At 39.9% G+C, this 124305-nt stretch overlaps 1 protein-coding gene, 1 long non-coding RNA gene and 1 pseudogene across 4 annotated transcripts; 2 read left to right on the top strand and 1 right to left on the bottom strand.

Annotated features, from left to right (window-relative positions):
* Positions 1–26879: 26879 nt before the first annotated feature.
* RBL1 (RB transcriptional corepressor like 1) lies at positions 26880–100802 on the top strand (the record flags this gene model as incomplete). Of its 2 annotated transcripts, XM_082858217.1 has the most annotated exons (22): positions 26880–27056; positions 30116–30249; positions 39062–39262; positions 39510–39574; positions 39674–39802; positions 39914–40074; positions 45469–45518; positions 46138–46324; positions 47154–47320; positions 52290–52402; positions 52589–52692; positions 57624–57761; positions 59585–59749; positions 62371–62503; positions 66513–66779; positions 68353–68564; positions 81002–81178; positions 85657–85728; positions 87602–87692; positions 96533–96681; positions 98877–99041; positions 100533–100802. In XM_082858217.1, the coding sequence occupies exons 1-22, from the start codon at positions 26901–26903 to the stop codon at positions 100701–100703; spliced, it is 3207 nt and encodes a 1068-aa protein (XP_082714343.1). In that variant the 5' UTR covers positions 26880–26900. The 2 variants fall into 2 exon arrangements, with proteins under 2 accessions (XP_082714343.1, XP_082714344.1); XM_082858218.1 differs by lacking the exons at positions 62371–62503; positions 66513–66779; positions 68353–68564; ... (4 more) ...; positions 98877–99041; positions 100533–100802 and having other exon boundaries at positions 59585–59758.
* Positions 81172–83695, bottom strand: LOC309973800. Its single transcript, XR_014326842.1, has 3 exons — positions 83516–83695; positions 82569–82703; positions 81172–81721 (listed from the first exon to the last, which is right to left on the bottom strand). It is a non-coding gene; the product is annotated as an uncharacterized lncRNA (long non-coding RNA).
* Positions 100803–108391: 7589 nt separating the features above from the next.
* LOC309973795 (glucosamine-6-phosphate deaminase 1-like) lies at positions 108392–109628 on the top strand (annotated as a pseudogene). Its single transcript has 2 exons — positions 108392–108905; positions 109283–109628. The product of its transcript is annotated as a glucosamine-6-phosphate deaminase 1-like (transcript).
* Positions 109629–124305: the final 14677 nt, after the last annotated feature.

Genomic DNA, 124305 nt, shown 5'->3' with positions numbered 1-124305 from the left:
TGGGGAGGGAATAGGGAGCAGACAGAGAAAGGTTTATTAGCAGCTAGAAGGATACTTAGCTAATATGGGCAAAGAGGGGATTCAGGAAAGGCATCCTGGAGCTGAGCTCTGATGGATAAGTAGGGGTTAGCTAGGCAAAGAGAAGTAAGGGAAGGTGGGGGACAGGAAGAAGAAACATGCATGCAGAAGGAATTCCTGTGCAAAGATCAGAGGTGAACGAGAACATGGCTTCTAGTGGACGAGAGGCATGTGGCAGAGAGTAGGAGGAATTTGCAGAAGAGGCTATTCAGGAAACCAAGAAGAGTACAGAAGTAGAGTGGTAGAAACCCTCAGACGATAGGTGTGTTAGGGAGAAACTAGGAAGACTGTTGGCACAATAGGAATAAGGAATTTGGTATTAGAAAATGGAGGAGGCAAGGATGTAAAGCTACATGAAGAGCCACCATAATCACTGTCACTCAGTGAGCAAAAGAATAATATCTGCCAGCACTTCGCTGGAGCCGGCTCTGTATCAGCCAAATGAAGAAAGTTTTGTTATCATCCCCATTTTGGAAATGTAGAAATAGGCCCAGAGAAAGTAAGGTCGCACAAGGTCAGAATGCTAGAAAGAGGCAGAACACGGATCCGAGCCGAGGCAGACTCTGGAGCCTGTGCCCAAAGTATATTCCAGGTTGGGAAGGAGGTACCTCAAACACTTACTCTGCAGACTGCTCCGGTGGGAAGAGATCAGCACCAAGGGCTGCTATAGTTTAAGCTTTAGTCACCACAGGGTCAAAGACTTGAATTTGAATAATAATATCTACAATTTAAGTGCTTACTATGGACCACAGATTGGGATAAGTCTTTTCCCACTTATCTCACTTAATCCTTCCAATAACCCTGTTTTATTGGTATGTATTATCTCACTTAATTATCTCACTTAATCCTTCCAATAACCCTGTTTTATTGGTGAGGAATCTAAGGTTTCAAGAGGCAAACTAATGTAATAAATGTCACATAACTAGTAAGTGGTAGAGCCAGGATTCAAACTAGTCTCAAACTGAGAGAAGTCCATGCTCTTAACCAGCCTGCTACTGCTCAGTCTTTTTTTTTTTTTTTTTTTTTTTTTTGCGGTATGCAGGCCTCTCACTGTTGTGGCCTCTCCCGTTGTGGAGCACAGGCTCCGGACACGCAGGCTCAGCAGCCATGGCTCACGGGCCCAGCCACTCCGCGACATGAGGGATCTTCCCGGACCAGGGCACGAACCCGTGTCCCCTGCATCGGCAGGCAGACTCTCAACCACTGCGCCACCAGGGAAGCCCTACTGCTCAGTCTTAAAGGTTTTTGTAGCTTAGGAGGCCCTCAGAGTACATTGAATTTGTAATTGAGAAAACTGAGACTCAAGAGGGGAAGGGACTTGTCCAAGGTTGCAGAGGAAATAGTAAAGGTGAGAACAGGACCTGTCTATCCTGATGTACAGTGGTTCTCCCCACTAAACCGTACGACTTCACACAGTACAGAGGCGTCATCCAATGTCTTTCTTCCGGTGTTACAGACTCGGACATCTCGGATATCCCTGGACTCCCTTGGGAATCCCTCACAGACACCTTCAGACACCTGATCCACCAGGGCCCCCTCGATGAGGTAATTGTTGAGAGGCTGATTCAATCCATCCTGGAGTTTTTTAATGGTGAACTAAAGGTATGCACAGCAATTCTCTGAGTCATCCAAATTATTCTTCTGTTCCAACACATATTTTAAACATTTATTATATAAATAATTTATAGTGTAGAAGTTATTTATAAAAAAATTTGTAAAATTTATTTATATTTATACTGTCAACTGAAAAAGAAATGCACAGCCTACAAGTTAAGAGTTACGTTTTTTCGGAGGCCTTACTGAGGACTAGAGCCTGGGATGACAGTGTCTCTGACAGCTCTGAGGGACTCTTCCAAAAAAGTAAGGGAGGAGCCAGGATAAGAAGGAGTTTTTGCTGGAAAAAACAAACAAACATGTAGTGAAACATCAAAAGATGACTGCTAATCTCAAAAACAGACATCTCAAGTTTATGATTTTAGTGCTTTTCTACATAGGGGAAGATGTGGGACAGCTGATGGCTTCAGCATCCTTGGTTTACTGAAATGGCAGGTGACATTCTTTGTCCACAGTACTTTTATATTTATTTTTATATTTATAATAAATATACTTACATATTCTTATAAATTATATTTATGTTTATACTTATGTTTGTAAAAATTATAAATTTCCTATAAAAACAAAGAAAACTGTAATAAAAGTTACAGGTTAATCTTCCCTAATCCCCCTCTCCTAAGATAACTCCTGTTAACATTTTGGTATATATATTTTCAGACTTTCTTCTGTGCATACGAATGCATGTAATTATAGAAAAACACACGTCAGAGATGGTGGGAGGAAAAAATTTTTCTAGGTCAGTAACTATAGATCTGTATTATCCTACTTAATACAGTATTCCTTGTTTAGGTAAAACACTCGTTCATTCTATGGGAGCACATAACAGAAGAATTTATCTTGACCTAGGGATAAGGGAATGCATTTCTGAGGAAGTAACCCTTGAGGAGCTCAAATCTAAGGAATGAATAGGAGAAACTAGGGGAAGTTAGAATTGGAGGGAGTGTTCCAGAAATAGGAAATGAAATGTTTAACAACCTTGTGGCAGAAAGGAGCAGAGCATGTCTGATGAGCTCAGAGAAGCCTGGTACATCTTAATCACAGTGTCAACGGTGTCTGTCATTTGTCAACAGATACTTAGGTTGTTTCCATATTTACTGTGAATAATGCTGCAGTGAACATGGGAGTGCAGATACCTCTTTATCCAGATTTCATTTCCCTTGAGTGTATATACACAGATGTTTTTGGTTTGTGAAAATTCAACAAGCTTTACATCTTCTCTATGTGTAATGCCAATAAAATTTTTTTAAAAAGACTTAAAGCCAGAATGTTGGTCTTCATTTTTGACTTGGACTATTCTTTATACTTCATGTCAGCAGGGCTTTATAAAGGATTTCTTTGTAATTAATAAAGGGGATGGATTGCTGCAGTGAATTTAAAAAAAAAGTCCATTCTGTGCCTTGACCTAAATCCACAGCCAGTCAGGGAAATAGATGAATAAGAAGGTAATTTTATCAGAGTATCACAAATACCATGTCAGCAATATGCACATGTGGTTTATGGATACACTTAGAAGGATACCTGACCCAGCTTCAGGAGAAAATGCATGATCCAAGTCTTGAAGCATATATAGATTTCAGTCAGTAAACAAAAAGTGTAGAGAATTCAGAAGGTGAAAAGGCCCAGAAGCAAGAAAGGGAAGCATGAAACTTAACTGGGCTAAAGCTCAGAATGCTACCAGGCAAGGCAAAAGATGAATTTGAAGAGGTTGGCTGCCATCACATTGAGAAGGGCCTTGACCTCCATGAGTGCTGTTGAAAAGAGTTTCAGTAGGGAGTTACCTGATCAAATTTGCATTTTATAAATATGAAACTGGTGATAGCTGGACAAATAGATTGGAAGGGGGCAGAACTGGAGCAGTGTAACCCAATGTTGGCTTGCTATACTAATCCAGGTGAGAGTCAGGCCATTAAAGTCAGCTTCTTGCTATATTTGCTGCTTACTGTCCAGAGAGCTTATCAGTTTATACCATCTACATGCAGGGGAGAAAAGACTGGAAGAAATTTTCTCAAGATATGTAGAATTATTGGTGTCTTTTATTTTCTTCTTTATACTTTATTTTTTCAAAGTTTCTACGACAGATACTGTGTTTATAATCAGAAAAAGAGAATAATACAAAAGATTTTATTGTTCAAATCAGGACTTGCATTTTAATAGGAAACAAAGACTCAAAATAATGACTTTAATGACATCAGGAGAGCTGGAAGTAATAGCATCAGAGGTCACCTTTAGGACCTTAATCAGACAGCAGTACACAGGGTGGGTAGGTGGGGAAGCAAAGACTAAAGATGGGGAGAGCCATCATGGAGTGCTTGGTAAAATCTAGCTGAGAGGGAAAATGAGGTCCCAAACCCAGGCACGACCAGTGGACAAGGAATTTTATCCTCTGTAACTTATTCGTTCCTTATAATAAAAAACTAATCTTGGATTGAATGAGATGTCAGTTGTTTAAAACATTCCAAGAAACTTTTCAAAAGCCTTTACAACTATAAAATGAGATTATAATGCATAATTGTGTTTTTATCATTTTTCTACAAACTCAGAGTGAACCTGAGAAGCTGACATTCCTAAGATCTTTGTCTTCTCTCAGCCGAACTTTACCTTATGATGAAACCACAGAGTCATCCATTCTCAGCCACATAGTAGACATTGTGCATATGCTAAATGTAAGTATTGTGACCTTATCACAAATTATCGGGACCATGCAAATTCAGTGACTTGGCTAACAAATTTTAGTGGCTTTACCTATATTATCAATTCCCTCAACCTCTTCTCATATCAGTATCTCTGCATAGAGGAGAAATACTCAGGGTACTCCACAAATATAGTCACCCTTGAAAACCAATTGAAAGAGGAGCAGAAAGGCGAGCAACAGCATTTAAATTTCTCAGTAAGGGGCTTCCCTGGTGGCGCAGTCGTTGAGAGTCCGCCTGCCGATGCAGGGGACGCGGGTTCATGCCCCAGTCCGGGAAGATCCCACATGCCGCGGAGCGGCTAGGCCCATGAGCCATGGCTGCTGAACCTGCGCGTCCAGAGCCTGTGCTCCGCAACGGGAGAGGCCACAACAGTGAGAGGCCCGCGTACCGCAAAAAAAAAAAAAAAATTTCTCAGTAAGGACAATGCTGCATAATCAAGCAGTACTTTTGAGGCAGACTCTAATCAAATGCCTAGGTTCAAGTGCGGTTCTGCCTCTTTCTAGCTGTGTGAATTTGGGAAATTACTTAACTCCTCAGTGCCTCAGTTTCCTCACCTATAAAATGAGAATAGCTGTATCTACTTCACAGAGCTGTTGAGAGCATTATATAAATAAATGTAAGCCACATAACACGGTACCTAACACATATTTTGCATTTGAGTAACATGATTGTATCTTTTTTATTATTGTATTTTGTCCTATTTGCACTTAACTCCAGCCACACTCTGCCACTAACTCATTCATTCATTGCCTTATTAAGCACTTGACAGTTCCAGGCAGTGTCCTGGGAATTGGGGCGACAAAGACATAATCCCTGTTCCTGCAGCCAATCAATTGTCACAGGGACTGTAACAAAAGTTTAAATAGGTATAGTAAGGGCACAGAGGAACAGGTATGTGAGTGGTTACTTCCATGTCAAAGCATCCAGAAGGCCTTTAGAAATGAGGTGATGCACTTCGGCAAGAACTTAACTTTTTTTTTTTAATCGTTTTTTTAAATTATTTATTTGTTTATTTATTAGCTGTGTCAGGTCTTAGTTGCAGCACGCGGGATCTTCATTGAGGCATGTGGGATCTTTCACTGAGGCACACGGGCTTCTCTAATTGTGGAGTGTGAGTTTTCTCTCTCTAGTTGTGGCGCACGGGCTCCAGAGTGCGTGGGCTCTGTAGTTAAGGCACACAGGCTCAGTAGTTGTGGCGCACTGGCTTAGTTGCCCCGCAGCATGTGGGATCTTAGTTCCCCGAACAGGGATTGGACCTGCGTCCCCTGCATTGGAAGGCAGATTCTTTACCACTGGACCACCGGGGAAGTCCTGCACTTAACTTTTTGATGCTTTGGTTTTCTTTTCTGTGTAATGTTCCCTTCAGTTTCTCTAGAGCTGTAAAATTCTGAATCTGAGATTTCTTATACACTTCAGAAAAATGAGCAGCTCACTTTCAACCCACAGATCTGTAAGGCTGATTACGCTGATGATTAGTTTTCAGAATTGAAGGTTAACCAGCTAACAGGTTTGTTAAGCAATAGACTGTATCAAAGACCTTCCGTACACAGAACACTGTGGTGCTTTGAAAAGGATACAAATTTCCTGGAAGTGTAATTCCTTGCCCTCCAAGAGTTTACAATTAGTTTGGAAGTGACTACACCAGATAAATAGGTTGAGAATGATTCCAAGAATACATCAAGGAGAACAGAACGATATAATGCAGATTAGAGAATGAGTGCAGATTTCTGCTTGGCTCTACTCCATGGAAAGAGGATTCTACGCAGTCATACAACTCAGCCAAAATGGCATGACTCCAAAGTCCCACTTCCACAAGAATTGGCAGCAGTGGGTTGCCACATGGTTCAACCAACCAGCTCAGAAGATCCACAAGGAAGTCTCAGACAACGAAAGCACACTGAATTTCCCCATGCTCTGCACCTGGACCTCTCCAGCGGGTAAAATACCCACCGTCAGGTATCAACCAAAGTTTGGTCTGGCAAGGGGTTCAGCCTAGAAGAATTAAAGATAGTTGGTGTCCATGAGAAAATTGCATGGATCATTGCATGATTGTTCAAGTCTGTAGCGTCCCTGCAAGACCGTGTGCAGGGGCTAACTGAGTGCTGCTCCCAAGAACCAAGAGGAGAGGCAGTTCTGCTGAGGAGACAGCCAGGGCCATCATAAAGAGAGAAGAATTTTAAGGCATTTGCCAGTCTTCTCATGACCCATCCCAGTGCATGGCTCTTCAATATCCACATTAAAAGAGCTGAGAACAGAATGTGGAAAGGAAGGGAGAAAAATCTGTTACAGCACTTCACCAAAGGAGATTTATAAATACGCGCATGAAGGAACTTCCCTGGCGGTCCAGTGGGAAAGACTCCACGCTCCCAACGCAGGGGGCCCGGGTTCAATCCCTGGTCGGGGAACTAGATCCCGCATGCATGCCGCAACTAAGAGTTCGCATGCCACAACTAAAGATCCCTCATGCCTCAACAAAGATCCCACGTGCTTCAACTAAGACCTGGAGCAGCCTAAATAAATATATAAATAAGCACATGAAAACATGCTCCATCATCATGATTAGGGAAAAGCAAATTAAAACCACAATGAGATTCAACTATACACCCACTAGAATGGCTAAAATAAAAAGAAAGGTAAATGTTGGTGAGGAGGATATGGCACAACTAAAACTCCCATACACTGCTGATAGGAATTCAAATGGCACAACCATTTTGGAAAATAGTTTGGCAGTTTCTTACAAAGTTAAATATATACTTACCATATGACCCAGCAATTCCATTCCTAGGTAAAATGAAGCATATGTCCATGCAAAGACCTGTACACCAGTGTTTCATAGCCATTCTATTTGGAATAACTAAACACTGGAAACAGCCCAAAGGTCCATGAACAGATGAGAGGATAAACAAATTTTGGTATATCCATATAATGGAATACTACTCAGCAATGAAAGGGAATGAACTATCAATACATTGTACAACTTGGATGAATCTCAAAATAATTATACTGAGTGAAAGAAGCCAGATAAAAGAGGATATACTTTGTGATTCCATTTATATAAAAGTCTAGAAAATTTAGGCTTATAGTGACATCGCATCAGTGGTTTCCTGAAGGTAGGAGTAGAGTGGTTCAGGCAGGAGGGAGAATTTACAAGGTAACACAAGAGAACTTTGGGGAGTGATCCATATCTTGATTGTGGTGATGATTTCATGTGTGCATACTTATGTCCAAAATCATCAAAGTATACACTTTAAATATGTACAGTTTATTGTATGTCTGTTACCTCAAAATCAGAAAAGATGCAAACAGTATTTTGAGAACTTTAACAGAAGAGAGAAGAACTACAATGACAACTGGGATATAAAGTAATGACAAGATTTGAGTGAAATTAATCCAGATAGATCTTCTGATCTAAGCCTCAAAGGATGTGATGAATAGGGTTGAGAGAAGGAATCAGTGAGTAGGGGCTTTGATTGGTAAATTAATACCTGGTTATGCAAGGCCAGGGTTGTACATCCTGAAATATGGCAGAATGGCCGGGGGTGTGGTTTTTAGGTGCTGTTGTTAGCTAACAGCAGACACAGGCACCGGTACTACTGTTACAGAATTTTAATGTAGCCAGACTTGTCCTTAGTGCCTCTTAATTCTCCTCTGCCAGCTTGGGGCTCCACCCTAATTCTGCATTGAGGTCCTCCACCAAACCCTACCACTATGCTGTTGTTTGGTAAATAGTTAAATGGTGCACTCAGCATTGAAGAGTCACTGTGTTACTCGAGCACTGAGGCAGGAAATGGATGAGAATGATGTTTCAGGAAGACTCTTCAGTGATACGAATAATAAATGCTGAAGGAGTTCAGAGGACAGACAGTTTACAGTGGACTGAACTGACATGAAAATAATCTGTCCAGTTGGCCTAAAGCAGAAGGAGTTTGAGCTCCCTGAAGCAGAAGGATGGAGAAGAAAGGGAGCTATAGGAATCAAAAGACACAATTTCTAGTTCTAGTTCTGTCAAGCACAACCTGTGTGATCTTAGACAAATCACTTTGCTTCTCTGAACCTCTAGCTCCACCCGGAAAATGGAGATAGTAATATCTGTATGGCTTTCATTAAGAACTTTGAGACAAATGTCTCATTTTGTTGATTGGTAAAGATTCTTCTTGAGGCAAGCAACAAAAATCAACTCTGGCTCACTTGAGTTAGAAACAAAAGGATGCTGGGATATCTCCCTTAGAGTCTAAGGAAGATGTTTAACAATCAAGCCTCTAAAGGAGTCTGTTCCAGGACACCTCCAGGAATTTCAAAGGCAGGGGCTGATCTGCCATCACTATGACCCTAACCTCTGGCAGCTCCCAGTCTGTGTCTGTCACTCTGTAATTCCAAATTCTGGGAGAGAGAGTCTGATTGGCCCAGACTGGGTCTCTTCTCCACTCCTGCATCAATCAAGCACGTCTGAGGGCAGCACTGTATAGTGATGACATGACTTCTGGGCATCCCTCCCTGTGTATTAGAGGCAGTTCCCAGAGAAAGGGTGATTGATTGCTATGATCTGGAGAGTCACCTCCCAGGAGGTCCCTGCTACACAAATACTTTACAATCAAAAAATAGCCTCTCAACTTCTGATTCCCCACAGTAGTTAGCATAATTGTGAATATCTAATAAGCCATTCATACCTAACTGATTAAAAAAAGAAAACAAAAGGCATACTGAGTGAAGTAAGTCAGAGAAAGACAAATATATGATATCGCTTACATGTGGAATCTAAAAAAAGGGTACAAATGAACTTATTTACAAAACAGAAGTAGAATCACAGATATAAAAAACAAACTTATGGTTACCAGGGGGTGGGGGGCAGGGATAAACTGGGAGATTGGGATTGACATATACACACTACTATATATAAAATAGGTAACTAATAAGGACCTACTGTATAGCACAGGGAACTCTACTCAATACTCTGTAATGACCTATATGGGAAAAGAATCTAAAAAAGAGGAGATATATGTACATGTATAACTGATTCATTTTGCTGTATACCTGAAACTAACACAACATTGTAAATCAACTACACTCCAATAAAAATTAAAAAGAAAACGAAAGATTATTCTGACAGAAGTGGTCAAGTAGATTGAAGTCAGAAAGAATTGCAGGCCTGGTGGTTTAGCTAAGATGTACCGCCTTCATCCACATGTGAGGAGTATGGCTACAGGAATGGAGAATCAGAATCTGTGCAGAGCAGGGAGGAACTATCACTGTGATTGATTGGATGTGGGGAATAAATAAAGGAGTCATAAATCATCTATCTTATGAGCCCTGGGAAAGGGCACCATCAACAGCAATTGAAGGCAGAGAATGTATGTCCTTTGGACTGGGACAATAATGAGCTCACCTTTTAACAGCAAAATGCCAGGTTGTAGCTGTGATCTTAGTGGCGATGCCCTTGAGATGACTAAATTTGGGTGAGTAGAGGCCTGTCAGGCTGAAGGCAGAGTCTTATGCTTTATCCCTTCCAGACTATAAAACCATAAAAATAAGTAAGCTCCATGAGGAAATAAGGAAGAAAAGCAAGCAGGCCACCTGCAAGGTCTGACCAGAATTGGAAAGTGAGGAGAGAAAGAGAAAACTCAGAAAGGGGCTCAGAAGAAAACCCAGTAATGTTTGCTGAGCACTGCCTCCTGGGCACCATCCTAAGTTCCAAATGAGGTCTTTTTGGTGGCAGGTAAGAGAAATCTACTAGAGGCAGCTGAAACACAAAAGGGGAGATTTGTTCTTAGGTTAACTGAGTATTCCCTAGAATCCTGTGATAGGAAGAGCAGCCTGCTCCAGGAAGGGAATGAAACCAGAAAAAAAATTTCTGCTCATTGAGAACTTTCCATCTCTTATCTTTGCTCCTTTGCATGCATTTCCAACTCCCTCCCTCTCCCTCCCTCCCTTCCCCTCCTTCTCCCCTTTCCTCTCTTTCTCCCCTTTCCCTCTCTCCTTTCCTCTCTCTCTCTCTCTCTCTCTCTCTCTGTTGCCAAAATTTGTTCTCTCAGTTCCCCTGTCCATAGGGCAGTGTTCCCAAATTTTAAGTTGTCTCCTTTTAATAGACCAGCCAAACTGAGATTGAGGCTCCTTGTCTCAGTTCCAGATTCCTGAGAGACAGAATCTAGTGGACCTTGGTGTGTACTCCTAGACAGATGAGTTGTGGTTAGTGGGACACAATGACTTAGCAGAAATGTGGCTGTGAGATGCCCATTCCTGATGGCCAAGGGCAGTTTCCAGAGAGGCTGGGTAGACAATCCAGTAAGGCGGCCACTACAACCATTTACATTTGCTCTTCACATCAACTCCTGAGATGTAGCTCATCTCCTCCATACAGATAAGGAAACTCAGGCACAGAGAAGTTAAATACTACACACAGGGTCACAAAGAGTGAGAGGCAGAGCCAGTGCTCAAACCCAAGTGTGTCCAGCTCCAAAGCCTCTGTTTTTCCTATCACTCTGCAGGTTTATTCAGCCGTGCAAAGCTACTTTTTCTCTGCCAGTTTGGAATTTGGAACGTTGTTCCTTTTCTGGGACAACTAACTTAGAATAATATTAGGCACTAGAGGAGAAATGGCTGGTGTAGTAGAAAGAGGAGTTAGGATTCCTAAACTGGAAATAATCACTAGTAATGAAAATAATGACTAACAGACACTATCACAGTTACTGTGGGCCACTGGGTATTATGAATTAGCTCATTTAATTCTCACAACCAACCCATGAAGGTAAGTAGTACTGTTATCTCGTTTTACAGGTAAGGAAACTGAGGTACAAGGAGGTTACATAACTTGTATCAGCTCAAACAGCTAGTAAGAGGCAGAGCCAGGCCCCAGGAACTAAACTAGCCTGGCCACGGTCCTGCTGCCAGTCCTGTGAAGCCCAGGAGCAGGGCCTGCCGAAGGACCTGCCATTGTTCTTGCAGGCCATCCATGTCTCCTGTCATCTGGCCTAATGGCTTGGCCCATTTCCGAGTCTCTAAAGTTCTTTCCCTCTCATTGCAGACGCTGGTGGAGAAGGAGCCCCTGCATTCTCTCTTCAGCCCTGTGCGCTAGGAGATCTTTGTCACTATCACTAACTTCAGGTGATGCCCGTATGCCCCCTACACATGCATCCTGGTTTCTCGTTCAGGGTCAATACCAGAGCCAACAGATGTGTTTCATATTTTTAACTTCTGAAAACTATTTAGATAAGGTAGGGGAAGCCAAATCCATGTTTTTATGTAAGAACTTGGATTTCATTTGTTCTACCATCTATATCTCAAAGACCCACTGGAACCTCTGTGGAGTTCAGTTTTGTCCAGAGTATATTCAGTGGAAAGTTATTCGCATATACGCATCCTAACAGTAGAGGCCCATGGCCTGAGAAATTTGGAAGGGCTGCCTGCTGTTTACCTCTCTTAGAGATTAGTACTGCACATTAACTGACTAAAGGTCCCAAGAAGTCCTATAGTTAAAAGGTTTTGAGACTTGGGTCAGCCCACCCAAACTAACAAGCATTCAGCAGAACACACTTTGGAAGATCATGGTTGACTATACCAGATTGTAGCAGCTTCCCTCTGTGCTTGAATTGTAGGAAAGCCTGAAAGATGTCACTCTGGTGACGTCTTGTGGATGGAGGGGGAAAGGGGACAAGGGTGGAGGCTCTGAGCCTGAAACTCTTCCTCTAACCTTTTGCAAGATTGGTTTATACAGAATGACAAACATGCCGTTTATCTCCTCCATCAGGATGATACACCATTCAGTCTCTCCTTCCCTTTTGGGTTACTTGGATTCCTGCTTATCAACTTCAAACCAAACTCCTCCAGCTTGCTATTCCCAATCTGTCTTTTCTTAGTTACCAAGATGTCTATTTGCTGTTTGGCTCTGAAGAGCGAGCTGACCTGTTCAGTCTTGTCATCAAAAGTGTAATTGCCCTCTGTAAAGACTCTTACCCAGCTGCAGGAAATCATGCCAGGTGGATCCTACAACTCTGAGGTAGCTCACACCTTGCTTTAGTAACTTGCCATCCACAAGGTCACTTTTGAAAGTGCATTTGATTTTTTGGAACTAGCCAAACAAACATTTAAGCCAAGTCTGGTGAATAAAATAAGTGGTTAAATTAGATAGCTTTTTTATTCCACTTTATTTTATTCTTCTTTCTTCTTCCCTTCATTCCTTCTTTCCCTGCTTTTGGCTTTAAAGTAAGGTAGGAAGGACTTATAATAAGGTGGTTCAGTGGCTAAGACTCCGTGCTCCCAACGCAGGGGGCCCAGGTTCGATCCCTGGTCAGGGAACTAGATCCCACATGCCACAACTAAGAGTTCGCATGCCGCAACTAAAGATCCTGCATGCCGCAACTAAAAGATCCCACATGCCGCAACTAAGACCCGGAGCAGCAAAAAAAATAAATATTTAAAATAAGGTGGGAGTGTTCATATGCTTAGCAGATATATAGGGTTATCATGTACTGATACCAAGCATCATGACAGGCAGCAGAAATACAGCAGTACGCTGTCTCATCAGGGAGCTTACCTCCTAGTGCAGAGATACAAACTACTAATAAATAAATATAATATTAGGTGGTAAGAAATACTATGAAAAAATAAAACAGGGAAAGAGGAGGATACATAGTACTGTGTTTGGGAGGCACAGGGGCTTTTTTTTTTTTTTTTTTTTTTTTTTTTTTGCGGTACTCAGGCCTCTCAGTGTTGTGGCCTCTCCCGTTGCGGAGCACAGGCTCCGGACGTGCAGGCTCAGCGGCCATGGCTCACGGACCCACGGCATGTGGGATCTTCCCGGACCGGGGCACGAACCCTTGTCCCCTGCATCGGCAGGCGGACTCTCAACCACTGCGCTACCAGGGAAGCCCAGGGGCTTTTTTTTTTTACATACGGTGGCCAGAGAAAGCCTTCCTGATGAGATGACAGCTGCAGAGAGAGGGCGTGAATATCTCTGGAAGAGAAGATTTTAGGCAGAGAGAGAGGAAAGAAGTGCAAAGGCCTGGATTTCCTTCTGCAGCTGGTAAACTGGAAGGTGAAGCAACTGCCCAAGGAGACTTTGTTCCCCTAGGTTTCAAGGTGTCAGAAAGACTCACAAGTCAAACTTTGAAAGTGTTTTGATGACCCATAAGTAATTTCTCAAATGTAGTGAGAGTCAGTTAACTGTGTTCCCAGTAAGGCTGAGGTATCCATTTGAAATGAAGATTTATTGTTTCATCTCAGGTCACACACTGCCTGCTAGTACTGTACTCAAAAGTCCTTCACCTCTGAGTAAAGTCGAAGATAACAAGGAGAGCCTTACAAGTGTACAGTGTTGGGGAACTTCACAGGGTGGGGGGCGGTCCTCACTAACCCTGTGCCTTTGCACTGTCTCTACAGGCAGACGTTTCAGGCGTTCTCTGAGATGGCTCCAGAGTTTGGTGATAAAAGACCCACATTTGAAAAATCTTGACATCATTTTTAAGGTAAACAGGATATCAGGAGAGAACAGGAAACTATTGCTACTAACTGGTGAAAGTGGAAGAAGAAAATATGGAAGGATGAAGTTTCAGGAGACAGCATAATAGTTGAGTATCAGCTGTCCATTTTGAGTCAGACTTGGGCTCAAATTCTGACTCCCTGCCATTCATCGGCTATACATTCACAAGGAATTTAATCTCTCAGTCTTTTCACCTTTAAATGGAGATAACAGTTACTATGAGTGTTGAATAAATGGCCTTCAATAAATGATTTAAGTGGTTGCTATAATTATTCCTTAAATTATTATTGCTTATTATTATAGAAGGGTTTCAATCAGTGACCAGGAGAACAGTCAGCCTCGTGAGTGAGTAAATAGGCAGCTGGCTACCATGCGAGATTCAAAGGTTGTTAATAACCACCTGCCCTCACCTGTACCCGTTCCAGTAGCTGCCATTCCACCAATAGGGATTTATTCATTGGAGTGCATTCACTGCAGTTCAGGCATCTTGCTCACTTTGCCCTTTTTAAGATGCAAATATTCCAGAAAGGGATAACCCTTTAAACTATTATTAATAATTTGTGCCTTTATACAGGTGGACATTTGTCTTTGCCACACCAACCTTAATGTTATTTCTCATTCCTCTTCTATTTATATATCAACACTCCAGCCAGATTGGGTTTCTCTCCTTTATCTGGTTGTGTCTTGTACTTTCCTGTCCTGGCAGCTTAATACAAGCCGTTTCTTCTACCTGAAATGCCACCCTCTTTATGAAGCTCCCACTCATGAATATTATTTCCTCCATGAATCCTTCCCTGTTTCAGGCAGATGCAATTTCCCATCCTCAGAGTTCCTTTATAGCACATCATTAATTTTATTTCTCTCCAAAGTAGATTTCAGAAGGCTAAAAACATACAGAAGAATAGAATAAATAATTGAAGAAAGGTGGATGAAGGGAAAATAAGTCTAGACAATAAGCCCCTGTAGAAGCCTGACCACCTGATGCCCTAGATCTTTGTGCCTTGTTTGTCATCCCACTACTTTCATTTGCAAACAAAACTGGTTTATCATTTAGGAAGATATTTTCAGACATAGTAGTGACATGTGGGACTTCTCCCTCCACACTTTCTTCCAAAAGAATATAGGTGTTATCCCAGATCATCCTGATAAACCATTCAGGCTCCCTTTATTTTTCGCAGCACATGGACCCCTGGTTACAGTCAGTCAAAGACCATGAGCGGGAACAGGCCACAGCCAGCATGGCTCAAGTTCTGAAGTGTTTATCCAGAAATCTCAGCCTGAAGGTAAGCAGCCCTTTAGTTGAGGATGAAGGATCCAGAGCCATCGTTTTATTGCCTATTTCCCCTCCTGTTTATGACTCCCCAAACTGGTGACTTCTTGGTGCTTACATAATAGCCCTTAGCATTATTCACATATCTGCTCCTCTCCCATAACTGAACAGCTTGAGGCCAGCTACTGTGTTTATTAATCTTGCATCCTCATGGGGATGCACAAGAGCTGGTACATAACAACAGAGTATACGTTTTCATGTGAATGCGTAAATAAATGTAACCTGAAAATATCTGAGCGCCTTCAGTGGCCTAGTCTCTGTGCATTGCTTTTTTTTTTTTATGTATCTATTTTATTTATTTATTTTTGGCTGTGTGGGGTCCTCGTTGCTGTACACAGGCTTTCTCTAGTTGCGGCGAGCAGAGGCTACTCTTCGTTCAGGTGTACAGGCTTCTCACTGCGGTGGCTTCTCTTGTTGCAGAGCATGGGCTCTAGGCGCGTGGGCTTCAGTAGTTGTGGCACATGGGCTCAGTAGTTGCAGCTCGCGGGCTTAGTTGCTCCCCGGCACGTGGGATCTTCCCGGACCAGGGCTTGAACCCGTGCCCCCTGCATTGGCAGGTGGATTCTTAACCACTGTGCCACCAGGGAAGCCCTCTGTGCACTGTTATATTTGAAGTAGTAAAGTCCAGCAGGCAAATATAAGTGTGTGAATCAATTTAAATATCTCCCAGCATCAGATCAGCTCAGTGCTTTGTGACCACCTGGAGGGGTGGGATAGGGAGGGTGGGAGGGAGACGCAAGAGGGAGGAGATATGCAGATATATGTATACATATAGCTGATTCACTTTGTTATAAAGCAGAAACTAACACACCATTGTAAAGCAATTATACTCCAATAAAGATGTTAAAATAAATAAATAAATATCTCCCAGCACCTCAAAGAAAATGGTTCTATTGTACCTCTCTTTAAATCCCCTCATTTCCCTCTTTCACTCTCTCACTTCTCACTTGTTCTGAATCTTCTCCCATAACTCCCAAAAAAGAATTCCCCAAAACTAGGATCCTCCCTCCTAATCTGTTCCTTTTTTCATCCGCAAATCTCTTTCTTCTTTCTCCAGTAGATCTTCTAGGCACTGGAGCCTCTTCTGTTCTCTATCCATCATTTCTCCAATCTGCATAATAAGGCCCAGGAACTGGAAGAGAAGTTGGGGGGTAGGAATACCAGGTCTTTATGCCAGAATTCCTTAGAGAATTTGCCCTTGATATAAATATTCTAACAGTCATGTTTAAAAGGACAGCATTCCACTAACTTTCTTATTTCTCCCATTGAAAGCATATCCAAACTTTCCACCTCCTATTGAAGCTCAGTCCCTCAAACTATGCTACTTCCCTTTTTCTCTGTTTAGTCAGTGATAGCAAGTGACTTGTGGCTATCACTGACTACCTTATTCTGTCCTCACTGACTACTCTATTGTTAACAACAATGCCTCCTTCTTCCTCAACCTCTAATTTTGGCTGCAGATTAAAGACAAGAGTTTCAAAAGACTCCTTCCTATACATAATCTCTCTCTAGGCCCTGCAGATCTTCCTTAACATTTTCTTCCCGGGGAGAATTGCTAATGTAAGGGTGCTTAACTTAGGTGCCATTGGGGTCTGTGAACATCTAGAAAGTTGTATGCAGAATTTTGTGTGGTGCAGTCCGAGGAAGGTCCATAGTTTTTCTTAAATCGACTTTATTGAGTTATAATTTATATATTAAAATTTATATACAATGAAATCCACCTAATGTAAGTGTATAGTTTTCTGCGGAGCACAGGCTCCGGACGCGCAGGCTCAGCGGCCATGGCTCACGGGCCCAGCCGCTCTGCGACATGTGGGATCTTCCCGGACCGGGGCACAAACCCGTGTCCCCTGCATCGGCAGGCGGACTCTCAACCACTGCGCCACCAGGGAAGCCCCAAGTGTATAGTTTTGACAAATGTATATTCTCTGGGTCACCTACTCTTTTTATATTCTCAAATAAACCTAAAACGATAAAGAATTGAAAAAGAGAACACTAAAGAGCTACTTAGTGGTCAGACTAAAAACATAATTCTCCAATAACCTTTTCTGTCTTAATAAGGTTTGAGATTTTTTAATATTATGAATATAGGCTTAGTATAGAAAGTTAAAAATTTTAAAACTAGAAGGAAGAGAAACTATCTTGTCATCTGGAGATAGCCCCTGTTAACATTTTTATTTATTCCTTCTGAGTACTTTTTTCTGCATGAGTATGTTGGGATGGGGTCTTCCACTCAGTTCCTTCCAATTTTTTCTCTACATGTAGCCATAAGAGTTACCTTCTTAAAACCCATGTCACTCTTTTGATCCAATGATTTCCATCTGTTCTTAGAATACAAGGTCTTGTGTGATCTAGCTCTTCCTGCCTCTCTACACCCCTGACTTATTCCAGCACAGAATCTGCCACTCAGTAGATGTTCAATTTAATATTTATTGAATAAATGTAGGTCACTTGTGTCCTTTGTCTGCTCAAAACCCTCCAATGGCTTCCCATCTCACACACAATAAAATCCAAAATCCTTACAATGATTTGTAAGTTGCTAAGCCATCTGGCCTCATCCTCATCTGCCTCCTATTTCTTTCTTTTTTTTTTTTTTTTTTGCGGTACGTGGGCCTCTCACTGTTGTGGCCTCTCCCATTGCGGAGCACAGGCTTGGGACGTGCAGGCTCAGCGGCCATGGCTCACGGGCCCAGCCACTCCACGGCATGTGGGATCTTCCCGGACCGGGGCACGAACCCGCGTCCCCTGCATCGGCAGGCGGACTCTCAACCACTGCGCCACCAGGGAAGCCCGACTCAAATTTCTTGATTCCAATTGTCTGTACCTTCTTCAGTAGCTCCCTAGGTAATAGCTTTAGCTGTTTCAAAGAAGAAAAGGAAAATACCAATTTCTCTAAACTGAATGAGGAAATCGAAATGAGGAAAAAAGCAACAGGGATAATCTCACCAAGACTGTTCCTGCTGTTGCTATCTTTGGGTGTTACATATATCCCTCTCATATGAATGACTTTTCCACCAAGACCTTCTGATTAAAAGGCTATTCTCTGGGGGGCGGTAGGGGGTAGGTTAAACCAGTGTTCATTTTTCCAACTTCTCTGGGAATACAGCAGAGCAGGATTAACATTATACATTCAGGAAACAAAAGTGATCCTAAGTTTTGGTTCTAGGTAGAATGAAGTGTCAGGACAGTCTCTTAGAGGAAAACTTCAAAGAAAATGCTATTCTGAAATATCTTCTTGTGACTAAATTGAGTGCCCTGGACATAGATTTTGATGGATAAATGCCTTAGAATTAACATTAGGTTAAATTGGGCTTTTTGGTTTTTAATTTCTTTATCTAAAGTCTAAGTGAGGTAGAAAAATCGTTAACTATCCTTTCGAGTAGGGCTGGCACTACTTTCTCTGTAGGGACTCAGCTTAAGGACCACCACGTTAGTTTTTCCTTTGAGGAACAAGAACCAGAAGAACGATGAGGGCTGGTCTTGCCCCTCCCCGACAACTATTAACTGCTTTTTTTTGACAGTTAGAAGGTTAGCTGGTGAGTAGTTTTTCCTAAGAGGGGCATGTGCAGACTAAGTAGTTGCTTAGGGCAGAACAAAGATGGGGAAAAAAAAAATTTTTTTTTTTTATAAAGAATTTCAAAATGAAATATTCATGCTGGGAAAAATAATCAGAACTTTGTTGTACTTTCTTACCCTTATTTTGGGGTTTGGAATTGTTTATATTTTGAATTACATTTGGAAGGCTGTATACTATCAGCTTTTTAGTCTTGGAGCCTCTAAAGGTCTTCATCAGGCTCTCGACACATGCTCTGGGGAACTAGGAAATACTAAACCACAACTGGGAGGCTAATCATAGAGGCACAGTGGGATCAAAATAGAAACAACCTTCATGATGCATCTGGATCAGAAATGAAGGGCAGAGTAAATCTATCTAACCACCCATACTTCATTTTCTAATCAAAAAAGCTCAGTTGAGTGTTAACACGGCAGGCCATTGGATAATAATGAAAAATAAAACCCAACATGTACCCTGAGAAAAAGCAGGCAGAGCATATCGACAAAAGAAAAAAAAAAAAAGCATATGCAGGTGAGGCTGGACCTGACAGATGTGCTTCAATGCTCAGCTGCCTACATTGGTTCAACGGGTAATAGGGGAGCCCTGAAGAGTCCTGAGAAAGAGACATGTTACAAATGCTGCTTGAGAAAGACTAGACTAGTAAGTAAACATAAGATGGATTGTAAGAGAAAATATAACATGTTGAAAGACAGCTAGAAATCTGGTGGAGGAGGAATCCACAAGACTTAGTAATTAGGTATAGAGGATGAAGGAGCAGGGGAGTCAGTGATAACAAAGAGGACAGCATGGGGTGGGTTTTCTTTTTGGTGATTTTGGCAGTACTGTTTACTAAAAACCAATGATACAATAGCGGAGGGAGGAACACTCCCAAACTCACTCTACGAGGCCACCATCACCCTGATACCAAAACCAAAGATGGCACAAAAAAAGAAAACTATAGGCCAATATCATTGATGAACATAGATGCAAAAATCCTCAATCAAATACTAGCAAACAGAATCCAACAGCACATTAAAAGGATTATACACCATGATCAAGTGGGGTTTACCCCAGGAATGCAAGGATTCTTCAATATATGCAAATCAATCAATGTGATACACCACATTAACAAATTGAAGGATGAAAACCATATGATCATCTCAATAGATGCAGAAAAAGCTTTTGACAAAATTCAACACCCATTTATGATAAAAACTCTCCAGAAAGTGGGCACAGAGGGAAGCTACCTCAACATAATAAAGGCCATATGTGACGAACCCACAACCAACATCATTCTCAATGGTGAAAAACTGAAACCGTTTCCCCTCAGATCAGGAACAGGACAAAGGTGCCCACTCTCACCACTATTATTCAACATAGTTTTGTAAGTTTTAGTCATGGCAATCAGAGAAGAAAAAGAAATAAAAGGAATACAAATCGGAAAAGGAGTAAAACTGTCACTGCAGATGACATGATACTATACATAGAGAATCCTAAAGATGCTACCAGAAAACTACTAGACCCAATCAATGAATTTGGTAAAGTAGCAGTATACAAAATTAATGCACAGAAATCTCTTGCATTCCTATACACTAACAACGAAAAATCTGAAAGAGAAATTAGGGAAACACTCCCATTTACCAATGCAACAAAAAGAATAAAATACCTAGGAATAAACCTACCTAAGGAGAAAAAAGACCTGTATGCAGAAAACTATAAGACACTGATGAAAGAAATCAAAGACGATAGAAACAGATGGAGAGATACACCATGTTCTTGGATTGGAAGAATCAATATTGTGAAAATGAGTATACTACCCAAAGCAATCTACAGATTCAGTGCAATCCCTATCAAACTACCAATGGCATTTTTCACAGAACTAGAACAAAAAGTTTTACAATTCATATGGAAACACAAAAGACCCCGAATAGCCAAAGCAATCTGGAGAAAGATAAATGGAGCTGGAGGAATCAGGCTCCCTGACTTCAGACTATGCTACAAAGCCATAGTAATCAAGCCCAGGGTATTGGGCTTCCCTGGTGGAGCAGTGGTTGAGAGTCCGCCTGCCGATGCAGGGGACACGGGTTTGTGCCCTGGTCCGGGAAGATCCCACATGCCGCGGAGCGGCTGGGCCTGTGAGCCATGGCCGCTGAGCCTGCGCGTCCGGAGCCTGTGCTCCGCAACAGGAGACGCCACAACAGTGAGAGGCCCGCGTACCGCAAAAAAAAAAGAAAAAAAGATGGTATGGTACTGGCACAAAAAGAGACATACAGATGAATGGAACAGGGTAGAAAGTCCAGAGATAAACCCATGCACGTATGGTCACCTTACCTTTGACAAAGGAGGCAAGAATATACAATGGAGAAAAGACAGCCTCTTCAATAAGTGGTGCTGAGAAAACTGGACAGCTACATGTAAACGAATGGTATTAGAACACTTCCTAACACCATACACAAAAATAAACTCAAAATGGATTAAAGACCTAAAGGTAAGGCCAGGCACTATAAAACTCTTAGAGGGAAACATAGGCAGAACACTCTATGACATACATCACAGCAAGATCCTTTTTGACCCACCTCCTAGAGAAATAGAAATAAAAACAAAAATAAACAAATGGGACCTAATGAAACTTAAAAGCTTTTGCACAGCAAAGGAAACCATAAACAAGACAAAAAGACAACCCTCAGAATGGGAGAAAATATTTGCAAACGAAGCAACTGACAAAGGATTAATCTCCAAAATATACAAGCAGCTCAAGCAGCTCAATATCAAAAAAACAAACAACCGAATCCAAAAATGGGCAGAAGACCTAAACAGACATTTCTCCAAAGAAGATATACAGATCGCCAACAAACACATGAAAGGATGCTCAACATCACTAATCATTAGAGAAATGCAAATCAGAACCACAATGAGGTATCACCTCACACCAGTCAGAATGGCCATCATCAAAAAATCTACAAACAACAAATGCTGGAGAGGGTGTGGAGAAAAGGGAACCCTCTTGCACTGTTGGTGGGAATGTGAATTGGTACAGCCACTATGGAGAACAGTATGGAGGCTTCTTAAAAAACTAACAATAGAACTACCGTATGACCCAGCAATCCCACTACTGGGCATATACCCTGAGAAAACCATAATTCAAAAAGAGACATGTATCACAATGTTCACTGCAGCACTATTTACAGTAGCCAGGACTTGGAAGCAACCTAAGTGTCCATCGACAGATGAATGCATAAAGAAGATGTGGCACATATATACAATGGAATATTACTCAGCCATAAAAAGAAACGAAATTGCGTTATTTGTAGTGAGGTGGATGGACCTAGAGTCTGTCATACAGAGTGAAGTAAGTCAGAAAGAGAAAAACAAATACACACACACACACAAACACACACATATATGGAATCTAAAAAAAAAAATGGTTCTGATGAACCTAGGGGCAGCACAGGGATAAAGACGCAGACATAGAGAATGGACTTGAGGACATGGGAAGGTGGAAGGGTAAGCTGGGACGAAGTGAGGGAGTGGCAGTGACTTATATACACTACCAAATGTAAAATAGATAGCTAGTGAGAAGAGGCTGCATAGCACAGGGAGATCAGCTCAGTGCTTTGTGTCCACCCAGAGGGGTGGGATAGGGAGGTGGGAGGGAGGCCCCAGAGGGAGGGGATTTGCAGATATATGTATACATATAGCTGATTTATTTTGTTACACAGCAGAAGCTAACAAAACATTGTAAAGCAATTATGCTACAATGAAGATGTAAAAAAACAAAACAAAACAATGATATAGTTTAGTTACAATCCAAAAGAGGAAAAAAAAAAACAGAGTACTGCTTAAATTTGCTTTATTTCATAAGGGAAATAAGGGAACTCAAGAGTATTTTCCTTTTATCGTGGCCTCATTTCCAAGGCCTGCACTTCCTAATAATTCAATTCAGGACAGTCTGAGAATTACAACATGGCAAACGGAAAAGTCATAGACATGAGTGGTTAATTGGATGTAAAGGGTTACGGATCAGATGAATCAAAACATAGGAGGGGAAAATGGAAGGCTTTACATAGATAAGATATGACTTACTGAAAATCCGAAGTTAGAGCCCAGATTCACTCCTGAGGAGAAAACAACAGAGAGTGTTTCTCAGTTTTTGTTTGTTTGGTGGATGACCTTTGAGAGGTGTTTCTTTTGTTCTTGGATCATTTTCAAGCCAGCAATGCCCCTCAGTTCAAGTCTGGATGACCTGAAAGTCACAACAAAGGAAGAATCAGTATCTTGCACATGGCAGGCATTCAGTAAATATTTTTGGAATGAAGAAATGAAGGGCTTTCAGGACTTAGTATGCATGAAGTGGGACAAGAATCAGGAGAATCAAATCCAGCTGCAAAGAAGAAATGGGCTATAGTACGTATACTGCAACTCACTGAAAGCCCAACTACTTACTAAAGGGATGAAAAACGGGGCAATGAGTCTCAGGTTCTATTTGATTTATAATTCCTGAGAGCTGTTTCCTTTTATCTTGGTTTCTTTTCAAGGCCAGAATGACCCTCTGAAGTTCAGATCTGGATAAAAAGGAGATTGATTAGTTATGGCAAAGGCAAAAAACTTGAGGCTTCTCAGCTCTTGTGATCTTGTCCAGGACTAGCTACGAAACCCAGGATCTCATGGGGTAGACTTACTTTTACTGCATTTTTCCTCAAAAAATTCCAACCATGATGTCTGCATTTGACAGAGCCAGTGATATTTCTCAAGTTGTTCCAAACCTTTCCCACTCTCAACACCCGACTGTATGTTGTTATTTTGCTCTCACCAGAGCACCTAGCCGTTGTGCTTAATCTAGATGTGAGGTGACCCCCTTCCAGACAAGAGCTGTGAAGAGGAAGGGCAGGCTCTGGATCCCCGGCTTGGCCACTTTCTCTGGAGCCTGACTATATTGATGATCTTTTTTTATTTTCAATCTCTGCCTGCTGCCTGTCTCTGATTACTCGCATGCTTGCGTTTCCCAGTCCTAGAAAATACCCTTCCATTTGGCTCTCCTCCACCAGACTACTTAAAGAGAAGTTTTTACTTCCTACTTCAACTTTCTGACCTTCCTCCCATTAGCCCCTCAATCACAGTAATCTGGCTTCCACTCCCACTGTGCTAAAGGCAGCTGTCTCTGGCAAAGGTCACTGAAAACATATGAAAGATAATACATGAGGTATCTTCTTTGAATTCCTCATCCTATCTGAGTTCTCTGTCGTGTTGGTAGTACTCTATGGAGTAATTCTTTCCTGGCCTCTGAATTACTTCTCCTTGTTTTTATACCTCTCTGGACAGTTTTTTTTTTTTTTCATTCACTCCTAAAGTTTTGCCCATCCCTGAAATGTTGGTGTTCCTAGAGGTTCTACCCCTGAGTCTCTTCTCATGCCAACACATTCCCTGAGTGATATGAACCTGCTCCCTTAGCTTCAGGTACTGCCTGAGAATTCCCAAATCTTCATGTCTAGGCTGTCTCCACTCCTGGAGCTCTCTCTTAAAGAAGCACAGTAGGTTAATTAGAAAACAAATGAGCCAGTACAGGAAGACCTTCATCCATTTCACCTCCACTAATCCTGACATTTCTTTGCTGACAGGAAAGGAAGTTAGGAGGAGGGATGATAAGCCCTGTTACAGAACCCTTGGCACTGGAGATAGACCTCCCCTTAACGGCCCATAACCTCTAAGTAAAATCTCATGGGAGGTAAGTCTCTGTACGGACACTATGTGCCAACATCCCTTTCAGAAAATAATAATGAGATGGCCCTGAAGTCAGCTAGAAGAAAGCAGAGTTGGAAGTTCCACGTGGGCGGTTCAGTTTGCGTCTGAATTTTTAGGGGGAGTTTGAGTTTTTACTCATTTGAGACCCGGCTTGCCACTGGTTCCCAAGTCCCACCCCTCCCCACGTGTGGAGAATGTAGAAGACTGGGAAATTGCCCAGGAGAGAGGGGCTACATTCCAGGATCCAACAGCCTCCTTTTAAACTGCCTGCAAGCATCCCATACACAACAGTTCCAGAACTGATCTTATCCCTCTGGTTGTACTCCCATTCTAGTTGACAGTATCACCTTTCACCCTCTTGGCCCAGATGGAAACCTGGTATTGGAGATGCCTCCCCTTCAGTAGTGCCCCCTTCAGTTCTAGGACAAAGTTGTCTCTCCAGACTGGCTCCTTTCTACGCTGGACCAACCTCCCACCATCTTCATACCTCTACTCTCTACCCCATGCACTCCACGTGTGACACTGCAGCCAGAGGAACCTGTCCAAAACACATACTGATCATTCACCTCCTTTCATTAAAATCCCTGATAATGTGCACGTTTTTACCTTTATAAGATCCTTTGCAACCTAACTTGACCTGTCTTCCATTTTCATCTCTGGTGACTCCTTCCCTCATCCAAGCAACAAAGGTTTTCTTTGTAATTTTTCAAACACACCATGCTAAGTACTGAGTGCCAACTACGAGTTGGTCACTCATCTATATACTTTGGACTACAGTGAACATGAAAGGAAGGCCCCTGCTCTCATGCAACTCACATTTTAGTAGGAAGAGCCAGCGAATAAACAAATAGGATAATTTCAGATAGTGGTAAGATGCTATGAAGACAATGAAATGGGGTGGATGGGGGGAGATGCGGGTCAGTTATTTTATTTTATTTATTATTATTATTTTTTTGCGGTACACGGGCCTCTCACTGCCGCAGCCTCTCCCATTGCGGAGCACAGGCTCCGGACGCGCAGGCTCAGCGGCCATAGCTCACGGGCCCAGCAGTTCCGCGGCATGTGGGATCTTCCCGGACCGGGGCACGAACCCACGTCCCCTGCATTGGCAGGCGGACTCTCAACCACTGCGCCACCAGGGTCAGCTATTTTAAATACAGTGCTCAGGGGTGGCCTGACAAGATGACTTTTAGCTGAACTTGAAGGATGAGGAGGAGCCTGACAAGCAAAGGTCTGGCATAGAGTATGCGGGGCCGTTTGAGCAGCACGGGAAAACGGTTCTTGGGAAGAACTAGTTTGGCAGCTTGGCATTTCCAAGGTTCCAAAACAAAGCAGTGAGGTTGGATCTTATTATATACCTGAGGAGGGGGACAATGCCCTGGTGAGGCCAGATCACATGGGGCCTTATAGGCCAGGTCAAGAAGTCTGGACATTATTTTAAGGGCAAAAGGAATCTACTGAAGGGTCTTGTGTGAAGTACTGACGTGCTCTGATTTACCTTTTCAAATGATCACTCTGGCTCTTGGAGAAGGTGTTTTTGGTGAAGCGGAAGGGTAAGCCTCGAGACCAGCTCCACGCCTTCAGGCTTATGCTCAGGCCATTCCTAAGTCTGGAATAACAGTCTTTACTGGGTTCCAGGGTCCCAGTTCCCAGGAAGCTGAGAAAGTGGCTCCTTACTGCATTTCTTTCAGCCCAGGTCAAGCCTCGTCTAGCGATCAAGAAGAGATGGACAAGTGTCCCCCAATAAACCTTGCCTCACCAACCCTTCAGTCATTCAAAAGACCACTCACTAGGCGCTGGAGACACTGAGGAGAGGGCGACGAGGCCCTCCCCCGCCCTCGCTGTCGAGAGACCACTTTTTTCAGGTCCCTCCTCCATCTTCTAACTCAAGGGGCAATTCTCGATCAGACTATGGCGTCCCGGGGCAGTGACAAACCCAGGCCCGTGGGTTGGCCGGGCAGAAGAGAAGAGGTTTCCCCCTAAGATGAACGGGGCCGCCTCGCAACTGGCAGCCCAGCGGGGCCCAAACCAAAGAGCCACCAAGAAAGGGAGGCGCAGCCGGCTCCAAGGCAGGATATGGACTACAACTCCCAGCAGATCCTGCGCGCGGACCGCCGATCCCTCCGCTCCAAATTTGCCCTGCCGGCTGTGTGCACCGCTGTCCGCCAAGGGCCAAGTCCGGGTTTTCTAGGCCCCGGAGTCCGTCTTCTTATCACGTTTCCGGAGAGGGAGGCTAGGAGCCCTGGAGGAGAAACGGACCTTTTTGAGGAGAAACGCGGATGCAGACCATCGAAGAGACGTCGTTCTGCGGCTCCCGATTTTCGCGCGCTTTTGGCGCGGGTGGTTGTGGGTAGCGCGCCCAGGAGGGAGAAAGGAGCTGGGGGGTCTGTGACCGCGCCGCCCGCCGGGCCTGAGGGTATGGACGAGGACGATCCCCACTCTGAGGGGGCGGCGGTGGTCGCCGCGGCCGGGGAGGCGCTGCAGGCCCTGTGCCAGGAGCTGAACCTGGATGAGGGGAGCGCGGCCGAAGCCCTGGACGACTTCACCGCCATCCGGGGCAACTACAGCCTAGAGGTGAGCGGCGGCAGGTGGGGCGGCGAGACCGAGCTCGCCAGGCCCCACCCCCGCCCCGCCCCTACCCCACCCTATGGGGCGGTGGGAGTTTCCCCACCGGGAAGGGTCTCTGCCCAGCCCCGCGCCGAGGAGTGCGAAGCTGGAAGGGCGAGTGTAGATCAATCTCTCCATTTATTTTGAGGCGGGAAACCGAAGTCCGGAAAAGGAGTGGCTTGTCCAAGGTCACATGCCACTCAGGGGTCCCCTAGTCTTCAGACCAGTGCCACAAACGTCATGGGACTGCCCTTAAATCTGCTTAAACAGTTACTCTAATGGCAGAAGCTTACGTGAATTGTGTGCCCAGACGACACTGCCCAGCGCTTTAAATATGTCATCTTACTTGGTTCTCGCCGCCACACCTCTTCGAACATGTTGTGATCCCCGTTACACAGATGGGAAAGCTGAGCCCCGAAGAGGTTAAGCGCAAGGTCGCACCGTTAGAGGTGGAGCCGGAGTTGGGAGTCTGAGCCATAATCTCTTCACCCTTCCGCCTCGAGGTGTGGGTTGCTCTTTCGGCAGTATTGCCACTGTACAGCAGTTTGATCAGAGCCAGTGTGCACACAATGCTTATCTCTCGGCCACAGTTTCCTCCTCTCTCAGATGGGGATAATTAGATTATCCAGATGCTAATCACAGTGTCTGTCTCTAACCAAAATAAATGTAGGCTATCATTAGATTTTCCCCAACCGTTCTTGCATTAAGTCCTCACAACAGCCCTGTGAACGTGGCAGGGCAGCGAGTATTAAACCTGCTTTCCAGGCAATATTATCAAGGCCCAGAGGATTGTCTTGCCCAGGGTCGTTCTGCTAATTGTCATAGGAACCCAGACAAGCATAAGCCCAGTATAGAGGTAGAATTGTGATGGAATGTATTTGCAATTACTCCAGTAGCCTTATGGTCAAAGGTTTTCGTGATCCAAGAGAGCTGGTCTCACCCAGAGTGCTCTGCTGACTCATCACCTGGTGAAATAATCGGTGGGCTCTAAGGCATAGAGTTGGAAATTTGGAGTTGAATGTGTGTGTGTGTGTGTGTGTGTGTGTGTGAGTGAGTGTGAGAGAGAGAGAGAGAGAGGAGAAGAGAGACTCTTGTATGTCTCCAGGGTAGGACTGGATAGACTGGATGAAGGACAGTGATGTGCATCTCTGGGTGACACGACTGGAAAGCTGAGGAAAGAATAAGAAGCTAAGGGAGATTATAAATTATGGTCTCTAGATTGGAAACAAACTTTTAAAGTCTGAGAAAGCATTTCTGACATCGAGTCCTCATTTGGTCTGTCACTGAAAAAGCACTGCTGAGTGCAGACGGAGGTCAAGGTATTAACCTGGGCACATCTTTCAGATTCTTGAATATGCCAAGCTTGTTCCTACTTGTGTGCTTTCTCCATGCCGATCCCTCTGCCTGGAAACTTTTCCCTCACTCCCGACTGCAGCGAAAGTTGAAGAGCTGAATCTCCAGTTAGGCCGAGTTCATCAGGATATCTTAAATGTTTGACCAAAATCACAGCTGTGTGAATTGAGATTTTGTGAGTGTTTATTCTATCTAGAGTGTTTTATTTTCCTTTTCTTTTATGCTTTGTTTTTGGTGGAGGGCATTTTCATATATCTGCTGCTTCCTAAGAACCCCTCTGCCCAGCCCCTATCCCCTCTAGTCTACCTGACTAGCTCCTGCTTACCCACCCCACTTCCCCCCCGTACATTCTGGTGATTTTTCACCACTTAGCACTTTTGTCTCCCTCTGTGAACCCTTCCCAGACCCCCAGTCAAAATCAGTAACTACACTATATTCTCCCAAAACACTTTCTCTTAAATTCTTTTTAAAACATATATCTCACCAATTATAGATAATAGTATAATATCTGTTCCTCTTAGCTCTACACTTGGAGTACCCTGATGTTAGAAACTGTTTTTGTATTTCTAAGGCCTAGCGTAAAGGAACTAAATTAAATACTATAGGTGCTTTTTTTTTTAAGGAAAAAAATCAAAGCAGTAATTTTGGTTCTTAAATTTTCTCTGTCTTAATAGTGTTTTCATCTAGTAGCCTGTATCCAAAAGCTGTAGAGTACTTGGATGCTATACCCAAACAATTCGTTAATCAAGGCTTCTAAAAGTATTCAACCTTAAGCTTACCTGCCTCCTTTAATGCCTTGAGCAAATGAGACTTTTCACTATAGTACTTTAGGGTAGGAACACTAGGTCTTAGCTTTATTGGTGGCTACCCATCTCTACCCACCCCTTTTGGATTATTACAAGAAATCTTTATCAATCATTTTATTCTTTTAGAGTCTGATCTTAAAGAGGATCTGCACAACAGTATTGTGTTGTGCTATGAGATTTGAGTCTAGTTCTTAATTTTATGTAAAACTCATCAGTGAAGTCATAAAGTGAATCTAGCTTGGATATCTCAAGCCTAAAGCAGAGAATTAAGTGTTGAATTCCCAAATGACACCTTTTTTGTAGCATTGTAAATTGAAGTGTCTGCTAAGATAGAGAGCCATACGTACTATTTTAAAGATTAGGGTAAATAATTCCCCAAATTTTTACCTCACAAAACTGACAGTCTCCTTTGTGTTGTGATGGGTGTTAATTTTTATATGTGTAATTCTCTTGCCATCTTCTACTCTGTTCTTTCCTTTCTCTGCCAGACTGGTTAAAAAAGAAACCTAAAACTAAAATGGTAGGAACTTCAGCATCATCAAGGCCATGACTGGTGTTATAATATTGAGAAAGCTAATGCTGAGAAATTGGAAACTCTTCAATAATATTAGATTTGGGGTATAGGTGAGAGATCTATCTTTAGATTAATACGGATTTAGCATGTTACACAGGACTAAGAGTAAGGAGTTTTATACCCATTACTGCAACCAACTAAGTTTTGTGACCTTGGGCAAATATCTTCATTTCTCTGGCCTGTTAATACAGGATGAATATTAGATCAGGTAATTCTAAGATCTCTTTTGATTCTAGAATTCAAGCGTTTTAACATAGTGTATCCATTTTGCTGTTTTATCTTTTGCCTGCCAGGGAGAAGTTATCCACTGGTTGGCATGTTCATTATATGTCGCTTGCCGCAAAAGCATTATTCCCACAGTTGGAAAGGGTATCATGGAAGGAAATTGTGTTTCACTTACCAGAATACTACGTTCAGCTAAATTAAGGTAAAGCACTTTGATTTTTCAAACATTATTTTGTAAGTCCTAAATTTAATTTTAGGATTTAATTTCTCTTTATTTTAAATCATTTAGCTTCATCCCATTCGAAGTTTGTTATCCATATAGGTATCTTTTCCCAATTCTCACATTCTTTCTCTGCCTTTCTTCCTTAAATTCTAACTTACTTAAACCAGGGGCCTCTAAATCTTTTTAGATTTAGAGGTTCTAAATCTTTTTTCTCTGTAACTTTTTCATTAATGTTTTAAATTTGAGAATAATTTCAAGCTTTCAGAAAAGTTGCAGAAATAAGAAAACGACAAAGAACATCCATGTACCCTTGACCTAGACTCACCTTTTATTGATATTTTACTCCATTTGCTTTATCATTTGATCTTTTTCTGTTAAATAGTATTTTTTTCCTCAGCTATTTCAATTTAAGTGGTGTCCATTGTAGCCCTTTACCCCTAAATACTTAAGTGTGTATTTCCTTAAATAACTACAGTACAGTTATCAACGTCAACAAAGTTAACATTGATACAGTAATTTTGTATAATCTAGCATCTCTATTGTAGTTTTATTGGTTGATCCAGTAACATTCTTGATAGCATTTTCTTCCTTCAAGATCCAATCTTAAAAAAAAAATAATCCAATCTAGGATCAGGTATTGCATTCACTTGCCATGTCTTTTTAGTCTCCTTTAAACAAGAACATTTCCACAGCCTTTGTCTTTTATGACATTGACTTTTTTTTTTTTTTTTGCTGTACGCGGCCCTCTCCCTGCTGTGGCCTCTCCCGTTGCGGAGCACAGGCTCCGGACGCGCAGGCTCAGCCGCTCCGCGTCATGTGGGATCCTCCCGGACCAGGGCACGAGCCCCGTGTCCCCTGCATCAGCAGGCAGACTCCCAACCACTGCGCCACCAGGGAAGCCCCGACATTGACATTTTTGAAGAGTATAGTTCACAATCACCCTGCCCCCCTTTTTAATAGATTGTTCCTCGTTTTGTTTCATGTTTCCTTATGATTAGGTGCAGGTTTTACATTCCTAGGTGGAAAACTACATAAATGATTTTGTGTCCTCAGTATATCACATCTAGAGGCACATGATATCCTTCTGCCTCTCATTGGTGATGTTAATTTTGATCATCTGCTAACGATGTTCTCTTGTTGCTCTACTGTATGGTTGATATTTTTTCCCTTGCAAATACTAAGCAATTGGTGGGTCTTAGCTATAGCTTTTACTTGCTCTGGTATCAACTGTATAGAACTATTTGCCTGAATACCAAACAACAGAAATGGAGTGATTCAGATTTGGATAGTTGCTAATGTTCATAATGACTATTTGAGGTCATTGTCTATTTGCTATCCTGGGTTTCCAGGACAGAGGAGAAAGTGTAAAGCCCTATCCAGCAAGGGTTAAGTTTCAGTTCATGCTAAATTAAAAAAAAAAAAAAATCTTCAGAACAATTTTGGTTTCTATAAATGGAAAAAGAATTAAGTCAAGACAATTTTTAAAACTTTAGTAAATATAATTTTTGTCATTCATGATAAAAACAAAATGAAAATATAAGATAAAAGGAGTTAAGGTAATTTTTTTTAATTGAGCAAAACCTTGTCCATTGTCATATGATCTTTTTCTATTGATGGTTCTCATCACTGACCATACTAAATTTTTAAATCTTTGTAATAATAAGTTGTTGCGGAAACTGAACAGTACAAGCTCATGATAAAAATTTCAAATAATGAAAACAGTTCTGGAGGTATATAGTGGTAATGGTTAATGCCACTGACCTGTACACTTAAAAATGGTTAAAATGGTAAATTTTACATTGTATATACTTTTACCACAATAAAAGAAAAAAGGTTTAAAATTTTTCAAATAATACAGAAGAAGAATAGAAGATGTCTATAGAAGAATAGAAAGATGTCTCTTTTTCCATCCCCCAGAATTTACCACTATTAGCAATTTACTGTTATTAAATTTTTAAGCAGGAAAAAATCTGTTTTTTAGTTTTTTGCATTTTATTTTTAAGCATAAATGAGATCATTGCTAAATGTATTTTTCTGTTGCTTTTCTTACTTTATATTCTGGAAATCCTTCTATATCACTATGTATAGCTCTACCTCATTAATTTTTTTTTAGTGACTGTGGGATATTTTAAGTTATAAGGATGTTTTATATACTTAGCCAGCCCCCTTATTGATGAGCATTTAGATTATATCCAGTCCCTTGTGATTACAGACAAGTGAACATTATTGTAAGTGTGTATTTCAGATAAATTCCTAAAAGTGTAGTGATGAGTCAAAAGATACTTTTTTTTTTTTTTTTTTTTTTTGCGGTACATGGGCCTCTCACTGCTATGGTCTCTCCCGTTGTGGAGCACAGACTCCGGACGCGCAGGCCCAGCGGCCATGGCTCACGGGCCCAGCTGCTCCGCCGCATGTGGGATCTTCCCGGACCGGGGCACGAACCCGTGTCCCCTGCATTGGCAGGCGGACTCTCAACCACTGCACCACCAGGGAAGCCCAAAAGATACTTTTTAAAATGTGGATTGGTTTTAAAAAATTTTTTTAAGTGTCACATTCCTAATTGCTAAAAGAGCTGTTGACCAACATCAGTATGTTCATTCAGGCAAATAAAAAAGAATTTCAAGTGATGATTATTATTTACATTGATTTATAATAATTTGGGCTATTTTCAAAATTTCAACTTTAAATGTAATTTTAAATGACTATGTAGATCTTTATAGATATGGGAAAATATCCATCAAATATTGTTAATAAATTATACTGCAAAATACTGATTAAGTATAGATTTATACATAAACATGTAAAACTAGCAAATTTTTATTGAATATTTACCTGTGTGACAGACAATATGTGCTAATAGTTTGCATATCTTTATTAATTTAATCCTCACAGTAATTGTATTAAATAAATCTCATTTTAAAGATGAGGAAACCAAGTCACCAAGAGATTAAATTACTTCCCAGAGGTTATATACCTAAGAAAGTGGCGAGCCTCCCAAGTCATGCTGTATTACATATGTATCTATATACAAATATACATTAGTATGTCTCCTTTTGAACTGTATCTATATTCAGCTTCAGTCTACAAAACAAAAAAAATTTAACCAAAGCAACTTCCAACTTAAAAAGAAAGTTTCATGTAAAAATTTATTCTGCTATTAAGGGTATTAAAAAATTGTATCTATTTTATAATTTGAATTTTCAATTCATTTTAATAAAACAGTTAGTTGTCTATATCTTATTGTTTTAAGTATTGAGAACTAATTTTTTACAAGTTTTTCAGTAACTTAAATCAAGACAACTTTCATTCATTCATTATTTTCATAGTATAATAGAACCTGAATGAAAAATGATTTTTCATAATTTTAATTGGAACATTGATGATACTAATTTTTACAGAGTAATTTTCTTTTTTATCTTTTGAGTGCCATTAAAATTAGGTAGTGTGCCACTATTGGAATGTATGTTCCATATTACCATCCCTACTCTATACTTTGCTTTTGGCAGCAGGGTTGGGGGGAATTGTATCTGTATGTGATAAGATATGCATTACATAAAATTTACCATTTTAACCAATTTTAATTGTACAGTTCATTGTCATTAAATACATTAACATTGTTGTTAAACCCTCACCACCATCCATCTCCAGAGCTTTTTCATCTTCCCAAACTTAAACTCCATACCACTTAAACAATAACTTCCCTCTTCCTCCTCCTAGCACTCAACAACCACCATTCTACTTTCTGTCTCTCCGAATTTGACTGTTCTAGGTACCTCACATAAGTGGAATCGTACAGTATTTGTCTTTTTGTAACTGGCTTATTTCACTTAGCCTAATGTCTTCAAATAACAGCATAATATCTCCAAGGAAGGACACAACAAATGAATACTTAGCATAATGTCTTCAAAGAAATGGCTGATTCAGAAGCTGGGGCAGACCTATTTTTCTAACGAACCTGGAACAACTTATGCCAGAAAGTAAGGAAGTGCTCAAAAAATGTTGGGGACATGTCCAGGGGGCATAGGAGCTAGTTTGAAAAGGCTCCCATTTGTAATCATACCTGGGATAACTTGAGCATCAGAATGAATAGGGACAGTAATGGATTATAGCTCACTGAATAAAATCTATACTGATGATAAATAGGGGAGAAGGGAAATATCTTCCTTATATTAGAATGCCAACTAAATATTTGCATAATTGTAGAGTATCTCCCTATAAGTCACTTATCAATTACAAAGGGAAAAATAGTAACTTTGAAGTGGAAAACCTGGCAGATACCACCTAAATCAAGTGCAGAGTTATTATCAATGATGGAACAAATGGTTATGACCCACTGAGAAGGATATAACATCACTTATGTAGTACTCTGTCAAAAATACATAGCCTAAATCTAATAATGAGGGAAGCATGTAGGGACATACTACAAAATAACTGACCTGTCCTCTTCCAAAATGTTGGTGTCACAAGAGACAGTCTAAAGAACTATGTAGACCAAAGGAAACTAAAAGGAAATAACACATAAATGCAGTTCATGCTACTAGATTACAACCTAGACTGGGAAATTTAAGATTGCTATCAAGAACATTCTTGAGACAATTGGTGAATTATAAATTTAAATATGAACTAATAGTATTTTATCAATATAAAATTTTCTGATTTTGATAATTGCACTTAATCATGTAAGACCTCTTTCTCAGGAAATAGAAACTATATTTTTGAGTAAATACATTTTCTCTTTATGAAAATAGAAGAGTATTTATGAGTAAAGGGGCATGATATCTACACCTTACTCTCAAATGCTTCAGAAAAAAATTATATGTATGTTATATTGGGATTCACCAGAGGAACAAAACCAATAGAATGTGTTAATGTGTGTGTGTGTGTGTGTGTGTATATACACACATACACACATATATGGAGAGAGAGCGAGCGAGCGCACATGCAAAATAGCATGTACACACACATGCACAGGTTGGGAAGAGGAGAGGGAGAGGGATTTTAAGGAATTGGCTCACATGGTTGTGGAGACTTGGAGAGTCTAAAATATGGGGTAGCCCAGCAGGCTGGCAACCCAGGAAAGAGTTGCAGTTTGAATCCAAAGGCAGTCTGCTGGCAGAATTCCTTCTTACTTGGGAGGAGGTCAGTCTTTTCCTGTTAAGACCTTCAGACTGATTAGATGAGGCCCCCCTACATTATGGAGAGTAATCTGCTTTACTCAGAATCCACCAATCCAAATGTTTATTTCATTCCAAAAAATACCTTAATGGAAACATTGGCATAATGTTTGACTGAATATCTGGGCGCCCATACACATCTCCTTATGCCATACTTAATCTGCAAATAAAAGCCATAACAAGATCATACATTAGCCTAACATGAGATAAGTATACTTTGTACAACCCAAAATGCCCTAACCCTTTCCCCAAAAGAGGATGCAAAATCCTTGGGTGATGTTTACTCTTCTTGATATCCTATAACTTAAATGCTCGGAAGTAAAGTTAACAATACTGTGGTATAAAGTCAGTACGTGCTATGTTACGTAACAAGTGGGTGAGAGAGGAAGGAATACAAAGATTTAATACACGCACACAAACATATTTGTAGCAAAATAAGAAATACTCGTTACAATTAGAGTCCTCGTTTCACTGGTCCTGTGGTTGTAGTTGGTATTAATAACCTTCTTCCACTGCCCAGTCCATATTTCCTTTGCCTTCAGCAAGCACCTCAGCTGGTTGTGGTTTTTTTTACCTGGTGAGGTGACCCGAAACCTTCGTTCCTGAAGAGTCTGGGCCATTAGTAGTCCTGCCTGTTGGGTTGTTGTAGTTTTCCATTGACTTTAATCACAGGGGATGGTAATAGTAAGAGCTACCCTAAGGGATTCCTGTATTCTATTCTTCTTTACCTCCATTCTGGAGTAGCAATCCAATTTCTCCTTGGTCATCAGGATCAGTGACTCCAGCCAGCATAGTAACTCCCTTCTTTGCCTGTTGCTTTAGAGGCATGAGGAGCCCAAAGTGGTTGGATGCAGTCTTAACTTCTAGTTCAATGGATATTGTTGTATCTCTTGGTGGAAGCATTACTCTCTTTGGAACTAAGACCTCTAGGCCAACAGAGTATAATGTGACAGAGACAGGAAGCAAAAATTTTGCTGGTGGGTCAGTAGGGGTAATAGTGAGTGGTGCCACTCTCCCCCCACCTCTTGATTCCTGGACCTGTGAATCCTGGCTATGGAAGAAACAGCACTATACTGTTTGCTGATTCAGAGCATATACAGCCTCCTAAAGAACCTTGCTCTGCTGCTGGCTGATTGGGCACTCAGCAGTGACTGTAGGCAGGTTGGCTTTGGTCCAGATAGGCAGTGGAAATCCATGAGCCCGTATATAACTTTTCTAAAAAATTTTAATCTCATCCAAAAAACATCTTCACAGAAACATCCAGAATAATGTTTGACCAACTATCTAGGCACCGTGGCTCAGTCCAATTGACACCTAAAATTAACCATCACATGTGGATACATATACAGATGATGATTCGACTTAAGATTTGTGACTTGATGGTGTGATACTGTCTCATGATGCTGGGCAGCAGCAGTGAGCCATAGCTCCCTGCCAGCCATGCAGTCAGGATGGTAAACAACCAATACACTTACAACCATTCTGTTTTTTACTTTTAATAGAGTATTCATTAAACTACATGAGATAGTCAACACTTTTTTTTATCAAATAGGCTTTGTGTTAGATGATTTTACCCAACTGTAGGCTAATGGAAGTGTTCTGAGCATGTTTAAGGTGGACTAGGCTAAGCTATGATGTTCGGTAGGTTAGGTATATGAAATGCATTTTCAGCTTATAATATTTTCAGCTTACAGTGGGTTTATCGGGATGTAACCCCATGATAAATCAAGGAACACTTGTATACACATATATACACAGAGAGAGAGAGAGATGGATGACAAAGCAAATACACAAAATGTTAATTATCGGTGAATAAAGGAGTTCTTGTATACTATTCTTGCAACTTTTTTGTAAGTTTGATGCTATTTCAAAATAAAAAGATTAAGGGATAAAAGGGAATGTTTAAATACATTTATGGTACATTCATATAGTGGAATAAAACGCAGCTCTTAAAATTATGGAAGGAGTATTACATGAACTGATATAAAAAGATCTCCAGGGCTTCTCTGGCACAGTGGTTGAGAGTCCGCCTGCTGATGCAGGGGACATGGGTTCTTGCCCCGGTCCAGGAAGATCCCACATGCCGCGGAGCGGCTGGGCCCGTGAGCCATGGCCACTGAGCCTGTGCATCCAGAGCCTGTGCTCTGCAATGGGGGAGGCCACAACAGTGAGAGGCCCGTGTACCGCAAAAAAAAAAAAAAAAAAAAAGATTTCCAAAATAAATTACAGGGAAAAATGAAGTGCAGAATATTGTAGGTAGTATGGTATCGTATGAGTGGGAAAAACGTTTAAGTAGGTATATGTTTATAAATGCCTTAAAAAGCTCTGCAAGGACAAATAACTAGTAACAATGTAATTAGTCACTAAGGCAAAGTTGATTGCTTTAGTGGAAAAAAACTGGGAGGGCGGTGGTAGCAGACATCATATATCCTTTAGTACCTTTTAAATTTTGTAATTATGCATATTACCCGTTAAAAAAAGAAAACCAAAAAGGAGAATTCTCACACACAGGGTATCATGATATACATTTTTTTTTTTTTTTTTTGGCTGTGTTGGATCTTCATTGCTGTGCGCAGGCTTTCTCTAGTTGCAGCGAGCGTGAGCTACTCTTCGTTGTGGTGCGCGGGCTTCTCATTGTGGTGGCTTCTCTTGATGCTGTGCACGGGCTCTAGGCATGCGGGCTTCAGTAGTTGTGGCTCACAGGCTCCACAGCGCAGGCTCCGTAGTTGTGGTGCACGGGCTTAGTTGCTCTGCGGCATGTGGGATCTTCCCGGACCAGGGATCGAACCCGTGTCCCCTGAATTGGCAGGCAGATTCTTATCCACTGTGCCACCAGGGAAGCCCTGATAAAGATCTTTTAAAAAAAAACTCAGATTTTTAGATTTCAATCAGCATGTCTGGAGTTTGAACACCTATGGACAACTAGCTAATGATTTCTTCCACCACCTTTTTTAAGAAAAAAATTACAAGTATCATTCTGTATATAGCCCTAGACACTTAAATGAGCTTTAACACTACAAAATTTCAGTCTAAGACCATACTAACATGAGGACATAAAAAAAATGCACTCATAATTAAATAAGCCAGAAAGGTAGAGCCATTATCCATTAAGTGATTTTCTGGTTATGTACTACCTTCTTAGTTTATATTTGGAGGTAGAACCACACGTTGGAACACAAACATTTGAATTTTATTCCTGCCCTGTAACAGTCTGGTGCTTTGTGATCAAATTCCAGAATCCAGTATTGGGAGATTCTGTCTTTCCTCAAACTAGTTTTGTGAACTCATCAGTCTGTTGCCTAACATTTACTTTGTAATTTATATGCAGAGTATTGTCTAGGTGCTGCAGGGAATAAAAGAAGTAGATAGGTACTCCCTGCATAGTAGAAGATATTTTATGTATTGACTACTAATTCAAAATCTACATTCCCACAGTGATTCTGGGAACCAAAGTAATTTCATAGCACTTGGAGTGAGGTTTTTGTTTTCTCTCTCTCTCTTTTTTTTTTAAAATAAAATCAGGCATTTTATAAAGATTTTTAGGCATAAGTAGAGTGTCTTCTTTTCCTTCCATTATATGGACTCATTTTAAATTTGCTTTTTTTCTGTTTTTTTAGTTTAATACAGTTTTTTAGTAAAATGAAGAAGTGGATGGACATGTCAAACTTGCCACAAGAATTTCGTGAACGTATAGAAAGGCTAGAAAGAAATTTTGAGGTATCTACTGTAATTTTCAAAAAATTTGAGCCAATTTTTTTAGATATATTTCAAAATCCATATGAAGAGCCACCAAAGTTACCACGAAGCAGGAAGCAGAGGTGAGACACTTAATCCTCATATAATTGACATAAAAATTATGATACAAACTTATTAAGGGAATTTGCATTTTTAAAAGTCTACTTTTTGATTCCATTTAATAAAACATAGTTGTCTGTCCTTTGTGAATGAGATTTTATATGTAATTTGACTTTACTATTTGTTATATTTGCTGTTTCAATTTAAGTGACAAATGTGGAATGATATTTAGTAAGTCAGATAAAAAGTACATTTTTTCCCCCTTTTTAGGAGGATTCCTTGCAGTGTTAAGGAGCTCTTTAATTTCTGTTGGACACTCTTTGTTTATACTAAGGGTAAGGTGACACTTTCAGGTGTTTTACATTTCTACTGTGGGAACTTGGTGCTATTTGACCTGAAAGGTTTCTGGGTTTTATGTCTCTTTTCTTCTAAAGGTAATTTTCGTATGATTGGAGATGATTTAGTAAACTCTTATCATTTACTTCTGTGCTGCTTGGATCTGATTTTTGCCAATGCCATTATGTGCCCAAATAGACGAGACTTGCTAAATCCGTCATTTAAAGGTAAGACCTTATGTATTTTTGAAAACTGATTATCAATTTTTAGAAAAAGAGTTTCAAAAATTGACCATATTCTCTCTTCCCTCCATTGCTCTTTATACCCTGTCAAACTAGGGTTACCATCTGATTTCCATACTGCTGACTTTAGGGCTTCTGAAGAACCTCCCTGCATCATTCCTGTACTGTGTGAACTACATGACGGACTTCTGGTAGAAGCCAAAGGAATAAAGGAGCACTACTTTAAGCCATATATTTCAAAGCTCTTTGACAGGAAGGTACTATACTTACAATTAAATGACTCAGATTTTGGGGGGTCAGCAGCAGCAGCCTCAAGGGGAAAAGCAATATTTTAAGCAAGTTCTTAACATTATAGGACTCAGGGTCAAGATTCCCAGGTTTCAGTCTCTGATGTGATGTGGAGTTGTCCTGTGATTTTCTGTGATGTGCAAAACTGAGCTGTTGAAGAATGTGACCATCTGTATGTACTGTCAAGTAAAGGCACTGTCAGAGGCAACTATAGGAGGTTCTGATAGAGAATTATAAAGAACAGAACATCAGAGTAAGCCTGATAAAGAATTATGAAAAGCAGGAGGTCAGAGTAAGCTAGTTTATTGCCACAATTTGAATAACTCGCTGACTGTTTATTAAAAGTAGGATGATGTATCAATATAACAACTGTAACTTTAATTCAATATGAGTAGAACAGAAAATCCCTTACAGTTGTGGGCTACCTACATGCATTCTGGATTTTTTTCTCAATAATTTACCTCGCTCTTTCTATATGTTTGAGTTGGCTTTTTCCTTTTTTTTTTTTTTTGCGGTACGCGGGTCTCTCACTGCTGTGGCCTCTCCCGCTGCAGAGCACAGGCTCCAGACACACAGGCTCAGCGGCCATGGCTCACAGGCCCAGCCGCTCCGCGGCACGAGGGATCCTCCCGGACCGGGGCACAAACCCGCGTCCCCTGCATCGGCAGGCAGACTCTCAACCACTGCGCCACCAGGAAAGCCCTGGCTTTTTCCTTTGGGTCTCAATTTATTTCCCCAACGCTGAGCCATTTAATCCAGCTACGACTTGAGTTTTCTCTTTGGTTGGAAAAAAAAAATAGGAATATGGATTAGATCATTATTATAGTTCCCCTCTTTGCAAATACTATTATGAGATTTTCCTCTGAGCATAAAGTCTTCCCTAACTGGTTTCTTCCCTTACACATACTTTTTAAAAAATATTTATTTAAAATATATTTTTAAAAAATTTATTTATTTAATTTTATTTTTTGATAGATTTGGGTCTTTTTTTTAATTTTATTTTTTATGCAGCAGGTTCTTATTATCCATTTTACACATATTAGTGTATATATGTCAATCCCGATCTCCCAGTTCATCACACCACCACACCCCCTGCCCCCCACCGCTTTCCCCCCTTGGTGTCCATACGTTTGTTCTCTACAACTGTGTCTCAATTTCTGCCCTGCAAACCTGTTCATCTGTACCATTTTTCTAGGTTCCACATGTATGTGTTAATATACAGTATTTGTTTTTTCTCTTTCTGACTTACTTCACTTTGTATGACACTCTCTAGATTGATCCACGTCTCTACAAATAACCCAATTTCGTTCCTTTTTTATGGCTGAGTAATATTCCATTGTGTATATATGTACCACATCTTCTTTATCCATTCATCTGTCGAGGGGCATTTAGGTTGCTTCCATGACCTGGCTATTGTAAACAGTGCTGCAATGAACATTGGGGTGCATGTGTCTTTTTGAATTATGTTTTTCTCTGGGTATATGCCCAGTAGTGGGATTGCTGGGTCATATGGTAATTCTATTTTCAGTTTTTTAAGGAACCGCCATACTGTTCTCCATAGTGGCTGTATCAATTTACATTCTCACCAAGAGTGCAAGAGGGTTCCCTTTTCTCCACACCCTCTCCAGCATTTGTTGTTTGTAGATTTTTTTTTTTTTTTTTTTTGCTGTACGCGGGCCTCTCACTATTATGGCCTCTCCCATTGCGGAGCACAGGCTCCGGACGTGCAGGCTCAGTGGCCATGGCTCACTGGCCCAGCTGCTCCGCAGCATGTGGGATCTTCCCGGACCGGGGCACGAACCTGTGTCCCCTGCATCGGCAGGCGGACTCTCAACGACTGCACCACCAGGGAAGCCCCTCCTCTGCAATTTTTTAGAAGAGTTTGAGAAGGATGGGTGCTAGCTCTTCTCTAAATGTTTGATAGAATTATGATTTTCTTAATTGTTTTGGGTTTGTTTTTGTAGGTCCTTTTCTTCTCTTGTGTTTCCCACTTAGGGAAGTTCCTTTAGCATTTGTTGTAGAGCTGGTTTGGTGGTGCTGAATTCTCTTAGCTTTTGCTTGTCTGTAAAGCTTTTGATTTCTCCATCAAATCTGAATGAGATCCTTGCCGGGTAGAGTAATCTTGGTTGTAGGTCCTTCCCTTTCATCACTTTAAGTATGTCATGCCACTCACTTCTGGCTTGTAGAGTTTCTGGTGAGAAATCAGCCGTTAAACTTGCGGGAGTTCCCTTGTATGTTATTTGTTGTTTTTCCCTTGCTGCTTTCAATAATTTTTCTTTGTTTCTAATTTTTGCCAATTTGATTCCTATGTGTCTCGGCATGTTTCTCCTTGGGTTTGTCCTGTAAGGGACTCTGCGCTTCCTGGACTTGGGTGGCTATTTCCTTTCCCATGTTAGGGAAGTTTTCGACTATAGTCTCTTCAAATATTTTCTCGGGTCCTTTCTCTCTCTCTCCTCCTTCTAGGACCCCTATAATGCAAATGTTGTTGCATTTAATGTTGTCCCAGAGGTCTCTAAGGCTGTCTTCATTTCTTTTCATTCTTTTTTCTTTATTCTGTTCCGCAGCAGTGAATTCCACCATTCTGTCTTCCAGCTCACTTATCCGTTCTTCTGCCTCAGTTATGCTGCTATTGATTCCTTCTAGTGTATTTTTCATTTCAGTTATTGTATTGTTCATCTCTGTTTGTTCTTTAATTCTTCTAGATCTTTGTTAAACATTTCTTGCATCTTCTCGATCTTTACCTCCATTCTTTTTCCGAGGTCCTGGATCATCTTCACTATTATTATTCTGAATTCTTTTTCTGGAAGGTTGCCTATCTCCACTTCATTTAGTTGTTTTTCTGGGGTTTTATCTTGTTCCTTCATCTGGTACATAGCCCTCTGCCTTTTCATCTTGTCTATCCTTCTGTGAATGTGGTTTTTGTTCCACAGGCTGCAGGATGGTAGTTCTTCTTGCTTCTGCTGTCTGCCCTCTGGTGGATGAGGCTATCTACAAGGCTTGTGCAAGTTTCCTGATGGGAGGGACTGGTGGTGGGCAGAGCTCAGTAAAACTTTAATCCGCTTGTCTGCTGATGGGTGGGGCTGGGTTCCCTCCCTGTTGGCTGTTTGGCCTGAGGTGACCCAACACTGGAGCCTTCCTGGCCTCTTTGGTGTGGCTAATGGCAGACTCTGGGAGGGCTCATGCCAAGGAGTACTTCCCAGAACTTCTGCCAGTGTCCTTGTCCTCATAGTGAGACACAGCCACCCCCCACCTCTCCAGGAGACCCTCTAACACTAGCAGGTAGGTCTGGTTCAGTCTCCTGTGGGGTCACTGCTCCTTCCCCTGGGTCCCGATGTGCACACTACTTTGTGTGTGCCCTCCAAGAGTGGAGTCTCTGTTTCCCCCAGTCCTATCAAAGTCCTGCAGTCAAATCCCGCTAGCCTTCAAAGTCTGATTCTCTAGGAATTCCTCCTCCTATTGCCGGACCCCTAGGTTGGGAAGCCTGACGTGGGGCTCTGAACCTTCACTCCAGTGGGTGGACTTCTGTGGTATAAGTGTTCTCCAGTTTGTGAGTCACCCACCCAACAGTTATGGGATTTGATTTTATTGTGATTGTGCCCCTCCTACCATCTCACTGTGGCTTCTCCTTTGTCTTTGGATGTGGGGTATCTTTTTTGGTGAGTTCCAGTGTCTTCCTGTTGATGATTGTTCAACAGTTAGTTGTGATTCCGCTGCTCTCACAGGAGGGAGTAGGAGTACGTCCTTCTACTCTGCCATCTTGAACCAGTCTCCAGCATTGGGTTTCAGTTGCGGCATGAGGGATCCTCCACTGCGGCACGTGGGCTTCTCTCCAGTTGTGGTGCACGGGCTCCAGAGTGCATGGGCTCTGTAGTTGTGGCCTGTGTGCTCAGTAGTTGTGGCGCACAGGCTTAGTTGCTCCACGGCATGTGGGATCTTAGTTCCCCGACTAGGGATTGAATCCCCTGCATTGGAAGGGGGATTCTTAACCACTGGACTGCCAGGGAAGTCCCTCTTGGACATCATTTTGTATTTAGTCTTATCTTTCAGCAAAAAAACAAGTATTTATTTATGTGTATATATACACAGTATATATTTTTGTGTGTATATCTATGTAAAATATCTTTTTGTAAAACTTTAATCTCCAGCAAAATAAACTTTTAAAGGAACTCAAGGATTATGTCTATTGTGTAAGGCACTAGTGGCCCCTGGCTATGATGACCATTCATCTTGGTTTGCCTGAATTATCTGGGTTTTGGCTGTTGTCTTGGCATAATTATTATAGTGTCTTCTTTCACTCCAAAAGTATCCTGGTTTGGACAGTGGTTCTCCTGACCATGGGCCAGACGCTTTATTTGGCCTGTTTAGGGTGTTTTAATTTTTTATTTCATTTTTCTTTTGTTCAATTTTTAACTTACACATAAAGGTCTTTTATATGAAAATTTTTTAAAAATCAGAAGCTATGGCAATACCAGTTTGCAATTTCTACATGGTAACTGTTGTCAAGCTAAATGATGGCCACGTCTTTTGGCCACCTCTTTTAGGATGGGAAGCATGCTTTCTGCCATCTTCATTTATGTACGTTGATCCCTGACCCCTGAAATCATTTGAGTTTGCAACCCTTGTTATGTAGTAATCTAAGTATAGTGTGGATACACAGAAAATATTGATAACAGTGTAGTTTTCCTCTGTCACCAGTAACAGTACCTATATTCCTTTCAAATCTTTTGCTTGCCTGACATATATTATCATTCAGTAACTGTTAGTTTCCATTTTCCATAGACCAATGTTTAAAATTGGACAGCTTTCATGAGAATTACTTGAGGAATTTGTTAAAACTTCTGCCTTGGGCTTCCCTGGTGGCGCAGTGGTTGCGAGTCCGCCTGCCGATGCAGGGGACACGGGTTCGCGCCCCGGTCCGGGAGGATCCCACATGCCGCAGAGCGGCTGGGCCCGTGAGCCATGGCCGCTGAGCCTGTGCATCCGGAGCCTGTGCTCCACAACGGGAGAGGCCCTCTACCGCAAAAACAAAAAACAAACAAACTGCTGCCTTAGTTCAGACCTTGAGGTCTGTCAGTCTGCATTTTTAACAAGTTCCCCTACATGATTATTATGTCACTAAAATTTGGAAACCACTGCTATAGACTACAAAGTATTTTCAAAACTTGACTTTAAATGTTTTTTAATATTTTATTTGCATACTAAATAGGATTTACAGGTCTGAAAGAAATATTTAGTAATTCTATTTTGTGTGTGTGTGTGTTATTTATAACTACCAATGTGAAAATTTAGATAAATGTAGTATTTTTGTGTGTATGTTAATATGCTTACTTACATGAAGTCACAAAGTGGGTTTTTTTCCCCAGATTTTAAAGGGAGAATGCCTTCTGGACCTTTCTAGTTTTACTGATAATAGGTAAGTGTCTAGCACTGATGGTATCTGGCATATCATAAGTTATCAATATGATTTGTTGCAGTTTGTTAAGTAAAATGTTGTATGAAGGTAACTGCTCCAAATTCAAGTTCCTTCTGCTTCCGTGGCTGAGTGGGTGTTATCACTAAGCCTTGCTGTCTTTAAGTACATTTATTTTAAGATCCCATTTGCTCTTAAAACAGCTGCTCTCCTAAGAAACTCATAAACAGACCCAATGACTTCTGTATTTGAGTTTACATTCTTTGTAAACTAATATTGGCAAATTAATCAAATATTGGCAAGTTCAGAATGTGCTTATATTTCAAGGCCACACACAATTGTTTCCTCAATGATCAGGTCTTAATTAGGTTCAACTAGTTTCCAGATTAAGTGTATATTCTTTTCACTCACCTTTCAAAGTAATTTATTGCCATGTATGTGAATGTGAAGAATGTCTGTGATCGGATAGAAACCTCTGATATTGTTAGATGGGCAAAGTTAATAAAAACTAGAAAGTCATGAGCTTTTCTAGTCTGTGGAGTCAAAATCTATCTTCAAGTCAAGATAAATCCATTGTGTAACTTAGTTTTGTTCTAGCAGCTTAAAATAATTCTCTTTTCAGCAAAGCAGTGAACAAGGAGTATGAAGAATATGTTTTAACTGTTGGTGACTTTGATGAGAGGATCTTTTTGGGAGCAGATGCAGAAGAGGAAATTGGAACTCCTCGAAAGTTCACTGGTGATGCCCCATTAGGGAAACTGACAGCACAGGCTAATGTGGAGTGTAACCTTCAACAACACTTTGAAAAAGTAATTAACCTAGCCTGGCCTCAGTCTTGAATGATCTTTTTCTCTGTGTGTGTGATTCTACTAACAGCAGCAGCATCTTTCAAGTTAAATCTTGAGTTTCTTCTATTAACTCATATTTCCCATGAAAGCCTTAAAGGTAGCTTTCAAAACTGTGGCATTTAGTATTTTTACCTCATTTCTTGCAATTTTTCATATTTGGATATTTTCCCAGAATGCCTGGCTTTTCAGTAGAGTATGTGTCTTTGGGTATGAAGAAGGATTTATGCTTTCCTCCTATTTTTTCTTTGCATCACTTTAGCCACTCTTCTCTTGATTTAAAATTTAGTTTGCTTTCCTACCCATGACGAACTATGTGCTCTTCCCAAACTTCAGCCATATAACTCTGATTTGATTGTTAATAGCCAAGGCTTAATTCTGTATTTATGTCTTAGGTAGGTTGGAGGATGAGGTCTAATGGAAAATTCACTGGTCCAGAAGATGGAAACCTAAGTTTTAGTCCCAGCTCTGCCATTACCTTTGTCAGCTTAAACAAGTTTTATAACTTCTCTGTGCCTATTGCCTCATATGTAAAATGAAAATGTGCCTGTTATATTTCAAATGAATGTTATGAAGATAAAATGAGATTATAGATAGAAAGCACTTTGGGAAAGTGTTATTCAAAGGTAGGATGTTATTAGCATAATATTGCTAAAATTTTGGTGGGTAACCAGAAGAGGGGGAGAAAGTAACCTATTAAACGTGAATAGAGAAGATGGCATATGTACTGAATTAAACACATAATGGGGAAGAAGGTAGCTTTTTAATCTCACATAATTTTCTTTTCTGACAGAAAACATCATTTGCACCTTCTACACCACTGACAGGACGACGATATTTAAGAGAAAAAGAAGCAGTCATTACTCCTGTTGCTTCAGCCACCCAAAGTGTGAGCCGGTTACAGAGTATTGTGGCCGGACTGAAAAATGCACCAAGTGAACAACTTATAAACATTTTTGAGTGAGTACAATACTAGTATTTTTCCAAATGTCTCTTTTAAATTAGATTCTGTATTCCATTCTGTTTTCAGTATTTCCGAATTCTGGAGATACTGGATATACATCTGGCGAGTTTTACTGTACCATTTCAATCACAAAGTATGTTGACCTAAAATCAGATAGAAGTACCTATTAAAAATTATATATAAATTTTATTTCATATTATTATAGACTTTCAAGGTTAAATGTATCTTAAAGGTTATTTATCTCCAACATTCCATTCTGGTAACACCCCTAATTTATGCATTACTGTTTTTCTTTTTACATTGTTTTTAAATGGGTTCAATATAAATGTCCATCAAATGGGAGACTGGTTACATATTGATGGTACAGCTGTAAAATGGAATTTTATGCAATTGTCTAAGAAAAAGAAGCATATTTCATAGTAAAGATGATAAAGTGAGGCCAGATTAGAGAACCTTATTTCCTAATACCTAATAACAGAATAGTAAAAATCAGCAGACTATCTATCAGCAGAAACCAAATGAGGAGAGGGATATGATTTCATGCTATAATTTTCCAAAGTGGTGGTCAGGAAAGGAAATGGTTGCTTCTGGTATGCCTATCCCCAAGAAGCGTTACTGGGGGGAAAGGGTGTGTTGATGGGATCTTTTTATTTATTTATTTATTTATTTTACTTATTTATTATTTTTGGCTGCGTTGGGTCTTTGTTGCTGCGCGTGGGCTTTCTCTAATTGTGGCAAGCGGGAGCTACTCTTCATTGCGGTGCACGGACTTCTCATTGCGGTGGCTTCTTTTGTTGCAGAGTGTGGCTCTAGGTGCGCGGGCTTCAGTAGTTGTGGCACGCGGGCTCAGTAGTTGTGATGCACGGGCTTAGTCGCTCCGCGGCATGTGGGATCTTCCCGGACCAGGCCTCGAACCCACATCCCCTGCATTGGCAGGCAGATTCTTAACCACTGTGCCACCAGGGAAGTCCTATTGATAGGATCTTGAAAATACTCATTAATAACCCAGATGTGGAGAGAAACAAATGGCATGAGTAGGCATATGAGTAAAAAGTCATAGAAACCTCCCCAAGTGAAAGTCCCTGTATACCACCAAGATAGCAGAAATATGAAAAATTCTCAGGACCTACCATTTTCCAAGATTCCTAGCTTATTTGGGGAGAGATCTTCATAGAACTAGAAGATATCTCTGACCAAGGTATAGTGAACCCTGGAATGGGGACATTTAACTAAATCTCAGAAGAGAAAGCAAAGCCCTGATCCTCTAACAAAAGCTGAACATAGCACATCTGTGCCCTCCCACTAGTCCCCAAACCTCAGTCTATAGAAAAGTGGACAGAAGAAGCCCCAGCCTCAACCATAGCTCAGAAGGTAAGCAGATTGCATGTAAAGTAGGAAGATTCATAAAGATCTACCCTCATAGCATTTGAATAAATAGATCTGAACTGAACTATCCATTTAGCATGAACAAGTTAAAAAGAAATGGCAAAGCATCTTGCAGACATTTTAAAGCACAAGAGAAGGAAGGAAGGAAGAAAACATAGAATGCAAAAGACAAAGAACCTAGAAACAAATAAATGGAAAGACATTCCATGTTTATGAATTGGAAGATTTAATATTGTTAAAATGTCCATATTACCCAAAGCAATCTACAGATTCAGTACAGTCCCTATCAAAATCCCAATGGCATTTTTACAGAAATAGAAAAAAAAAATCTAAAATTCATAAGGAATTTTGAAGGACTTTTTTTTTTTTTTTTTGCGGTACACGGGCCTCTCACTGTTGTGGCCTCTCCTGTTGCGGAGCACAGGCTCCGGACACACAGGCTTATCGGCCATGGCTCACAGGCCCAGCCACTCCGCGACATGTGGGATTTCCCAGACCGGGGCACGAACCCGTGTCCCCTGCATCGGCAGGTGGACTATCTACCACTGCGCCACCAGGGAAGCCCTTGAAGGACTTTTATTAGCCAAAATAATCTTGAGAAAGAAGTAAAAAGCTGGAGGCCTCACATTTCTGATTTCAAAACACATTCCAAAGCTACAGTAAGCAAAACAGTATGGTATTGGCATAAAGACAGACATGTAGACTAGACATGGAATAGACTAGAGTCCCAAAATAAACCTTCACATATATCATTAAATGATCTTTGACAAGGGTGCCAAGACTACACTATGGGGAAAGTCAGATTCACTTAGTATCATATCTTCAAGGTTCATCCATGCTGTAGCATATGGCAGGATTTCCTTCTTTTTAAGCCTGAATAATATTCCATTGTATATATATACATACCACACTTCCTTTATCCATTCATTCGTCAGTGGACATATAGGTTGCTTCCACATCTTGGCTGCTGTGAGTAATGCTGCAGTGAACTTGAGTATGCAAATATCTCTTTGAGATATCCACATGCAAAAGAATGAAGATGGACTTTTATCTTACACCATGTACAAAAGTTAACTCAAAATTTGTTAAAAACCTAAACATGAGACCTGAAACTGTACAACTAGAAGAAAACATAGGTGAAAAGCTTTATGACACTGAAATGGGCAGTGATTTCTTGGATGTGACATCAAAAGTATAGATAACAAAAGCAAAAATAGAAAAATGGGACTATATCCCACTTAAATACTTCTGTACAGCATTGAAAATAATCAGTAGGATGAAAAAGCAACCTACTAGAATAGAAGAATGCAATTGCAAACCATATATCAGATAAGGGGTTAATAGCCAGAGTATATAAAGAACTCCTACAACTCAAACAACAAAAAACAAAACAACAAACACCTGATTTGAAAAAGGGGCAAAAGACTTAAATAGACATTTCTCCAAAGAAGACATAAAAATAACCAACAAGCATGTGAAAAAATTCTCAACATTACTAATCATCAGGTAAATGCAAATTAAAACCACAATGAGATATCACCCGTTAGAATGGCCACTATCAAAAAAACAGAAAATAATAAATGTGTTGGTGAGTATCAGAATTGGCACTCCATTGGTGGGATTATAAATGGTGTAGCTGATATGGGAAACAGTATGGAGATTTCTCAAAAATAGAATTTTTATGACCTAGCAATCCCACTTCTGGGTATATATCCCAAAGAGTTGAAAACAGGATCTCAAAGAGATAGCTGCACACCCAAGTTTATTGCAGCATTACCCATAAGAGCCAAGATATAGAACCAACCTAAATGTCCACTGTTGAATGAATGAATAAAGAAAATGTGGTATGTACAACAGAATATTACTCAGCCTTAAAAAGAAAGAAATCTTGTCATATGCTACAATATGGATGAATCTTGAAGACATTATACAGAGTGAAATAAGCCAATCACAAAAAGACAAATACTGCATGATTCCACTTATATGAGGTATCTAAAGTAATAAGACTGATAGAAACAGAAAGTAGCATGGTGGTTGCCAGGGGCTGGGGGAGGGGGGAAACAGGGAGTTGTTGTTCGATGGGTATAGAGTTTCATTTATGCAAGATGAGAAAGTTCTAGAGATCACTATACAATAACATGCACATAGTTGACAGTAATGTACACTTAAAAATTAAGAGGGTAAATTTGTTATGTGTTTTTACCACATAATAAAATTTTAAAAAGACAACCTATTTGGAAGAAAATATAACTCAAGAGGCACAGCTTTGCATTAGAAGAACTTGATAAGAATATAAAATGTTTTTGCCATATATGCTACATGGCACATGATGCTGCACATGATGCTGGTCTTTTTGAACATGGGACCGGGAATTCTGAACCCTGCACTAGTTATTTGGCTTTGGGCAAATCACATTGTTTCTCACAGTCTTGGATTTGTTTGTCATTTCTGAATTAAGACCTGTATTCTGTGTTTTATTGATAGAAAGGTAACAGAGTTAATAATATAAAAGTAACAGGATTAATTGCTTCTTGCCAAATGTCTTTTTTTTTTTTTTAATTTAATTTTTGGCTGCGTTCGGTCTTCATTGCTGCAAGCAGGGGCTACTCTTCGTCATGGTATGCTGGCTTCTCATTGCGGTGGCTTCTCTTGTTGCAGAGTATGGGCTCTAGGCGCGCAGTCTTCAGTAGTTGCAGCACTTGGGCTCAGTAGTTGCGGCATGTGCACCCTAGAGCGCTAGTGCTTCAGTAGTTGCGGTGCGTGGGCTCGGTAGTTGCAGTGCACAGTGTCTCGGGCGCTCGGGCTTCAGTACTTGTGGCTTGCGGGCTCTAGAGCACAGGCTCAGTAGTTGTGGTACACAGGCTTAGTTGCTCTGCAGCATGTGGGATCTTCCCAGACCAGGGATCGAACCCGTGTCCCTTGCATTGGCAGGCAGATTCTTAAACACTGTGCCACCAGGGAAGTCCATCTTCCTTTTTAATGCTACATTTTTTTTATTTGTTATTCTTTTGGCTTTGATAAGAACTAAATGCAGTTTATTGTTCCAGCACAATATATACATAAATGCTGCCTATCATTTTCTTAAATCAGATGAAGAAATCTTTCTTAAATCAGGTTTATTGAAGTATAATTTATATACAAGAGTCATCCTTTTTACTGTACAGTTGTATGAGATTTGACAAGTGTATACAGTTGTATAACCATCACCACCATGATCAAGACATAGAACAGTCCCCCCAAATTTATGCCCCTTTGTAGTCAATCCCTATGCCATCCCCAGCCTCTGGAAACCACTGATATGTTTTCTGTCCTTAGAATTTTGCCTTTTTAGAATTTCATATAAATAGAAGCATAATAGAGAGAACATTGACTCCCGTAATGTTGAAATTCCAAAACAATATGCCAAATGATTATATTTAAAGGCTGTAGACTGGTTTGAAATATGCTGTGTTCACATATCTAGGTTTACACCTGAGAATAGGACTTTGGTCACTAAAAACTAGACTAATTCTTGAATGAAGAAATGTTGGTACTCTGGAATTTTTTTTCTGTTAATTAGGTTCCTTTTGTATTTTTTAGGTCTTGTATGCGTAATCCTATGGAAAACATTATGAAAACAGTGAAACTAATAGGAGAGACTTTCTGCCAACACTATACCCAATCAACAGATGAACAGCCAGGATCTCACATAGGTAAGAAGACAAAACTGAAATTGATAAAGCATTGAAAGTAGATAGATTGTTCCAAGAAAAATAGAAACTCAAGTTTTTTCTTTCCCTGCAATTTTTAATATATCTGAAGCTTATATAAGTTTTGTTCTTTAGTTCTTAACAGCTACATTTATTTAGCACGTGTTTTCCCTTTGTTTCCCCCCGTAGATTTTGCTGTAAACAGACTAAAGCTTGCAGAAATTTTGTATTATAAAATATTAGAGACTGTAATGGTTCAGGAGACACGAAGACTTCATGGAATGGACATGTCAGTAAGTAAATTCACTCTCCCAGCGACTGGCGAGGTCTACAGAACGTAAGCTTGGAAGCAATGTGTTGAGAGCCTCTGTAGTTCATTGTGGGGCTCAGCAGTTAATGGCAAAATTACCCATGATGACATCTTAATTGGCCTTAGTTGTCTTTGGCACACCCAGTGCTAGCCACCTCTAGGCAGAAATGTGAAATATGTAAAATTTTTCTTTGATGCACCATCATTATCCTTTCCCTTTGGTCAGTTTTTTTGTCCTTCGTTCCTAGCTAGCTAATAATGAAATCCCCCAACTATTAAACCAACTGATAATTAAAATATCTAGCCATACCACTCAGGGAGTTTTGAGGAATAAAATGTTGATGGCTTTTTTTTTTTTTTTTGCTTCATTTTCTTTGGACATTTGATCAAGTCTGATCACTCTCTCCAATAGCTATGTAAAGGAATTTTTCTAAGAAGTCAAACTTATCATATGATCTTTGTTTCCTCCTCCTCTCTCTTGTCACTCTTGAAGCCTTCTGACCTTCAATTCCAGTAAGAACAAGTTGATGTTTGGAGGTGCTGCTTAACTAGTGTAATAAAATTTCTCTGTGTTTGCACCCTGGAAGTTTTCCTCTATGTTGGTTCCCCATTTTTCCTGGATTCCACGTCTTTCTTTTTCATGATTTACTAATACTTGATAGAGCATATGCTCCCATAGCTTCTGGAGAAAGAAGTAAATTTTCAACTTTTTATTTTGAAATAATTATAGATTCACAGAAAGTTGCAAAAGTAGTACAGAGGGATCCCATGTATCCATTTGCCCCCAGTGGTTACATTTTACATAGTATATCAAAACCAGGAAATTGACATTAGAACAATGTATGTGTCTTGCTCTTTACCCTTATATCACATGTGTAGATTAGGTAACCACCACCAAAATCAAGATACAGAACTGTTCTTTCGCCACAAAGATCTCCCTCATACTACCCCTTTTTAAGTGACACTCAGTCTCTTTAGCCACTAATTTATTTTCCATATCTAAACTTTTATAATACACTCTTATGAGTTCTTTTTGTTTATATTTTTTGAGGTTTATTTTATGACCCAGGATGTGGTTTTTCTTGGTAAATGTTTTGTGCACTTGAAAAGATTGTGTGCTGTTGTTTGGGTGGAGTGTTCTGTAAATGTCAGTTCTATCTTGTTGGTTAATGGTGTTGAATTCTTCTGTATCCTTGCTAATTTTTGGTTTAGTTCTATCAGTTATTGAGAGGAGAGAAAGGTATTGATGTCTCCAAATAAAATTGTGGATTTGTCTCTTTCTCCTTTCAGTTCTATCAGATTTTTTTTTAATTCATATAGTTTGAAGCTCTGCTGTTTGATGCATAGACATTGAGGATTACTATGTCTTCTTGGTGAATTAATCATTTTATCATGACAGAACATCCCTCTCTGAGTCTGGTAATTGTCTTTGTTCTGAAGTCATCTGGCTGATGTTTATACAGGCATACCTAGTTTTATTGTACTTCACTTTTTTGTGCTTCACAAATAGTGACTTTTTAATAAATTAAAGGTTTGCAGCAACCCTGCATCAAGTCTATTGGTGCCATATTTCTAACAGCATTTTCTCACTTCATTTCTCTGTGTCACATTTTGCTAATTGTAGCAATATTGCAAACTTTTTCACTACTATTGTATTTGTTATAGTGATCTGTGATTAGTGATCTTTACTATTGCAAAAAGATTACGACCCACTGAAGCCTCAGGTGATGGTCAACATTTTTTAGTAATAAAGTAATTTTTAATTAAGTTATTTTTTTAGACATAATGCTATTGCACACTTCATAGATTATAATATAGTGTAAGCATAACTTTCACGTGCATTGGGAAACCAAAAACATTTGTGTGACTTACTTTATTGCGATATTTGCTTTATTGCATATTCACTTTATTGCAGTGGTCTGGAACCTGGTATGCCTGTATATCTTTTTCCATTCTTTTTTTCTAAAACTAATTAATTTATTTATTTTTGGCTGTGTTGGGTCTTCATTTCTGTGCAAGGGCTTTCTCTAGTTGTGGCAAGCGGGGGCCACTCTTCATCGTGGTGCGCGGGCCTCTCACTATCGCGGCCTCTCTTGTTGCGGAGCACAGGCTCCAGACGTGCAGGCTCAGTAGTTGTGGCGCACGGGCCTAGTTGCTCCGCGGCATGTGGGATCTTCCCAGACCAGGGCTTGAACCCGTGTCCCCCGCATTAGCAGGCAGATTCTCAACCACCGCACCACCAGGGAAGCCCTCTTTTTCCATTCTTTTACTTTCAATCTACCTGTAACATCCTTTGAAATTAGTTTCTTGTAGGCAGCATATAGTTGTCATGTTTTTTGTAATCTACTGTGTCAGGCTTTTTGTTTTAATAGGTAAATTTAATTTACCTATTAAATTTAATTATTAATTTGTTAGGGCATAAGTCTGCCATTTTATATTTTGTTTTCTGTTTTCTTTTTCCTACCTTCCTGTGGGTCAATTTGAACATTTTTAGACTGTGTATCTTTGTATAGGTTGTTTCTTTACTGGTTGCTGTAGGTATTACATTATACATACATAATTTCACAATCCAGTGGTATAGACATTTTATCAGCTCAAGTAAAGCATGGAAACCTTACCTTGCCATAAGTGTCTTTTTTAAAACTGCATGAATATCTTTATTTTATTGTATTTTTTTATTTTTTGGCCACACCACGCGACATGTGGGATCTTAGTTCCCTGACCAGGGATCAAACCCACACCTCCTGCATTGGAAGCGTGGAGTCTTAACCACTGGACCGCCAGGGAAGTCCAGAATGTCTTTATTTTAGATTCACACTTGATTAATAGTTGTCTTTGTATAATTTTATGATTTTAAAGGCATTGCTCCATTATCTTCTAGATTCCAGTATTGCTAGTTAGAAATCCAGTGGCATTCTAATTCTTTGTATTGGTATGTGACCTGTTTTTACTTTCTGGAATCTTAGTTATCATTCTTTTATCACTAATGTTCTGAAATTTATAATAGAGTGCCTTAATCGTGGATCTTTTCATTCATGTGTTGGGCATTCCTACAGAGTTCCTCTTTTAGTCCAGAAATTTACGTCCTGCAGTTCTAGGTCATTTTATTGCATTATTTCTTAGATAATGTATTGCCCACAATTTTATCTTTCTGGAGCTTTTATGATTCAGATAAAGGACCTTCTGGATTAATCCTCTTATTTTCGATTTCTTTGTCTTTTTGTTCTACTTCTAAGGATATTTACTCAATTTTTCACCATCCAATTCTGAAGAATTTTTTATTTTAGCTGTATTTTCATTTCTAAGACTTATTCTTTGAGGTTAATTTAGATTTCTTTGAGGTTTTCTTCTGATGCCTGCATTGTCTCTGTTTCCTCTGAGTTTCTTTTCCATTTGTTTTGATCTTTGTTTTTCAGTTGGAGGCTTTCCTCAAATGTTGGATTATTCCTCAAATGTTGGATTACACCTTTGTCTTTCAGTTGGAGGCTTTCCTCAAATGTCTACTTTCTGAATGAGTCACTAAAAATGAGACATTAATAAACCCTGATGTTGACAAAACAGTTTGACTCAAAGCTCTGTGTGCAAGAGTGAGAATAAAAGTCCAGTAGCCTCAAGTGATCGTGTAGTATAGGGACCCTCAACTGTTGGTGTCTTTAAGACTTCTCTGGAATATTTCAGTTTCTTTAGAAAAGTATCTGCCTGGCTGTTCGTGTTATAGAACAGAGCAAGGAAGGGAAACTTGGTCTCACAATTCAGTCTGCAGACTTTCACCTAAAACCACGGTCTCTTCTATACCTGGTGTTCTCAAGCTCTGATTCTCTCTAGTTCAGTTTCTGTAGAGAATAATTCTCTAGATCCTTGTTGGGATAGACTAGAGACCTATCATCTGACTCCTTAGAGTGGATGTTGGGTGGGGACCTGAGGACTTCTGACTACCATAAACTTAAAAATCACCCATCCATGTCAGCCCCTGCCTAACCTGTACTTTTCATTCTGCCTGTGCCTTCAGTTGCTGTGTTTTTCCCGAGTAGAGTGCAGCAGATTCATTTGTTTTAAGTGTCTCTCTTCAGGCCCTTATGTTTGACCATCCTACTTTCTGCTTTCTACTTTTTGTCATCCTTTCATCCAGTTTCAGTTTTCATATATGGTTTGCGGTTACAATTAACTCCTTGTTCTATCCAAGATATTTTCTATTGCTTATTCTCTTTGTTGATTTGGAATGGTATTTGAAAGAAGGATGGCAACAAACACCATTTATAGAACTGAAAACTTATGTTAAATTTTAAACTCAGTGGTGAAATAGGACTTTATCTTTTGTTTGTTTGTTTGTTTGGCCACGCCACGTGGCATCGGGAGCTTAGTTCCCTGACCAGGGATCGAATCCATGCCCCCTGCAGTGGAAGCATGGAGTCTTAACCACTGGACTGCCAGGGAAGTCCCAAGACTTTATCTTAGTAAAATATTTCTTTCTCTGAACTTTTAAAAATCTTAGCTGTGATATACTACACCTTTGATTTTAGTGTTTTGATTAATAAACACTGCCCTCATGTTGACAAAACAGTTGACATAAAACTGTCATTTAAATAAAGGAGCCCAATTCTTATGCTTTTCTCTTGGCAGGAATATTAATTATTTTATTATTTACTCCAGTTTCAAAGTAGATTGTTGTTTATGCCTCATTTGAATTTAACATCTGTCACTGAGCAAGACTGTATCTCATAAGAAAACTATCAGTTTAAGAACTCAGATTTTTATCTCTGGTAATCTAGTATAATATAATGTACACTTATATAAGTTATGGTTTATAACTTACATAAGATATGTTATTTTTTCTTGTTTCTATAGTCTTCTTTACATAATGGCAGAGGCTAAAATTGAGAAATTTATTAAACTGTGGTCTTTCTCTTCCCCAAGGTTCTTTTAGAGCAGGATATATTTCATCATTCCTTGATGGCCTGTTGTTTGGAAATTGTGCTCTTTGCCTATAGCTCACCTCGTACTTTTCCCTGGATTATTCAAGTTCTTAATCTGCGACCATTTTATTTTTATAAGGTGAGATGAGAGCAAAGATCTGTTATGGTGTGCCTCAGGTAAACATTCTGTTTGTCTTAATGCTGAAGAAGTGAGCTGTAGTGATGTCTGGAAAATATTTCCAGAGGTATTGTGAAAGCATTCCTTTTAGGGTGGAATCAAGGACAAAAGGGAGAGGAAGAGAGGGGATCAGTAAATTAAGCCAATCTCATAGCTTCAGTTTTTCCATCACTGACTTGCAAATGTGGCCAGGAACTAGGTCGTTAAGTTTGAATTTCCATATTATGAATGAAAATCATAATCCTGTTAAATAGATGTGTGATGAAGAACAAAAACTCTTTCTCTCAGGAGAAAGAAAAGGTCTAAAATTAATTGTGGTCATGGTCTAGCTACTGAGGCTGTAATAACAGATGGTGCTCCTTCCCCAAATTTGAGCTAATTCACTGTGGATGAATCTTAACTAACTTACCCTTTTTTACCTGCTAGAACCTTTTTCTTACAGAACACAGAGGTCACAGCTGCAGTAACTAATGTTACCTGATGTCTGAATTTAAGACTGTTGCTATTATTATACTGGTTGGCATAATTTAGTTAATATTTTGTCATCTGTGTTACTTGAAAATTATTGATTATAGAAAAGTTAGTTTGATGAGTTAAATTTTTATACCTAAAGTTACAGAAATGCAGATCACTGAAAACCCTATCCATTTTAATTGTTGATTGAGTGGAATTTAAATTCTTTTTAGTTTTGTAAGGAAAATTGCTTCTCTATATTTACTTTAATGTTTATGTATGTGTTTCAGATTTTCCATTAGGAAATATATGTAATTTTATCTGAGGAAAAAGTTTAGTTTTTGCCCTCACCTAATAACAATTCATTGTTTTTTGTAACATCCTTTTTTCATTCAAGAAGTTAAATGCTGTTGTTGTTGTTGTTGTTTAATAAATTTATTTATTTATTTGTTTTTGCCTGCGTTGGGTCACGGGCTTTCTCTAGTTGCTGCCAGCAGGGGCTACTCTTTGTTGTGGTGCGCGGGCTTCTCATTGTGGTGGCTTTTCTTGTTGCTCTGCATGGGCTCTAGGCACGCAGGCTTAAGTACTTGTGGCTGGCGGGCTCTAGAGCGCAGGCTCAGTAGTTGTGGCGCACGGGCTTAGTTGCTCCACAGCATGTGGGATCTTCCCGGACCAGGGCTCGAACCTGTGTCCTCTGCATTGGCAGGCGGATTCTCAGCCACTGCGCCACCAGGGAAACCCAATGCCGTTGTTTTTTAACCACATAAATAATATATACTCCTTGAAGAAAAACAGAAAATACACACAAATGTAGATATTAAAGTCATATATTATAATCCTAATTACAAATAATAATCACTATTAATATTTTTATATATATGCTTACAGACTTTGCTCTAGATATTTACTCTTATTAAAATGGAACTATAGTGTATATAAGCAAAGTTCCTTTTAAATATGTTATTCATTCTTTCTTTTGAGCTGTTGGGAGGAATAGTCTGAGAAGGGGCAGTGAATTCAAAATAGCATTGGACTGGGAACCCAAGACCTGACTTCTACCACTGTTGGGCTGTTGACCACTTTCACCTATCATTGCCTCTGTTTTCCATGTGTAAAATAAAACATGAAAACCAGAAATGTACGTGCAAGTATTTTGAAAATCTTAAAAACTTCTTTATAAATTAAAAATATATTAATAAGCCATAGAATTATGGTTCAAAGATATTCTTGGTTCTGTGTCATTAATAACAGCAGAGCTAGCCATACATGTCAGCCTAGTCTAGAACTGACTACTCGAGACCACATTACTTTCTCAGTTTTCTCTTCTCCAGGTTATTGAGGTGGTGATCCGCTCAGAGGAAGGACTCTCCAGGGACATGGTGAAACACCTGAACAGCATTGAAGAACAGATTTTGGAGAGTTTAGCATGGAGTCATGACTCTGCTCTGTGGGAGGCTCTCCAGGCTTCTGCAAACAGAGTTCCTACCTGTGAAGAAGTGAGTTAGGGCAAGGCTAATAATCCCATCATTTTATGAAAGCAGCTTTATTGAGACGTGATTCCCATACCATATAATTCACCCATAAGTATACAATTCAGTGGTTTTTAGTATATTCATAGGTATGTGCAGTCATCACCACAGTCACTTTTGGAACACACCACCTCAACAAGAAACTTTACGTATCACTTCCCTAACCTCTGTCTTCTTGACCTAGCCCCTAAGCAACCAAGTAATCTACTTTCCATCTCTATTGATTTCCCTGTTCTGGACATTTCATGTAAATGGAATCATACAATATGTGGTCCTTTTAAACTGACTTCTTTTTTTTTTTAAAAAACATCTTTATTGGAGTATAATTGCTTTACAATGGTGTGTTAGTTTCTGCTTTAAAACAAAGTGAATCAGCTATACATATATCCCCATATCTCCTCCCTCTTGCATCTTCCTCCCACCCTCCTTATCCCAACCCCTCTAGGTGGTCACAAAGCACTGAGCTGATCTCCGTGTGCTATGCGGCTGCTTCCCACTAGCTATCTAGTTTACATTTGGTAGTGTATATATGTCCATGCCACTCTCTCACTTTGTCCCAGCTTACCCTTCCCCCTCCCCATGTCCTCAAGTCCATTCTCTACATCTGTGTCTTTATTCCTGTCCTGCCCCAAGGTTCTTCAGAACCTTTTTTTTTTTTTTTTTAGATTCCATATATATGTGTTAGCATATTGTATTTTGTTTTTCTCTTTCTGACTTAGTGCACTCTGTATGACAGACTCTAGGTCCATCCACCTCACTACAAATAACTCAATTTCGTTTCTTTTTATGGCTGAGTATAACTGACTTCTTTTATTAGCATAATGATTTTAGGTTCATCCATGTTGTTGTATGTATCAGCACTTTGTTCCTTTTTACAGCTTACTAATATCCCATTGTATGGATATAGAAGTTTGTTTATTTATAAACTTGTGTTGTTTCCACCCTTTGACTATTATGAATAATGCTGCTATGAACATTCATGAACAAGTTTTTGTGTGGACATACGTTTTCATTTTTCTTTTTCTTTCTTTTTTTTTTTGTGGTACGCGGCCTCTCACTGTTGTGGCCTCTCCTGTTGCGGATCACAGGCTCCGGACGCCCAGGCTCAGTGGCCATGGCTCATGGGCCTAGCCGCTCCGCGGCATGTGGGATCTTCCCGGACCGGGGCACGAACCCGTGTCCCCTGCATCAGCAGGCGGACTCTCAACCACTGCGCCACCAGTGAAGCCCTTCATTTTTCTTGAGTATATGGCTAGCAGTGGAATTGCTGGGCCATATAGTAACTCTTTTTAAGCTTTTGAGGAACCGTCAGACTGTTTTCCAAAGTGGCTGCACCATTTAACGTTCCCACCATCAGTGTATAAAGTTTCTAATATCTCCACATCCTCTCCAGTGCCTATTATCTGTCTTCTTGATTCTAGCCATCCTAGTAGGCATGAAGTATTATCTCACTGTGGTTTTTTTTTTGCATTTCCCTGATGGCTAATGATGTTCAACATCATTTCATGTGCTTATTGGCCATTTCTTTATCATCTTTGGAGAAATATCTATTCAGATCCTTTGCCCATTTTTTATTTGGGTTGTCTTTTTATTATTGAGTTATAGGTTCTTTATATATTTTAGATACACTCCTTTATCCGATATATGATTGGTAAAACTTTTCTCCCATTCTGTGGGTTGTCTTTTTACTTTCCTGATGATGACCTTTGAAACACAAAAGTTTTAAATTTTGATGAATCCAGTTTATTCTTCTGTTGCTTGTGCTTTCAGTATCAGATCTAAGAAACCATTAATCCCATCATTTTTAATTTTTTAAATATCCATATAAAGAATTAAACACTTTTAATTAGTAGTATTTACAATAAAAAGATTAAAAGCTTCTACCTAATGCACACAAATTGCACATTTAACAGTGTAGTATCATGAGAAATTGAGTTTTTTCCCTTCACCTCTGTGTTATTCTTTTTTAACTCCTGTCTATACATCCTACTTTGCTTTTCTGTGTCTCCTTATACTTCATTAATCTTCTTGAGTTTTTCTCTAATCTCAAACAACTGAAAGAACTATTTAGGAAGAACTGAAAAGATGATTTCTTAAAGCCTCTCTTCCATGCTTCTTTGGTCTTTTGCAGCAGACTATGATTAATTGGGCAATCTTCAGTATTCATCAATATTTCCATTATGGAATCCATTGGGAAGTGGGAAAAAAAGCTATGAACTTAAAAGAGAAGGATTTGGGTTGAAGCCCTTGCTGTAATATTTAGTAGTACTGTGTCCTTGGGCAGATTTCACATTTTTGAGCCTCAATTTTCTCATCCATAAGTGAAGAATAGCAGTGCCTACCTCATAGGTTTACTTCTAGTGGTCAGTAAACTTTACTAGATATATTATAAGATTAAGTGAGTTGAACTCTTTACATATCTTTAACAATGTTAACTATTGAGCACTTTATGCAAGCTGGTATATTTTGTGAAGGACAGGGAAATAAAACAGTAAAAAGTTAAGAAGACTTTCTTTCTCATTTTTTCTGTTATGTTTTGATCAGTGGGTTTATCTGTGGGTAAAGCAGAGGGTTTTTGTTTTCTACAGGTTATATTCCCAAATAATTTTGAAACAGGAAATGGGGGAAATGTACAGGGACATCTTCCCATGATGCCAATGTCTCCTCTAATGCATCCAAGGGTCAAAGAAGTTCGGACTGACAGTGGGAGTCTTCGAAAGGGTAGGTTCAACATTGGTAAAACAATGAAAAAATAACAAACATCTTTTTTTAGAGAAAATTTCAGGTCTTGCCTAACGTATTATTAAGAAATACAATTTTTTTATCAAGATTTGAAAGGGGATTAATGTTTATGCCAATACCCCGTGTGGCTCATTGTATACTTTTTTATATTAAAGTAATAAGATTTCCACTCTGATTTTGAATCTAATCTATTTTTTAAATTGCAGTGTCTATTATTGTGGAAATAGTATTTTGGCTTTTTCATAAATATACACAACTTTTCCTCAATGCTAATGGAAAACTATTTAAGCTAAATACCTACTTTTCCAAATGTGATAAAAGTTATATTCTTTATCTCTAAGTCTTTATAGAAAAATAAATGTTTAAAGCAGAACAAAGAACTCTTTGGGATATTAAATTCATCTAATAAATTACTTATCTATGCTCTCTCAAAATAGTTCATTTGAGCCTTACTAATAGGAAGATTTTAGTGCATTATTCTTTATTTTCTCTTGTGGTGTAGCAAACTGATGTGTGCGTCTTCTGGATTATTTAACTCTTGGATTTTTAAAAATCACTTAAAATCTTCTGATGACAATATCCCTGAATAAACCTCAGATGTACAAGTATTCAGGTTATATAGTAAGGTAGCTCAAGACCCACTTTTGGACTATAATTGTGTGTGTCTTGCTTTACACGTAGTATAAGGTCATGAAAATGTGCACACTGTGCATGCAAAACAGTCTTCATTAAGCAAGGGGAATAATTAGGATTGTTTTATGACCTTTAAAAATCTTGTCAAAGCTAAAAACTCTCTTACTGTCAATTATTAATATTTAAACAAATTTAAAAATAGTAAAAATATTTACTTAGTACACTACAATTGGAAACATTGAGAATGAAAGTGTTTTGTTTTTTAAAGTCATAAAGAATAGTTTAAATGGTGCTTGCCACTTTCTTCTCATATAACTTACAATACTGAGTGAGCTTCTCTCCTGTGCCTTGGTGAACTGTCGTGTTCCTTTCTAAGTTTGGACCAGCTCTTAACATTTTATCCTTTGTGCTTTCAGTGTTGTGAAATATTTCTGAAAGTTCCTTTAAAGTGAAGTTTTTTGCCATCATAACTTCCTGTTGGATGTCTTCATCCTATTTATCTTAACAACTTTTCGCATTTATATCAATAAGTCTCATCTTCACACAGTTCTTCTGGCTGTATATCTAATCTCTTGAATAGCAGCAGTGTCAACATTCCTAGGGTCAGCTATTTCTTCTATAACTTCATTAACAATTTTAATTTCACTTTCAGCATTATCACTTTTCAATTCTTTGTTGAACTTTCACTTTTTTGGGGGGGCCATTCCTTCTTTCATTTGTCTATTTTCATTCGTCTATTTTGTAAAATGCGGGTTTATCACTGGGAAATAAGGAGACAACATAACCATATGCTTTGCTGCCTGCATGAATTGAACCAGCAGATTTGCCCTGAACAATCACCAACAGACTTTGAAAGAAGTAACAGGATTGGTCACTGATCATGATGCACATCTATTTTTCACACAGTGATTTATGTAAATCCTCATGGGAAAAGTTTGTAGTTTATGCAGTTACTCACAGTTAATATACCATGGCAACTGAAATCTGAACCTTTTTGTTAAGGCTGTCGTTAATTTATGCTATGATAACTGAAACTCATGCATACTTTAACTGTACAAAGCATGAACTCTGTGCGTATGCATGTGTGTGTATCTGACTATAATGTGTATGTACGTATAATATATATTATATATATAAATATATGTTATATGTGTGTGTGTGTGTGTGTGTGTGTGTGTGTGTGTGTGTGTGTGTGTGTGTTGCAGCCTAGCTAGAGATATCAGAACTAAGAGCATGAAGAAATGGTCACTAAAATGTAATTCTGTCCTGGTGGTGGAATTTTGAGTGTTACCTTTTTCATTACAGTTTTTTGGTATCGTTTGAGTTTTTTCAGTGAGCTTTTAAAAATTGAGATATAATTCACATCGCATAAAATTCACCCTTTTAAAATATACAATTCAGTATATTTACAAGACTATACAACTATCACCATTATCTAATTCCAGAACATTTTTATCACCCCACCCCCCCCAAAAAAAAAACCTGTATCCAACAGTAATCACTCTCTATTTCCTCCTCTACCAAGACCCTGGAACTACTAATCTATTCTTTGTCTCTATGGATCTTCCTGTACTGGACATTTCATATAAATGGAATTATATAATATGTGACCTTTGTGATTGGCTTCTTTTACTTATCATGTTTTCAAGATATATATGTTGTCGCATGTGTCAACACTTCATTACGCTGAATAATTCTTCATTGTATGGATATACTGTATATTGTTCGTTCATTCGTTTGTTAATGGACATTTGGATTATTTCCACTTGTTGGCTTTTATGAATAACGCTGCTGTGAACATTCAGGTGATATATTATTTTTATAATTAGAAGAAAACGGTATTTTCTTATAGGGGTTCAGGCAAGAGAATCAAATAATGGAAAATCCTTAGAAAACAATAATATTGAGCCTTGACTCTGGAGAAAAAAGACAATTTATTAACTTATATATTTGTTAAATTTTTATTGTCTACTGCAGCTTTTCCAGTACTGTGCTAGGCAGAGCATCATTTCAAGGGGCTTGCAGCTAACTTCATGGCTATAACATGAGTTTTCCCTTGAAATGTCAGCTCTGAACATTCCAAGTCAGATTCAAGGGCTGCATTGATTTTCTTAGATATAAGGTATCCAGGTAGACTTCTGTTAAGGGGTAATGGGAGCTACAATAGAACTTTCCACTTTTTTACTAAGACTGGGAGTCAGAGTTGCTTTTATAACCTCCAGAATTATGGAGAGATTTTTATTAAACCATGACTATTCCTCACTTACCTCAGTAATACAGAGAGCTGTCAAATTATTGCCAGAGGTAATTTTTATACCTTTTAAACATGTTTTGAAAATAGATGACATGGCTGTCTAATTATCTAGTAATTGTAAAAATAATTAGTGAAATGTTTTTACTTTAAAAACATGTTATATACCTGTAAAGAAACAGTGGGTTGAGGGAAGTAGGGGGGAAATGGTGGGAAAAGATGTAGGATTGGCTAGGAGAGGCTTTGCACCTAGTGGAGATGGAAAGGAGAGCAGTTTCTGCAGAAGGATAGCACTGGAAAAGAGGTTTAATCCATACTTTACTTTCTTTTTGATCAACACACTAATGCCTCAGATTAAGGCAAGTTAAGCAGAGTCATAACACTTCTACTCATCTTTATCTTCTAGTGGACTTATAAAAGATGATTCTGCCTCTACTAAATCAGAAAGCCACAGCTACTGCCTTAAACTATTTGAAGTGTGGGCATGTGGTGAAGGCAAAATTGTGAACCAAATCACTGATTTTTCCTTCTAATCAGGAGTTATTTACTAGATAAGATTGGGAGACAGAAGCTAGTTGGACTACTTTTGAAATTTAGCAGTCACCACATTCTACTTCTCACCTTCTACTTTACCCTTAATATTTTGCTTCTTTAATATAGGCAGAGGTTCAAGAAACCAGGAAGGTGAGCTCTCATTATTTTATTTTATTTTATTTTCCTTTTTTTTTTTTGCGTTACGCGGGCCTCTCACTGCTGCGGCCTCTCCCGCTGCAGAGCGCAGGCTCCGGACGCACAGGCTCAGCGGCCATGGCTCACGGGCACAGCCGCTCTGCGGCATGTGGGATCCTCCCGGACTGGGGCATGAACCCGCGTCCCCTGCATCGGCAGGCGGACTCCCAACCACTGCGCCACCAGGGAAGCCCCATAATTTTATTTTAATATTTACTTCATTCTTCTCTCTCCCACTAGACTCGATTATTCCATGAGGACAGAGGCCATGTTATTAGCATAGTAACTCAATCTCTGTTTGTTGAATGAGTGAGTAAACCTGACTTATTATTTTGGAATACATGTCAAACTGTTATAAATTTTTCTCTTTATTAGATACGCAACCATTGTCTCCAATTTCTGTCCATGAACGCTACAGTTCTCCTACCGCTGGGAGTGCTAAGAGAAGACTTTTTGGGGAAGACCCCCCAAAGGAAATGCTTATGGACAGGATCATAACAGAAGGAACAAAATTGAAAATTGCTCCTTCTTCAAGCATTACTGCTGAAAATATATCAATTTCACCTGGGCAAAGTCTTCTAACAATGGCCACAGCCATAGTAACAGGGACAACAGGACATAAAGTTACAATCCCATTGCATGGTAACATTTTGATGCATTTATTTTATATTTTTTCTGAGTTGGGTGAAAATTTAAGAAATGTCTTATTGGACTGATCACATGGTCTTATTATTCCAGTATTTTTTCTTGAACCTATATACTTTTTTTTCTCTTTGGCTGCGTTTGGTCTTCGTTGCTGTGCATGGGCTTTCTCCAGTTATGGGGAGCAGGGGATACTCTTCATTGCAGTGCGCGGGCTTCTCATTGCGGTGGCTTCTCCTGTTGCGGAACATGGGCTCTAGGCGTGCGGGCTTCAGTAGTTGCAGCACACGGGCTTCAGTAGTTGCAGCACACGGGCTTCAGTAGTTGCGGCGCGAGGGTTCAGTAGTTGCGGCTCGAGCGCACGTGGGCTTCAGTAGTTGTGGCACATGGGCTTAGTATTTGTGGCTTGTGGGCTCTAGAGTGCAGGCTCAGTAGTTGTGGCGCACGGGCTTAGTTGCTCCATGGCATGTGGGATCTTCCCAGACCAGGGATCGAACCTGTGTCTCCTGCATTGGCAGGCAGATTCTTAACCACTTCGCCACCAGGGAAGTCCCTGAACCCATACTTTTTTTTCTCTAAGAGCAGTTTTAGGTTCATGGCAAAATTGAGCCTTCCTTGTCATCAACATCCTGCACCAGGGAGACACATGTGTTACAACTGATGAACTTTCATGGACACATCATTATCACCCCAAGTCCGTAGTTTGCATTGGGGTTCACTCTTTGGTGTTGTACATTCTATGAATTTTGACAAATGTCTAATGACACATATCTACCATTATACTGTTATACAGAATAGTTTCACTGCCCTAAAGATCCTCTGTGCTCCACCCTTTTGTTTTGTTTTGAACCTATAGAGGCATTCCTAGTATTATTGCACTTTGCTTTGTTGCACTTTACAGATACTATTTTTTTTTTTTTTTACAAATTGAAGGTTTCTGGCAACCCTCTGTTGTCATATGATGATTAGCATTTTTTAGCAACAAAGTATTTTTTAATTGAGTTATGTACATTGTTTTTTAGTCATAATGCTATTGCACACTTAATAAACTGCAATATAGCATAAACATAATTTTTATGTGCACTAGGAATCCAAAAAATTCATGTGACTCACTTTATTATGATACTCAATTTATTGTAGTGGTCTGGAACCAAACTCGCAATATCTCTGAGGTATGCCTGCACTGTTTTTTGAATTTTCACATTTTATAAATTTACAACCCTCTTTGTTAGGACTTATTTTATTTTCTTATCTGAGTTTTACAAATAAGTGTATTGAGGAAGAATTTTGTTTATTGATTAAAAACATCTCCTTTAGAGCTCAAAAGAACAATTTTATTGTTTCAGAGCAGAAATAGAAAATAAGAGTATCATAACCTAGAATTACTATTTTTGTGGCTTTCTTCTAACATATTCCTATGCATAAATAGATAGATAGGTAGGTAGATAGATAGATAGATAGATAGTAAAGGAAGGAAGGGAGGGAGAGAGGGAGGAAGGAAGCAAGGAAGGAAGAATTGACAACTTTTCTGGGACACACTTCTAAAACTAAGAACTCTTGCTTGTACATTCAGGTATTGCAAATGATGCTGGAGAGATCACACTGATACCAATTTCCATGAATACAACTCAGGAGTCCAAAGTCGAGAGTCCTGTATCACTTACGGCTCAGTCATTAATTGGTGCTTCTCCAAAACAGACCCATTTGACTAAAGCACAAGAGGTACATTCAGTTGGAATAAGCAAACCAAAGAGAACTGGGTCCTTAGCACTGTTTTATAGAAAGGTACGTGTTTTTATAGCATCTAAAAAGGTCTCCTTTAATCAATGCAAGAAAGATTGAGTAACAGAGGGCAGCTTTAGCCTTCTTTTTTTGTGTGTGGTAAAATATACATGAAATTTACTATTTTAACCATTTTTAAGTGTACAGCTAAATGTCATTAGTACATTCGCATTGTTGTGCAGCTTCCACCATCATCCACCTCCAGACTTTTTCATCTTCCTAAACTGAAACTCTGTACCCATTAAATAGTAACTCCTCATTTCTTCCTCCCACCCCCAGCCCCTGGTAGCCATTATTCTACTTTCTGTCTCTATGAATTTGACTACTCTAGGTACCTCATATAAGTGGAATTATATAACGTTTGTCCTTTTTTGACAGGCTTATTTCACTTAGCATAATGTTTTCAAGGCTCTTCCATATTGTAGCATGGTCAGAATTTCCTTCCTTTTTAAAACTAATATTTCATGGTATGTATATACCATATTTTGTTTATCCATTCATCTATAGATGGACATTTGCGTTGTTTCTACCTTTTGGTTATTGTGAGTGAATAGTGTTGCTATGAACATTAGTGTACAGGTATCCAAGTCTGTTTTCAATTCTTTTGGGTACATACAGAAGTGGAATAGTAATTCTAAATTTAATTTTTGAGAAAATGCTGTGCAGTTTCCCACAGTGGCTGCACCATTTATATTCCTGCTAGCAACATACAAGGTTTTCCACAATATTGTGAAATACAAGTGTTTTTCTCTTTCTGACTTACTTCACTCTTTATGACAGTCTCTAGATCCATCCACCTCACTACAAATAACTCAATTTTGTTTCTTTTTATGGCTACGTAACATTCCATTGTGTATATGTGCCACATCTTCTTTATCCGTTCATCTGTCGATGGACACTTAGGTTGCTTCCATGTCCTGGCTGTTGTTAGTAGAACTGCAATGAACATTGTGGTACATGACTCTTTGAATTATGGTTTTCTCAGGGTATATGCCCAATAGTGGGATCGCAGGGTCATATGGTAGTTCTATTTTTACTTTTTTAAGGAACCTCCATACTGTTCTTCATAGTGGTTGTATCAATTTACATTCCCACCAGCAGTGCAAGAGGGTTCCCTTTTCTCCACACCCTCTCCAGCATTTATCGTGTGTAGATTTTTTGATGATGGCCGTTCTGACCGGTGTGAGATGATAACCTCATTGTAGTTTTGATTTGCATGTCTCTAATGATTAGTGATTTTGAGCATGCTTTCATGTGTTTGTTGACAATCTGTATATCTTCTTTGGAGAAATGTCTGTTTAGATCTTCTGCCCATTTTTGGATTGTGTTGTTTGGTTTTTTAATATCGAGCTGAATGAGCTGCTTGTATATTTTGGAGATTAATCCTTTGTCATTTGCTTCATTTGCAAATATTTTCTCCCATTCTGAGGGTTGTCTTTTCATCTTGTTTATGGTTTCCTTTGCTGTGCAAAAGCATTTAAGTTTCATTAGGTCCCATTTGTTTATTTTTGTTTTTATTTCTATTACTCTATGAGGTGGGTGAAACAGAATCTTGCTGTGTTGTATGTCATGGAGTGTTCTGCCTATGTTTTCCTCTAAGAATTTTATTGTGTCTGGCCTTACATTTAGGTCTTTAATCCATTTTGAGTTTAGTTTTGTGTGTGGTGTTAAGGACTGTTCTAATTTCATTCTTTTACATGTAGCTGTCCAGTTTTCCCAGCACCACTTATTGAAGAGGCTGTCTTTTCTCCATTGTATATTCGTGCCTCCTTTTTTAAAGATAAGGTGACCATAGGTGCGTGGGTTTATCTCTGGGCTTTCTATCCTGTTCCATTGATCTATACTTCTGTTTTTGTGCCAGTACCATATTGTCTTGATTACTGTAGCTTCGTAGTATAGTCCAAAGTCAAGGAGCCTGATTCCTCCAGCTCTGTTTTTCTTTCTCAAGATTGCTTTGGCTATTCGGGGTCTTTTGTGTTTCCATGCAAATTGTGAAATATTTGTTCTAGTTCTGTGAAAAATGCCATTGGTAGCTTGATAGGGATTGCATTGAATCTGTAGATTGCTTTGGGTAGTATAGTCATTTTCACAATGTTGATTCTTCCAGTCCAAGAACATGGTATGTCTCTCCATCTGTTTGTATCCTCTTTGATTTCTTTCATCAGTGTCTTATAGTTTTCTGCATACAGGTCTTTTGTCATCCTTAGGTAGGTTTATTCCTAGGTATTTTATTCTTTTGTTGAAGTGGTAAATGGGAGTGTTTCCTTAATTTCTCTTTCAGATTTTTCATCATTAGTTTATAGGAATGCAAGAGATTTCTGTGCATTAATTTTATATCCTGCTACTTTACCAAATGCATTGATTAGCTCTAGTAGTTTTTTGGTAGCATCTTTAGGATTCACTATGTATAGTATCATGTCATCTGCGAACAGTGACAGTTTTACTTCTTTTTTCACAAGTTGGATTCCTTTTATTTCTTTTTCTTCTCTGATTGCTGTGGCTAAAACTTCCAAAACTATGTTGAATAATAGTGGTGAGAGTGGGCAACCTTGTCTTGTTCCTGATCTTAGTGGAAATGGTTTCAGTTTTTCACCATTGAGAACAATGTTGGCTGTGGGTTTGTCATATATGGCTTTATTATGTTGAGTTAAGTTCCCTCTATGCCTACTTTCTGGAGAGTTTTTATCATAAATAACTGTTGAATTTTGTCAAAAGCTTTTTCTGCATCTATTGAGATGATCATATGGTTTTTATTCTTCAATTTGTTAATATGGTTTATCACATTGATTGATTCTGTATGTTGAAGAATCCTTGCATTCCTGGGATAAACCCCACTTGATCATGGTGTATGTTCCTTTTAATGTGCTGTTGGATTCTGTTTGCTAGTATTTTGTTGAGGATTTTTGCATCTATGTTCATCAGTGATATTGGCCTACAGTTTTCTTTTTTTGTGACATCTTTGTCTGGTTTTGGTATCAGGGTGATGGTGGCCTCGTAGAATGAGTCTGGGAGTGTTCCTCCCTCTGCTATATTTTGGAAGAGTTTGAGAAGGATATGTGTTAGCTCTTCTCTAAATGTTTGCTAGAATTCTCCTGTGAGTCCATTTGGTCCTTGGCTTTTGTTTGTTGGAAGATTTTTAATCACAGTTTCAATTTCAGTGCTTGTGATTGGTCTATTCATGTTTTCTATTTCTTCCTGGTTCAGTCTTGGAAGGTTATACCTTTCTAAGAATTTGTCCATTTCTTCCAGGTTGTCCATTTTTTTGACATATAGTTGCTTTTAGTAATCTCTCATGATCCTTTGTATTTCTGCAGTGTCAGTTATTATTTCTCCTTTTTCATTTCTAATTCTATTGATGTGAGTCTTCTCCCTTTTTTTCCTGATGAGTCTGGCTAGTGATTTATCATTCTTGTTTTTCTTCTCAAAGAACCATCTTTTAGTTTTATTGATCTTAGCTATTTTTTCCTTCATTTCTTTTTCATTATTTCTGATCTCATCTTTATTATTTCTTTCCTTCTGCTAACTTTGAGGTTTTTTTGTTCTTCTGTCTCTAATTGCTTTAGGTGTAAGGTTAGGTTGTTTATTTGAGATGTTTCTTGTTTCTTGAGGTAGGATTGTATTGCTATAAATGTCCCTCTTAAGAACTGTTTTTGCTGCATCCCATAGGTTTTGGGTTGTCGTGTTTTCATTGTCATTTGTTTCTAGGTATTTTTTGATTACCTCTTTGATTTCTTCAGTGATCTCTTGGTTATTTAGTAGTGTGTTGTTTAGCCTTCATGTGTGTGTATTTTTCACACCTTTTTTCCTGTTATTGGTATCTAGTCTCATAGCATTGTGGTCGGAAAACATACTTGATATGATTTCAATTTTCTTAAATTTAGCAGGGCTTGAGTTGTGACCCAAGATATGATCTGTCCTGGAAAATGTTCTATGAGCACTTGAGAAGAAAGTGTATTCTGTTGTTTTGGGATGGGATGTCCTATAAATATCAATTAAGTCCATCTTGTTTAATGTATCATTTAAAGCTTGTGTTTCCTTATTTATTTTCATTTTGGGTGATCTCTCCATTGGCGAAAGAGGGGTGTTAAAGTCTCCTACTATTATTGTGTTGCTGTCGATTTCCCCTTTTATGGCTGTTAGCATTTGCCTTATGTACTGAGGTACTCCTGTGTTGGGTGCATAAATATTTACAAATGTTATATCTTCTTGGATTGATCCCTTGATCATTATTTAGTGTCCTTCCTTGTCTCTTGTAACATTCTTTATTTTAAAGTCTACTTTATCTGATATGAGAATTGCTCCTCCAGCTTTCTTTTGATTTCCATTTGCATGGAATATCTTTTTCCATCCCCTCACTTTCAGTCTGTATGTGTCCCTAGGTCTGAAGTGGGTCTCTTGTAGACAGCATATATACGGGTTATGTTTTTGTATCCATTCAGCCAGTCTATGTCTTTTGGTTGGAGCATTTAATCCATTTACATTTAAGGTATATATCAATATATGTGTTCCGGTTACCATTTTCTTTATTGTTTTGCATTTGTTATTGTAGGTGTTTTCCTCTCTTGTGTTTCCTGCTTAGGGAAGTTCCTTTAGCATTTGTTGTAAAGCTGGTGTGGTGGTGCTGAATTCTCTTAGCTTTTGCTTGTCTGTAAAGGTTTCAGTTGCTCCATCAAATCTGAATGAGATCCTCGATGGGTAGAGTAATCTTGGTTGTAGGTTTTTCTCTTTCATCACTTTAAATATGTCCTACCACTCCCTTCTGGCTTGCAGAGTTTCTGCTGAGAAATCAGCTGTTAACATTACAGGGATTCCCTTGTATGTTATTTGTTGCTTTTCCCTTGCTGCTTTTAATATTTTTTCTTTGTATTTAATTTTTGATCATTTGATTAATATGTGTCTTGGCGTGCTTCTCCTTGGATTTATCCTGAATGGGACTCTCTGTGCTTCCTGGACTTGACTGACTATTTGCTTACCCATATTAGGGAAGTTTTCAACTATAATCTCTTCAAATATTTTCTCAGTCCCTTTTTTTTCTCTTCTTCTTCTGGGACCCCTATAATTTGAATGTTGGTGCGTTTAGTGTTGTCCCAGAGGTTTCTGAGATTCTCCTTGATTTTTTTCATTCTTTTTTCTTTATTCTGCTCTGTGGTAGTTATTTCCACTGTTCTATCTTCCAGGTCACTTATCTGTTCTTTTGCCTCAGTTATTCTGCTATTGATTCCTTCTAGAGAATTTTTTATTTCATTTATTGTGTTGTTCATCATTGTTTGTTTGCTCTTTAGTTCTTTTAGGTCCTTGTTAAACGTTTCTTGTATTTTCTCCATTGTATTTCCAAGATTTGGGATCATCTGTACTATCATTACTCAGAATTCTTTTTGAGGTAGACTGCCTGTTTCCTCTTCATTTGTTTGGTCCGGTGGGTTTTTACCTTGCTCCTTCATCTGCTGTGTATTTCTCTGTCTTCTCATTTTGCTTAACTTACTGTGTTTGGGGTCTCCTTTTCGCAGGCTGCAGGTTCATAGTTCTCGTTTTTGGTGTCTGCCCCCAGTGCGTAAAGTTGGTTCAGTGGGTTGTGTAGGCTTTCTAGTGGAGGGGACTGGTGCCTGTGTTCTGGTGGATGAGGCTGGATCTTGTCTTTCTGGTGAGCTGGACTGCATGCAGTGGTGTGTTTTGGGGTGTCTGTGACCTTATTATGATTTTAGGCAGCCTCTCTGCTAATGGGTGGGGTTGTGTTCCTGTCTTGCTAGTTGTTTGGCATAGGGTGTCCATCACTGTAGCTTGCTGGTCATTGAGTGGAGCTGGGTCTTCACGTTGAGATGGAGATCTCTAAGAGAGCTTTCGCCATTTGATATTATGTGGGGCTGGGAGGTCTCTGGTGGACCACTGTCCTGAACTCAGCTCTCCCACCTCAGAGGCTCAGACCGGACACCCGGCCGGAGCACCAAGGCCCTGGCAGCCACATGGCTCAGAAGAAAAGGGAGAAAAAAAGAAAGAAAGAGAAATAAAATGAAGCTATAAAAATTAAAAATTAAAAATATATTATTAAAAATAAAAAATTAGAAAGTAAAAAAAAAAAGAAGTGAGAAACCAAACCAAAAAACAAATCCACCAATGGTAATAAGTGCTAAAAATTATACTAAAAAAAAAGACAGAACCCTAGGACAAATGGCAAAAGCAAAGCTATACAGACAAAATCACACAAAGAAGCATCCACATGCACACTGGCAAAAGGAGAAAAAGGAAAAATGTATGTATATAAAAAAAGGAAGAGAGCAACAACCAAATCAATAAACCTATCTACAGTGACAATAAGCTCTAAATTCTAAACTAAGATAAACATAAAGCCAGAAACAAATTTGATGCTGAAAGCAGACCCCAGGTCTATAGTTGCTCCCAAAGTCCACCGCCTCAATTGGGGATGGTTCGTTGTCTATTCATGTATTCCACAGATGCAGGGTACATCAGGTTGATTGTGGAGATTTAATCCGCTGCTCCTGAGGCTGCTGGGAGAGATTTCCCTTTCTCTTCCTTGTTCGCACAGCTCCTGGAGTTCAGCTTTGGATTTGGCCCCACTTCTGCGTTTAGGTCGCCTGAGGGCGTCTGTTTCCCTCCCAGACAGGACGGGGTTAAAAAGTAGCAGCTGATTAGGGGGCTCTGGCTCCCTCAGGCCAGGGGGAGGGAGGAGTACAGAATGCGGGGCAAGCCTGCGGCGGCAGAGGCCAACATAATGTTGCAACAGCCTGGGCATGACGTGTGTTCTCCCGGGGAAGTTGTCCCTGGATCTCGGGACCCTGGTAGTGGCGGGCTGCACAGGCTCCCGGGAGGCGAGGTGTGAGTAGTGACCTGTGCTTGCACACAGGCTTCTTGGTGGCTGCAGCAGCAGCCTTAGCATTTCATGCCCGTCTCTGGGGTCCACGCTGATAGCCACGGCTCGCACTCGTCTCTGGAGCTCGTTTAGGTGGTGCTCTGAATCCCCTCTCCTCGCGCACCCTGAAACAATGGTCTGTTGCCTCTTAGGCAGTTCCAGACTTTTTCCCGGACTCCCTCCCAGGTAGCTATGGCTGACTAGCTGCCTTCAGTCTGTGTTCACGCAGCTAGCTCCAGTCCTCTCCCTGGGATCTGACCTCCGAAGCCCGAGCCTCAGCTCCCAGCCCCCACCCGCCCCGGCGGGTGAGCAGACAAGCCTCTCAGGCTGGTGAGTGCTGGTCGGCACCGATCCTCTATGTGGGAATCTCTCCGCTTTGCTCTCTGCACCCCTGTTGTTGCGCTGTCCTCTGTGGCTCCAAAGCTTCCCACCCGCCATCTCCACCAGTGAAGGGGCTTCCTAGCGTGTGGAAACTTTTCCTCCTTCACAGCTCCCTCCCGGAGGTGCAGGTCCCATCCCTATTCTTTTGTCTCTGTTGTTTCTTTTTTATTTTGCCCTACCCAGGTACGTGGGGAGTTTCTTGCCTTTTGGGAAGTCTGAAGTCTTCTGCCAGTGTTCAGTAGGTGTTCCATAGGAGCTGTTCCTCATGTAGACGTATTTTTGATGTATTTGTGGGGAGGAAGGTGATCTCCACGTCTTACTCCTCCACCATTTTGAAGCTATCTCCTTACTGCAGTTTTGATTTGCGTTTCCCTGATGATTAGTGATATTGAGCATCTTTTCATGGGCTTATTGGCAATCCTTTTACCTTCCTCAGCGAAATGTCTATTCAAGTCCTTTGCCCATTTTTTGAGTTTTTTATTGGTGAGTTGTAAAAGTCCTTTGTATTGTCGAGATGTTAATTCCTTATCAGATACATGATTTGCAAATATCTTCTCCCATTCCATGGGTTGCCTTTTCACTATGTTATATATTAGTGTCTTTTGACACACAGAAGTTTTTAATTTGATGAAGTCTAATTTATCTATGTTTTGTTTTGTTGTCTTGTTCTTTTTGGTGTCATATCCGAGAAATCATTGCACATGCCAGTGTCATGAAGCTTTTCCCCTATGTTTTCTTGTAGGATTTTTATAGTTTTAGAAATTACATTTAGGTCTTTGATCCATTTTGAGTTAATTTTTATATATGGTATAAGGTAAGGACCCAGTTTCATTCTTTTGCATGTGGATATCCAGTTTTCTCAGTAAGTCTTGTTGACAAGACTGCCTTTCTCCATTGAATGGTCTTGACACCCTTGTCAAGTTACTCATCACTGTATATGTGAGGGTTTATTTCTGGGCTCTGTATTCTATTCATTGGTCTCTTCTTGCCAGTACCACAGTTTTAATTAGTGTAACTTTGTAGTAAGGTTTGAAGTCAGAAAATGTGAGACCTCCAACTTTGTTCTTCTTTTTCAAGATTATTTTGACTATTCAGAGTCCCTTGACATTCCATATGAGTTTTAGGATGGATTTTTTTCTATTTCTGCAAAAAAAAAAAAAATCTTTAGGGTTTTAATATGGATTATACTGAATCTGTAGATTGCTTTCAGTAGTGTTGACATCTTAACAATATTAAGTCTTCCAGTCCATGAACATAGTATGTCTTTCCATTTACTCATGTTTTCTTTAATTTCTTTGAGCAATGCTTTGCAGTTTTCAGTGTACAAATTTTTGCCTCCTTGGTTAAGTTTATTCCCAAGTATTTTATTCTTTTTCATGCTATTGTAAATGGAATCATTTTCTTAATTTCATTTTTGGATTGTGCATTGTTTATGGTTTAGGAATAAAAGTGATTTTTGTGTGTTGATTTTGTATCCTGCAACTTTGCTGTATTCATTTATTAGTTCTAACATTTTTTATGGACTCCAGGGTGCTTGGGTTTCCTACACATAAAGTCATGTCATCTGCAAACAGAGATGGTTTTACTTCTTTTCTAATTTGAATGCCTTTTATTTCTTTTTCTTGCCTAATTGCTCTGGCTAGAACTTCTAGTATGGTGTTGAATAGAAGTACTGAAATTGGGCATCTTTGTCTTGTTCCTGATCTTAGAGGAAAAGCTTTCATTGTTTTACTTTGAGTATGATCTTAGCTATGGATTTTTCATATATGGTATTTATTATGTTGAAGTAGTTTCCGTCTATTCCTAGTTTGTAACAAAAGGGTATTGAATTTTGTCAATTGCTTTTTTTCTGCATCAAATTTTGAGATGATTATATCATTTTTCTCTTCATTCTGCTAATGTAGTGTATTACACTGATAGATTTTCATATGTTAAACTATCCTTTCATTCCATGAATAACTCCTACTTGGTCATGGTGTATAACCCTTTTAGTGTATGATGTTCCATTCAGTTGCTAGGGTTTTGTGGAGGATTTTCACATCAATATCATAGATATTGGTCTGTAGTTTTCTTAGAGTGTCTTTGTTTAGCTTTAGTATCAGGTGATGTACCTTTAGCCTTTTTTAAAAACATATTTGACATTCTAAAAGAACATTATGATCTTGATGAGCTAATGTTTGGACTCAGACTCATAGAGTTTTAATTCCATTTCCTGCCGGCTTGTTTTACATAACTTTGATTAAGCAATTGGCCATCCTGTGGAATTTACAGGAACTCCATTGTGTTATATTGCTTTAGATTGGAGTTTATTGTGGGACAGGTACATTGGATCTTATGGATAAGTTTACATTACTGAGGATTCATTATTAAGATTGGTGAGATACTGCTGGGAGTCTACATAATTTTTATCATAAATCTAGTTTTTTACCTTTTACGAATTGACCAGTTCTCATTATAATGCCTAGATTATTTTAGTATTAATGCAAAGATTTAACATAGAAATAATTTCAGCTTATCCTGCCTAGCTTTTATAAGCACCATAAAGCTTCTGATAACATAGACATGTTAGTCAGATATTTGTGACCAAACATGCCGCTTCTCTAAAATAAATTCCAGAATTGGAAGATACCTCTCCAGTCTACCCTGTAACTAGTGGCTATTTAGCCCATTCTGAAAAATTGTAAATGAAAAAAAAGGCACTGTTTTTTGTTTCTTTTTAGCATTATGATTAGGGTTTAAGGCTTAAAATTTTTAAGAAATTCATGTTTGTTTTTTCAAATTATCTCTTCATGCAAATTTAAGTTTATTTCCTCTATCTAGTCTTTCTTAGAATAATTCTTGAGACACTTGCCCTTTTTTCCACCTCCCACTGCTTTCTCTACTCTGTCCCACCGTCTCCACTCCTGCCTACATCTAGTGCCTAAGGCCTGTTTTAAAAACAGAGCTCCAACTGTAGTATTTTCCCCATTCATTCCCTATTTTTAATTTTCAAAATGACAAATTGCTGCCTTTGATAATGAATCTAAGATTGACAAAAATAAGGCTTTATTTATGAATTTTTAGTTCTGAATTTATTTCAGAATCTAGCTTGTCCTTTTCCTTTTAATTATAGCCTACTTAGAAGCTAGAAAAATTTTACCCTAAAAGGAAATTGAAACGTCCATATCTATAATGAGTTCAAAATAACCATTTCTTGAGTAAATTGCAGATGTTATCCATGCTGAACTCAGTGTGATGCTGATATCCTGTGCCTGAGTAGAATTTACTGTGAATTTTTTGTTAGAAGCCTTCCAGAGTATGTGTACCTTTAAGGCATTGGATTAGCTTTGTAAAAGATACTTAACAAGTATTACTTTTTAAAAAATTTTATTTATTTTATTTATTTATTTTTGGCTGCATTGGGCCCTCATTGTTGCACACGGGCTTTTCTCCAGTTGCAGCGAGTGGGGGCCACTCCTCGCCACAATGCGTGGGCCTCTCACTGCAGTGGCCTGTCCTGCTGTAGAACATGGCTCAACAGTTGTGGCTCGTGGGCTCCAGAGTGCAGGCTCAGCAGTTGGGCACATAGGCTTTGCTGCTCCGCAGCACGCGGGATCCTACCGGACCAGGGCCCAAACCCGTGTCCCCTGCATTGGCAGGCAGACTCCCAACCACTGCGCCACCAGGGAAGCCCCACAAATATTACTTAATGACATTCTTAATCCTTCTACCTAGGACTGTATCTGTTATCTTCTATCACAAATGTAAAGTTCCAGCATCTTTCCCACTGCTCTGACCCCAGTGGTTCCCGTTTATCTCTTAGCCAGCAAGACCAGAAACAAAGGGTTGGATGCAGAAAATGAGTTTGTTATAAAATGAATCACTGGTGGCTTTGGAGTCAACCCTTATCTCTCTTTCTATCAGATTAGTGTATTGGATGGCTAAAGTTCATTTTTCAGCTTTAATTTGTGGATTTTTTTCCCTCTCAAAAGATACTTTGCTATAAAGAATGCCTTACTCTTTTTCATTTTTTTTACCCTGAACATTTAGATTTAAAGACTTAGTTCAAACAGAATAGTCTAGTTTAGGAATATCACAGTAGGATTACCAGTTCTTAAGATAATAAAACATAATGCTTTTTGGATGATCAGAAATCATTTTAGAATCTTTTAGGACCTTTGGGGCATTTGTATTAGTATCAGTTCATATAAAGACTCAATATATGAAAGGTTGAAGGTATTGAACTGAATTTACTCTGACATACTTAAAAACAACAACTTGACTGAGAAGGACAGTACTATATGATATTTATTTGTGGAATCTAAAAATCAAAAACAAGCTCATAAATACAGAGAACAGGTAGGTTAGTGGTTGCCGGGGGCGAGGGGGTGGGTGAAATGGATGAAGGGAGTCAAAAGGTACAGACTTCAAGTTATAAAATAAATAAATCATGGGTATTATGTATAGCGTGGTGACTATAGTTAGTAATGCTTATTCCATATTACAGTTGCTAAGAGACTAGATCTTAAAAGTTCTCATCACAAGAAAAAAAAATTGTGTTAACTGTGTGGATATTAACTAGACGTATTGTGGTGATCTTTTCACAACATATACAAATGTTGAATCATGTTGTACACCTGAAACTAATGTTGTATGTCAGTTATACCTCAATAAACAACAACAAAATCTGGTATCTCGTTTGCTTAACATTCCTTTCATGTGCTCATAAAAACAATGTAGACTATTGGGGAAATTTTTAAATGATTTTGCTTTCTGACTTATTTTGGAGTCAAACATTTGAGTGTATTATGTGACATTTTAGGCTTTCTAGTCATTTTACCTGAACCAAAAAAAGAGAGAGACTTCTGAATACTTGAAAGATTATGTATTCATAATGATCATGGTGCTGGTAAATCAAACCATTTAATTTTAGTATTTCTCACTTTACATAGTTGACAGCATAGAATAATAGCATATAACATCTTTACCAAAAAAATGTTTAAGGTAGTTTTCCAAAGAAAATTTTGTTTTAATATATTTTCTTTTGCCATAGCAGTGAACTAGTACTATAAAATAAAAATTTTATGTAATTTAATGCATCAGCAGCCTTAGGTGTTTATTAATGTTGGCCTAAAAGCCCATGTTCATGGTAAGACATAAATTTGAGAAATTATTTACTTGATTTTTTGCATCAATGTGCTATCTTTCATCTTAGGTCTATCATTTGGCAAGTGTACGCTTACGTGATTTATGTTTAAAACTGGATGTTTCAAATGAGTTAAGAAGGAAGATATGGACATGTTTTGAATTCACTTTAGTTCACTGCCCTGATCTGATGAAAGACAGACATTTGGATCAGCTCCTCCTTTGTGCCTTCTACATCATGGCAAAGGTAACGTATAAGTTGGGGGAAGCTCTTTGCCGTAGTTACCTGTATTTGAGGCCTGAGGTGAAAATCTGTTGCACTTGATTGTTAGTTTGCCTTAAGTGCTACAAGCCAACAGTGGTAAATTCCAGCTACTGTATCTATTTCTATGGACTCTTCATTACTTTCTTTTTTTTATTTTATAAATTTATTTATTTTATTTATTTCTTATTTTGGGCTGTGTTGGGTCTTCGTTGCTGTGTGCAGGCTTTCTCTAGTTGCAGAGAGCGGGGGCTACTCTTCCTTGTGGTGCGTGGGCTTCTCATTGCAGTGGCTTCTCTTGTTGCAGAGCACAGGCTCTAGGCCTGCAGGCTTCAGTAGTTGCAGCACGCGGGCTCAGTAGTTGTGGCTCACGGGCTTAATTGCTCCATGGTATGTGGGATCTTCCCGGACCAGGGATCAAACCCGTGTTCCCTGCATTGGGAGAGGCAGATTCTTAACCACTGTGCCACCAGGGAAGTCTTTCATTTACTTTCATAGTAATCAGCCTTCTTGCTTCATAGGAATACACTGGTTGTAAAAAAAAATTGGAAAAGATCTTAGAGACCATTTTTGGTAAAATGGTTCTCCACACTATTAATGGAGAACCATTTCCACCATCACCCCGTGACACCTCTAATCTTGTACTTTAAAGTAAAATGATCGTTACATTTTAGGCGCGTAACTGAGGCCCAGAGGTGAAAGTAACTTGGCCAAAGTTACACAATAAGTGACAACCTATGTTCTCCTGATTCAGAATCTGGTATAAAATAGCTTCTATACTTTATTGCTTTCCAGTGATTTATTCTGTTGCCTCAGAAGAGCATTTTACTTTCTAGTTGCTACAATATGTTTTAAGTCATAAAATGGCATATCTTACTTGTCTTTAAAAATTCTAATAGGTCTGAAACAATCATCTGTACCTTTGGTCTTGATCATATTGGCCACACTACCAGTCCTAGCAGATGTAGATGTTACAACCTAATTTTTCAGCTTTTTGAGGCAGAGGACATGTTCTCAAACTCCTTTGTGACTTCCTTCTCACATTACATCTTTAAAATCTCTATACAAAATAGGTATTAATAAATGTTATTAACTAATCTTTTTTTAAGCTGTTACTATTTTTATTATTTCTCTTAAGGATACCAGAACCCTAAAAAGCAGCATTGGGTTTATAACTTACAGAGAGTTACAAATATTTCCTTCTGTGGTTACAGTTTTTATACATTTATTCCACAACAACTAGATAACATACAGCACGAAAAAGACCACATAGTTACTCCCCTTTTATAGTCACATTCTACATTGGCATCCATACTAATAATCCTTTATATTGGTATCACTCTTTCCTCTTTTAAAACCACACCAATTTGCATACCTCATTTATTTTACCATTCCAAGAATCTCTAGGGTTATTAGGACTCTGTGCTTTCACTGCCGAGGGCGCAGGTTCAATCCCTGGTCAGGGAACCAAGATCCCACAAGACACATGGCATGGCCAAAGAAAAAGAATCTGCAAAGTCAAAACAGTAACAATAACAGCAACAACAAAACCAAAAGTTGTCCCAGAGCTAATAATATCACTGGGGTTCCCAGCAGAAGCAAACTACTTTGAGGTATGAAACACTCAACCCTGAAGCCATTCAGTATTCACACAAATTAAATCCTTATTAAAACAGAACTAAAAAATCCAAAATTATAAAACAATCAAGGAAATAAGCCAATGTGAGTATGTCAACAGATAAAATTTAGAGCAGGTTAGATATTCAAAAATTTCAGGTAATGGAATTATTGATCTCAAATTATGCAATTATATGTTTTAAATGATTCAATGTATAAAGGAAAATTCTTTTTATGAACAAAGGCCAAGTCACTTTAAAAAGGACCTGAAAGATGTCAAAAAGAACTGAATGAAACTTGTAATGGAAACAAATTCCAAGCCAAAAGACTCAATGGATTAGAATGTAGAGCTGAGGAAACGAAAAAACAGCATATCACATAGAGATGGAAAATACAAAAAATCAAGAGACATAGAGTTACGAAACATTTTTTCTTGTTCCCTTCCTCTTTTGTTCTCTTCTGTTGTGATTTGATGACTAACTTTAGTGTTGTGTTTCAATTCCTTTTTCTTTTTTGTATGTGTATCGTAGATTTTCAATTTGTGGTTACCATGAGGATTTGATATAGCAATCTATATATAAACAAGATTGTTTTAAATTGCTGGCCTCTTAATTTCAAATGCATTTCCAATATCCTGCATTTGTGTTCTCCCCTTCTTGTAATTGCTGGTTTTGATATCATATTAGCATGTGGATGATTTCCTACCTTTACTGTATGTTTGCCTTTACTGGTGAGCTTTTCCATTCGTAAGTTTCTTGTTTCTAGTTGTAGCCTTTTCTTTTCTGCTTAGAGAAGTTCCTTCAGCATTTGTTGCAAAGCTGGTCTGGTGGTGCTGAATTCTCTTAGCTTTTGCTTATCTGTAAACCTTTTGATTTCTCCATCAAATCTGAATAAGAGCCTTGCTGGTTAGAGTATTCTTGGTTGTAGTTTCTTCCATTTCATCACTTTAAATACATCATGCCACTCCCTTCTGGCCTGCAGAGTTTCTGCTGAGAAGTCAGCTGATAACCTTATGCAAGTTCCCTTGTATGATAACCTTATGCAAGTTCCCTTGTATCGTTTTTCTCTTGTTGCTTTTAGTATTTTTTCTTTAATTTTTGTCAGTTTGATTACTCTGTGTCTCGGTGTGTTCTTCCTTGTGTTTATCCTGCCTAGGACTCTCTGCCCTTCCTGGACTTGGGTGACTGTTTCCTTTCCCATGTTAGGGAGGTTTTCGGCTGTTATCTCTTCAAAGATTTTCTCAGGTCCTTTCTGTCTCTCTCTTCTCCTTCTGGGACCCCTATAATGTGAATGTTGATGCATTTAATGTTTTCCCAGAGGTCTCTTTGACTGTCTTCATTTCTTTTCATTCTTTTTTCTTTATTCTGTTCCACGGCAGTGATTTATACCATTCTGTCTTCCAGGTCACTTATCCAATCTTCCACCTCAGTTATTCTGCTATTGATTCCTTCTAGTGTATTTTTCATTTCAGATATTGTATTGTTCATCTCTGTTTCTTTGTTCTTTAATTCTTCTAGGTCTTTGTTAAACATTTCTTGCATCTTCTCTATCCTTGCCTCTGTTCTTTTTCTGAGATCGTGGATCATCTTCACTATCATTTTTCTGAGTTCTTTTTCCAGAAGGTTGCCTGTCTCCACTTCACTTATAGCTGTTCTTCTGGGGTTTTATCTTGTTCCTTTATCTGGGACATATTCCTCTGCCGTTTCACTTTGTCTGACTTCTTGTGATTGCGGTTTCCATTCTGCAGGCTGCAGGATTGTAGTTCTTCTCGCTTCTGCTGTCTACCGTCTTAAATAATCATTTGTGTTTTTTTGAAAACTACCATAGCTCAGGCTTTGCCATTTCTGTGGAGAACATCATTATGGAGAACAGGTTTAGTGCTAATGGACAGTGAAGGAGAAGAAAAGAGTAATTTAAGTGAACTCTGTGATAATAAATAGACTAGAAGGGATTCCTTTATGGATCACTAATTTATTTTCTTTCTTTTGGCCACCACTGTGACTTTTCTAAGTGTTAAAACCCTATAGTCTGTTCTGAACTATTAAAAGCCTAATCCTGTAATACCCTCTGTCTTATTGTGAATCACAAGACATTTTCTATCCTTTAGTATGTGGTTAATTTTAAATAAGTACTTAAAAACTAATACAACTGGAGACTGCAAGGGATTCAGCAGATCTGAGTTTTCTTATATCATTCTTTTTTATAAAGAAATGCATTTTTGGTAGTTATATCATAGCAATCTTAGTGCTTTTGATTAATGAAACTACTAGCTGAGTCTCCACAGGCCACAAAGCCTGAACTTTTTTTTTTTTTTTTTTTTTTTTTTTTACTTTTCATTTATTTGTGCTGCAGTGGGTCTTCGTTGCTGCATGTGGGCTTTCTGTAGTTGCGGTGAGCGGGGGCTACTATTCGTTGCGGTGCTCGGGCTTCTCACTGCAGTGGCTTCTCTTGTTGCGGAGCATGGGCTCTAGGCACATGGGCTTCAGTAGTTGTGGCACATGGGCTCAGTAGTTGTGGCTCACGGGCTTTAGAGTGCAGGCTCAGTAGTTGTGGTGCATGGGCTTAGTTGCTCTGCGGCATGTGGGATCTTCCCGGACCAGGGCTCGAACCCGTGTCCCCTGCATTGGCGGGTGGATTCTTAACCACTGCGCCACCAGGGATGTCCCCAAACCTGAACTTTTAAGGTAGTAAAAGTCATAAATGGTAGTGGATTTTAGTTATTGAGTGGCCTGGGGTTAATGGCTTTCTGCAAGACTCCTCTCAATGCTAACCTGTAATTGAAGTTTTTGTTCAGAGCCATTTTTCTTTTAAAAGCAGTTGATAAATGCAGTTCTTATTTTCCTTAGGTAACAAAAGAAGAAAGAACTTTTCAAGAAATAATGAAAAGTTATAGGAATCAGCCTCAAGCTAATAGTCATGTGAGTTACATTATTTTTCCTCCTGTCCCAAAATAGATTTGTACTATTTCTCTGCTGACAAGTCATGTAAAAGGTAAACTTCTTTTCTAGTTTTACTACAGATTTTTTGGTTTAATGGACACCATTAAACTCGAGACAGTTTTAATTAAAAAACAGTTTCAGTGGAAGCCAAAAATCTTGCTGTTTCTGACTAATCTATATTATTTATTTATTTATTTATTTATTATTTATTTATGGCTGCATTAGGTCATCATTGCTACACATGGGCTTTGTCTAGTTGCGGCAAGTGGCGGCTACTCTTCGTTGCGGTGTGCAGGCTTCTCGTTGCAGTGGCTTCTCTTGTTGCGGAGCACAGGCTCTAGGCACACGGGCTTCAGTAGTTGTGGCACACAGGCTCAATAGTTGGCTCACAGGCTCTAGCGCGCAGGCTTAGTAGTTGTGGCGCACGGGCTTAGGTGCTCCACCGCATGTGGGATCTTCCCGGACCAAGGATCGAACCCGTTTCCCCTGCATTGGCAGGCGGATTCTTAACCACTGCACCGCCAAGGAAGTCCCTATATATTATATATGCATATACTTTTCACACGTTCTCTTATTCCATTTGTTCATTTATTTGAGTAGGGACATTTTTCACTAATGAAAAATATTTATAATAATAATATTCTTTAATCATATAAGACTTGATTCTCTGATGATGTTTAAATCCAGTGAAATTTGAGGATATATTAAATTAAGTCTAGCTTCTTTTTCCATCTGATAAGAATCTTAATGTTTGCATCTTTGAATAGATATCAGGCATTTCTGATATAATAGCCCTGGTGAGAATTCTGTACAGTCTTTCAGTCATGGAAATATAAAATGTTAGCGTGACCTGGCACATAGTAAGCATTTAATAACTGTTAGCTCTATATTATTGTTATTATTGTAGCTGAAGAACACAGGATTAGGTTACCTTAAGGCCTTGGTCATTCAAGAACCTGATTGCTCTGCTCTAAAGGAGCATAATGGCCTCTTCTCTGGCCCAGTGATCTGCCACCTTAGACAAAAAGAGAGATGTGGTAGCTCAGATATCCCTGGCCCCAGTACCAGTAGCCATACCCCCTTCTATCAGCCCCACAGATAGTTTCACTTCTTTACTTAAGCCCCAGATATACTGCTAGCAAAATAGAGATATTAGAAGAGCCAAGTATAGGCGTTTCTTACACCCTGTGACAGGGTGGAAGAGGCCTGGTTTCCAGGCCTCTTCAGAAAAATCCCTTAGGAACAGAGCTTAGAGAGGTTCAGAGTATCCCTTAAGATCATTAAGTTAATGTGGGTCAAAAATGGTTTAAGCCACAGCTTCCTAAATATTCTCTCAATACCGATATCCATAGGATGAGGGGGAATGGATCATTCCTTTCAGCTACCTTGGAGGTTAAAAACAGTTTAGGGGCAGGGAGGGGAACAGATTTTCATGTGGCCATGTGAAAGGAGATGGGTGTGGGATGGGAGCAGGAAAACAAGCCCCAGTGAGATCAAATGAGTCTCATGTAAGCAATTAAAAAGAAGAAGGAATAGGTTCATATCTTTTAAGTTGCTTTTATTTGGCAAAATCTTCTCATCAGTGTTTAGTTGCTCCTTACTTAATTCTTCTATTTTGTAACCTTCTGCAGTGGTTATATTTCAGGTGGTAAGCTCTGCTTCAGTATCCCCTCTTCTAAGATGTTTGCCGTAATCTGCATTTACCAAGGGCTACTAACATCTTGCCCTTGATTATCACCCGTACAGACAAATACTTTTTAATTGGCTTGATATCTTGTTCTTATTTTGGTTTTGCTTAACCTGTGCCTCTTTGTGACTCAGCAGTCCTTTTTGTCCCCTCTGATCTATATAGGTTTACAGAAGTGTACTGTTGAAAAGTATTCCAAGAGAAGTTGTGACATACAATAAAAACCTAAATGGTGATTTTGAAATGACAGATTGTGGTAAGTTGCCCAATTTAAGATTCTATATGTAGTACACTGTTGGTTACATTGTATATAATACAGTGGATGTCCTGGAGTTAATTGTGTAGGTGGGGTGGATAATGCATATGTGTTGGAAAGAAGCAAATGACTTTGAGATAAATATGGGTCAGGTACCTCCCTCCACAGAAGTTGTGTATTGAAACCATTAATTTATCGCATGTTAACTGTGTTTTAGAAGTTTTCTAGTATACTTATACACATTAATAAAAACTCATAAAAGACAATAAAATTCAAAACTAAATCTGAATGACAGGGAAAGTAAGATAGCTGTCAGTGATTTGCCTGTGGAGAACATTAAGGAAATGTCCTGTTCATTAATAAGTGTATAGGTATTCTGCCACCATCAGCAAAAGCAAGGTCTCCACCTTGTTACTACCATCATGCTAAGACTTCAGGCACTAGTAATTTTTTTGAAAGAAAGAAGAATCAAATGTTCAGTATTCATATGTTGATAAGTTGTAAAAATGCCTTTTCAGCCCGTCTCTTTTCCTTGTCTCATCTGTCTCCTTTTCCTTGTCTCACTTTCTATCACTTAATGTATATATATGTGTACATGTGTATATAAGTACTGTAATTTATTTAATTTCACAGTGTGGGACTTTTAGGTTGTTTCCAATTATACACAGCTTTGCAAGGAACATCATTGTAGGTTGATCTTTGGTCCACATCCTTAGGGTAAATTCTTAGAGAAAATTGACTGGGTCAAAGACATTTTTTTTTAATTACCCAAATATCCATGATAATTATGGTGTCTACCGGGATCTGAACTTTTAAGATCTTAACAAAAAATTCTTGAATAATAATGTCCTAGAATCTGATCCCATCTAAGGTTACACAGGCCAAACTCAGTTCTTTTTACATAGATAAATTATCCCTGAGCCTTTTCAAGGCAATGAGAAGTACATTAGGAAGTAAACCTGACAAAATACAAAAAAAAAACCTACCTATTTTTGTTATACATGTTGCTCACCTGTCCTGGGTAGTTTTTCTGTCCTTGCAAAACCAGGCATCAGGTTAGCTGGGAAACTGTGTGTTCTATGAGAAACAAAGTAACTGCTAGCGAGTGTTTGGGATACAAGGAGCAGTGAAGTTCAAGACAGAATTTGTTAAGTTTGATGATAAAGCTTGAGGTAACTGAAGGTTAGCTACCCTCTCTACAACATAAAGGTTTCAGGTCCAGTTCTGTTTTATATACATTTATTAACTAGATATTTATTAGCAGGCAAACAAAAAACCATTCTTAAGATCCTGTCCAGTGGTGATGGCACAGAGCAGGGAGAGTATCCAGTGATAATAGACTGAGGAATTCCGGCACCAAAAAAGGGACAAAGTTATTGAGGAGGATACAGTCTCGCAAGTCTGTGTTCAGATAAGACAAGTTCCAGTGCCTGGAGCTGTGGCTAGATGCTATGACCTAGACTTGGACACACCAAAGAACACCACCTTGGGAAGAAGAGTTCTGGTTCTATAAACAAATTCATAATTAGGAATAAAATAATTACTATTTAAAAAAACACACAGTTTATGCATCCTATGCCACCTGACCAACCACCTCCTCACATAAAAGGTTCACTCAAAGTAGATGCCAAGATTCCAGAGCAGGATTCTGTTAAACTTAAAGCCAAGATCAAGCAAACAACATGCGTCAGAGTTCAGGCCTGGGCATCATTCGTAATAGTAAAGCCCCACAGACCTCACTGGATCTCTCATGACTATCATGCTGTTGCGGGTAGTGTCTCAAATATGTTAATCAATCTTTTTTATTTTTAATACATATGTATATTCTTTTTCATATTTTTTTCCATTATGGTTTATCATAGGATATTGAATATATTTCCCTGTGCCACACAGTAGGACTTTGTTATTTATCCATCCTACATACAGTAGTTTGCATCTGACTTTGTTATTTATCCATCCTACATATAATAGTTTGGCATCTGCTAATTCTACTCCCGATCCTTCCCTCCCCCACCCCCACTTGGCAACCACAAATCTGTTCTATACATCTGTGAGTCTGTTTCTGTTTTGTAGATATGTTCATTTCTGTCATATTTTAGATTCCACATATAAGTGATATCATATGGTATTTGTCTTTCTCTTTCTGACTTACTTTGCTAGTATGATAATCTGTAGGTCCATCCATGTTGCTGCAAATGGCATTATTTCATTCTTTTTTGTGGCTGAGTAATAATCCATTGTGTCTATATACCACATCTTCTTTATCCATTCATCTGTCGATGGATATTTAGGTTGTTTCCATGTCTTGGCTATTGTAAATGAACATATGAGTGCATGTATCTTTTCAAATTATAGTTTTGTCTGGATATGTGCCCAGGGGTGGGATTGCTGGATCATATGGCAACTCTATTTTTAGTTTTTTGTGGAACTGCCATACTGTTTTCCATAGTGGCTGCAGCAGTTTACAGTCCCACAAGCAGTGTAGGAGGGTTCCCTTTTCTTCATACCCCTCCAGCATTTTTATTTGTAGACTTTTTTTTTTTTTTTGGCTGCGCTGCGTGGCTTGCAGGGTCTTAGTTCCCCAACCAGGGATCGAACCCGTGCCCCCTGCAGTGGAAGCGCAGAGTCCTAACCACTGGACTGCCAGGGAATTCCCCATACATTGTCTTTTTGTTTATGTTTCCCTTGCTGTGCAAAAGCTTATAAGTTTAATTAAGTCCCCTTTGTTTATTTTTGCTTTTATTTCTGTTGCCTTGGGAGACTGACCTTAAAAAACATTGGTATGATTTATGTCAGAGAATGTTTTGCTTATGTTCTCCTCTAGGAGCTTTATGGTGTCATGTCCTAAATTTAAGTGTTTAAGCCATTTTGAGGGGTTTTTCTGTGTATGCTGTGAGGGTGTGTTCTAACTTCATTGGTTTGCATGCGGCTGTCCAGCTTTCCCAATACCACTGGCTGAAGGGACTGTCTTTTCCCCATTGTATATTCTTACCTCCTTTGTTGAAGATTAATTGATCATAGGTGTGTGGGTTTACTTCTGGGCTCTCTGTTCTGTTCCATTGATCCATATGTCTGTTTTTGTGCCAGTACCATGCTGTTTTGATTACTGTAGCTTTGTAGTATTGTCTGAAGTCTGGGAGGGTTATGCCTCCTGCTTTGTTCTTTTTCCTCAGGATTGCTGTGACAATTCTGGGTCTTTTATGGTTCCATATAAATTTTAGGATTATTTGTTCTAGTTCTGTGGAAAATTCATGGGTTATTTGATAGGGATCATATTACATCTATAGATGTAATATTTGCTTTGGGTACCATGTCATTTTAACCATATTAAATCTTCCAATCCAAGAGCATGAAAAAAAAAAAAAAAAACAAGAGCATGGGATATCTTTTCATTTCTTTGAATCATCTTCAGTTTCCTTTATGAATGTTTTGTAGTTCTCAGCATGTAAGTCTTTCACCTCCTTGGTGAGGTTTATTCCTAAGTTTTTTTTTAATGCAATTTTATTTTTTTAAATTAATTTTTATTGGAGTATAGTTGCTACAGTGTTTTGTTAGTTTCTACTGTACAGCAAAGTGAATCAGCTATGTGTATACATATATCTCCTCTTTTTTGGATTTCCTTCCCATTTAGGTCACAGTAGAGCATTGAGTAGAGTTCCCTGAGCTATACAGTAGATTCTCATTAGTTATCTATTTTATACATAGTATCAGTAGTTTATATATGTCAATCCCAATCTCCCAATTCATCCTACCCACCCCCCTTTCCCCTTTGGTATCCATACACTTGTTATGTACATCTGTGTCTCTTGCTGCTTTGCAAATAAGATTATCTATACCATTTTTCTAGATCCCACATACATACATTAATACACGATATTTGTTTTTCTCTTTCTGACTTACTTCACTCTGTATGACAGTCTCTAGGTCCATCCACGTCTCTACATAAGACCCACTTTCATTCCTTTTTATGGCTGAGTAATATACTATTGGATATATGTACCACATCTTCTTTATCCATTCCTCTGTTGATGGACATTTAGGTTACTTCCATGTCCTGGCTATTGTAAATAGTGCTGCAGTGAACATTGGGGTGCATGTGTCTTTTTGAATTATGGTTTTCTCTGGGTATATGCCCAGTAGTGGGGTTGTTGGGTCATATGGTAGTTCTATTTTTAGTTTTTTAAGGAACCTCCATACTGTTCTCCATAGTGGCTGTACCAATTTACATTCCCACCAACAGTGCAAGAGAGTTCCCTTTTCTCCACACCCTCTCCAGCATTTATTGTTTGTAGATTTTTTTAAGTGAATTGTGGGGGTTTTTTGTTTTTTGTTTATTTTATTTTATTTTTGGCCGCATTGGGTCTTTGTTGCTGTGCATGGGCTTTCCCTAGTTGAGGTGAGCGGAGGCTACTCTTCGTTGCGGTGCATGGGCTTCTCATTGCGGTGGCTTCTGTTGTTGCATAGCATGGCCTCTAGGTGCATGGACTCAGTAGTTGTGGCTCACAGGCTCCAGAGCGCAGGCTCAGTAGGTGTGGCACACGGGCTTAGTTGCTCCGCGGCATGTGGGATCTTCCTGGACTAGGGCTCGAACCCTTGTTCCCTGCATTGGCAGGCAGATTCTTAACCACTGTGCCACCAGGGAAACCCTGTTTGTAGATATTTTGATGATGGCCATTCTGACCCATGTAAGGTGATACCTCATTGTAGTTTTGATTTGCATTTCTCTAATAATTAGTGATGTTGAGCATTGGTCATTGATGGAGATATGCCTAACAGAAGCCCTATAGTAGCCACCTGTGGAGAATGAGCTACCTGATTAAAACACTAGCTGGATACTCATGGACTGTGCATTCATTATCATATTAGCAGAGCACCCCAGACTGGCATTCTTTTTTTTTTTTTTTTAATATTTATTTATTTACTTGGCCACGCTGGGTCTTAGTTTCGGCACGCAGGATCTTCATTGCAGCATGTGGAATCTTTTTTAGTTGTGGCATGGGGCATCTAGTTCCCTGACCAGGGATCAAACCCAGGCCCCCTGCATCAGGAGCACGGAGTCTTAACCCCTGGACCACCAGGGAAGTCCCCAGACTGGCATTCTTGATTAGAACATTTGAGAGACCCAGATTATAGCTTAATTAAGTAACACAAACATAATGCCCAAGTGTATGATAGTAAATTGAAAACTTTACAGTACTTCCTCAGAGGCTTGTTTTCAGAATTAAAAAAAAAATGATGCATGTGTGTGGTGTTTAATACAAGGCCTGCTCATAGTAAGGCCTCAGTAAGTAGTAGTTATTATTTATTATTTTGTTTATAAGCAATATAAAATTTATTGTATTTTATTCATGAGTATATGGCTCTTTAAATGTCTTTTTTTTTAAGCTAATTTTTCTAAGGCTATATTCCTTACATAAAATCCTTTAAATGTTGAAAACTAGGTCACACACACAAAAACAGTTAAAGCAAATCCTCTCAAGGGACAAAAATTCTGTTTCCATGTGAGATGTATAACATTGATACCTGCAAATTGATAATTAAGTGACTTTATTCACATTAAATCTATTTTATAGTCACCAGATAGACAACCAAGATACGGATGGAGCACATTTTCTTTCTAGACTGTTTAATCTAAACAAGATTTACTTGGTTTTAGATTATAATGATGCCCTTTAGAGCTCATGAGAAACTGCCAAAATGGTCTAAAACCACTGTAGTAGTTTTGAATTGGTGTGTGGTCAGTGGCTCTTGCATAACTGGAGCTAAATGGCACTGCCCTCTCAATCCGAAAGCCAGTCTGAAATATTTACTGCACACTGTTAACGGTGAGGAGCAAAAACGGTAAGGAAGGACGTGGTAGGAGAAATATAAAATAAATACTAAATGCTTACTCCAGGGGAGTGCTGCTGTGCTGATCAAGCCCATCATATCTCAACCTGACCCTTGAATTTATAAATAAATTGTGATCTTCTTTCTTACTTTCATCTTAAAATAATTTTTCTTCTTTACTTTCTCCATTTTTAAGTGGTAAGAATCACTATTTATGCCTCTTCTCAGACTGAAGCCTAATGACAGTATACAAAGAAACCAGCATCAGTCACTTGAGCAGCTCCTCTGGGGGTGATGGATGGGGGTTTCATTAATTTGTGCATCCCAAACAATTTGGGCGTGCCCATCCTCTGAAACCAGTTCCCCTGAGAAATGGGTATCTACAGTGCCCTCAATGTCTTTTCCCCTGAATGCATTTATATTGTCCTGGGATATAAAATTAAGCATGTATTATGGTTGCAGTTGTTGGCCACCTGCAGCCCTGGGGTAATTTGCCTTCTCCCTTCCCACTTTCACTTCAGATCGTTGGAAAATTCTGAAGCCAGAGATCCAGGCTAAAAATTTCAGCATGTCTCTCTGGAGCTCTGCAGATAATATCTCCTTTTTTCTAAGGGCTAGTCTCATTCACTGGTAGTTTATATAAAACCACATTTTAATTGCTTGACAGTGTTGTATGATAATCCAAAAAAGACATTCCTCTTATTCATGGGAACAGTAGGGAAAATTATGAAACCATAATAGTTCATTGGTTCGTTTCATGAAGTATATCAAATGTATACCATGTGCCTCAAATTATGTTAGGCAGAGGTCCCTCCTGCCCTCTGAGGGGAAACAGATTTGAAACAATTATAGCACCAGGCAGGGAGATCTCATTCTCTTTCCCAGTCTTTCATAAGTTCCATCTCCTAATGTATATGTGATAAGATGGTCACCGGCCTACTGAGGCTTTGATTTCTGAGTGCTAAAGTCCTTAAAGAGGTGGGAAGGTAGAGATCTTTTTCCTGCTTAAAGGACAACTGACATCTTGTTTTCTGTTTTGAAATGAAAAAATACTAAACAGCTAAATGAAAAATAGCTAAATAAAATCATGTTTAGTTAGAATCCAAGGTCCCAGAGAGTTTTAAATGTTTGGTTCCTTCAAATTAAGTATAGCTCCTTACCTTATGTAACTATTAACAACTGGAAATGGAATAACACAGAAACATGAAGAAGTAACTGCCTCCAGAAATTTCTAATCCAAGGAGGACATATAATAATTTTAATTCATCTGTATAACAAGAATAACCTACAACAGCTGTTATTAAGCCATTGTTTACTGCCTTGGGACAGTGTCCCCCAGGATGGTAGTAACTGTTATGGGGAAGAGCGACTGTACGTAGAAAATTTGAGAAGTATGGAATTAAAGTGAACATGTGTTTTTTTCTAATTGCAAAAGTTCTCAGAACCTTTAATATACTAACATGTATTCTGAATTCCTAAGAGGAGGATATACTACTATGCAACATTTTTTCAACTTATTTGATCACATAGCTTTTTTCTGCCCTATTAAGATGCTGCAAAAATAGCAAGAGTAAAAAAGACATCCAAATGGAGATCCCTATGGAGGTTCCCTGTGGCTGCCTGGCCCTTGGACCATGTTTGAGTTTTTCTGGTTTTCCAAAGGTGGAAGCATGTTTCTACCCATGTTTTCAGAATTGAAAATGAGAAAGTTTTCTCACATGTTGAATTCTTTTTAATTGCTGGTAGTTTTCTTAGCTCCTATGCATAGATGATTCTTGTAGGTACAAGGAGAAGATGGTTTGTAATACTCTTTCCCAAAAAAGAAGAGGATAAAGTTCTGCCTGGTGTCACAAGCTACTCCAGAATTACAGTAATAAACAGGAAAGCACCTTGGGGCAAGCTATCATTTTACAACTGAGGACGCCAGTTATAGACAGCACTAAGGTTCCTGTTGTGCGTGGGAAAATAAGACTTTTTGAACACCTGTCACCTGCCATGTATTTGCAGAAAAATAAACATAAGCAATTCACCTTGCTTCTTCCTTAAACTATGAGGATACACTTTACCTTTTAGAGTCTTTCCACCTTTTTCAAAGAGTCAGTATGAATATCTGCAGGCTTTTGTTATCTGAAACTCAGGGTTTGCCACTGCTACCCATACTCTGAAGCTCAGTTTAGGTAAACTTCAACCCAGGGCTGGTGCCCCTCTAAGAACCACCGGTGACAGTGAGCTCAAAAGGTAGGGTTGTGAAAACATTCTTGCTGAAGTGATATCTAGAGAATAGAGTACCAGCTTAAGTTTACGTGTTTGCATTTCTATGATTCCAATCTAATTTATCCATCATATAGATGGATTTCTGAACCTTTTCTAAAAATATTAATTGTCTTACATAAAGATGTGGGTTTATTTGGTTTTTTTTCCTTTTATATTGTAGAGAGAGTTGTGATTCAAATCGCCAACTTATAGATTAAGGTACACCTATCACAACACTGAATTCTTTTTTTTTTTTTTTTTTACATCTTTGTTGGACTATAATTGCTTTACAATGTTGTGTTAGTTTCTACTGTACAACAAAGTGAATCAGCTGTATGTATACACATATCCCCTCCCTCATGAGCCTCCCTCCACCCTCCCCACCCCACCCTTCTAGGTCATCACAAAGCACCGAGCTGATCTCCCTGTGCTATATGCAGCTATCTAATTTACACTTAGTAGTGTATATATGTCAATGCTACCCTCACTTCGTCCCAGCCTCCCCTTCCCCCACTGTGTCCTCAAGTCTGTTCTCTACATCTGCATCTTTATTCCTGCCCTGCCACGAGGTTCATCAGTACCATTTTTCTAGATTCCATATATATACGTTAATATACAGTATTTGTTTTTCTCTTTCTGACTTACTTCATTCTGTATGACAGACTCTAGGTCCATCCACTTCACTACAAATGACTTGGTTTCATTCCTTTTTATGGCTGAGTAATATTACATTGTACAACACTGAATTCTTTTAACAGATTTGGAAGATGCTACAAAAACACCTGACTGTTCCAGTGGACCAGTGAAAGAGGAAAGAGGTGATCTTATCAAATTTTACAATACAATATATGTAGGAAGAGTGAAGTCATTTGCATTGAAATACGACTTGTCAAATCAGGACCATGTGGTATGTTTTATATTTTACTACTTTATTAACATCTGTACTCATAATTGGATTACTATGAGTTTATTTTGCTAGTAAGTGTTTCAAAGCTAAAACCTTACTGATACTTTTATAGGAGAAAACATAGTAGTAATTAGAGTGATTAAGGCTGTGATACAACAGAGACCAGAGGAAATCATGGAAATTTTATCCACACTGTGATTATGTTGTTAGAAATTATGAATGCATATGGGCAAGGACTAGATGGGAACATGGAAAAATGAAAACAGTTCTGGTGGTTTTTTCCTTTGTTTTTGATTCCTATTGTTATATCTCTGAGATAAGTGTTTTTCTCAAGATAAAAAGAAAAGGAAATAAATAGGCTTGAATCAATAATAGAAGCAACACTAAGAAATTTTTATTCAGACTCTAGATTTGACAGTACCAGCAGGCCTTTCAAAGTATTATCAGTGTATAAGCTGAAGTTGGTTCACAGGAGACCAGACTTCAGTTATAAGAAAGAGGAGTCTAGTAGAAGCTGCATCCAGGCAGTAGCCATATATGTGTCTATGTATCTCTCTATATTTCTGTCTTTGTCCCTTTCAAGGAATATGGTCTATGATTATCCTCAGAAGCCATGACCACTCAATCTGTTCCCTCAGTTCCACCACCCGCACCATGTGCTATACTGTGAATATATCTATTATCAGCCAATTAAAAAACAAAACTAGGGCTTCCCTGGTGGCGCAGTGGTTGAGAGTCCGCCTGCCGAGGCAGGGGACGCGGGTTCGTGCCCCGGTCCGGGAAGATCCCACATGCCGCGGAGCAGCTGGGCCCGTGAGCCATGGCCGCTGAGCCTGCGCGTCCGGAGGCTGTGCTCCGCAACGAGAGAGGCCACAGCAGTGAGAGGCCCGCGTACTGCAAAAAAAAAAACAAAAACAAAACTAGTTTTCCTAGCTTCAAGTGAAGATGCTGAATGAAATATTAATTAAGGAGTCATCTCCATTCTTGGAATAGAAACATTGTATAGATTATTAAAAGTGAGTCCCTTCTCACTTTAAATCTTTTGCATTTCAGTATAAAGTCTTAACCATTTCATTAAGAGATTTGTTCCATATTGGGCTCATCCTGCTGGCCCACAGAATGCTCTGCCTCTCTTTTATTTTCTGTGCTACTAATTTGGTTGTGGGTATGTGCGTGTGGAGAGAGATTCTTATTGCAAGTGTTAGGACATAGATTACTCTTTGCTCCACTTTCTGAGCATTGACATAAGGTTCCTATGCTCCTGGCTTACTGCTTCTGGTGTCTTGCTCAGAATTCTTCAGAATTTCCTGAAAGATCCAGGAAAATAAATTTTAGTTTATCTATTAGTAATTGTTGAAAAACAAGGGTTAATGAACCATTTTTTGATTTTCTTCAGCCATAAATAACCTCTTACAGTATAACTGACTCCTAACTAGGAGATAGCAATAAGAATAAAAACATGGGCTTCCCTGGTGGCACAGTGGTTGAGAGTCCGCCTGCCAATGCAGGGGACACGGGTTCGTGCCCCGGTCCGGGAAGATCCCACATGCCGCGGAGCGGCTGGGCCTGTGAGCCATGGCCGCTGAGCCTGCGCATCCGGAGCCTGTGCTCCGCAATGGGAGAGGCCACAACAGTGAGAGGCCCGCGTACTGCAAAAAAAAATAAAAAATAAAAAAAGAATAAAACCAGGGCTTCCACCAAATGAACTTTCACTTCAGTGCAGTGGTTAAGAATCCGCCTGCCAATGTAGGAAACACAAGTTCGAGCCCTGGTCCAGGAAGATCCCACATGCCGCGGAGCAACTAAGCCCGCGTGCCACAACTACTGAGCCTGCGCTCTAGAGCCCACAAGCCACAACTACTGAAGCCCATGTGCCTAGAGCCCATGCTCCGCAACAAGAGAAGCCACCGCAGTGAGAAGCCCATGCACCACAATGAAGAGTAGCCCCCTCTCACCACAGCTAGAGAAAAGCCCATGTGCAGCAACGAAGACCCAATGCAGCCAAAAATAAATAAATATATATATATTTTTTAAAAATAAAAACATGGCAAAGAAAAAAAAGTTCCATGTTGACCCTTCACCTGGCTTGGGGCTGGGGTGGGACAGGGTGGATAGTGCAGAATAAAAATGGTGGGATTCAAAAAAAGAAAGAAAACCTTTTATCTTATAAAAACTTTACTTTTGTATTATTTCAGATGGAAGCTCCACCACTCTCTCCTTTTCCACATATTAAGCAACAGCCAGGCTCTCCGCGCCGCATTTCCCAGCAGCACTCCATTTATGTGTCCCCACACAAGAATGGGTCAGGCCTTACACCAAGGAGTGCTCTGCTGTATAAGTTCAATGGCAGCCCTTCTAAGGTAAGTTGCACACAAACTTTACTCCAAAACAATGGTGTACATGTGTTAAATACTGGATTTCAGATTTCCAATTAGTAATCTTTAATCTTACCCCTTTTTTTGCAAAGTTACTGCTAATAAATGTGAACCATTACTATGGCAAGTTTCCTGTGATCAAGAGCAGTGTATTCAGTTGAGGTAGTTTAATCCTTTACGATTGATGTGGTATCGGGGGAGTTCAGTCCAAGAGCCCAGTGTGTCCCTGCTCAAGCACGATCTTGAGAAGGACCAGTAAGGCAACACCTGCAAGTGGTCAGACATGGGGAACACTATGTGTAAAGGAAGGCCTTAGAAGTGAAAGTTCATTTGGTGGATGGCAACCAGGATAGTGAAAGGTCTGAAAACAGAGGCCTCTTCTTACTTACACAGACAGCTCTATGGTTATCTCCATCTTTATTCCCATACAATGATGAAGATGTGATAGGGACATGATTGCTGTTTTCAGATAATTCAAGGGCTATCAAGTAGATACACTCAGTATGTCTCCAGAAGCCAGAATCACTACTAACTGGAAGAAACTGTAGTGGGACAGATTGTAACTCAGTCCAAATACATGGCAGCTCCTTAACTCATTAGTTTCTCATTTAGTTCCACAGACATCTATTAAGTTCCTGCCATGCTTAGCAAACAAAGTTGACTGAGATATACTGCACAGGCTTGCATTTCTTCTTTATAGAAGTTGATTTTATATGAGGACTTTTAGAAGAAATTCTTGCATAAAATCAGAAATGGGACCAATTGAATTGTAAGGCAGTGATTTCACAGTCATAGGTCAGAATCTGGGGAGCTTGTTGAACACAGATACCTGTCCCATAGACTTCCTGTATCACAGAGCTCTGGCAGGCAGGTCTCCTAGACTGTTGTGATGCACAGCTTTCAGGAGCAACTTCTCTAAGGCTGCCTTACAGACCAGCAACATCAGCATCACCTGGGAGCCTGTTAGAAACGCAGACTCTCAGGCTTACACCAGCCCAACTGAATTTGAATCTGCATAGTAACAAGATTCCCCAGACGATTAGTAAGCACATTAAAGTTTGAAAAGCACTGCTTCAGGAGGAGGATCTCAAACTTTAGGGAGTATCAGAATCACCTGGAAGGCTTGATAAACTATAGATTGCTGGGCCCAACCCCCAGAATGTCTGATTCAGTAGGTGTAGGGCGAGGCTTGAGAAATTGCATTCCTGATAAGTTTCCAAATGCTTCTGCTGCTTCTGGTCTCATGTCCACATTTTGAAAACTACTGCTATAAGGTAAATCCAATTTTTAAAATCACCTGAAAAGATTAGTTCTAATCACCCTTATTAGGTTGGCCTAGATTCAAAAAATAATCTCTACCCCAGTGTTCAGCTTTGGATAGAGGATAAAGGGCAGGAAAAAGCAGTTAGCTTAGTTCTTGGCTGCTGTTTCTCCCTTTTCCCCTTTTACTCACACATGTCCTCTATTTTTGCACAGAGTTTGAAAGATATCAACAACATGATAAGGCAAGGTGAGCAGAGAACCAAGAAGCGAGCAATAGCCATCGATGGTGATGCAGAATCACCTGCCAAACGCCTCTGTCAAGAAAATGATGACGTTTTACTTAAACGACTACAGGATGTTGTCAGTGAAAGAGCAAATCATTAGTGCCCTTCCCATTTCTATGATAAAAGCACTTTCAAGTTGTTTTGCAGAAAGTTGGGGCTCTATCTTTCAAAACATTCAGCCCTGTAGGTAGTAAATATCACTGAGTTACAAAGAAAAGTTACACCAAAGTTGGGTTTTTTTTACATTTATCCAAAATGTAGTTGACAGATGTATTTTGAGTTGGATTGTAAAGGAATGTTTTAAGTGCCTTTTAAACATATTAATAGTCATAGAATTGTTAAAATATTTGTTCCCTGGGTTTTTCAGGTGAAGTAAGGAGAAACCTCATAATTTTTTGGCTCACTTTTTAAAATAATTAAATGTCTTATTCTTCTGGGCTTTGTAATATGAGGGTGAATAATCTGTTTTTGGTAAGTGTCGTTTGAGGGGTTTGTGTTCCTAATTTAGTATTAAGTAGAGGTTGGGTTCCATGGCATCTGGGCCAGAGGATGATGCCCAGCCTGTCTCTGACCCAGTGTGGTAGCTCCACATCCAGGTGCCAAGACCATTGTGGGTTGTCCAGACACTTCTCGTGCCCTTCCTCTCCTTGAGCAGAAGCAGATTTGTACCTGAACCCCTGCGCTACCCCCACTCCTTGCTTTCCAGCCCTAAGCCCTCTTAGCCTGGTGTCACAACCTGATAAAAGAGATACTTGCTCCTTTTTAAAACTACTATCATTTTGTTTTCCAAACCATTAACTTAGTTATGTATGATTATATTATGTCATGTAATTCTCAAAATAGGAAGCTGCTTCTCAAGCCAGTAGAGTAAAATACAGAAAAGAGTTGTTAGAAACCATATTCCTACTAGTGAGGTAGCACCATGATAATATGTGAGATACTGTTTTTGAGGTTATCATGAGATTGGTCATTCTCAATGTATAATTGATTCCCTAAGAATAGTTGAAACCTTTTTCAAAACCACATTAATGTCACCTCATGCCATATTACTTCCCCCTCTTTGTTCTCAGTATCATCGGTGCATTATGAGTTTCCCATTAGGGTTTGATCACTGGGCCCCTTAAGGGTGTTTTCCGGGGCTTGGGGTGCAACTTTCCAAAGAGTCAGCTGTTCGGTATTCACTTTTTCTAGTGAGTTTCCAGAATCTGGAAGGACATGGATAAGCCATTCTTAATTAATTTTGAGAAAATCTTATCAAATGTATGTTTTTTAAACCACAGACCTTATTTTTTTAAATGCAAAATATTTAACAAGTATTTAACTTAACCGGGGCTTCCCTGGTGGCGCAGTGGTTGAGAGTCCGCCTGCCGATGCAGGGGACACGGGTTCATGCCCCGGTCCAGGAAGATCCCACATGCTGCGGAGCGGCTGGACCCATGAGCCATGGCCGCTGAGCCTGCGTGTCTGGAGCCTGTGCTCCGCAACGGCAGAGGCCACAACAGTGAGAGGCCCGTGTACCGCAAAAAATATATATATATATATATATTTAACTTAACCTATGTCTAACCGTGGCTAATTTGAATTAGTCTGAGATTTGAGTATGAACTAGTAATTACGATTGTTAGGAATTTTATTTTTAAATTTTAAGACGAAAAGTGATTTTGGTCACATTTTACTTTTCTGAAAATTACATCCTCATTTTTTTGTGTAGTATCTACACATGTTATAAGCCAAATAACATCGTCTGTTTGAATCCTTGTATATATTTTTATGTAGCTATGAATACTGTGTCATTTTCATCATCGTTATTAATGTGCAGAATGTAAATGAGCATTTGTACGTTGTCTTTATAAGAAACTCTGGACATGTTTTTATCAGTTTTCAAGACTGAATATCAGTGTACATAAAATGGTTAATAAAATACTGGAGTTTTTTGAGATTATTGAAAAAACTACACTTGAGCTCTTCTGTGTGATGAGATGCAATTGTGCAACCATCTAGAATCTGTATCTCTTTAACTATCTGCTTTATATCTTTTAAATATCTTAGTGTAACTTAAAAGTTAATGTTCCTGGTGCTTTCTAGGAGCTAGGAAGAGAATGGGGAGTGAATGACTGCTTGATGAGTATAGGGTTTTCTTTTGAGGTGATGAAAATAATTTTGGAACTTGATATAGGTGGTGATTGTATAACATTGTAAATTTATTAAATGACACTAAATTTTACACTTTAAAATAGTTAATTTTATGTTAGGTAAATTTCACCTAAGTTGAAAAAGTGCCATAGACACATATAAAAAAACAGAATTAGGGCTTCCCTGGTGGCTCAGTGGTTGAGAGTCCACCTGCTGATGCAGGGGACGCGGGTTCGTGCCCCGGTCCAGGAAGATCCCTCATGCCGCGGAGCGGCTGGGCCTGTGAGCCATGGCCGCTGAGCCTGCGCATCCGGAGCCTGTGCTCTGCAACGGGAGAGGCCACAACAGTGAGAGGCCTGCATATCAAAAAAAAAAAAAAAAAAAACAATTATTTCAAAGCCTTGGAATGGACCAAATTATGATTCTGAATCAAGGAAAAGGCTTCTCTCTTAGGAGTGCTTTCAGGTGTATTTCTTCGTTTGAGGATCACAGCTTAAAAGTTTTTTGGTTTTTTTTAACATCTTTATTGGAGTATAATTGCTTTACAATGGTGTGTTAGTTTCTGCTGTATAACAAAGTGAATCAGCTATACGTATACATATATCCCCATATCTCCTCCCTCTTGCGTCTCCCTCCCAACCAAAGTTCTTTTCTAATTAAGATTTTTATGTAGTTAGATTATGTTAAATCAAAAAAAAATTTTTTTAAAGAAGGTAATATCCTGCTTGTTTTTATTTTGTTGCTTACAGAACTTTCACTAAGTCAACAGATATTATTGGCTGTTTACTGTATGCCTGGCCCTTTGCTAGGTGCTAGGGATATAAAGGTGAACCAGGCATAGTTCCTGTCCTCAAGATATAATATTTGTAGCCTATTAATATACTGGGGTAAATATAGTAATACAAGTCTACACAAAGACGGATGGTGTTAGCACAGAGAAGGGAATGATTCACTCTGCCTGAATGAGTTTGTCAGGGAAATCTAAAATCACTCTAGGGAATTCCCTGGTGGTCCAGTGGTTCCGACTCCACACTTCCACCGCAGGGGGCACAGGTTCGATCCCTGGTCGGGGAACTAAGATCCCGTGTGCTGTGCGGCACAGCCTTAATTAATTAATTAACTAATTGATTAACTCTAAAGTGGGGGCTAAGTGGTAATTTAGTCGTTAGGGATGAATAACTCTTTGCCAGGGCAGTAGAAGACAGCATAACCAGTAGAAAGTCCCAGAGACTTGAAAGTACTATAGGTGTAGGAATTTCAGATAGTTTAGTGAGGCGGGAGTAAAGTGTACATATATAAAAGTGCAGTGCAAAGCAGAGCTAGAAAGGGACCTTTCTAGTTGGGCTTTAAGCCAGGCTAAGGAGCTCAGGCTTGGTCATTTCCAGTGGTTCTCAACATTGGCTGCAACTGGGGAGTTTTAAAACACACATCAGTGAATGGGTTTCTACCCCAGAGATTTCTGATTTAATTGGTTTGAGGAACAACCTAGTATTAGGATTTTTAAGTACTCCCTAGGTGAGTACCTAAGGTTGAGAACCACTGCTCCAGGTCATGGGGAGCCACAGAGGAGGTTTTGTTTTCTGTTTGTTTGTTTTTTGCGGTACGCGGGCCTCTCACCACCGTGGCCTCTCACGCTGTGGAGCACAGGCTCCGGACGCACAGGCCCAGCGGCCATGGCTCACGGGCCCAGCCGCTCCGCGGCATGTGGGATCTTCCCGGACCGGGGCACGAACCCGCGTCCCCTGCATTGGCAGGCAGACTCTCAACCACTGCACCACCAGGGAAGCCCAGAGGTTTTAATTTTATGTGGATAATGACAAAATCTGAATTTATTTATTTATTTATTTATCTTTGTGGCCAAGCTGCACGGCGTGCCGAATCTTAGTTCCCCAACCAGGGACTGAACCCAGGCCCAGCAGAGAAAGCACCGAGTCCTAACCACTGGACCACCGGGGAATTCCCTAATGTTTATTTTGGCAGTTCCTTAACTTGCCCAAAGATAAGGATACCTGAGACACATTTTAACAATGCAGGCTCCTAGGCCCCACCCTTGACCAATGGAATGAAATCTCCAGGAGAAGGACTTAGGAATTTTGTTAACCTCTGTTCCAAGTGATATTAACCCTCAGGCAAGTTAGAGACTTTCTGGCAGTTCTTCTCAAACTTTAAGAGCATAGGAATCACCAGGGATTGTTAATCTTGTTAAAAACGCAGAGCCTGGGGTTGGGCCTGAGATATTGCTTTTCTAACAAGCTCTTATACCTAACACCAGTGCTGCTGGGCTAAGGACTATGCTTTGAACTGCAAGTTTTAGAAATCTGGAATCTATGCAGAGGATTGATTAGAAGATGTTTATTTAGACTGACATGGGAGACAAGTTAATGGTTCTTAACTTGGTTAATTTTGCCACCTTCAGGGACATGTGTCAATGACTGGAGACATTTTTGCATTTTTGGTTGTCACAACTGGGCATGGGAGGTTGGTGCTACTGGTGTGTAAGGGTAGAAGCCAGAGATGCTGCTAAACATCCTACAGTGCACTGGACAGCCCCCACAGCAAAGAATTTATCCAGCCCCTGTGTCAGTTGTGCCAATTAAGTAAAGACCTGGGCAAGAAGAGCTATATGCTTTACTGCACGGGTAACGGGGATAGAAAAGGAACCACCAAGGGTCACCCAACTCTGGGCAGGTATGGGGTCCCAGTTAGGGATAGCTTCATAAGGAAGATGACTTTCCAGGAAAGATTAATGCTAATAGATTCCAGGTGGGGTAACTAATACACATGTGGGATTATTTGGCATCAATGACAGACCCTTAATATAAAAGAAAATGTTCCTGAGGTTTCAGATTCTGCATGTAGGCAATGGTTCCATCAAATTTCCCCGTGGTAAGAATCACCTTTGAGGACTTATTAACTATGCAGATTTAAAAGTGTAGTATACAAACAGTTTTGTTAAGCATCCCAGGCTATTATTCTTATCTGGGAAGCTTGGAATGTACCTGTATAATGGCCAAGAGTATAGAGATCCAGGTTCAAACATCCACCCTGACGCTGTCTCACCAAACCAAGTTGGGCTTATTTACTTACTTCGGTTAGGTCATCATCACTTCAAGAAATAATTGATTAATTATGGAAAATAGCATTCATTGTATAACATTCAATATATGGAAGCAAAAAATAAAAACTATATTCCCACCAACCAGAGGTCACCTGTTCAAATTTTTTTTAATTTTTATTATTTTTTCACATGAAGAAAATTGTGTAAATCTTAGGTTTTATATTATGATGAATTTTTTCCAGCTTCACTGAGGTATAATTTACATAGAATAAAATGTACCCAGTCTAAGTGTATAGTTTGTATAATCATAATTATATATGATTGTATAACTACCACTACAATCCTCGTTTTATTGTGCTTTGCCTTATTGTGATTCACAGATACTGCGTTTTTTTTACCAAATTGAAGGTTTGTGGCAACTCTGCATCAAGCAAGTCTATTGGCGCCATTTTTCCAACAGTATTTGCTCACTTCATGTCTCTGTCACATTTTGGTAATTCTCACAATATTGCAAATTTTTCATTATTATATTTATGGTAATCTGTGATCAGTGATTTTGACGTATGATATTATCATTGTTTTGGGGTGCCACGAGCCACACCCATATAAGATGGCAATGTTGTGTGTGTTCTCACTGCTCCACTGACCTGCCATTCCCCAGTCTCTCTCCCTCTCGTTAGTCCTCCCTATTCCCTGAGACACAACAATATTGAAATAGGCCAAGTAATAAGTCTAAATGGCCTCTAAGTGTTCAAGTGAAAGGAGGAGTCAATCGATGTGGGAAACTTTACTGTTGTCTTAAAGACCTCGCCACAGCCACCCCAACCTTCAGCAACCACCACCCTGCTCAGTCCACAGCCATGAACATCAAGGTAGGACCCTCCACCAGCAAAAGATTACAGCTCACTGAAGGCTTAGATGATGGCTAGCATTTTCTGGCAAGAAAGTATTTTTTAATTAAAGTATGTACACTGTTGTTTTAGACAATGCTATTGCACACTTAATAGACTACTGCATAGTGTAAAAACAACTGACTTTTGTATGTACTGGGAAGCCAAAAAAATTTGTGTGGCTCACTTCATTACAGTGGTCTACAACTGAACCTGCAATATCTCTGAGGTATGCGTATATAGAACATTTCTATCACTTTAAAAAGTTTTCTTTTTCCCTCTAATATTCCCCACCCTCTGCATATCCTCCCTACCACTTACCCAGGCAATTGTTGGTCTGCTTTTTGTCACCATAGGTTTGCCTTTTCTAGAATTTCATATAAATATATGTATGCACAGCATGTAATCTTTTGTATTTGAGTTCTGTCACTTAGTATAATGTTTCCGAAATTCATTCATGTGGTATGTATAAATATTTCTTTTTATTGCTGAGCAATTTTCCATACCTTGGTTATACTCAATTTGTTTTATCTCATTACCAGTTGATGGACATTTGGGTTGTTTCCAGTTTGAGGCTATTAATAGTTATGAACATATGTATGCAAATCTTTGAACATATAATTTTATTTCTCTTTTATTCCTTTATGAGTTGCACTGCTGGGCCAAATGGTAAGTACGTGTTTAACTTCGTAAGATATACACGTCTTTTTTCAAAGTGGATCATTTTGCATTCCCACCAGCAGTGTGTAAGAGGTCCATTTGCTCCACATTACAGCCCCCCCCTTTTTTTTAATTAAAGTATAGTTAACTTAGAATACTGTGTTAGTTCCAGGTGTACAGTAAAGTGATTCAGTCATATATTTTTTCAGATTCTTATCAATAATAGTTTATTACAAGATACTGAATATAGTTCCCTGTGCTGTACAGTAAATCCTTGTTGTTTATTTTATATATAGTAGTGTGTATATGTCAATCCCAATCTCCCAATTTATCCCTCTGCCCCACCCTTTTCCCCTTTGGTAACAATAAGTTTGTTTTCTACATCTGTGACTCTGTTCCTGTTTTGTAAATATGTTCATTTGTACCATTATTTTAGATTCCACATATCAGTGATATGACATTTGTCTTTCTCTGTCTGACTTACTTCATTTAGTATGGTAATCTCTAGGTCCATCCATGTTGCTGCAAAAGGCAATATTTCATTCTTTTTTGTGGCTGAGGAATATTTCATTGTATATATATACCACATCTTCTTTATCCATTCATCTGTTGATGGACACTTAGGTTGCTTCCATGTCTTGGCTATTGTAAATAGTGCTGCTATGAACATTGGGGTGCATGTATCTTTTCGAATTAGAGTTTTCATCTTTTCTGGATATATGCCCAGGAGTGGGATTGCTGGATCATATGGTAACTCTATTTTTAGTTTTTTAAGGAACTTCCATACTGGTTTCCATAATGGCTGCACTGTAGCCACCTCTTGATGTGAATCTTCCTAGACTTTTTCAATGCATATTGAAAAAATCGTTGTATTTTTAAGGTAAAAATGGATCATATATGTCACTTAATATATCATCTTTGCAATGTCTAAATGTTACCTTTCTGACAATTTTAATGCTTGTGTTCCAATAAATTATTTATGTTATCATTAAACAAGGAAAGATTAGCACAGTCTCTACAGCCACCACAGGAGGTGTCCTCAACAAGATGAAGCTCACCATCCTGGACCCCTCTTCTCAGGCCAGTGAGTGGGTGGCCAAATACATCAGGAACTGCATCATCCAGTTTAGCCAAGGGCCAGACAATTACTTCACCCTGGGGCTCCCCACTAGGAGCACCCCACTTGTCTGCTACAAGAAGCTGATTGAGTACTATAAGAATAGAGACCTGTCCTTCAGATATGTGAAGACTTTCAACATGGATGAGTATGTGGGCCTTCTTTGAGACCACCCAGAGAGCTACCACGCCTTCATGTGGAACAACTCTTCAAACACATTGATATCCACCCAGAAAACACCCACATTCTGGATGGGAATGCACCTGGCCTACAGGCTGAGTGTGATGCCTTTGAAGAGAAGATCAAGGCTGCGGGAGGGATTGAGCTGTTTGTTGGGAGGCATCGGCCTTGGTGGACACATTGCCTTTTACGAGTTGGGCTCCAGTCTATTGTCTAGGACCATGTGAAGACACTGGCCATGGACACCATCCTGGCCAATGCTAGGTTCTTTTTATATATATTTTTTTTTTAATAAATTTATGTGTTTATTTTTGGCAGTGTTGGGTCTTTGTTGCTGTGCATGGGCTTTCTCCAGTTGCAGCGAGCAGGGGCTACTCTTCATGGCGGTGCACGGGCTTCTCATTGCAGTGGCTTCTTTTGTTGCAGAGCACAGGCTCTAGGCACACGGGCTTCAGTAGTTGTGGCACGTGGGCTCAGTAGCTGTGGCTTGTGGGCTGTACAGCACAGGGTCAGTAGTTGTGGCGCACGGGCTTAGTTGCTCTGCAGCATGTGGGATCTTCCCGGACCAGGGCTCAAACCCGTGTCCCCTGCATTGGCAGGCGGACTCTTAACCACTGAGACACCAAGGAAGCCCTTGCTAGGTTCTTTGATGGAAATCTCACCAAGGTGCCCACCATGGCCCTGATGGTGGGCATGGGCACTGTGATGGATGCTAGAGAGATGATAATCTTCATCTCAGGTGCTCACAAGGCGTTTGCTCTGTATAAGGCCACGGGGGAGGGAGTGAACCATATGTCTGCCTTCCAGTAGCATCCCCACACGGTGTTTATGTGCGACAAGGATGCCACCCTAGAGTTGAAAGTGAAGACTGTCAAGTATTTCAGAGGTTTAATGCTTGTTCATAACAAGTTGGTGGACCCCTTGTGCACTATGAAAGAGAAAGAAACAGAGAAAAGCCAGTCTTCTAAGAAACCGTACAGTGATTAGCCTGTGCTAATCCTAGTGTCAACTACCTCACTGGGACAGGCGGGTCTTTCTGGAAATTGTCTTTAGGAGGACAGAATTGTATTGCTTTAATCTAGTGTGGTTACTAGTTGAATGGGTGAACTTGTCGTTCTTGGCTGTTCAGCGTGGAGTCTAGTCACGGAATTTAGCTACTTATTTGTAACTTAATGAGAAAAAAAATCACTATATAATTTTGACGTCTGTCCCACAGATTAGGGGTTTTTAGCTTTTTGTTGTGCCTCTAACACTGTTCAGATGTACAATATACTCCCATCAGGCATTTCTGTCATTACATATACTGATCTCAGTTGAGAGAGAGTTTGGGGCTTATGTTGGACAAAACCGCTTCGGAGAGTCTTAAGAGCCCCTCTTGGGAAGGCCTGCCCCTTATTTGAGAATCAGTGTTCCAGATTAAGGAACAAACTCTCTCAATGTCTAAAGTCACTATAAGGAAGTAGTCACTCTGGTCAGTAACAAGTGCCACAGGAAGAAAACTATCCCTTACGTTCTTTCCCCAGCTGTTTTTTTCTGCTCTCTCAGTTGGCCTTTCCATGAACTCAGAGGCCTCCTTGGGGAAGGATTTGGGTGGGTGGGGCTAAAGGGAAAGTTTTGCTGATGAACTCGGAGCCTCAAGGGGCCCAGCCACATCAAACTCCTATCCCTCAGGGACCCTCCAGCACCAGGAGGAAGGCAGAAACCCTTTTCCCAAGAGAGCCCTGTGTTTTGTTCCAAGGTCTCACCGTGGCACCTCTCTTATACATATTCATTCATAAGTAGGACATCCATGGGAGCAACAGACACAGCCAAGATTCGATGTTATGTTCAGCCAAGGTGATGGGGTCAGGGCAAGCAGCTCAATTATGAGTTTAGAAACAACACTAGAGTGACGTGTTTCCTGTGTCCCTGAGAGTTGAGTGCCAAGAAGCAGACCCAAGTGCTTCTAAAGTTGACTAATATCCTTTCCCCACTTAAAAAACTGCCCTTCTAACACTCCTGGGTTCATGTGGCGTGGTCTGATGTTCCCAGAACATCAGGAAGTATGCTTTTGCCCTTTTATCCTTCACCTCTTGTTCACAAGATGAGTCTATTGCTCTGTTTTTTTTTTTTTTTTTTTTTTGTACTCTTATGCCTTGATGGTTTGAATGCTGCCTCCTCCTTCTTCCAATTTTTGTGCCTCTTTGAAGCTGCTGCTGCCTCTATTTCTGGGAAAGATCTTTCAGAGCCTGGCTCAGGCCTCTCTTTAACTGCTGTGTTTGGTACCAGTGTTTCATTTTTAGGTTTTATAATGTGATTGTGCTGTCATTCTGTTTTAAGCTAATGGATCACTGGACTTGTTTACAATGTGACATTTTCTTTTAAATCTAGTATTTTCAAGAAAAAAAATACAGGAAAGATTAAAAGGTTTTGGAATTTTGTTATTTCTTTGCTGAATTTGTTTCAGATACTGGCATTTGGAATTAATTTTGTTTAGTGAGTCTAATGTTCGCAAAGTTAAGAATTAGGCATTATTTAATCTATAACATTATGATGCAAGGTTGTTAAAATACTAGATATTCATTACACAGTGGAGTACCCCACAGGCTCCCTACTTCATTTGCGTTCTGCTCAAGTGTCAGGTCACAGCACTTCCCAGCCTTTCCTATACTCTTAACATGTTTTATTTTTCTTCCCAGAATTTATAATCTACTCATGTATTATCTGAATCCACCACTAGTAATTAAGCTCCATGTAGGTGGAACATTTTTTCTGTAGTTTTCCCAAAGTGCAGAATGATGCATTGAAGGAAGTATGGGCTTGACATTTGTCAAATTCGTGAATTGAAGAAAGAGGCTTAGGGACACTTTTTGTTTTTATTTTGGGGGGTGGTTTGTCTTGGTTTTGGAGGGGTTTTTTTTGCCGCACTGCGCGGCATGCGGGATCTTAATTCCACCACCAAGGGTCAAACCCGTGCCCCCTGCAGTGGAAGCGCAGAGTCCTAGCCACTGGACCACCAGGGAAGTCCCAGGGTTGCTTTTTTTTTTTTTTTTTTTTTTTTGCGGTACGCAGGCCTCTCACTGCTGTGGCCTCTCCCGTTGCGGAGCACAGGCTCCGGACGCACAGGCTCAGCGGCCATGGCTCATGGGCCTAGCCGCTCCGCGGCATGTGGGATCTTCCCGGACCGGGGCACGAACCCGTGTCCACTGCATCGGCAGGCGGACTCTCAACCACTGCGCCACCAGGGAAGCCCCCAGGGTTGCTTTTTATAATAATTATATCTCACATGTATTAAGCATTTTCTATGTGCCAGACTCAATTCTCATAAAGCCCTGTAACAAAACTTTACAGAGGAGGAAATTAGAGCTCATAGATTTTAAGTAACTTGCCCAAGGTCTCAAGAGTCAAACCCAAGCACTCTGGCTCCCCAATTTTTTTTTTAATTCAATGAAATTAGGGGGGTTTTGTGTGGCAAAATATGTATAACATAAAACTTACCATTTAATCATTTTAAGTATATAGTTTAGTGGCATTAACATTCACATTGTTGTGCAACCAATCTCCAGAACTTTTTCAAAAATCTTGCAAAACTGAAACTCTATACCCAGTAAACAACAACTTCCTTTTTCCCCTCCCTTCCTGCCCCTGGCAACCACCATTCTACGTTCTGTTTCTATTATTTTGACTACTTTAGATACTTCATCTAAGTGAAATCATACAGTATTTTTGCTTTTGTGCCTGGCTTATTTCACTTAGCATAATATCCTCAAGGTTCATGCATGTTGTAGCATGTGTCAGAATTTCCTTCTTTTTAAGGGTAATATTCTATTGTGTGTATAGGACCACATTTTGTTTATCCATTCACCCTTAGATGGACTACAGCTCAATTTTAATCTGTAAGCTATACTGTGTCTTTTGATATTAATCTTGAGTTGACAGATTTATATCCTCCGTATTCTGGGAAGTCCTGGGCTGTCTTCCTTAAGCTTCTCTCTTCCTTTGCCATGTGAAACATTCTCATTTCTTGTTTCTGTTTTGGAGCAGATCTTCTCACATGCATCACACACAGAGGAAACTCAGCTTGTTGAAAGATTTCCTTTCAAAAAGTTGCTTACAACAAATATTTTGGGGGGGGCGGAGGGGTTATTAATGTGGTCCAATAACAATCTTCTCCCTTCACTCAATCCTTCTCTTCCAAACCCTCTCTCCCAGTTGCCTCCTGGGAGCCCTAGATTACTTGCCTTTAATACATCTTCCCTAAACTTTCCACCTTAGAAGCCTTAGCACCAGCTTTCACCAATGTCCTGAAGATTGAGTCAAGGTGGCACTGAAAAGGGTCTTTTTCTCCAAGGAACACTGCTCTCCTTCTCAGAACCTACTGCGAGCTTATTCCCAGATACTCAGAGCACAGTAGATAGGGGAAAGTTCAATTCCCTTGAAGCCACCTTGAAGCCATGTAAATTATACTTCTCACTAGTAGGAATAATTGAGGTTTTCTCAGTCTTATAAACAATGTAAATAAGAGCACGTTAAATACTACTATGTGTATTGGTGTACTCTAACTCACAATATAGGGAAATACAATATACTTGTTATGCCCAAAGACAACCCTCCAGTCCCACCCAGGTTACTGGCTTTAAACCCCACCTTTATAAAAATTCTGAAACTATTTTCCTTGTTAATCACAGTGATTAACAAGTCCCAAACACTAGAATGCCTTCAGACCTTCTCCTTGAGATAAGGGTCACGTTTTTAGATGAGAAGGATTACTATGTAAAAAGAATATTTTTTAAAAGATCAAGGGACTTACCTGGCAGTCCAGTGGTTAAGACTCCACACTTCCACTGCAGGGGGCGCAGGTTAGATCCCTGGTCAGGAAAATAAGATCGCACATGCTGTGTGGTACGGCCAAAATATTTAAAAAAAAAAAAAAAAGATCAAAGCCTTCCTTAACATTTGAATTAATATCTACTTTGTTAATGATAGCACACTTAGAGTGGAAGAATAGACAAGTATATATGAGACTTTATTTTGCATGATATCCAATAGCACAGGGGTTCCTGGTTGTAACCAGCTCCATAGTCATCAGAAGCAGAAGCCTGGGGCCCAAAGACTGGGAACCACTAAGTCAAAATGCCCAACCTGGGCTTCCCTGGTGGCGCAGTGGTTGAGAGTCCACCTGCTGATTCAGGGGACACGGGTTCGTGCCCCGGTCCGGGAAGATCCCACATGCTGCGGAGCAGCTGGGGCCGTGAGCCATAGCCGCTGAGCCTGCACGTCCGGAGCCTGTGCTCTGCAACAGGAGAGGCCACAACAGTGAGAGGCCCTCGTACCACAAAAACAAACAAACAAAACCAACAAACAAAATGCCCAACCTTAGGCCATCAACTCAGGAGTAGTTGTCACATAGTACAAACATGTTGGCTGTGTGTATCAGTCTGCTAGGGCTTCCATAACAATACACCACGGGCTGGGTGGCTTAAACAACAGAAATTTATTTTCTCATAGTTCTGGAGGCTAGGAGCCCAAGATCAAGGTGCTAGCACAGTTAGCATTACTGAACCAGGTCCATTTGCCCAATGTGCAGCAAGCCAGACACTGAGATGCCAAAGTTTACAGCCAAGAAGGAGTTTATTCACAAGGCAGCCAAGCAAGGAGATGGGAGAACAAGTCTCAGATCCACCTCCCTGAAGGCAAGAGGATTGAAGTATTTATTGGATAAGCAAGGTGGTCTTGAAACCACCTTGAGCAGGACACTGCAGTGCCCTCCTGGGTACAAAAGCCCTTCCATGTCCCCCACTTTTCATATGTAGGAAAAAGGCTTCAGCCTCCTAGACCTTCCCTGAGATCCAAAGGGCAGATTCAAGCAGAAACTAATTAGAGAAATGAGGGAATGCAAAAACAAAGGAAAAGCAGTTAAGTAAGAAAAGTAATGACAACAGGCAGCAATAAAACAGAGTCCTAGTTCCTCCTCAAGAGATATTCATAACAATCTGATACATATCTTGAATTGTTTTATAGGAACTAAGGCCCCCACCCAAGTGGAGGATGGTGACTTCATGCAGAGCACAAGATTCCTGGAACGCCACCCATTACCTCACCATCCACCCATCAGAAGAAAGCTATGCATCCTGCAGCCCTCGGCCCAAAAGTTGCCTTTAAAAACTCTTCTCTGAAACCCGTCAGTGGAGAGTTTGGGCCTTTTGAGCATGAGCCTCCCATGCTCCTTGTTTGGCACCTGCAATAAAAGCTGTACTTTCCTTCATGACAACCGGGTGTCAGTAAATTGGTTTTGCTGTACGGCAAGTGAGTGGACCGAAATTCATTTTGGTAACAGTCTTAGGTATGGGGAAAGGTGACTTGAGGTAGGGAAAAAGGTGAGGTAATCAGTGTTCTGCACAGGTGCTTCTGGGTGACATGCTTCTGCATATTCAAAATGGAGGTGCTTAGCATGATCTGAGGGTGGAGGTTTCCAGCCCTCTAACATCAAAAGGCCCTTCACTGGACAGCTGTGCAGGCCCAGTTTTAGGGCTGGTGGTCCCAACCAATGCCCAGCTGGCTCATACTGGGCAGGAGCTGACTCCAACTTCCTGTAAAACAACTGGGCTTTGTGAAGCTTGGAAGGTGTGCAATTAAAGAGAGGAAAAAAGAAAGAAAGAAAATGAAAGTGAAATTAATCAATGAAGGCAGTTTTAACAAGCTGTTCCCTTATGTGTTGTTCTGTAAAAAGTTCAACAATTTCTATTAGTTATCAGCTTCTGTTAACTCCACGGGGCATGGTTTTATTAGTTTCTGATAAGATCTCTCTTCCTTGCTTCCAGACAGCTGTCTTTTTGCTGTGTCCTCACATGGCCTTTCCTCTGTGTGCACAAAGGGAAAGAGATCTCTGCTATCTCATCCTTTCTTATAAGGACACCGGTCCTGGGGCTTCCCTGGTGGCGCAGTGGTTGAGGGTCCGCCTGCCGATGCAGGGGACACGGGTTCATGCCCCGGTCCGGGAAGATCCCACATGCCGCGGAGCAGCTGGGCCCGTGAGCCATGGCCACTGAGCCTGCGCGTCCAGAGCCTGTGCTCCGCAACGGGAGAGGCCACAACAGTGAGAGGCCCGTGTACCGCAAAGAAAAAAAAAAAAAAGGACACCAGTCCTATCTATTGGATTAGGGCCCCACTTGTATGACCTTATTTAATCTTAATTACCTCCTTAAAGGCCCTGTCTCCAAATACAGTCACATTGGGGGCTAGGACTTCAACATGTGATTTGGGGGGGACACAATTCAGTCCGTAATACCATGGATCCACTCACTGCGTGGCACAGTGACGTTCTCAGAGAAAATGATCTTTGTGAACTTGGCTGACAGGCAGTGGTATTCACTAGGGACTGTAGGGGATGAGTGTTGAGGACTTGACTAGACTGGACTGGATACAAGTGTCACTACAAGCTAAAAATCAGCCAGATAACACTGAATATCTGAAACAGAGTCCTGTTGGATGCTGAAGTTGTGTATCAGGGATGCTTTTGGCTATAAATGAGAGAAAAATCCAAAAATTCAAAACACACACACATGGGACTTCCCTGGTGGTGTAGTGGTTAAGAATCTGCCTGCCGATGCAGGGGACACGGGTTCGAACCCTGGCCTGGGAAGATCCCACATGCCGCGGAGCGACTAAGCCCGTGTGCCACAACTACTGAGCCTGCACTCTAGAGCCCATGAGCCACAACTATTGAGCTTGCGTGCTGCATCTACTGAAGCCCGTGCTCCACAATAAGAGAAGCCACTGCGATGAGAAGCTGGCACACCGCAATGAAGAGTAGCCCCCACTCGCCACAACTAGAGAAAGCTCACACGCAGCAACGAAGACCCAACACAGCCAAAGATAAATAAATAAATAAATAAATAAATTTATGAAAAAAATAAATAGAAAAAAAACAAAACACACACACAAAAGAGAAAATCCAACTCAACCTGGCTTAGGAACTAAGAAAGTTTCTTGGCTCACGTAGTTGGAAGTTGTCAAACCACAATCAGTATCATGGCTGCAAAGAATAAAGATCTTTATTTGGGGTATTAAGAACTGCAATTCAGGGATTTCTCTGGTGCCACAGTGGTTAAGAATCCGCCTCCCGATGCAGGAGACATGGGTTCGAGTCCCGGTCTGGGAAGATCCCATGTGCCATGGAGCAACTAAGCCCATGCGCCAAAGCTGAGCCTGCACTCTAGAGCACATGAGCCACAACTACTGAACCCTGCGCGCTTAGAGCCTGTGCTCCGCAACAAGAGAAGCCACTGCAGTGAGAAACCTGCGCACCACAACGAAGAGTAGCCCCCGCTCACTGCAACTAGAAAAAGCCCACGCGCAGCAACGAAGACCCAACGCAGCAAAAAATAAATAAATAAAAATTTTAAAAAAATAATTGCAATTCAGGGGACACAGATTTGGGTAAAGACCAAAAGAGTGCTCAGAAGAAGGAATGAGTCAGGGCTTATAAAGACAAAAGCCACAAGGTTGTTAGAGTTGTCTGGTGAGAATTGTGATTGACTCTGACACAAATAAGGAAACATTTGTTCTTAAGGAATAGACTGTCACTAGTTGGTTTAGGGTGAGGTCAATAAGTATCTTGAGTTTCTGACAAATGTTCTGGATGCCTGTGTTAAGACAATAAGTGGTCAAAAGTTCAGATTCCATCCAGGCTGAGACATGCATAAGTCCTATTTCCTCAGTGGCTTCCCAGGTCCATTTTAGAGACCTCTCTTAGCAATACCTACTCCATATTTATTTTTCTTTCATGTTCCCCCTTTTGATCAAGATCTTTCTTTGGGAGGCATCAATGATCAACCATTTGGTTATATGTCATTGGCTTCGACTTCCTCTGTGCTGGGGAGGCTCATTCCCAGAGAGTCATGTCCCACAGAGGAGGGAAAGAGGTGGCTGTGTGAAAGGTATGCTTTTAGAAAGTTTATGGCCATATTTGAGCAACAATGAGTCATATAGGAAGCAAGTCCTCAGTGGCATTCAAAGTAAGAGAAGTTCATAAATCTTCAATAGTTAGAATCTTACAGGAGTGGTCAATCATCTCCAGATGTCTAGCTATCATTTTTCCTTTCAGTATTTCTCCAAGACTTGGTATTAGGTCATTCATAGCAGTTATTTGCTTTTTCATATGGCTCATTAAGTGGATGACATTAGATGATTCATCTGGTCCTGAATCTTGGGAAAGCTGTCTACAACGGATGTCATCTGCTTCATTATCCTGGCCTTTGTCTAGTTAATTTCAGTTTCAGGTCTCTAGACTGTTGTGAAGTCCAAGGAGGACATGGTGCCTCCTTTAAATGAGAAACATGAATCCATGAGTCAATGCCCTTAAGTTTAGCAGCACAAGTTTAGTTAACAATACCTGGAAAGGTCCCCTCCAACAAGATTGGAGGACATCTTTGTGAAGGTGTAGTTTCCAATAGACATAGTCACCAGTCTATTTTTTCCTGAGGGACTGGACCTGAGATTAAGCAAAACCAAAGGCAGTACTTTGGGCCACAGCAGCTTAAATGATTAGTCATCGTAAATGCGCTATGGTAGGTGAAGGAGTGCAAAGACTAAAAAAATGAGTTTGCCAGGGAGCCGCAGTTGTCTTGGGTTTCCCATAGCCCCCACTGTCAATTTAATTTACAGCCATTGTTTACCCATCTTAATTTATCTGATTCAGAAGCAGGCTGTTGCCATGTTACAAGTTATCAGGATGGCGAAAGTCTGGCAATAAGGGGTCAATTCTTCTGTAGAAGCAGAATGGACTTCATCTACATGTGTCACAATATTTACAGATTCTGTTGCTGCTGACTTTGCATGAAAGTCAGCTAGGGCATTTCCCTTGTACTCTATCCTTTTAGTGTTAGCCTCAGTTTGATGACAGACAACATTTTACATCAGGACATATCAGACTTACAGGAATTTCACACAATTTCTGGAACACTTATAACAAATACCTATACAGACACAACATAAAGAAGTCTTAACATTACTTCTTATTTGACAATGCTTCCCCTATAATTTAAAAATATCAAATATACCTAATTAGTTTAATATCTCTTTCTTTACAAGGAGAAAGAACAAACCTTTGAGATATTTCAGAGACCCTGCGAAATATATCTCTAAGTTAGTTCTAAGTCAAAAAGAATTCATTTAGGGCTTCCCTGGTGGCGCAGTGGTTGAGAGTCCGCCTGCTGATGCAGGGGACGCGGGTTCGTGCCCCGGTCCGGGAGGATCCCACATGCCGCGGAGCGGCTGGGCCCGTGAGCTATGGCCGCTGAGCCTGTGCTCTGCAACGGGAGAGGCCACAACAGTGAGAGGCCCGCGTACCGCAAATAAATAAATAAATAAATAACGTTAAAAAAAAAAGTGTTATACTTAATGTTGCTAATGCTAAAGATATGTCTGTATTAATTTAACCAACAAACTTAAACTAGCTTTTATTTACTAAAGATTCATCCCAGATCATGTGAACTTGAGAAACATTTCAGTTAGTTTCTATTATATTTTTGCAAGTATACTTAATTTATATACTGCTTGTTTGTTTTAAGCCAATTACATATAACTCTTTTACAAATTAATTTTAGCAATACCATCCAAAGAAAACATACCACATAGCCACAACATATTTACATATAGACACACATGAACATACAGACAGATGCAAACAGAGGCCTTACAGTTTTTGTTTTAAAATTTTCCTTGAACTAGATTTCTGGGCAAAGGTGCTTCTATAGCACCTTGTGTTTTTAAAAGTCCTTTTCACGCTCTCTCTCTCTCTCTCTCTCTCTCTTTTTTTTTTTTCCTTCCGATTTTAGGAATTGGAGATGGTCTAGATAAGAGTTCCCAGAGAGGTTACAAGCCTTTTGAGATAAATAAGGGAGGTATGGGGAATGATGAAAAGAAATGGGTGAACTGTGAACTGTCTCTAGAACTGCATTTCCAGTTTCACAAAGATTCATAAGGTATAATTCAAATGACATCACAGGCTGATCCACCCATCCAACTACTTTATCCTCAATTTGCTTCTTTATATTAGGGAGATTTCTAACTGAGATGTAAGTCAAAAAATGTTTATGTTTTGCCCAGGCAATGTTGTTGGTTCCCTTTAGCACGTCCAATCAATAGTGCTTGAAGGGCGGATTTACATGCCTTAGTCCAGGGGGTATATGTGATGGTGTTGGTGCCGTCCTCATTGGACCTGGCTTTAAAAGGGGCTGCCATTACAGGATGGGCAGTATGGATGGTCTTCTGCAGGGGATCAACCTCAGTGCTATAAAAAAGGAAGTTCAGAGAGAGATGGATAGAAAGCAGAGCCTTATGGCGGACATTCAGAGGGACAGAAAAAAGCAGATTTGGAGAGAGAGAGTTCTCAGAAGCCTCAGAGGATTTTTCTAGTTTGGAAATTTTTTGAGAGTTCGTTTCTCTGGGGGAAGCAATAGTAGTGGATTCATTATTACAATTGGAGGCCTCAAAATACCGATTGAAATATGCTTCCCGTTCTCTTTGTCTTGTTCTATAGCTTTTCTCCAATTGAGCACACAAACTAATTTAGAAATTTTGAATGAGCCACAAGTGGACCAACAGAGTTTCAAGTTGTTGTGGGTGATTTTAGTCCGATGCGAAAGAAATTTAGAAGAGGAAGGCCCATAAGTTTTAAACATAAATTGATCTGGAGTTCTGGATGGTGGCAGTGCCTGTAGAAACCCAACTCCCCATAACTGAGTACTCACCAAGATGAACAATTCCCTTCCCAGATAAAGCCAGCAACAGAGGACACCCAAATAAAGGCTCAGAACCTCAACCATATTGGGAGGTTCAGAACCAAGAAGACTTACCCCTAAGACCCAAGACCACTGAGAGATGACTGAGTACAAAGGGCTCCTGTAGGTGCCTTACTTGTGCCTGCAGCAGCTCCATGGGTAGAAGTGAGTCACTTTGGCTCCCACTTCTGACACCATGTAATGTCCAACAATAATCAGTTTCAAGGCTGTACAGCACAAAGAGTGTTATTTGGGGTCTTAGGCATCGCAATTTGGTAAAAATTGCGATGCCTAAGATTCAGGTAAAACCAAAAGAGTGTTCCAGGGAACAGACAGAATCAGGGCAAAAGCTACAAGGTTTTTAAAGTTGTAAGAATTATGTTTGGCTCTCAAGCAAAAAGGAAATATTCATCCTTAAGGGACAGCTTTCATGAATTACTTAGGGTAATGGTCTGGTAAGTATCATAGACTGTGACAGGTTATTTAGGGTAAGGGTCTCATAAGTATCTTGAGTTTCTAGAACATTGTGCAGATGTTCTGGATCACTGTTTTAAGACAATAAGTGGCCAAAGTTCAGATTTCATCCAGGCTGAGACATGCAAAAATCCCACTTCCTCAGTGGCCTCTCAGCTCCATTTTAGAGAGCTCTCCTAGTGATACTGACTGCATTTTGATTTTCCTTTCACAAAGTGCAGAGATAGGGTACACTTTTGGGTTGGTTGATCAAATGGCTGAATAGTCTCATCAAAACCCAAAGTCTGTTCCACAGTTTTGGCTTCTATCAGAAGCTTTCCTCCTAATGATTTCAGGAGAGCTAACCATAGCAATGGCAAATTCACCTTTTGTCATATATTAGGGGCTCCCAAGCAAATCTATGTTGGAGTCAGCCTGGCTGATGCAACTACCATTTGAATTTAGGAGCCAATGCTCCTAAAATATGAGTTGAAATATGTGTTGAGATTGGCTCTTAGCAATGAGTTTAAAAGGATTCATCAACTATGTTTACTCAGAAGTACCCCACTGAAGTCTGGCCACTCCCTCATGTGTTTGAGCATCCCAACCCCCAAATACATGGTCACCCCACCCCAAACATTGAGGCACACCTAGGAAGTCACCACAAGCAAAACTCTATAGGATGGCATGGCCTCTCTCTGTGACTGCCTAAAAGCAATAGAACTTGTACCCAGCTCTAGTTACAGAAAAGAACAATGGTTTTCAAGGCTGACCTAGGTTAAAATCCCAAAGCACTTAACACATGTGTGTGACCTTTGGCAAATCATTTCACCTCCCTGGGCTTCATTTCCAAATCTTTTAAATAACACCTGGGGTGTTTATCCAAAACCAATTCTCTTCTTCCTGATACTAGACCTTACCCTCTAACCCAATGGGTAACATGTGACCTGTTTGGGTCAATCATTTTATAACACAGCAATTGGTCCAGGAATTAATGCAATCAGACTTGTTGAAGTCATTCACTTATGTTGGAACTGGAGGAGCAGAGGCTTTCTTTCATCTCTAGATGTGAAGCCGTAAAGATGGGACCTCAAAGCTGCTTGCAGCGGTAGCCCTCATGTTCCCACATGGTTTGCACCCTCCTTGACTTTATTGCTTAACTCTTCCCCTTTACTCATTTTGCCCATCCAAACGGGCCTCTCTGCTATTTCTCAACACCAGGCATGCTCCTGCTCCATCTTGGCTAAGAGATGCGTGTGCACACATGGGGAAACCCTGAGATATACCAAATACAGGCCACAGAACCAGGAAAAGCAAGATGATTGGCCAAAGGAAACCCGGAAGAAATGCCCCATAAGAGTGATTCAAACTACCACGGGAGTGCGACTCTCTCTCTGAGTCTGCCTATGTGTCCATCCACACGTACTCTTTTTCCTCCTACTAAACACTTTGTTTCACTACTTTCCATGTATGGTGGGAATTTATTTCTGCAAAGCCGAAGGGCCAGGTCCTTGTCCCTGGCCACTGGTCTAGTGGCTAGGATTCAGCATTCTCACTGCCGCTGCCCAACCTCAATCTCTGACCAGGAATCGAAACCCTGCTTCAAGCCGCTGCAGGCTGTGGCCATCCAAGATCAATAGTAGGTACCCAAATATGGTAGCTATTATCATTTTGCCAGGTCTCTTTTTTTTTTGTTTTCAAAGAATTCCTTGACAGATCTGGAGACAAGTTTCTACATCTACGAACAGAAAAAGACTTATGAAGAAAAAAAAAAAGAAAAAGACTTATGGGGCACACACCAGGAGGTGATCTTTGGATCTGTATGTGTGTGTATACACATTTTGTTTTACAAGTTTTCTTTCTTGAGCATTATTTTTATCAGACAAGAAAACCAACACTTTTTTAAAAAAGAATTTTGGCTTGCTTTGGGATTTTGACAGATGGAAAAAAGAATGTCTTGAGGAGGTCAGATTCAAAGAAAGAACCAGGGATTGGTGGTAGGTGGCACTGAGAACTAGTGGCACTGGTTTAAGAGGAAGTTGTGCAGAGATGTAAAACCACAAGGTTAACACTGCCGACGTAAAATTGCCCAACTCAGCTGGGTGGGTGGAGGCAAGGAAGGGCAAGGAAGAACTGCTGGGGGTAGTCAAGGTCATTAAGCAATGGGCCTTAAATTAATTGAACTTAGAGTTTTTTCTAGTCCTAACTATGGTGAGACTGACATCAGAGGAGAGCTTGAATAGTCACTTCTCTCAGTACAACCAGAGCAGAGGGCCTGTGTCTAGTAGGCATTTGTTTCCACGTTGTGGAATGACTGGATGGAATAGGATCACCAGGACCAAGTGGAAGTGAAGTGGCAAACTAGGAACCACCCAAGTTTTGGAGTCAGCTTTGAATGTTGATCTGTCACTTAGCCATGTGACCTTGCTCAAGAAACCACCTTGTACAAGATCTAGGGCCCCTACAAAGTAGGAGATTAGGGGAAACATAATAAATATGGCATTAAATTATACTCTTTAACAAGCAAAAACAAAAAAAATTAAATTCTCAAAAGCAATTGCTTTGAACAAACCCAACTGATTAAACTTAAAACCCTGCTTATATCACCTTCTACTGCCCAAGAAACCTTGCTGTCAGGGCAGATTTTCCCACAAGTCTTATAAACACAATTTTCAAATAGCCATTTCCAAGTTTAAATATGTCTTTCACATTTAAATGCTCTTTGTTGTCTCTTTGACCCCTCTCCCCTTGTTTTGGTTTCACAAGTCTTGAAAACTGTCTGTTTTTTCTCAAAATATTCTGTGGTTTAAAGGTTTGTTTTTCTGGGCCTGGCCCTTCTGTGCAGAGGAGGGCAAGGTCACCTCTCCACACTTTCCCCCACGGGTCTATGGGATAAGGGAGCAATTGGAAAATTTGGATTAACTAATATAAAATAATTTTATATCAAAATTCCCATTAGTGAGCAATTGTTGGCAAGTGAGTAGGAGCATGGGCTTTAGAGCCAGGCTGGATTGCTTGGGTTTGAATTCAGGCTTCATCACTCCCTAGCTGGGTGACCCTGGGCAAAACACTCAGTTCTCTGTACCTCAGTTCCTTACATCTTAAGGTTATTGGGATACTTAAATTAATTAATATTTGTAAGTCCTTAGAAGAGCGCCTGGCACACAGTAAAGCTCTAAGTGTTTGCTGAAAATATTTTGCTCAACCCTAGACCACTAACTAGTTCACGCTGCTTGATGATAATCTGCCTCACTCACCCTGTATCTCCTGGACGGGTCTATGGCTGTGTTGATGGGAAGGTGTACTGGCTTTAGTAGTGGTAGTAGTAGTAGTTCTTTTACCAACACGGCCAAGGATAAGCCTCGGGTACTCATGTGAAGTTCAGTTCACCAGAAGAGCCCCTGCTCCGGACTGTAGTGGGATGTCCTGGGCACACCCTTTCCCGACCC

Source organism: Leucopleurus acutus, assembly GCF_964270905.1.
Source record: "Leucopleurus acutus genome assembly, chromosome: 16".
NCBI classification, from domain to species: Eukaryota; Metazoa; Chordata; class Mammalia; order Artiodactyla; family Delphinidae; genus Leucopleurus; species Leucopleurus acutus.
This window is presented reverse-complemented; position numbering and strand designations above follow the sequence as displayed.